The 123,019-nt window shown below is 36.3% G+C and overlaps 4 protein-coding genes across 4 annotated transcripts; 2 read left to right on the forward strand and 2 right to left on the reverse strand.

Moving 5' to 3' along the window:
• Positions 1-3,249: 3,249 nt before the first annotated feature.
• LOC308705961 (proteinase-activated receptor 1-like) lies at positions 3,250-8,048 on the reverse strand. Its single transcript, XM_081391285.1, has 4 exons — positions 7,745-8,048; positions 6,538-6,615; positions 6,044-6,163; positions 3,250-5,867 (listed from the first exon to the last, which is right to left on the reverse strand). Exons 1-4 carry the CDS (start codon positions 7,806-7,808, stop codon positions 4,741-4,743), a joined length of 1,389 nt encoding a protein of 462 aa, XP_081247411.1. The 5' UTR covers positions 7,809-8,048; the 3' UTR covers positions 3,250-4,740.
• Positions 8,049-40,490: 32,442 nt separating this feature from the next.
• LOC308705585 (olfactomedin-like protein 2A) lies at positions 40,491-59,314 on the reverse strand. The gene is made up of 8 exons (XM_081390664.1): positions 59,102-59,314; positions 53,173-53,433; positions 50,347-50,454; positions 49,116-49,304; positions 48,082-48,340; positions 44,136-44,393; positions 43,711-43,896; positions 40,491-43,058 (listed from the first exon to the last, which is right to left on the reverse strand). The coding sequence occupies exons 1-8, from the start codon at positions 59,168-59,170 to the stop codon at positions 42,445-42,447; spliced, it is 1,944 nt and encodes a 647-aa protein (XP_081246790.1). The 5' UTR covers positions 59,171-59,314; the 3' UTR covers positions 40,491-42,444.
• A 783-nt stretch (positions 59,315-60,097) lies between these two features.
• nr6a1b (nuclear receptor subfamily 6, group A, member 1b) lies at positions 60,098-95,705 on the forward strand. The gene is made up of 11 exons (XM_081390311.1): positions 60,098-60,416; positions 62,552-62,783; positions 70,228-70,263; positions 79,268-79,495; positions 82,014-82,069; positions 87,770-87,930; positions 89,345-89,551; positions 90,768-91,022; positions 91,785-91,906; positions 92,016-92,168; positions 94,570-95,705. Exons 2-11 carry the CDS (start codon positions 62,621-62,623, stop codon positions 94,680-94,682), a joined length of 1,494 nt encoding a protein of 497 aa, XP_081246437.1. The 5' UTR covers positions 60,098-60,416; positions 62,552-62,620; the 3' UTR covers positions 94,683-95,705.
• Positions 95,706-106,428: 10,723 nt separating this feature from the next.
• nr5a1b (nuclear receptor subfamily 5, group A, member 1b) lies at positions 106,429-121,510 on the forward strand. The gene is made up of 7 exons (XM_081390502.1): positions 106,429-106,619; positions 107,320-107,438; positions 107,859-108,000; positions 109,177-109,889; positions 118,169-118,288; positions 118,414-118,561; positions 120,191-121,510. Exons 2-7 carry the CDS (start codon positions 107,337-107,339, stop codon positions 120,442-120,444), a joined length of 1,479 nt encoding a protein of 492 aa, XP_081246628.1. The 5' UTR covers positions 106,429-106,619; positions 107,320-107,336; the 3' UTR covers positions 120,445-121,510.
• The last annotated feature ends 1,509 nt before the right edge of the window (positions 121,511-123,019 follow it).

Genomic DNA, 123,019 nt, shown 5'->3' on the forward strand with positions numbered 1-123,019 from the left:
TTTTGCTCTGTGCCTGCAAGCACTTGAAGTGGTTTCAGGAGAGAAGGGTCAAGAAAAGACGCTGATTTTGATAGGAGAAATGATGTTGCCCTCATTAAATCAACATTTCTTTGAGAGAATCTTGTCTCCATCTCCATAATAGCCCCATCAAGCATGTTGAACCCTTTTAAAAGTCTGATTAGGAGCAGTTTGGTCAACAGAGTCACTACCATGCCCTATTGTGGACAAGATAACGCTACTGACAAGTTGTGAATCCGTCTCCTTTTAGGTGGGTTGGTATGCCTACTTCCACACTGAGAGAAATACTCCTCCCACTCCCAGAATGAGTCGCATCGTACCTCCTTCAGATGCGCTGAGCTTGACAGAGGCAGCTTGCATGGAGGGTGAAGGACAAGGTGCCTGTTTTTTAATGAGCCACTTATGCATTTTTTATGTTAATGAAAACTGGTATTATAACGATTGTACGCGTCTGATTATTACTTATCCAAAAGCCTACTTGTCGTCTGTGTGCAGAGTGAACTGTGACTGCTGCGTTCTCTGGTTCTTAATGTGCTGCAGTAGCAGACTGTACACACCCCCAATAACAGCCAATAGAAAAGTTGTTGGCTTTTTTGTTTCAATTTGATTTGATAAAAAAAAAAAAAAAAAAAAAAAAAACGATAAAACAATTAACACAATTAATCATGTTATCCATGTTTTCCAATAATTGGAACAGTACTGACTCTTGTCTGTTTAATGAATCGTTTGAAAAGACTCACAAACTCAATAGTCAGCGTTCAAATTAGTTTTCTCTGAATTATAATAACAAATAATGAACAATTGGACTGCATAGTTTGGGCCCTTTTGTTAATTTTTTTTTAAATAATGTAAAATGATATTGTAATTTATAATAATAATAATAAAAATGTAATATTTTATTGTATTAAGTTAATATTTTATAACATTTTACTGCATTAGCTGAGAAAGAATATCATATCACATAAGAAAAATGGACTGAAACTGAAATATATCATAATTAAATTAAAATCTGAAATCAAATCAACAGCTTGTGAATTTTGAATCAGATTGAATGTTTATTGATATCCAACCCTGACTATATCAATTGATTTGATTACAATTTTTAATGACAGCCAGAATCTACATCCTCCTTTTAGACATTGAATGACGAAACACTTACTGCATTAAGGGACTGTTCATTTTATATAAGGGGCTACTGGAGGAGTTTTGAGATCTAATAGTCAAAATAGACTTAGATAAATGTATTTAATTAAATACTACTATTTTTCACAGTCATCTTTTTTACTTTAAGACCGGGGTAAAGCAAGGAAAACTACAATTTACCTCAACAAGGCGACATAATGAACAACTCTAGTCTCATTCGTGGAGGTGGAAAAACAAGTTCTTTGTGATATGCAATATTTATTGTATTAAAATTTAAATGCAAAAGAAAAGGCATGAGAGTCGGCTGTTTTTGTCAATTTTAAGTTTTAATTTAAAATGTTTGCTATTTTAATATTAGTACATGGTTAAATATTTTACCACTTGCTTGAGCAACTTAATATTAATCTATAGCCTATGTAATGTATTGAATAATACGTTGTTTAAATTGTGTTTAAACGTGAATGTCTATTAAAGAGTGTATATGTGTACAAAGAGAATTGCAATGCAGATTTTTTTTTTTTTTTAAGAAAAGTTGCTGATAACTTCTGGATTTGAAACACAATTAGTGATTAGGCTATGTGTTTGTGGTACAGCAGCCGTGGGTCAGTTACACAATGCAAACGCAGCATATGGGAAAGCAGCGTGTGCTGTTCCTGCACCATTCGCACTGCACACGGAGTAGGCCATGTGTGAAACGGGCGTTAACCTATCTAACACATCACACTCCACTGTTATGGTGGCCATTTCAGTAGATTTACTCACTAACATTGCTGTGGAAACACAATAAGCATGGAAACTAAAATATGGTAGTAGCCTATCTATCGTGCTACTGTAGCGCACATTCTATCAGATGCAGCAGTCCTGGCGCCCTCAGTCCCAATACTGTAAAACTCGACGGCGGACGTATAGCCTACATTCACATCACATGTTAATGCAGCGGTAGAGTTACACTCACAGGACACTGCACTTATTCGCAATCACAAAAGTTCATTTCATTGGCGTTCTGTTCTGACATGATGCACTTTTTCTGAGCGCGTACGCCCGAAGTCTTTTCTAATTTATCATCAGATGGACAGGTCATTTCTCAGGGGAGGCAGGGCTTATCCTAGGGGAGGCACTGCCTCCCCCTAGACACGCCCCTGCATCTGAAGTTCTCACAGGAGTTGTAATCATCTCTTCACAGGTGTTGGGCATCTGAAGTCTTCATAAGAAGCTGGATCCAAACTGGAGCTGACCTCCGCCCTGTCCAAATACTCACACTTGCCGGCTTTGCACTTTGCATAATATTAGGCTACACTACATTTTTAAGTGTTTATGTTGAGTAAATATATCTGCTATAAATTACACATGTAGTATATCTGATTTCATATACATCTATATATTATGAAGTCTATTACTGAATATAAAATTACATTCATTATGATATATTAATAAATATATTTGTCACATATTTTTCAATATATGAAAAGAAAATATTGTAATATATTAGCACAATATATTATTCTGTATATTTTCAAATTTACTGTTAAACCATTTAATATATTAATCATTCATATATGGGAAATATATGTTCGTTCCATAGAGGGATGTTCTGTAGCTTTATAGCAATGTTTCTGAGGTGGAAGAAGGCTGTTTTTTAACATATGAAATATGACAACGTCATTCTTTTTTGATATACCTTGACGTTTCAGTGACCATAGTTAGATAACCCTCATCACATTGTAGCACAAAGTTGTTGGATAGGCTATATGTGTTTTAATATCACCATCTAGAGGAATAAGCACAGCTTCTGTGAAAGGAATAAAATCAATATATTATTGGCTTCAGATAATAATATTGGATGATAGGCCTACCAGCTTAAATCACATTATTGGAAATTGCAGGGTATATCATAATCAATAAAAATATTATTTATGGAGAGAGTGTTGATATTAAACCTTATGTTTTCACATGTCTTTTTGTGTGAATTAAAAACAGGCCACACTGGATAAACGTCTGGATATCGCCATCTAATAGATTTTTTTTTTTTTTCACTTCCTTTGTGAGCCTCCATGTAAAGAACAAGAAATACACTCCATCCATATATTTCACAGGTTTCTGATAATAATATTACCATTTTTAATCCCATTAGTTAAAGAGTGATACACATTTTTTACTCGTTAGGCAAATATTTAGATTTAAGAAAGAATCATGATTTCATGGATGACATTAGTTTCATTAAGAAACAGAGGGACAGTGTCAACACAATTATATACATACTTAAAAATTTTTGAAATACAGTAGTTTATTAGCATGGTAAAATAACATTCAGATCTGAGAATAGTTATCTCTATGGAATAGGGAAGTTATGCTTATCTGTACAAGAGACAAATATAATGCAACAGAAAAAATGAAGGAACTGAGAAAAGTACATTATATACAATAGGTACTTCAGTAATACAAGATGACATGGGGAGACCATAGTGAAAGTTTTTACACCTTTTACTCCAAATAATATTTCACGCAATAGTTCATTAACTTGACAGTTTTGAGAACAGAATAAAAAAATTGAGAAAATAATATTGAAAAAAATTAAATAAGGTTGTTTGACAACTAGCCCCTATATTGTAAGTGTGTGTGTGTATGAAACTTATTGGATTTAGGTGAAGTAGGTGCTTGACTTTCAGAAAATGTTGACAAAATATTAAAAGATGAACATAAAATATGATCTGTTTTATTATATATTAATTTCAAAATGTACACGTATATTCATTTTCTTGCAATCAAATAAATGTTTCAAATATAACCTATTTGTTGAAAGTGCTGCTATTTAATGTTCTGTCCTGTTTTAGACTTACAGGGTTAGTTCACCCAAAAATGAAGATTATAATCATTTACGCACCCTCAAGTTGTTCTAAACTTGTATGAGTTTCTTTGTTCTGTTGAACACATAAACACACACACAAAAAAAGAGATATTTTGAAGAATGTCTGTAACCAATGTCTGTATGGTTGGTGGCAAACCAGTTTCCCTACCGGGATTAATAACAGTTTTCAAATCAATTTCAATTGGTTGCTGGTCCCCATTGACTTCCATGAAAAAAAAAAAAAAAAAAAAATTGTTTTCAGATATTCTTTAAAATATCTTCTTTTGTGTTCAACAGAGCAAAGGAATTCATTTTAGAATGAAGTTTAGAATGACTTGAGGGTGAGTAAACAACATTTTTATTTTGGGGTGAATTGTGGAAGCTTGTTTTCTAATTTTGCAGCCTGAAATCTAATCACATTCCCAAGAGATGTGATCTTAACATGTATAAAAATGCTTTCACTATCACCATGTTTCTTAGACACACTCAGTCACAAACAGGAAATGGAGTCCCTTGATGATGTGATAAAGCTGGGTCAACTAGTCAACAGCAGCGCTGGATTTTTAACACCGGAAGGAAAATGGATAATGCTTTATCATGAATCAGGATTTGTGGCCAGAAAGAGACTGTTTCGGATTCAACTTTCTGTCAGTGGCACAATGCGCAACAGTATAAAAAAGTATAAAAAGTATACAGTTGTTGAAACAAAAAGTTAAAACAATTTTCTGAATAATTCAAGTCTTTACACTAACACTAGCCTGACTATACTTACAACTCACGAAAGAGGATCCTGTCTGAGTGTCTGTGTTTGATAGTGTAGTTTTTGCTCTTCTCCACCAAAACACAGATCTGATCTGCTGTCTGCACTGAGACGAGCCGAAGTAGTACAGAAGAGGGTCCAGGAAAACACTTACGCTCCCAAAACACACAGCTAACAGGTAAGCAGCATATGATGAATCTCCCTCCCCACTGTTTCCTCCAGTAGCTAAAAGAACACAGTGGTACAATAGGATGCCATTGGTTGGAGCGAAACACAGCACAAACTCCATCAGCACAGTGATAACCATAATCACAGCTTTCCTTCGTTTTTCTGAGAGTGATGATGGTTTTGCTAATCGATTAGACTTGCCACTGAGCACATATATTATGATAAAGTAGCTCACTAAGGTGACAATGAGTGGCACAAAGTAGTAGAGGCAGGAGAGGATGGAGAACAGGTACATGTATAGCTGATCTGTAGGGTCGTCATAGAAAAGCACATCATGACAAGTGACGCCCACATCCTTAATCTTGAGCGTTTGTGTCATTGAGAGAAGAGGCACCGTACCAGCGAGCGCCAGCAGCCAGACCAGCACACATACACACGTGGCTTTCCTTGCACTCCTCCAGGTTAGAGAGGCGATGGGAAGCGCCACAGCCAGCAGTCTGTCCACACTCATGCACATCATCAGCAGTATGGAGCAGTACATGTAGCAGTAGTAAGCAGCACTGAGCACACGACACGCCACCTCACCGAACACCCAATCAGAAGCGTTCAGCTGGTAGTGGATCTTCAGAGGCAGCAGCAGGGTGAAGAGCAGGTCCACACACGCCAGGTTAGACATGTAGATCACAGCTGGTTTCTTCACTCGAATCCTACAGGTGAACGTCACCAAGGCCAAAGCGTTCAGGGGCAAACTAATGAGGATGATGAAGATGTAGAACGAGGGCATGACGCGTGTGACCATCAAGCCTTTGAGGAAGAGAACAGCCTCTTCTGAGATGCCGAAAATCACAGTGTAGTTACATGGATGTACACCTTTATAGTTAGACTGAGACACCTCTGGGTGGCCGCGTCCAGCAATACTTAAAAAAACGTACTCTGTAACCGAAAACAACACCATCAGTGACATCTCTTATAACATCAGAAGACAACTGAAAATGACTAAGAGGTTTTAATGAAGATGTTAAACTAAAGAATCAGAGTCAAAACAAACACAAGGCCATTTCCTTCATTGTAAAAGTGTTGTTGGCAGTCTGTATATGAGGATTTTGTACCTTCATGGGTTTTATTTGAAGTCGAGGAAGAGTTGGGTAATGTCTCATCCATATAGAAGTCAATCGGCTCATCGGTTTGGGTTATATAGACACGACCTGCAAAACTGCGTCCAGATGGGGCTGTAACCAAACACAGAACCATCAGTGATAGCTCTCGCTGCCAGACAAATAAATGATAAGTTATATAATTTGATAAGTTAGTCCTAGCTAAATGCAAACAGACATTTTCTTTATAGAGCTCTCTACTCTAAGAGCAGCCTTCTTCAGCCAATTGTGGAAATATTAATTAAAGTTCAATACAAATTTATGGATTTTCTTTGAAAAACAAAAAATTCTGTCCAATGTAAAAAGCAGTGAGTATAGAAATAATAATATACTAATTTACTAATTTATTTATTTATGCCGATTCAGAGTTATTTCTTAAGACTGGTCTTGTCCAGCTGCTCTTAGGTCAAAAGTATAGACAGTATTTAGAGGATCTCTTGATACTATACCTCTGGGTTTCTCATGATCAGGTGGATAAACCGGATTAACAGTTACTGCAGTATCAGCTAAACTGTATTCAGCACTATCTGTAATCAAACATACAAAAGAAAAAAAAAAATTATAGAACAAATACAGGAAAACGACCACTTCCAAGATCTCGATAAAGGCTGAAATGACTCCCAGCTAATACAAACACAGGACGCTTCCTAGGAATTCTGTGAACAGCCTCTCTAGTTTGAGTATAAATTTAAATGACTAATATATATATATATATATATATATATACATACAGTGCTATGCATAAGTTTAGACACCCATGCTAAAGTTGACTAAAATGAGGAATAAAAAATCATCTTTTGGAATTTGAACTTAATGCCTTAATTAAAAAAATTAAGAAAAATCCAACATTTAAGTACACCAATTTTCTTTGTGAATGAATAATGTATCGTAAATAAATAAATGTTCTTCCTTAAAATACAGGGTGCATAAGTTTGGACACCCCTATGTTAAATTCCCATAGAGGCAGGCATATTTTTATTTTTAAAGGCCAGTTACTTCATGGATCCAGGATACTATGCATCCTGATAAAGTTCCCTTGGCCTTTGGAATTAAAATAGCCCCACATCATCACATAGCCTTCACCATACCTAGAGATTGGCATGGAGTACTTTCCATAAGATAATCTCTCAATGCAAATCAAACCAGCTATTAGGCTAACTGAAATAAAACGATGCCAACCATGCTTATATATAATAAGCTAAAAGTATCTATAAATGTTCCAAAACACCAGTATCAACAAACAGGATTATATATATATATATATATATATATATATATATATATATATATATATATATATATATATATATATATATATATAATCCTGTTTGGAGCATTTATTGACACTTTTAGCTGGTAAAAATACAGATTGACCACTTTCTCTTATTTTTTTTCCCCTTAAAATTTTCTTAAGAGCCTGCAGTAACGCTGGCACTTTGCTTTCACAGCAATATATCTAAAAATAGCCCCATGAACGCATACATTCGGGGTGTTTTTAAACCGTTATTTCAAATATAAAAAGTATTCTGTTTTCATCTAGTATCACTCTTTTTTAATTAACCGAAAAGTTATAAAGTATAGCCTATATACACACCAGCAAAAATATACAAAAAGTCGTCGCTTTTGAAAATCATAAGCTCATTTTCTTGAACTTACCGTTAAAGATGGCAGTGCATGTGTGCGCATTTAGAATTAAAAACAAGATAGTTTGGATTTCCATGATGTGTGAAGTTGCTATTGTCCGTTTCTAGAACAAAAAGTGAATTTCAGTACGAAAAAAAAACAAGCTCTACAAACTGAAGAAAGGAAATGTTGCTTTGAGAATCAAACTCGCGCGTGAAGTCTTCAGTCGCCTCCTGAACAGTTATGTGGCTCGAGCGAGGATGTGCGTTACAATGTGGTGACATCACGGACCCTACGTCCCATATGGCTGTTTTTATAAAACCCAGACAGTGTGTCTGACTGTCCCACAGCGCCCCTGGGAAAGTAGGCTGTCACTTACACTTTACAGTTGAATAGACAGACAGACAGACAGTCGCTTCCACCAATAACTCAAATACACATATTTATATTTATACAAAAATTGGAGCACCTCTTAATGAAAATAACATCACAACACGTATTTCCATCAAGAGGTAGCCTACATTTTTGGTCAAGATCTTAAGTCTCCTCCAGCACATCCCAAAGACTTTCAATGAATTTAAGGTCTGGACTCAGAGGAGCCAATTCATCTGTGCAAATAGTTCTTCATGCTCCCTACCAACCATTCTTTCACAATTTGAGCCTGATGAATCTTGGCATAGTATTTTTTTTTTTTTTTTCCTATGGAGGTCAATGGGGTTCATCAACTCTCTGTTACCGAAATTCTTCAAAATAACTTTATGTTGAGCAGAAGAAAGAAATTCATACTGGTCTGAAACAACTTGGGAGTGAGTAAATGATGACAGACTTTTCTTTTTTAAGTGAACTATTCCTTTAATATGTACATCTGTACATAGGCCTTCTACTTACCATCTAAATGTATATTCTTTTTTTTCCCCACTCATTTAATTTTTAGATGTATATTATGTTGTTGTTTTTTCTTTTGATTCCACATACTTCATTCTTTCTCTCTTCTCAATTGTGTTATGTAAGTACCTTGAGCTCCTGGAAACCAAATTCCTTGAGTGCTTGTGCACACTTGGCGAATAAAGTGCATTCTGATTCTGCATGACCATATGATCACATTTTGTTTATGCTGCTCTATAGACACGAATCAAAAATGCCAGAATGTTATAGAAAAACGGCATATTCGCTTATTCATGTGAGACTCTCGACCTCCGACTGGTTAAGATAACAGACACACACATATGCTCAGTGGCTGCTTCCGGTTTGTACGGAAAGGCAGTGCTGGGAAGGAAAAGGAATGTGAACAGGGTAAACAGAGTTTGGAGTCTAATTGATGTTTAATTCCAGTAACCTTGCTTTTTTTTAAAACAGTTTTTTAAACGTTGCTGAAATGCTGAGAGGTTGGGGTTTTACATCTGGTGAAATTTGGTAATTTTGACTGTTAAATGCAGCTCAATTTACAGAGATTCACTCATGTCCCTATCAATTTTAAGTCGGCATTAAATCTAAATAGACAGTTCATGTTTTTTTGTGTTATTGCAATATTGCAGTATTGATTGTGAATGATTTTTCCGTGCACATCATTATTTTTGGTTAAATTCCTACTCCCTCATAATCTTGAATCAAAATAACTTTCCCTCCCTCTTGCAGCAACTCTTATCTTCTCTTAAGAAGTGTTTACTGGCGTTAGGACGGGCCAACCTGTCACTCACATGAGATCCACCAATAGCAAACCACAATCAAATCCCCTTGGTCAAAATCAAGTCTCGCCCTACATTTTGTCTTGTTCAATAAGCCATTTCACCATGACGTCACAATAGGCAAGAACAGACTATCAAAACATCAGTTTAATGCTAAGATTGACCCAGTAGACGGTAGACCATCTCTATCAAACTATTAGATATAGACTAGCTACAAACCAGCTAACATGTTCCAAAAACATCTGGACCAATTTAAAGGTGACATATGTCGTGGAAATTCTTTCTAGACTTTAAACAATAATTGGAAGACAGTTGGAGATTTCAAAAGTTATAAGAATCATCTTTATTTCTTGCAAGAAAGGCCGTTCACACATCAGTCAGAGTCTGATATGAGAAGCGCACTGACTTCTCCTTTTTGCCCAGCTTATATACAGAAAACTTATCACACTTATTCTAACACCCCTTTGTTATACGCACACACTTACACACATATGTCATTAAAAACAATTTAATATCTATTTTCCAATGCAACACCTTTGCGCTTAGTGCAAGCGAGCTTATCCGTTTTAGAGAAAAACAAATTGTTCTTCTGCGAATGCCCTTTTGAACTCGTCGTCAGCTATAAAGAAGAAGATGATATGCAACTTGCAGTTTCTTTAACACCATGTATGGTATAAGCTGGCTAGAATAAAAATTTCCATTACACATATTATGCCCGTTTTCACAAGATGTAATATAAATCTATAGTGTCCTCAGAATGTGTCTGAAATTTTAGCTCAAAATACTCCCAGGATCATTTATTAAAGTTTTTTGGGAGTGAGCAAAAACACTTGTGTTTGTCCCTTTAAATGCAAATGAGCTGCCCAAACTGAAACAGATACAGTTCATGATCCCTTTGCACTAAAAACACAAGTATGAGCTCATTTGAAAGCTGACACCTGGCAGTTTATTGTAAATGTAGAATTAATTATTGTCATAATGAAAAAAAAATAGTTATAAATAGCTTCAAAGTTTTGTAAAGTTATTAGAAATATATTTTTATGAAACATTTTCATGAAAATATAATTGAAGTTGGCACTGTAGCAATTTAGAAATGCACTGCAGCAAAAGCCATATGTCTGACCATATTATATTTAAAATATGAAGATGATAAGTCTAAAACTCTGTATTTAGTTAAACAGGCGTATGATAATTTGGGTAAATGTGTAAGCTATATGTATGCTTTTATAATAAACTATCTATCTATCTATCTATCTATCTATCTATCTATCTATCTATCTATCTATCTATCTATCTATCTATCTATCTATCTATCGTAATAATGTATGATTTTTGAAAAAATGAAAACTGCTGCTTCTGTGTAGATGAGAGAATCAAAGTGTATGCGCGTTGTGCACACTCTACATTGATTATGGCCAAGCATGCGCCCTTAAAATAGCATATGAATAACATGCGCAACGCGCCACTGACTTTAAACTATTTTTTTTTTCGGTCAGTGGCGGTATTGTTTTCTAAACCTGCAAAATAGCATGAAGGAACGTTTGCGCTGGAACACGCCTCCTCTTTGCGCTGAACCACCCAGGGAGCGCAAGTTCATTCCCTAGTTTAGCAACGTGCGTCTGTGGAGGGAAAAGTCCGCTGTGCGCGGGTGCAAAATAGGAATGATACATGCGTCGGTGTACAAAGTCAATTGCGTTGGGTGCAAGATAGGGCCCATAATGTTTGTCAATTTAAAAGATACATTTTAAAGTCAAGAAAGACGCAGTTTGATGTAAAACTGTTGAGGTATAAGACTGTGAATATACGTAATTACAAAGACTTCAAACCCAAAAGGCGCACATGTGACGTCATACCTTTTATCTCAATGAATGAAGCTAACTTTACTGAAGCTAACGTCTGTCATTTTTTCTATAGTCTTACGTTATAATCGTAACGTTACGCCGTCATGCCTGAGTGTTTTGTACCAGACTGCACACATACGATGCATGTTGGTGACGTACATAGTGCGAGACGAGAGATGTAGTTCATTGAGCGATTTTCACATAAAACTAAATGTTACTCTTCTGTTTTATGACAAACTGCGACTTTCTTGACTTTCATAAGAAAGATCGGCAGAACCAATCACCGCGAGATGCATGCCGGTTAGAAATGTGTCCTAGTGGGGTCCGCCTTGCTCTGATGTCATGCTGACGTAGGCTATGCAAAAAAACACTCGCGAGCGCAAGGCAGACGTGTCAGATTCTGCAGTCGAGCGCAGTTGCTCTCCACTGACTGCGCTGATAGGAAACGACCTGGGCTGCGTTCAGCCCCGACAAAACGTTGCACAACGTTTTTTAAACAGAAACGGTGATGCGTTGAACACACTGTTCTAATGACGCAAGAGTTGCAACTATGGCAGCTGAGAAGGCCATTCTTTGTGTTCTTTGTGAAGAATTTTTGGAGCCTGATGAAGTCGGTATATAAATATGTGTTTAATACTACAAAATATGCCCGATGTTACAGTTACTGCACTTGCCGCCCAGAACAAAAGAGAACATCCCAATCGAGTGAAGGGATTGCTGAAACTGAAATGGAAGCACACATCTTACCTAATTCAGACTAAAACACATCTATTTAGCCTCACATACTGACTTTATTTGTAGTTCATACTGTTTTAATACCCTGCATTTTTAGGAAAAGCACTTAATTACCATTGTTTATTTCTATACCAAATGTCATACACTTGCAATGAAGCTAAAAATATAAACAACTACATCATTATGTTGATGTCCTATATTTTTACAATAAAACTTACGACAAACATGTCTTCTAATATCCTCAGTTGTTGCATCGAAAACATTTGTAAATTACTTTAATTGAACCCATTGTGCGAGTTCACTTTAATACCGCATGCTTTATATACATGTTGCTGCTGATTGGACTGCAGTTCTGACACACCCACCAAACAAGAGAAAACGTATCTCAAACCCCGTTGCACACCGGTGCACGCCGTTTCCAGGAAACATGACGTTCAACCCGGAAACCGTAGCAAAACGTTGCGCACCGTTTTGAACTTGAACATGCCCAGAGAATGTCTAATATGGCGAGAAGTTTCACTCTCACTACACTTCCGGGTTCTGAACTGGTTGCAGTTCCACTCTGATTCCATATGAGGGCGCTCACAGGACGAGTGCAGAATGAATGGAGGTCTATGGCGAAAAACCCTCAAAATCCACTTTTCTCAGGATATAATTTTTTGTCTAGTAATTTGAATGTTGTATTCGAAAGGAGATGCAAAGAAATTACACATTGCTGGGTGTTAGATTTTTTAGAGTCACTTATTTGCTTTAAAAAGTCTTTCATAATGTCAATGACGTCAGAATGCTGACGTCATTAGCATAATGCTAGCGTGTTATGGGCAACAACAACTCAACCTGTAAGAAATCAAAACGACATAAGTACTCGTTCATTCAACTTTCGACCTAAAACCCATGTTGAACTTGCAAAATCTACAATCAGATCTGAGATTTCTCAACGGCAATCGGGTGAAAGAGACAAATTTAGCCGTCTAGCCCCATTGACTCCCATTCATTTTGCACTCATGGCGAGCGCCCCCAGTGGAACTCTGGTGGTACTACAACCAAAATTCGGTACAATAGGGCTTAATAGGGAGTGGGCAGGCTCTCCGTAGACGGGCTCTGACATGCCCCTGCTGACAACACAGCTTAATGCTGATTGGTTTAAACAACCGTGATGTATTGTTCTCTTTTAAACTGTTTGATTTTAAATCTCTGATCTATGGACCGTTGGCTGACCGTCAGTCTGTCCTTGTTTTCCATTTAATCACCATCTATCCAGAGTGATAAAGGTTTTGTTTGAAGACTAAATAGTAACATGGACCATTCACAGGACTCAGAAATGCAGAATGCAGATGATATAACACACACACACACGACCATATTTATGTTTTTATAACAGTTCATTATAGACCCAAACCCACACCCTATACCCCAATCAAAACCTTAGAATAGGCCTATATATATATAAACTTAATTATAGTTTTTGCACTTTGCAATAGTTATGTATTTATATTTATACTTGTATATAGTTTTATATATTTATTTTTAGATTTATATATTTCCCCTCTATATTATATTGAAATCTTGCAGATTCAGTTTTGGAAGTACTAGCCTATTCTTTGGGGAACAGATAAGAAGCGCAGATAAGACATTAACTGTACATCCACTTGTGATGTTTATTTTAGACTCCCATCTGTTTTATGTCCTAATTTACTGTTTAAATCTACAGTAAACACTGTTCAGTAGCTTTTTGCTTCTTAACAACATGTTAAATAACTTACAGAAGTGGATTATTCGGCAGTGTTGTTTGAGTAATGTTACTCTGGTAATGTTGACTTGGTGCTTTACAAAATATATCAGAGATGAGCTGTAAACGATGTTGACGGTGAAAGCAAGTAAGCCATTTGCTTGGCTGAGCTGAAGAGCGCGTGTAAAAGGTCATTCAGCAATTAAAACGCACAGAAAATATTATAGGCAATGATGGGGGGACATGCCTCCCGTAAGAACAATGTGCATTTACTTTTAAACTAACATATTTAGATATAGCCTACGTTTAGCATGTGCAGGATGGTGATGAATCAGCAAATGTGTTAAGGGAAATAAAGAGAAACAGCACAATATTATTAAAATTTTTCAAAGACGGTTCTTGCAACATTTTAATATAATACTTAATAAAAATTGTAAGTGTCATTAATGTAAAATAAAACAATAATAACACCTTTAATCATAGAGTAAATTCATCCAGATGTCAGTAAAAACTTTTCTCTTTATGTAACGCTACATCCTCGCCACTAGATGTCCGTATAAATACATCGACCAGCGCGACTTACACAAAACATGACTGACTGATAGAAAGCACACATGATGCACACCTATTTTTTACAGTCTATGATGCACACTCGTGTAATTGTTATTGTGTAATATTAATTTAACTGAAACTAGAAGCAGATGTGTTTTGAACTCGAATACATTTTTTTTTTTTTTTACAGTTTAACTCTTGGTTTTGAAATGCTTTAAAAAAATCTATCGGGAATATTTGTTTTTACATGCCTATTCTGTGCACTTTTTGTTGTTGTTGTTGTTGTTGTTGTTGTCTCTTTCTGGCCGCAGCACTGATCCTGACGCTATTTTGATCGGTTTCTTAGCCAGGTATTGAGTTAATTAAAATATAATTGTTAAAATAATATATTGTTTGTTTTGTAATACGATTCGCTTTCATTCTTTTCACAATCCTAATCCAAAATAAGCCTACAGGCAATTCTAATTCCAACCACTTACTCTAACCTGTAGAACTCTCTTTGTTTTCTGAATATCATTCAGAATGTCTTTGTTGTAAACCTAAAACACCAGCACAAGTGACACACAGATGTACAGGAAGTGCATGCATCCTGACATTTCTAACACATTCAGTTCTTCTGTTGTTACTCAGGCATTCAGTCTCCTCAAACACATGGAACTCACAGTAATGATGAAATTTAAAGTGATGTGTGTGTGGGAGAACATGAACACACACATGCATGTATCTTGTGTGTGTTTGATTACAAGCATAAAGCCTATCAGGGATCTGTGGCTTAATTCGTTACAATTGGCATTTACTGAGTCTGTTTGTTGGAAACAAATGCAAAGGCTTTAAAGTAATAAACATGCAAATGTTTGTCCAGATAAACAGGACATTACGTTTTACAAGTCTCAAAAGTGTACTGTTTATGTTGTCTTAAAATAGATGTTTTAATTTCACTTTAATCATGAAACCTCTTTTCTAAATTGTTTCCTGGTGTCATGCAGTTGGCGGTAATTCTATCCAACATCTTTCCTGTAACTCCAATTTAGAGCCGGCCCAAGGCAGAGCATTTCACCGGCATAATTAGCTGCCAAGGTCAGAGTGTTAAAACTATCCATTAGAAAACAAGATAGTATTCACTGCCTATTAACCTATCAACCTGCTGGCACAAGGGACCAGAACTCAGGGAGCCAATTTGAGTGAATTTCTGCTCATTCTGGGCCATTCTTTATGACATCATAATGACCTCTTCCTGTGATTTGCACTGTAGTGGATTCTCCCTGTAATCTTCCATTTCCTAACAATTTCAATTTCCTTTAGTTCTCAAAATAGTTCTCAGGAAATTACAGTGACAGTAAATACATGTATAATATTTTCTTTTTTAAATAAATGCTGTTCTTTTGAAATTTGAATTCATCAAAAAATCCTGAAAAAATCTATCATGCATGGTTTTCACAAAAATATTAATTTCGATTAATAATAAGAAAAATTATTATTAGAATTTCCGAAGGATCATGTGACACTGAAAACTGAAGTAATGATTTTTGCATCACATGAATAATTTACATTTTAAAATATATTCATAGAAAACAATTATTTTAAATTGTAATAATATTTCAAAATATAACTGTTTTACTAAATAAATAATAAAAGGTGAGCATAAGACACTTCTTTCAAAAATATATTACATTAAAAAATCTTAACGACTCCAATTTTGTGAACCGCAGCATTTTTAATCAAAATTATTTACATTTATTTATCATTACTTATAATGATATAAATATAGATGCATACAGTTGTAATCGAGATTATTTAACCCCCATTGCAAATCAGGTTTATTGGCAAAATTTACAGACTTTCAGCTTTTTGAAATGAACAAATCAAACAAAAATTACTTTTAATGACTTCTGCAGTCTCAAAATGATTGAACCCCCTGAATAGAATCCCTCACAACAGCACAAATCTGCAAAACAGGTGTTGTCTCAAGCACACCTCATGCAACGAATTAAGGGCTTCATTAGTTGCACCAGGTGTCCTTGAGCTAGAACACATGAAATATCTGAACTGGCTAGGTTTGTTGAGTGTCACGTTTAACTGCATGCTAGAAATATCGCTGAGTGAAAAGAATGGACCAAAAAGTTAAGAGAAGCTATCATCACCCTTCATAAACAAGGAACAGGATACAAAAAGATAGCAAAGGCACTAAATGTTTTTAGAGACACCATTGGAAGCATATAGTTCGCAAGTTTAAAGTTAAAGGAACAGTTGTTATACGGGGCAGAAAAAGGAAGCTATCAGGTTCAGAACACTTTTCGGTCCTATGGTTCAGCGGTATGTCTGGAGGAAGAAGAATGAAGCATATGCTGAAAAGAACATTCTGTCTACAGTTAAGCATGGTGGGGCTCGGTGATGCTTTGGACCCTCTTGAAAATGAGATGTTGCATCTCAAGGGGCTATCCATTAATAAATTGAAATTGAAATTGATGTTCTGGGGCTGCAGTGCATCCTCTGGCACTGGAAACCTGCTAAGTGTGGAAGACAAGATGGATTAATTGAAGTATCAGGAAATCCTACAAGAAAACGTCATGCGTCAATTGGACCTTCCAAATGGACAATGAATTATCCCAAGCATACCTCATATTCCACCAAGGCCTGGAAGATTCTACACTGTTAAATGTCGCTGTAGATTTAGCAGCACAGTACTGTAATAACCTACAGTACAATACTGCATTTTTATATTACAGTAAAGTACCGTCATTTGCATTGTATTGTGGGTAATTTTGTTTGAGCGGGAACATTTTACAGTACATTTTAGTGTTGCTGTAACCTAGCTGTAACCTGGCTGTAAAATGCCTGGCAATAATACAGGGTTGCTGTAAACAGAGAGAGCGTGCGCCGCCCGACTGACGTCAGACTCAACTGCAGGCAGATCGCAGCAGATCACTCGCTGGATGAATGGATCTCACTCTGCGGATATCTGGAAATTTGGTAAGTTAATTTTGAATTTTATAATAAGGTTTTAGGATTTTACACTATAGTGTACAAATGACAGTGGAAGTTTAGCCAGCGACGGTTGCAAAAACACCGTTAGTTAGATCTGCTCTTTCACCCCGCTGCTTGTCTCGACCGTCTCGACATTTTCAAATCTAACTCGAGATTTGAACAGTGAATTAACATTACCTTACGGTTTATTTCGACCAAAACAGACTTGGTGATTGTTGGAACGGTGGAAGGACAAATCGAGGTGGTTAATTAACGTTAAATGTGTTATACAATCGTCTGCGAGATAAAAATTACTGCATTTGACGTTAACGTTACGTTTGAAGGATCTTATGATAACAAAAATGTCTAACGTTAACGTTAACTGTTATCTCAATCTGTAAGGATCCTTTCCATAACATCCGAGCCCATCAGTGGTAAAAACAAGCACTTATAATAGACATAACGTACGTTATTTTGCTCAAAATGCTATATTTGCAGTCCGTTTCTCGGATGGCGAACTTGATGGTTTTATGATTTTATCACTTTTATGATAAATACTGGACCAAATTTATTAAGTCGTTTAGACACAAAAACACGTGAAAACACGTGTTAAAAATACTGCACTTTCCTTTGCAACGCAAAATGGGTGATTTGGTCTAAGAGAGTTTGGCTATTGGTACCAGTTTAGCCTTTTATTTCATTTCTATTATTTAGGCTGGAGACCCATTTCTGTAGCATTGTGATTTGTAATGACAAATAATGATTACTATAATAATTAAAAATATAAATAAAGGTGTAAATTGATCAATAAAAAAACTATCAGAGTTAATAATGATCTATTAGGCAATAAAGACAAGTAAAATGCATGCCCAAAAAGCAAGTTAGAATATTTAGAGAGGTCAAGTGAAGTTTAAAGTGAAGCTTATTTTTGTTAACCTAGATGTATTGTAAGCAGATGTATGAAATATATGTCCTCAACAAGAAACATAACAGTTAACTGAATAATATGTATTTTGATTTCTTACAGCTGTACGTGTGGGACGTGGGAATTTTATTTGCAGCCTGGGAAGGAGTTTTCTGTAAGTATTAGCCATGTTAATACGTTTTAAACTTAAAGTTTTAAAATCTAAAGGTTACATTTTTTTTTTTAATTGGCTGTTTTTTTAATTTTTGTTATTTCTACAAAATTTTATTTTACAATTGATCTCTTACACTGTCTGCTCATCTTTATTGGTGCTGTGGATAACAGGATTTGTCATACGTGTTTTTGTGTGTCATGTCTTTTTCAGTTTTGGTCACCGCCAGGTTCCAGTACCACCTCAAAGTCCCAACCAAATTTTAAAGTGTGTCCAGCTACAGCTGCAAGTCATGCAGTTTCTCAACCTCTCACGCCGACTTTTTGGAACTTCAGCTTATTCACCGTATCCCCCAGAGTTAGATAAGTGAAGTCCATACATACCCTTTTCATCTCCGTGCGTGCTGTAACTCTGTCTGACGCACCCACCGCTAGCCTAGCTTAACACAAAGACTGGAGGTAAATGTCTCCAGCTAGCATACTGCTCCCAATAAGTGACAAAACAACGGCAACATTTTCCTATTTACATGTTGTGATTTGTATAGTCACAGCGTGTACAAATAACAAGGTCACATGAGACACAACCATCTTCTAACCGTACACATACTGAGAACTATATTCTCGTAGGCGAATGACTACTACTTGGGCGGAGTGATTAGCGCAACACTCTGAGCGAACTCTCTGCTCCTCACCACAGGTGCTGCGAGTAAATCACTCCGCAGAAGTAGCAGTGCTTCGCCTTCTGAGAATATAGTTCCCAGTATGTGTACAGTTGGAAGATGGTTGTGTCTCATGTGTCCTTGTTATTTGTACACGCTGTGACTTTACAAATCACAACATGTAAATAGGAAAATGTTGGCGTTATTTTGTCACTTATTGCGAGCAGTATGCTAGCTGGAGCCTAGCTTAGCACAAAGACTGGAGGTAAACTACGGTGGCCGAGAAGGGTCACAACACATACAAACGCCACAACAACTTCATATTCAGAAAACAACTTCGTCGATTTCACATCACGTACGCTGCAAATATTCACAGCACGAGCAAATAGGGAAACGAACTGCAAACTGCAAAGACACAACGGAAATGTTTCCAGGGGGGCCTTGATCAGTGACGGACCCGCATCCATCTGGTTGTCCTCGCGCTATCTGAATGTGCGCTTTTGTTGTCTACAAGTCTGTCATAATAAAAGAGAAACACTTACCTCTTGCTCTTGTAGACATAGACAACAAAAGCGCACATTCAGATAGCGCGAGGACAACCAGATGGATGCGGGTCCGTCACTGATCAAGGCCCCCCTGGAAACATTTCCGTTGTGTCTTTGCAGTTTGCAGTTCGTTTCCCTATTTGCTCGTGCTGTGAATATTTGCAGCGTACGTGATGTGAAATCGACGAAGTTGTTTTCTGAATATGAAGTTGTTGTGGCGTTTGTATGTGTTGTGACCCTTCTCGGCCACCGTAGTTTACCTCCAGTCTTTGTGCTAAGCTAGGCTAGCGGTGGGTGCGTCAGACAGAGTTACAGCACGCACGGAGATAAGAAGGGTGTGTGTGGACTCATCTAACTCTGGGGGATACAGTGAATAAGCTGAAGTCCCAAAAAGTCGGCGTGTTCCTTTAACTATCCCTTTAAAAGCTGTTTACCTGTAAAGTGTTGGTGTACTGGACATGTAGTGTTCCTAAATGAAATGTTTTTTCACAAATACACAATAGTGTAATTGACAAATAAAAAATGTTTTTGACAATAACATTGTTTGGATTGATTGATTTGCAGTTATTCTGAAGTTGCAGTATAATATTATTACCTGTAAATGTATATACTATAATAACTCATTATTATATAAATATAATATTATCATTATTAGTAATTTGAAAATTATAAAATTTAGCAATAATGTATCAATATAGATTTTACAGTACAATACTGTATAATTAATTACAGCAGAAACAGAAACATTACAAAAATACAGTAAAAATACAGTAAAGTACTGTTTTGTAGTTTACAGTACTGATATTGTGTACTGTAAAGTAAATTACAGTAAAGTTGCTGTAAATCAAAATACAGTAACTTGCTGGCCACCGTGCTGCCAGTACTGTACTGTAAAAATACAAGAAAATCGTTAACAGTGTACAGTGGCATCACAGTCACCTGACTTGAACCCTATAGAGAATATCTGGTGGGATTTGAAGAAGGCGGTTGCAGCATGCAAACCCAAGGCTATTACTGAACTGGAGGCCATTGCTCGTGAGGAATGTGGTAAGAATTATTAGAAACGCTGCCAGAAGCTGGTGTCTGGCAATAAATCTGTCTGCAGCAGGTCAAAACAGCAAAAGGGTGTTTTTCTTAGTATTAAAGATGCTTGCCATGAAGGGGTTGAATAATTTTGAGACTGCAGAAGTCATTAAAAGTTGCATTTTCAGTTGATTTTGGGGAAACCCAATTGAAACACTTGTTGTGTTGAGCTATTTCAATTACTTGTGTTTGTCTTTGCAAACAGCTGAAAGTCTGTAAATTTTGCCAATAAACCTGATTTGCAATGGGGGTTGAATCATTTTTATTACAACTGTATATATATAAATAAATAATATAAAAAATACTCGCAAGTAAAAAGCATGAAAACAGTGACAAGTTTGTTTGGTTTAAAAATGACTACTTTTACATTTACACTTGGAGCTAGTGTTGTAGAAATTAAACACTTCACCCTTTTTTATTTTTTTGTACTACAAATAACATGCAGATTGGATGGAAAAACTACTTTTTTTCTGGAATGGATGGTGGGAATGTTTTGGAATCGTGTTAAGAAACATTTTTTTTAGGTTCCACTATAGTGGCGAATAAACAAAACAATTCAGCTTTAGAGATACAGTAGATCTCCAATGGCGTGTGGAGGAGTAAAAAAAAATGAGGGAGGTGAGTTGGTCTTGCTACTGATATTAATTATAATGATCTCATTCAATAAACATCTTCCAGTGAGCCAAACCACATACACACAACACATGTTGTTGGTTTTTTTTTTACTGTCTGTCACTATGGAATGGAGAATTGGTAAAGAAAGTGTGATGCTCAGTGTAAATTAAGTTAAATATGCATGTATTTGGAATATAAAACATTCTCAGCACTACAAAGAAACCATAATAGTATCAGCGGTTAGTACATGTTTCAGAAATGGCCAATGGTGGAAAAGCACTAACTGTTTTCTTTTGTAGCCTATCAGAGACAGCTAGAGTCTTATAGCACAAGCAAAAACATAATAGACTTAAAGGAATAGTTCATCCAAAAATGAAGATTCTGTCATCATTTACTCACACTCATGTCGTTCCAAACCCGTCAGACTTTTGATCATCTTCAGAACACAAATGAAGCTATTTTTGATGCAATCTGAACGATTTCTGTCCCTCCATTGACAGCTATACGCAAGTACCACTTTGACACTTCAAACATTCATAAAGAGATCATAAACTAATCCATATGAATTAAGCAGTTTAGTCCAAAATTTCTGAAGAGACTTGATTGCTTTATGTGATGAACAGATTGAATTTAGTGTTTTATTCACATATAACCATTCAACAACACACACATCAGTTGTGGTAAACGGACACTCAAGCATGTTCGCTTGACGTGTAAGAACCACTGAGATATGAGATAGATATGTAGATGCCACATTCAACCCCTCCAGACACGTCAGCAAGCCAGCCATCTTGCAACTGTCGGCGTGTCTTCACTAATAGTAGAATCAATGGTGCTACAACATTACGCAGCGTCTCTTTGTGAAAGCACCGAGATTTAAATTCCTGAAGAATTTGAATAACTTTTCACAAGTGAGAAAGTATTTCATTTTTTTACGTATTAACATAATATTATATGTTTTTACTATGGTACTTTGAATGTTTTTACATTTAATATGGTTGTGTTAGCTGATGCATTCTTGTTTTATTGTGTTAGTTTAGCAAAATCATCTGCTGATGTGTATTTCATATATTCATATAAGTTATTCATTCGTGTCGCAGATGCTCAGTCGACTTTCTCTTGAATGTTCTCACGCGGACCAGCTTTGACTGTTCCAATATGGCGGACGGCTTACGTAAAGCAGCCCATTAAAATGGCCGCTAATTAGGCATCTATATAGCTTCTATTTATGTTTGCTGATCAATGTTTATATGTGAATAAAAGCCTAAATTCAATCTTTTCATCATATAAATTGATCAATTCATATGGATTAGTTTTAAGATCTCTTTATGAACCTTTTGATGTGTCAAAGTGGTAGTTGCGTAGCTGTCAATGGAGGGACAGAAATTGCTCAGATTTTATTAAAAAGATCTTCATTTGTGTTCTGAAGATGAACAAATGTCTTATGGGTTTTGAATGAGAGGGTGAGTAATGTTAATTTTGGGGTGAACTATCCCTTCAAGTTGCCTACATTAAAAAATACATTTGTTTTGCACACACATCTCTGACAATAGCTTCATTCTGTTTACACGTTCATAATCAGTTGATTCAAATTATTGCTTTTCTTGTCTTAACAGGCTTAAGTCACTTTCCAAACAAATCCCTGTAATGATTTTCATCCATTGCTGTATGAAAATAAATCTCACACCTGCACACATGGCCTACTAGTGGGTGTAACTGCTATGACAGTTTGCCAGCAAGGACTGAAACTTCCAGCATTTACAGTTGAATGCCATGACAACCATTCAATGATTTTGTTTATATTCCATGACTCTTGAGTGCAATTGTTTCCTTCTGAAACATTTTCCACAGTACTGACCACAGATGTGAGTCTGTTTTTTTTCTTTCTGCTAATCCAACCATTTTCATTAAAGATTGTTGAAACCTGATTAGATTTTCTGTAACCCTGTTGAGTTGTGTGTATGCATGAAGAACATTCCTCAGTAATCCAGGGGTTAAGAGGCAAGTCTATAGGTTAATGGGATTGACACGCGCTCCATCTCTCGCTCTGTGTGTGTGTGTCTGGGAGAATATCTCTGACCTTTCTATTCCTTTGAAGACTGGAAAATTTGAGGAGAATTCACTGGAAGAATGAGTGGGAGAGTAACAGTGGGGGTGGAATGTCAGCCGTGTCCCATGAACCAGTTTATACACTTTTTTTTTTTTTTTGGACTGCTGTTTCTGCATTATTCTAATAAACCCTGCAAAGGGCAGTGATGCTCTCCAAAGGAAGACAGAGACCAATAATATGTTTCTTAAACAGCTTTAACATGCAATATGAAAAATAACTTGATATATGCAGAATAGAAAAACTGACCATTTACAATTTGACCCCATAAAGAGAGATCAATTTGTTTAATGATGACCAGTTCAGTCAATTTGAAGTTCAGTTAGTTGACAGAGTTGACTGAAGTCCTCCACACTTCCAAAGGCCACAGAAAAGGAGTAAGAGTACGAGTATTCCAAAAAAAAAAAAAAAAAAAAAAACTGCAAACACAGCATTAGATAAAACAATATATTTTCCCTTCAAAATATGGTTTAGTCCCAGCACATTACTTCAGCAGAACAATACATCCACACAGAGCAGACTTTTCTAAACTAATACATTTCTACTAATGATTCATTGTCACATTTGAACATATACTTACCAATCATGCTGTAAAACTTGGCGAAATCACGTTCACCATAAAACCTAATGAGATACAAATGCTAAGTATGCATGTGTTAGTAAACATGTGATCAGTGTTGGGAAAACTCAATTAATCTTAAAAGTAATGTTACAATATTGCGTTACTCCTTAAAAAGTAACTAATTGTATTATGGACTAACTAACTAACTAATTTATGGAATATAATGTGTTATGTTACTTTTGCGTTACTTTTTATCATGTGGGCTGGGCTTGTTTGTTTGTTTATTTGTTTTTTTGATTAAAAAAAAGTTATATTTTTGGCAAATGTAAAGGCCCTTTCACACCAATTGTGAAATGAATAAGCCTCAGGCTGAAGGAAATGCAAATTCAGGCGTGTACAGTAGAAGAAGCAGCTCAAACAAAGCTTTCGAACAAATGCAGGAGAGGAAAGTTCAACAGTCTTCGGCAATAAAAACAAAAACACAAATATGAAACAAATATGAGGTTAATCTAAAGTTTATCTAAAAGCTGATTTGTAATGTGATTAAATACATAAAGTATATTTGTGTAATTTTTACATATTCAATTATTACAGGTTTGCGTAAGTTTACATTTCAATTTTTTTATTCATTTTGAGGAATGCTGAATCCCGAAATGGGGACTGGAGAGCTGTCAGTCAATACATGGGAAATCAAAGTAACTTATTTGAAAAAGTAACTCAGATTTTTTGTTGTAATTTTGAAAGTAATGCATTACTTTACTAGTTACTTGAAAAAGTAATCTGATTACGTATTTTGCGCTACTTGTAATGGGTTACCCCAACAATGCATGTGGTTTGTTATCGACCTTCATGACCAGGGACATTTGTCTTTAAATGTCTTTCGCGAGAACAGCATAATAAAAATGAATAAGAACAAAACATCAAACTCTAGAATTCTTGGTTCATTTGATTGCATGATCAAATGAATTAATTACACAACAAGTATAGCTGGACTAAATGAATAAACACTGTTACTGCATTCCTGACATGAGTAAGACATTGCGCCATTCAGTTTTTCTATGTTCAATATTTGTGCTTTTAACATTAATTTGTCAACCATACGACCATTTAAAATGAACTAGTGAGACAAAAATTAAACATTTCAAAGTAACAGCACCTAAGATATAGTCCACTTTCCCTTTAACATTTGCATAATTCTTGATATTATATGCATTATGCACAGTTGGTTAATTGCGCATTGCATCGACCGCAGGTGTTTTCTGCAGCGGACCCTGACAAGCATCTGGTTTGTGTGGCTTGAGCGAGGCACTTAACCTCAGTCTGCACCATGAGGACTAACCCTGCTGTGAATGCACTGTAAGTCACTCTAGATAAGAGCATGGTTTTCTTTTGGGGTTTGTACAGTAGTACCCTCTCTCTCTTGCTCATAAATGCATACACTTTGATCTTGAAGGTTGATGGCCTTGCGGAAAACCAGAAAATACGTTCCACGTTCTTTAAAGTAGCCTACTCAAGTGCCAGTTGAAATCTACCAAGCAAACACTACAGTATGTGCGTGTGGATAAAGCGTATGTCAGACTGATGATTGTGCTTCATTAGCTTGGCTGATTTACATGCTCATGCTTTCTCAGCATGCTGTCTGTCTGGAGGGCATCAGGTGAAAGACCTGTGACTTCAGAATCAGCAGGTTTATGAGTTAATGACGATCATCACCTGATCCTTATCTCTCTCTCTCTCTCTCTCTCTCTCTCTCTCTCTCTCTCTCTCTCTCTCTCTCTCTCTCTCTCTCTCTCTCTCTCTCTCTCTCTCTCTCTCTCTCTCTCTCACACACACACACACACACACACACACACACACACACACACACACACACACACAGCAGCTGGTCATGTGTCTTTCGGTTATGAATGTATAAAGCTACATGTTTTCATGTAGGCTAGTCAGTAAGTTGCCTGAACTATTCCATCCATGCATAATTAGGCAGGTTTCAGGTTCACCTGACCCCAATCAGATGCATGTCACGTCACCTCAAAATGCAAATTTTTACTAAGGGTATGTTTAAATGTCAACGATATGCTTAAAACGGAGAAGTTTTTCCTTTGAGTTTTCCGCATATAGACGACACCATTGTCAAAACGATTCCCATTCACATGGATCCGTGAAAACGAATAAGAACCCCTGTATTCAGCTGCCAGGCCATTAGATGGCGATGAAACACTATAGACTGAACACGTAATATGATGTGCATGACGTCATCGTCTTCAGAGATTTGCATTTTTGTTGTTTACACAGAGACTGTTTTCAAAAACTTGCACTTTGAAACCCCTTTTCAAAACTTTGCGTTTTCAGGCACCCAAAACGCCGATGTCGTGTAAACGAATGACCAAAACGCATAAAAAGTTTTACGTTTTTAGTTGAAAACGGTGTTGTGTAAACAGCCCCTAAATAATGACTTCCTGTTACTTTGCATACTCAGGCCCCGTTTACACGTACATGGTTACATTTCCCTTCGGTTGTGCCCCTCGTTTACACGCAAATGGAGAATTCGCCTCTGAAAATGATTCTTTCTAAAAACTCCGGCCAGAGTGGAGATTTTGGAAAACTCTGTTTGCAAGTTTGCATGTAAACTGAGAAAAACTGAGTTTTAGGCAGTCGATGTGACAGTATGCGACAGAACTTGCACTGCGTCAAAGGTGCGACCTATATTTTCAGGATTCTGATTGGCTAACATGGGCTTGAGCTTCTCGTTACACTGCCACCTACAGGTTTGGCATGCTCTTGACAGCATACACGGGTTTGTGTTATTGTGGGTTTGACATTTGTGTTTATAATTAATTCTTCTTTGAATCACATATCTAAGATTGTGCATTCTGCCATATCTGTATCTTTACTGAATGACATAATTTTTTTGCTATTGGAATGAATGTGCAGTCCAGTGCGCTGACACATCAAGCCTGGCAATAAATACACACTACTCCAGCTTTCAGAGAAGGAAATCCCCCTCGCTACACTTGCAGCATTGGAAATCCCCACAAACAATGGAGGATCTCACATTTCTTAAATAAAGTGTCATTATTTTGGCCGGGACATGTGCAATTGATTTAGAGTGCTGGAAATTGACAAATCCTTTTAGTTTGGCATGATATACAACCATCCAAAATCACTATGTGGCTCACGACTAATTCATTAGTTTTGTTGACAGAAAGGTTTTCTTCAGTGATTAGCTGATTGGTAGATTGATCTAAAGTTGTTAAGACTAGCCAATTACTTTACAAACCTTCTCGCATAAACGCTCAAAGCTATAGCAAAACACACACGTTGAAAACAAAAGCCAAGACAGGTCCCAGAATCAGGTGTGTGTTTCATGGATATATGACTATAGAGTAAACAGAGCAAAGTGTTTTTTTATGTTTTATGGCAAATATATCAAGGAAATTTAGACTCAGTTCAGACCTTAGAATTCCAAACATGCTCAACAATGCTGGCTAATGTTAATTTTTTTGGTGGGGGGGAATAAATATATAGCCTATCTACACACACACACATGCACACACACACACACACACACACACACACGCACACACACACACACACACACACACACACACACACACACACACACACACACACACACACACACGCACGCTATTGAAATAAATGATGTTTTTGAAAAGGCTGCATTTATTGGATCAAAAATACAAGTGCAACCGGTAATACTGTAAAATTTAAATTACTGTTTTAATGTATTTTAAAATGTAATTTATTCCTATGATGGTATAAAGCTGAATTTTCAGCAGCTGTTACTCCAGGCCTACAATAATATGTAAACAAAAGACAATATAATGAACGATAAACTAAATGTTACATCAGACTTCAGCTGCATCTGTATCTCTAAAAAACATACATCATTGTTGCATTGTTATTGGCCGTTGGTTACAAAGCCCTGCCCCTCTGGATAATCAATCAAGAGAAGCTGGGCTTCCAGTTCGAAAAAAATACATTGATTGAAAATCCCATGATAGCAATCAGGGCTGCTTTTCTCTAATATTGTGATCTAAGTTGATCGTAGAGACCATTGTGGCAATGGTTGTATGATAGGCTTACGATGCTTTTGGGAAACGCAGCCCAGATCGCTTTCCCCATGCAAACAGCGTTCATAGACTCACAGTGAACCACAACGTCCAGACAATTGTTGTCCAATGAATGGTGATCTTTGCTCCATTGAATGAAATAAGTATCTGCCATAGTCTGCCAATGAAGGGTGAATTTAATAGGTGCTCTATCAACTGAACCTCATCATCTATCAACTTGGCACCATCCAACTCTTTGCTCAGAAAAAAACTTGTGGTTCAGGATAAGAGCAGAGGAAATGTGCCAATAGCACTGGCTTAGCATTTTCTGTATGTGTACTTGAGAAGATATGGTCAACAATATGATAAATCTTTAGTTGCGTGTCTGTCTGCCTAGTGTACATGTGTTCAGCAGCTTCATGGCGTTTGTGTGCGTGTGCGTGTGTGTGTGTGTGTGTGTGTGTGTGTGTGTGTGTGTTCAACCTTTTGCCAAGGATCTTAAATGACTCCTTCATATTGATTAAGGAAATTGTCCATCAAGTTGTCAATCAAGTATGTTCATTTCCTGTGAAGCAGTGAGTGATAAGATATAAAGCGGTTCTTTTTGGGTTGTGATTGTAAAGAGCAGCAGATGGCCTCCAGGCAATGCAGAAATGCAGTAACAGGAATCATCTGCAGCGGAAATAACTCCTCACTTTCATCCGCTCACTCCAACTTCTGCTGCTTTTCCTGCAGCCTTTCTGCCTCTCTTATCAAACCCTGTTCGATTCTCTGATATTGATATACTAGTTTTGGATCTCAATAGGAATAATGATTTTGGACCTAACTCTCATAAAATTGCCATAGATCCTGTTTTTGGACTTTTGATTTGCGATCCAAATCATCTGGGAATAATGAATTGAGATCTCTCTTAAGGAAATTCTTGGACACCATATTAAAAGTCATGAAACTGACTTTTAAAATCAGTCTAAAAATCATGATTTACAATGGAATCAGACGCATTTAAATAAGAGATCTAGATATTGAGATCGTTGGTAAGAGCATGATCACATGCTTTATTTAGGCAGCACATTACATATAAGGTGCTTAAAATGTGCCACTTGCACATTCTATTTATATCTCTGGCTTTTTCCCATCGTCTGAAGCTGTTTGCGTCCAACAATCAAAAGGGCTAAATTATGTGCTAAATTATTAGTGATCACAGGTTAAACAGGTTATGGGGAAGCTTTTAAAAACCCTCAGGGGCCGTTTACACCACACCATTTTAACTTTTAATGCTTTTTAGCCATTCGTTTCCATGACGATGGCATTTTGGGGGCCTGAAAACGATACCATTATTGTCTCCAAGTAAACTACAAAAACGTGAATTTGTGAAAATGTTGACGTCATGCGCAGACCTATTAGCGTGTTCAGTCTAGGCGCGGAGTGTTTCTTTACAAAGTGACAGTGCATAAACATTAGCAATAAAAATGTCACTAAGTGACATTCTGTCATGGAAATTAGCATGTAAAAACCATGTTTAATAACAATCAAAAATAAATGTATACCTGTATGATATTACGCTGTAGCCACATTGGATCAGCAGTTTGGAAAATGAATGGATGGATGATTCAGCTGCCGGCACCATCTTCTGGTCCGATGCAGGGATTCATTCGACATGACCCTCACAGTGCATTATGGGTATTCTCTAGCCGTTGAGCATACATCGGTTGTACACTCGTTATTGCTGTGCATTATGGGATTGAATGAGTGTGCCACTATGGATTGGGACACCATTACAAATGGCTGTCCCCTCAAATAGTGCCCTATTTAAGGGTATAGGGGGCAATTTCGTACACAGCCAGTGTTTTAATCGCAGAAACGACATACATCATGTCATGTGACCTTACATTCACCTCAGGAAAGTCAATTGGTGATTTCAAGTCAGGTCGGAATTTCCGAGTTGAATGCACATGAACACCTCCACAAAGTTGTAAATACGATTGCGGAAGCTCTGGATTTTCTTGAGTTGGGGTCGTTTCAGTGAGAAATTTGGCGGAATACAACAATACTTATAGGTATTATTTAGAAGTGATATTGTAATTGTAAATTTACAACAAAGTAAGCTAATTCCCTGCACAAAATATGCTAGCATTTTAATATAATATGTAACCATAGTTTACAGTGGCTTCATAAATTAATAAAAAACATAAAGCATAACACACATGATGCCGATTCTTTGTTCTTCGTTTTCTAGAAGTTGCGTTAAAAAACCTTGCTGTATTTTTGTGTAGTTAATTAAGAAAGGCACACGCCATCTTGCTCTGATGAAAGTGACTTGAAGTGACATAAATACGAACATCCAAGGAGGACTTGAACACACCAACTATCCACAGTTTGTCAATTAGCAAAAGAAAAAAAGAACTTTATATACCAGAAGGGGCTGAAAGGGTTGTGCTAACCAGCAAAGCCTTGAGTGTTTCTGTAGTGTTTACAGGACACAATCTCTATCTCTGGGGACAACAGCTGGCACACAGGAGGGAAAATCACCAGCATCCAGAAACACACAATTTATCTTGCTAAGCCAACATTTTGATTAGAGATTTATGATATAAAGTGCCATTTTATGTGAGTGAATAGGCCTACTCATATTTTTTTGTGTGTCAGCTACATAAAGCAAAGCCAGTGATCTATGCCAATGTGCATGTGTGCTAGTGTGTATTAAAAGTCAGTGACATTTTACATGTTTGTGCATTTGGCATTTTCTCCACAAGCCTGTGTTGAGTTTGAAGGAGAGATAGAGAATGAGTCTAAATGTGTGGCGTTTGAAAGAGGGTATGCATTGATCTACGACGTAAAGAGCTCTTTGTTCCCGCTAACAAAGAACAGAGCGTGACATGAGCTAATTAATCATAGCCTTTAACAAGCCACGGCCTGAGCAAGATTAAACGAGTGAGATATCGAGTGAGAAATGAAGGGCATGGGAATGTGATTGAGAGATAAAAGGAAAGTCAGTGAGGGAGAAAGGGATACAGAAGGAAAGTACACAGAGACACAACGGTAAAGAAAGTGAAAGTACCCGCAGCACATTGCCCAGGGGCACACAGTAAACATTAAATAAACAGTTAATAAAACCCATTTAACAGTTAATGAACAGCTCATGAACTGGTGAAGATGAAGGCTTTATATTCTCTGAAGTTTAGTTCCCTTTTGTGTGTTGTGTGCGGTTTGAAGCTATAGCGCAAGTGGTCGTCTAGATTGCTTTGGTAGAAGCATGTTGCTGAAATTTTCTGCGATTTGTAAAAATATATATATTTTTTTCATTTTGCAAAACAATATTGCATGCTTTGAAATACGGGCAGTCTAAGTTTTTTTATTTGGGACAACCCAATAGTAACAAATTAGTTAATAAAAAAATAATAGGAGAATTGTTACTTATTTTCATCATCTCTAGCCTCACTTACTGGTTTACATAATGTTATTATTAATTGTTAACAGTCCTTCCTTATGCAATTTAGGATTGACCAATGTTAATTTAGTTTGCAACATTTATTGATTGATTTTTGGGAGATCTGAAGTCTGATCACTAAAAAAAAAAAAAAAAACATTTCCTAAAGCTGCATGATTTTTGGTATCATTCATGCCTGTACCACAGACAGTAAAGCAAAAATACGCACTGAAGTTTAATACTCAAGGATAGGGGAAAGTAGGCATATTTTAACATAAAAACTGCACTTCATATAGTTTACTGCTCTACCTACACAATCTTATCAATATTTTCCTCCATAGTTGTATTTCTACAGGCAAATGAACAGTTTGGCTCTTACTGCAGATTATTGTGAGGTTTTACTTTTTAGTACTGTGAGGACCACTAAGTTTACCATCTGTCTGTTTCTGATCTATCCTGCGGATATGGAGTTTGTTTTTTTAAAAAAAAAAAAATTCTACGCATTTTACAGTGAGGTCCAGCATCCCACAATAAACCTGGACCAGACATACTGTAAACAAACAGCCACTCACTGCACCGTATCTAATGATTTCATGGATAGTCTCACTCATTGAGATTTTGTAGCCCTTCATACCATCATACGCTGGTGTCATTCCTTCATCAGCTAATGGATGACCGGGGTGGAGGTGCTGACCGGTGTTTCAATGAGTAATAATGATAGAACTGTAGGCCTACTGGTTGGTGTGGAAATGTAACACAAGTGAACCGATTCTCATTTTATGACTCCATATTGAGTGAGGGTTAATATATTAAATGGATGCAGGGCTCCCTGGAGGTCTGAAAAGGTGACATGTCATTGACAGAGGGGAGGGGCTAATACTCAGTTTCATTAAAGAGGCGGAGCCAAGACTATTGGGTACAGTGCATGACAATATACTTTTGATCATCATTTTGAAAAATACATTTATTGCTTTACTCAAAGCCTGACATTATTTATTTAATTAAAGGTTTTGTATTTTATTGCCAGTACTATAAAATCAAATGGATTGACATTTTGTTTTATAATAGAATTACATTCATGCTTTTTTTGTTATTTACTTATTTACTTATTATTTAAATTTGGCTAGTGCCATCTTAAAAGTTAAGTCATTTAAATTTAAATGTATTTATTTATTTGTGATTGCTTAGTTTGCTAGTTCTATCTTAAAAAATATATATTTTGTGTTTTATAATACAATGGCATTCATGCTTTGTTGCTTTGTATTTATTTGAATCTTTTTGTTTATCTTTTATTGCTTGTGCTATCTTAAAAATTAAATAGTTTGATATTTTGTTTTCACATAAATTGGCAGTAATATTTGTTGTTCTTTATTTATTGCTTAATACTGCTCTTTTAAAATGTATATATTTTGATATTTTGTTTTCTAATACAATAACATTTATGCTGTGTTGTTATTTATTTATTTGCTGCTTAAGTTTCTGAATGCTTTCATCTTTTATCTTAAGCAATTAAAAGGGTCAGAACAAAATATTGTGATTTCACAGGCAAACAGAGTTAATCCCAGTTGTGCTCGTACAGAGAGAAGAATAACATCTCAGTTCTCAGAGGCTTTATCTTTGAGCCAGTCTGATTATTGAAACAAAGAAAGCTCTGCCGTACATCAATAATGATGAAATCCGACTGATGATCTATTTGAATCTTTTATCTGAATCTCTGGATTTTTGAATCTAAAATCTGAATTTTATCTTTATCTGAATGGCTGAATCTCTTCGCTTCCTACCACAGATCTCTGTGCAAAAATGAATCAAATTGATTTCTTATGGAGAAACCATCAAGCCTTGTAATTTCCAAGCATGTTGAGATGGGTTTATTTTAAAGGAAAAAAAGGGTGAATCACTGTCTTACGGGGCTGGAATGTGTTCAGGCACTTTCTGTGTTGAATATTAGGCAAGTAAACTGTAGAAGTATTCGCAGAAGTATTCGCTTTTAATAAATCCAGATGTATACATGTGTGGTGGCACGTGTGTTTGTGTGAGAGATAAAGAGAAGTGTTTTCTCTGAGATCACAGACTATTTACTGGCACTGAGACCATATTAAAAAAAATATAATTACATTTTGCATTGCAGTGCTAGTGTTTTTTTTTTTTTTTTTCTGGCAAAACTGTCATATCATTTGCTTTAGTTGCTCGCCCCATATTACTGCAGTAGAGACATGTCTATTAATAATAAAAGTTTTCCTAAGACATGGTGACAGGCGTCACTTTTTAACACTTTCAACCATGCTTCAATATCTGACGCTCAAAGCAGCCTTTAGCGTCCATTTGAGACGCATAACCCTACCACAGACCTAAACCTACCCAACCGAAGCGTCACATATGGACGCTAGGGGGCGCTTTGTGCGTCGAATATTGACGCTTCCGAAAGCGTCAGTTACATGACGCCTAAAGCTACCCATAACCGAAGCGTCACATATGGACGCTAGGGGGCGCTTTGAGCGTCAGATATTGAAGCATGGTTGAAAGTGACAAAAAGTGACGCCTTGGGTGTGAGAATGTGTTGCAGATATGCATGTGTGTGTGTGTGTGTGTGTGTGTGTGGTTCAGGAAAACCTTACGTTATGGGGACAGAATGTCCACCCAAAGATGGCAAAATCTAAAATCCTTGTCCTTGTGGGACATTTTTGGTCCACATGAAGGAAAGGGGTAGGGGACAGAGTAGAAAGTTTGGACAGTATAAAATATTTTTTTGTCTATGTAAAGGCCCCATAAAACATGAAAACCCAACATGTGTGTGTGTGTGTGTGTGTGTGTTGTCCATGTGCAGATATTTCCTCGCCTCCAGTTCCAGTCGAATAATGAAAGACTCTGTTGTGTTGTTTCTGAGTCTCTCTTATCTGTTTCTGAAGGACTGTGTGTGAGTGTTTGATACAGACAGACAAGTATTTTCTGTTGACTGAATAGCCAAGGTCAGCTGAGAGCAAAAAACCCTCAGATTCCTCTTAAAAAGATAAACATACATTCTCTCCATTGAAGACCTGAAGTCACTCTTAAAAATAAAAGGTCTTTATTCACATCTATGGTTCCTTGAAGAAGTGGAAAAACAGTTATTTGTTTTGTTTTTTGTTTTAAAAATGTTCTTCACACTAAGAAAAAAAAGAAGCCCTTTTAAGAACTGTTCACTGAAAGTGAACAGTGACAGTTCACTGTTTATTTTATTTTATTGAAGCCTAGACATTTCATTATGTTATTGCATGGATATCCTGCTATTCTTCTCTCCTGGGAAGTCCACACAAAATCATTATCTGCCATCCTTAAACACACAATTCAAAGAGAACTGCCTCCTTACCCTTACCAAAAAGAAGTATACTTCAAGTTCATTTTATGAAGTATACTTAAATAATGTTCAAGTATATTTTTAAGTATACATTGTGGAGTTAGTACTAATGTCAATATGTACTAGTAGTAAACTTGTAAGTGTACTATTTTAATACCGCTTGGGTATTAAACTAAATTGGCCCACTTTTAGTATATAAAAGTATATGTTTAAGTGTACTATAAGTGTAACAGTAGTAAACTTTAAGTGCACAACTAGTTCATAATTACGTTTCTCATTTATACTGCAAGTGAACTTATGGGTATACTATAGTTTACTATTTTAATACTTGTTGCAACTTTGAAGTATACTCTCAGTAAACTACTAGTTTAGTAGTTTTATACTACAAGTTTTCTTTAAGTGAACTTAACATTATACTTATAGTTTACTATTTATATATAATTTTTGCACTTGCAGTTTATACTTGAAAAATACCTTTAACTGTACTTTAATTTTAAAAACTTTTTATTAGCTTCATGCATCCTTTTTTATCAACACTTGAATGTTGGTAAGTTTCATAAAGAAAGGCAACATTTTAAACAAAAAAGTTGAGAAAATCACATTTTTGTCAAAGACTAAGTTACGCCTTGATCAGATTCAGAACGATGATCAAAACACAGATGGAGTAGATTGAGTCCAACACCCCCAAAGCTTCACAGTTGTTTTCTCTTCATGGGTTACGCTTCATTTCATTTAGAAACATTAAGCAGTTTTGATCTTCTATCACTTGTTTCAGCTTCTTCTTCTCCTGTGTTTTGATCCGGATATTCTGCACTAGAAGATGTGGGATGAGAATGCGTTGGTATAACAGTGAAAACATGGAGAGCTGGAAAATTAAGTCAATGGTGGGAAAAAGTAGAATTAGAGTAAATTATCCTATGTACACTACCAGTGGACTAGCCTACACAAAAATTCAGATACGCAGAATTAGTAACATATCTGTTTTATATCAATATTTTCAAACATTGTAAGTTTCATAAGACTATGTATGAAAAACTATGTAAAAAAAAGTATATTTAATAGGCGACTCGATCAAAAGAGTTAACACAACTACAAGCCAAGTATACTTTGAATACTTAATTATACTTTTAAGTATATCTCGATCAAAAGATTGAGTACAAGTATAGGCCAAATATTCTTGGACTTTTCTCTCAGTATAAGTCAAGTACACTTAAGTGTAATTAAGTATATTTCTGAAAAGTACATAAAGTATATTTTTGAGAAGTATGTAAAATGTAGACTGAAAGTATTCTTCTTTTTAGTTGAAAAGTATACTAATAGAACACTTGAATAAACTTATTTTTCGTAAGGGAATTATTATCGCTGTGTACAAGATCAGGTTCAGTTCCATGCTTATTTTATTTATCTCTATTAGCTATTCCACCAGAAAACTTGTTACTATAAACTTGAATATGTTAGTTTATGTGTAATATTATGTTTTAAAGTCTTAATTATACTTAAGTATATCTCGATCAACAAGTACAGGCCAAATATACTTATACTTTTCTGTCAGTATAACTCAAGCACACTTAGCCTAAGTGGAATTTGAAGTATATTTCTGAGAAGTACATAAAAAGTAGACTGAAAGTATACTTTCTTATATTTTTAGTTTAAAATAAGTATACTAATAGCACACTTGAATAAACTTATTTTTCGTAAGGGTAAGTTTCTACATTTAGAGCTGATATTCAAAATTAGTTCTAGAGACAAAGAGAACATGAGAAAGGAGAGAGTCACCTTCCTATTCCCACAAAAGCAAAGAAAAGTCCTGGAAATCCGAATCGTTTACTTATTTTGATGATTCTCCCATTTAAGGGAATCCATGAAGAATCACTGTTATCCTGACATCAGGAATAGCTCCAAACTAAAGCTGCTCATTTCCTTGTGTTTTGCTTGGTTTGTGCACATTTTCACAATGAATTCTCAAAGGATAAATCTGACAGTGTCATTTACACTAAATATATTATATATTGTATTTTCACTAAGGAATTATGCAGATGGTGCAAACATTTGTTTGTCACAATTCCCGATCTCGCAGGCCCGACATCTGAATCAGCTCTATAAAATGCCAAAAGTGCGCACGACTCCATTGTGGGTTTGGGTTTATGCCTGCTGTAATACTCTTCCCAATTTGATTAATTACTGCTGTCATGATCAATAAAAACATACACAAGCATCTCTTTTTAATAACTTTCCGTTTACCGCCTTCCATCCACAGCATTCATTTATAAGCCATGTTTTTACTAAAAGAAATGACAATGACATTTGACCTGTGATTATTCAAATCTTTCCCCACGACACGCATTGCTTTCTCAGTCTCCAGTTCTAATGGGAGTGCGAGTGCCACAACACTCTTTTTTCCAACAGCTCTGGTCTAAACAAAAATGGCAGATGTTTATACCTCACAAGTTTATATCTTGCAATTGCGAGTAGATATTTCGCAAATTCTGAGGAAAAAAGTCACACTTCCTTGATTTAGGGGCTGTTTATCACAACCGTAGACATCAGTGTTTATATCCGAACTGTAAACTTTAATCCCAGTAGCTACGTCTGTGATCATTTGAATGATTGTAACAGTAATAGCGATACTGTGTGGTTGAAAAGACTGTTTGTGAAGCTTTTCATACCTATAAGTTACGTGACAATTGCTTTTTCTGGCGAAGCAGCAGCGCCAATGCAGATATGAATAAACACTGTGATCGTACTTTTAGGTATCATTGTCATTTAGGAATAAGGTCGCGATCTTTTAACGATTACAGTAATGACACTACTGACACTCTTTCCTTTTCACGCTTTTAAATGAATACGGTTTCACATTCAGTCTTGAATGAGGGTGGACCATAAGAACAATCACAAAACTCATTTATCAAACGTGCCCTTGAATGCAGCACTTAACCCCAGGAAGCCTCAGAGGGATTGTTGCTTTTGGACATTAAATTATAACATATGACACTTTTGTCTGTGTGTAGAAGCACATTTGGAGGACTTTAGCTAACTAAACCCCGCTGCCCCAGCCTAAAATACCACAGGATGAGATGCCAGATAATGAGAGTGAGCTTCCTCTGTTCTGTAATCTGGGGCTCACTTTTAATCCCTGAAACCTCTGAAGCCTTAACAAATGCACAAACACATATATGCCCTGAATGTATGTGTCAGCAGAACATCCACTGCTGGAGCTGGTGAATCAAGCGAGGCCTGGTAGACCACCACGAACCACCAACAAACCAGTTACCGTGTTCCTTAAAAGGATAGTAAGTTTAAATTCTGTACTCACCCTCATGTCGTTCCGAACCCGTCAGACCTTTGTCCATATTTAGAACAGAAATTAAGATATTTTTGATGAAATCCGATAGCTTTCTGACCCCATATAGGCTGCAACGTAATAACCACTTTCAAGGCCCAAAAAGGCATAAAGACATTGTTAAAACAGTCCGTGTGACTATACAGTGCTTAAACCTTAATGTTATGAAGTGACAAAAATACTTTTTGGCGCAAAAAAATAAAATAAAAATATGACTATATTCAACAATTGCTTCTCTTCCGTGTCAGTCTCTGTCTCTAACACTGTATTTTAACGATGTCTTTACATTTTGGGCCTTGAAAGTGTTATGACATTGCAGGGAATGACATGAGGGTGAGTAATTAATGACAGAATTTTCATTTTTGGGTGAACTAACCCTTTAATCTAGCAGGACCTACTTTTTCCAGCACTTTGCACTGTAAAAAGTGTATATGATTAATAAGTCATGACAACATATCTATTTCTATTACTATAAATCATCTATTACTTTAAAATTTAAATAATGATTCAATACATCATCATTACCCTGATTTTCATGGGAAATTGAGCACATATGTCACTCGCCTGTGCGTATCTTTTCATATCAGTAAATAGAGAGAAGTTGCTCCGGTGCCTTTGACACGTGTTGTGGCAGTATTTGTCACAACAATCGGGAAAGGTTGACATGAAGCACGCTAAATCTCCAACCTCCGGGAATCACTCGAAAAGAAAACGCTCGTAATAAAACAAGAATCAACATTGGCTTGGCTTTTGGGAGATTGTTGTAAAAGCGACGAGGAGATGGTGTTTTTATTACTCAACAGGTGAGTAATGTATTTTATAGAGACAGAGCGCAACGCGTCATAATCTGAAGACCACGCCCACCCGGGGGGAAAACAGTCCAACGGTCTCCATTGACTTTGCATTGCGAGAGGCTGCCTCCTTGTCATAATAATGCCTAAAAGCTGCTATGTGACAAGGTGTACAGCAAACAAGCTAAGAAACCCAGAAATAAGTTTTCATAAGCTGTCGACCCCAAAAAACGAGCGTTTGAGGACATAAAAGTGGAAACTTTTTATACGGGCAACGTATTAGCTGAAAAAAGTTTGAGAATTTTTCTTTTTTATTCGATTTTTAAAAAATGCATATCGTTTTATTTTAGTACTTCAACTCAAACTAAGCAAATATTTTTTATTTAATTTCAAGTAATGAGTTTTTTTATTATTAGGTAACATTAATAACTAATGCGAATTATTAACAGCAATGCTCAAACATCCTCACATCTGTATTTTCTGAGAAACTAGTGTCCCACTTCTCCTGAAACTATATCAGCCAAAACCATAAAACGCTTTCAGGCACATCTCTCATCCGCTGCCTGATTCTCTTCATTGTGAGTTTGATTAATTGCAGATTACAGAGTTTACAGTTTCATTCTCCATAACACCACTCCACAATTATTAAAACAAATGCCTCTTGAGTTAATCTGAATGATTTACAGACGGTGACTACTGCCAAAAACACTGGACTACCACACAGAACCACCCATCAGCGAGCGAAACCCGTCAAAAACGACAAAAACACATTTTCTGGCCAATTATCCACTGACAATAACACTAACCATTGCAACAAAGTCTGATAAAACACACCATTTGAATTCAGACATATACTGTAGATCCTTAATGTAAAGAGCTGTGTATAGTCCTTTCACAGTAATTTTCAAAGCAGTTGTAATTGCACTAAAGGCACACTGTATAGTGTGTGTTCAGAGTGAACAGGCTCAGGAAATGACTGATGAAACAGCACTGATCTGTAGAATCACAGCGAGTATCTGTGTTTGCTTTACAGTGATCTCTTTACAGATTAACTCTAATAGTGTGATTTTCACAGTAGTATGTTGGTGCTTGGGCTCCCAGAGTGCATTGCGGCATTAATAAAAGTTAGACCCTAATTTTATTGTTTAAATTAAAAAAATGTGTTAATATAAGTCATTCAATTATATTTACTGTATAATTACATTTTGACTATGTAACCATGTGCAACCAATTATTGCCAGTAAACATTATTGCTCTATGAAGGAAATTAAGTACCCAGATTCAAATTCCCAGTCAAAGGGAACGCTAATTGTATTACTACTGTATTTACACCGTATCAAAAACGTGACAGCCTGCATTGCCTTCCTTAGCAAAAATACCAATAAAATATTTTGCAGCAAGCTACTGTTAAATATTATAAAGCCTGTCATATTTTTAGTTGTGTCAGCATGAAATGAAAGTTGCAAGGACTTTACTGCCATATTGTGACATAAATCGACTGCAACATTTGACCCATTTTCCCATCGACTGGATTGTGAAACGTGATCATTGCATTGGATATCAAGTCATACCACAAGAAGAGCAAGTTACATCTTGATTAAAGATTACAAAAAAAAGCAAAAATGCACAGATTAATCATTGACAATAAGACTCGTAACACGCATTAAGAAGACAAATAGGGTCCATTTAAATTTTAATAGCCTTCAAGGCTTTCTTAACAAAACCCACACACTTCCACAAACTGCACCCACTTCCATCCCAGCAGTCTTTTTAATATGTTTAGAAATATATCTTACAACTCCAACAGCACATTTAACACAATCCAAATAGAGTTTATTAAAACCAGACATGCTGCATTGAGAGAGTCTCGGAAATCTCTTCCCCTTGGGAAGATTGTGTTTCTAAAACTCAGTCAAAACAAAATATTCTGCTATTTACAGTGGTCACGAGCACAAGAAACCGCTTTTAAACCACAAAAACTACAACACTCTAAACACTGGGAAATTGTTTATACATGACGTATGTATCTGTACCCATGCATCACACAGGCTTTCCTCGCACGACCTGTCTGTTTAAACATTCTATACGTAACCCTGCCCAGTCATTAGAGAGACTCACAAACATAATCATACGCTCGCATTAGCACACAAAGCATTCTTTACCAGTCCACTGAGGCTATATTGGCCGAAACACTGGAAGACAATTTCTGGCACATTGTTGATGTGAAAACAAGCACCAAGTTTCCTGCAGGTGTGTCTTGAATGCTTGTAATGTTTATAGAATATCATGATAGGTACATGAAAGATTGGTGGTTGCGTTATGTTGTTGGTATAGTTGACATGACATGTAAGCTTTTATTTATAGTAAAGAGGAGCATGTCACGTAACTCGTAACTTAACGGTTTACACGTGTCCTAACCAGGAGCGATACAAGACCTTTGTCCGCAGTGTGTGAGCCGGATTTTGGACCAATGAAATGCAAAGGATAGGTGTCTGCTGCTCGAAATCCTATTCTTAATAAATGCTTTAGTGTAAAATCTAAAAATCCTTCAAACAAGACCAATTTACTTGAAGTATATTCTAAACATGAATGTGTTTTGTCTTAAACATACTTATACTTGAACATTTTATACTTAAATTTGTTAGTGACGAGACGAAATACACTGGTATGAAAGATGCAATCCATGAAAAAAAGTTTTACTTTATGCATTGTTGTTTCTCAAGTAAAGTTATCATGTTTAAAGGTTTTTTAGATTTTTACTAGACAAAAAGTAAAAGAAAGAGTAATTAAAAACTTGCATAACTTACATTTTATTACTTAAAAATTATTTAATTTTTTATTATCCATTATTATACTTGTACACAATAAAAATTAAATGTATAAAATGTTACCATATACAGTACATACTTGTTATTGTTTGTCGCTTTATTGCGGCATGCCTGGTTAGAACAGTGTAAATTATGTAAACATTTTTTAATAGATATTTAAAAAAAATCAATTCAAAGTTCTACAAGCTGTAATGGAAAGCTCTTTAGAACCTTTCACATGAATCGCATTAGGACTTCAGTGCACTTAAGGACAAGTTACCTGTGTCAAAAATTTTACCTGCAAAGTTCTGTCCTGTCACAAAAGGCCAATTTTTACGGGTAAATCTTTACATTTTTAAAGCAAAGCAGGAACGTCATGCGAATTGTCCAGGGATCATCAGGGATCAAAGTTGAAATTGGTTGACTTTAAGCCGTGTGTAATTGTGTGGTAACCATTTGTTGCATTTCAAAATGGCTCAAAGATACAATGCTCAACACTACGAGTATAGCTTGACACTTCGCTCCATGGTGTTCAGTGCATTGGAAATGTTAACGTGAATCATGTGAAAGACAAAGTGGCAGTGAATTCAAGAACTGTAGAGCAGCACGCAACTACTAAACTTCTAAGTCATGTAATCCCTTTGTCCTTATATAATCTTGAACAAATGTACATTAAAGTTCATTAGGACGCGATGAACCGTTTCATGAGTCTGTTTGTCAGTGGAACCAATGAGGCAGTCGTGATCAGATACACAAGAAGTGGCTTTTGCTTCGCTGCAGTGTAGAGAAGATGGCATTGATAAAGTCTGATTTCATTTCTTTTCCTGCTCTACAAAATTGATGTTGTAGGTGAGCTGGTGTCCATTGTCCCAGGCGTACAGAATCTTCTCTTTAGGGTTGTAATCGACTTGTGTGGTCAACCCGTATTCGTTAATGAAAGGTAAACGCGGAGATGCCTCGGCCCCTGTAAGCGTGTCGAACGCGTACGAAACCTCCCCTTCCCTCTGATTGTAAATGTCCACTGCGTACAGGACACCGCATATTATGAAGCAGTTCCCGAACGAATTTAGCCTCAGTCTCGTCCTCCACGTGGTCTCCTTTTTGACCGACAGGTCATTGGGATCTAGTTTACTGACTACAATGACGTCGCCCTGTCCGTAGTCATCGTCAACAGACGGGTAAATTACCCAAAGTCCATTCTCATCCACGGCGAAGTCGATATCAGAGTGGCCTTTCCACTTCCAAGGTGTGGTGTCTTCATAGACGACGTCGTGAAGCTGAGCCCAGGCGGCTACGTACCGTTGCTTGAGATTGTATTTGATGATGTTCTTCGTGAAGGCACGATTATAGTAAAACCCTCCTCTGTACACAACATGACCCGTTCCAATCCAGTTATAAGGGAGCTTGAACAGGTTACTCCAACGGCCTGTAGGAAAAGAGAGAGGAAAGCGGTTAAAATGTTGCTAAATTTTTGGAGTAAATGTCACAGTAGTGAAATTTCACAGCCATAAAGTTCCATTGTCTAGTGTCATAGGTGTAGAGGTGTATAAAGCACAGCTCAGACAGGTCATTTTCAAGCCAAGCAACTTTTTGTTGACCAAAGTGGCCAAGGCTGCCACTGATGCTGCCTGAAAAAATTTCAGTGTATGACTCCCCTGGCTCTGTCTTAAAAGGAAATGTTTTTAGAAATCTGTTAATACCAGTCTTAACAGGCACACAAACACACACTTATAGAAAAGCACACCAAAATCAACTGTTACATCTTCCAAGCTCTTTCTCTTGTTCCAGGGACACACACACATTCACTCACTCAGCAAAACACACAGGCACACATCCAGACACAAACAAACTGGCTTGTTCCCAAACATCCAAATCATTCACATTTACACTTATTTAGAAATCCAAACCTTTTCCAATGGAAAATCCTTGTCTTTGTTTCACAAAAAACAGAGCTTTTAACTCAAAACACACACCATCCAACTAATATCGTCTCTCTGTCTATCTATAGACAGCTGCATTGAATAAATAAGTACATCATTAATTTGTATGTCTCTAAAGAACAGAATTATTCTACACACCCTGTTTAAAGTTGTCTAAGTTCCGGAACTCTACAAGGTTGTTGCCGTAGTAATAGTTGGTGACGTAGATTTTGGAGTCTCTGGCGGTGGGATCCTTCATCCACGCGCCTTCGTTCCTGCCGTAGCTGTGCTGTTTGACCGGCAGATCCACCGACGCCAGCGTCCCTTCACAGCTGTGCTCTTTAACTGCCAAAAAAACAACAGTTTCAGCCCAACAACACACATGCACCAAGATTCAACCATTTCGCTTGGTTAAAAAAAAAAAGTAGGCAGAGTTTTAAGTTTAGTTTAGTTTTTATATTTACTTTGCATTATTTCATTCCAGTTTACATCATTTTTAAACCAATAGTTTTTAGTTTAGGATCATTTTTGTGGTGCTGCTTTTGTACAAACTGAGTTTTATTGTTAATATAGGCCTAGTGTACCTGCGATGTATGAGTTATTGCTGGTGTTGTCCAGCACTAGTGCAATCGTTGGGGCCGGTCGTTCCTCTCTGTATATTGTTCTGCTAGGTGTTGTTGTCCTCTGGGTTGTTGTTGTTGGACGAGTGGTTGTTGTTGTTATTGTCGTGGTTACAGTTTCTGGGGTGGTCTCTGTTGCTAAGGTGACGGGAGCGATTGCACTTTCCTCTTCCTCTACTTCTACCTCAAGCAACGTGTCTGTTTCATCAGGCTTCTCTTCACCTGATAGAAATACAACAGAAACAGAGCAAGAGATTAAAATCATCTCACATGTCACACTTCAATAAAAGCACTGCACACTCTAAACCAGGCAACAACCTTATGCACTGGCGGTAACATCTTTACATATTTGCATATAATGAAGCTTTGACTGAAAAAAAAAATCAAAGCAACTTGACAAATTTAGTCAGAAACCTAAAACTTGTTGTTATGAAACTAAACGTTCATGCAAATCATCAAATAGATCAAATTAATCCATCTTTGGTAAAATGAATACAAACCACATTATAATACTGAAATGCTAAAAACAATATATATAAATTGACAGATTCAATACTAGACAGATTCTAGCCAAGAACAGACTCATTTTATTTCCTACACCTGCTCTGTGTGAGTACATGAAGTCTCTGGAAACATTGTACTTCTTTACCCGTCATGCCAATAAAGCTTTGTTGACATGTTGAAGTTTGAGTTTTAAACTTGTTTCGACACCAATTACTCAACACTTCCAGGACAAAATGACTTGCATCCAAAAACAAAGCAAGTTGGCGTTTGAGTGAGTATTTTGCCAATCTGCTCTCCAAGAATATGAATACACCTGGTTTGTAACCGCTGTCACGTTGAGCATGTAACACGCTCGATCTCACCATATATTTACTGTGGTGGTGCACCTGCTAGAGTGGCACGGGATTGAGGGAAAGCTATATTTAATGAGAGAATGGATTTGATTACTGTACATTAGATCACAGGGTGGGACGACGAAAATAAACATAGTATTTATAAGTGAAAGTAATTTATGTTTATTAGAAAATTTTTACTTGACTTACGCACGGTCCGCCGGCTTTTGTATTGGCTTTGCATTCCTGTCAGGACTGATCATACTGAATCTGCATCACAGCTCTGTTATGCATTATCTTAAACCAGTCAAACAAATGCATGCAGTCCAATAGCCAAGACACGCTAACAAAGTTAAATAGTCCTTAGTCAGAGGGGATGCCACATTCAATTTGACATGAACAAAAACAAGGCATCTGATGGACAGAGATGAGTCTCTTTCAGAGACAGAGTTTCTTTTAACAGATGAAACACTGAAACTACGTAATTCTATTCTGACTAATGCTGTGTAACTGTCAAAGTTCAAAGAGTCCAAAGACGAAGATGAGTCAAAAGTTCTAATCAAAAGGTATTTAATAAAAGAATAAACTGAGAATATCCAACATAGAGTAACAGAGTGCTCAACACACAAACAATAGCCAACAATGAACTGAGGAAACACAGGAACTTAAGAATATTTAATAGTGAACTAAGAGATTAACAGGTGTAATGATCCAATGAAATGCCATGGTAACTGATTGGAGCAACAAAGAGCACAGGAAATAATGAAAGAAAACTAAAAGTCCATGAAAATTAAACTAAACAAACAAAAGTCAGGATTTCCAACTTGGAAAAAAAGCACTATTTGGAAACTCTGTGGAAGCTCTCTATATTTCTATGGCATCGCTGTCGAAGAGTAATTAGCTGAAATGATCAACGAAAGTTATCACAAGCATTGTAATTTTGTAAGAGCATGTCATAATAAATGTCAGTAGATCGGGAAGATTTTAAAACGAGCAGTTCGTTCATAAATCCATAAGATCTTACCTTAATGCTGTGGAAATACTAACCGGAAGACAGAACACAACGAGTGCAGTGCTGAAAAGGGGCGGGGCTACCTAATATCTATAGGTTTTATGTATTTACATGATTTATTTTTTATTTTTGGAGAATTGCATGGAAACCAAATGCGAATCTATTTGACCTACAACACGAAAGGGTTTCTGATAGAGAAAAGTGTGCATTCAAACTATAAATGTTAATAATGTTAATAACTCTGTTAATAATCATACACCTGCAAACTGAATGCTTGCATAGTCGTGTTTCCTTATATACAGCGTCTTCCAACATCTCCAGTGCTGTTACCAGTGCCATACCCCTAATCTTGAATATCTGTTGAATATCCAACTTTAAATGGTGTACAGAATAAAATCCACAGGTTTGATGTTGGCAAAGTGGCACAGTTTTCTTACAATTTTTTTTGTATTATCTCGAGAGTTTTAAAGCTAAACTTAATTTGGGGTTTTTATCTGTAAACCAAAACTGCAATATGAAATGTTTCCAAAGTGCTAGTTTACAGACTAAACTTTTCAAAAGTGTATCCATCTTAGGGCCGTTCATTTACAGTAATTTATGCCTTAATCAAATTCCTTGTGATTGTATCTAACGTGCACTGAAATAGTCGGGACCCAATTTGGGAAGTAGCGATTAGGTTACGCCTATGAATAACACAAGATTAGATCAGACCACATTACAAGTCACAACTGATTGTGCTGCTCTCAGAATCATTCTTTTATAGCTCAGGGAAAAAAAAGAACCAGTAATCACACAGACTGTCAAGCTAACGGCGGTAACTATGGAGACTTTCGGGCGAGAGGCACACATCTAAAGCTTAAACAGGAAGTGAGGCTGAAAGCCCACATGAATGGAAACACTGTTGAATTGGAGACATTTGGCTGTTTTTTGTAGAAACCCTAATGCCGATATGAATGTCATGTCAGAAACTAAAACTGATTCATTAGTGTGCGTTGGCTGTCATTTCAGACTCTAAAGACACTCTCTGGCTGGCATCCTACACTGTATCCTGTTAACTTGAGTGCTGGATCATCTAGTCTCAAGATACTGAGATTGAATCTCACTGTAAGATGTTCATTATGTGAGAGTACAGTGTGTGCATGGACTTGGCTGTAGTTTGGGGACCAAAAATATCCCCAAAAGAGAGAGCAATCTGACAAAACCTCTCTTTGAGGACATCTGGGACTTTATTTGCCACAGTAGATGCAGCAGAAATTGTTGTCAGGTTCATAAATAAAGAAAATATTTGTGTGATATTTCATTTATCATCAGTGCATCTGGGAGATTTTCCTGGGAAAAGGGAATTGGAATTTCTTGTCTCTGTTTTAGTGTGGATAATGGGACACAGACGATGCGTCTGCATTTTATTCTGCTCTTAACATGGTTATGTGAGTGGATTATTAATATAGTTCATTATCTTGCTATCAGAAAACAGTTCTACCCTTTCAGCAGATGAAGTCGTCTAAAATGAATGACTGTGTGTATGAACGTGTGCACATGTGTCTTAAGTTATGATAGTGTCTGTGCTAATATCTAAGTGTGTGTGTGTGTGTGTGTGTGTCTGGACTGGCATGGATACAAGCAGCTGTGCTTCAATGGGGAACACAAAGGAAACAACAATGTCTCTATAAAGGCCAATCCACACTGCACTGACAGACGGCGAACGACGCAGACAATCACCAGATAACAGTTCGTCACTTCTCAAACATTCTACGACCCGACAAATGCCGTTTCAACGTTCATTTGGCGAAAACAAGAGCCGGTCTACGCCAACAGACGCCAAAGTCGACGCCAACCTTTGTCTGTCAGTGCAGTGTGAATTGGCCTTAAGAATATGTTTCTGATCTATATAAGTTTGCCTTTGCAAGCAAAATTAGTGAAGTTACTCCCCAGAATTTAGCTAACTCATACCTCACTATAACACAATCTCTAAAGAGAGAAATGTTTGTAAAGAGAGTAATGTCTTTTATTCAATGCCAATGCTTTAGAGGCTAAGATAACGTGTAAATAATGTGTATCTTACCTCTGTTTTGGTTGCTCGTCTCATCGGCTTTGGTGGCTTTGTAATATGTGATTCCCCGGATGAGTCCTGGCTGGTTCTGTGATGGTTTGGTTTTATTGGGCAGTTCTGTTTGCTCTGGTTTACTGGGTTTGTTTGGTTTTGTGGTCTCTTTCTTTGGCTTGGCTGGCTTTTCCTTCACTGGCTTTGGTGGAGGTTTCCCTTTTTCGGGTTTCTTTGCTGGAAACTTTGAAGCATCTTTTATATTTGTCCCCAGTGTGTCCTACAATCATAACACATGTCTAACTCAACAGATGTTAGAGATCTCATCCTAAAAACTATATTAACACTTACATAAACTGCAGTTATGCAGTTATATACTGTAGATATGTCTCATATTACAAATGCACACAGTATGCATATTTTTCTTTTGTATTCTGCCAAAACAGAACTGAGATATTGTATCCAATAATGCAATGCATTAAACTTTGACTTCCATTTCCACTGACAAATTAACTTTTTTAACATCTCAGTCTTGAATAACCATTTGATTTGCACAGCCAAACTGCAAAATAACCATATTTATGTCAGAGAGGATCTGGGTGCCACTCACTGAATTAAATGGGGAACATGATCATGTGATATAGTGCAGCACACTATTAAAGGGGACTGGGGACCTATTATGTCCCCGTTCTCTGTGTATGCCTTGGTCAGGAGTTATTTAAATGAGGAATATTGTGATGTGTATGTTCCTGGAAGAAACTCAAGACTACAATCAAGTCATTTAAAGGAGCACTGATATAAATAATGGCTCCTTTTAAATTGTACTTTGCACTTTGTAACTTTGCAGACCTTTTTCATACTCAAACAGCAACACTAAAGGTAGCTGAAAATGTAAAAAGCATAATTGGACTTTAAGTGAATTAAATTGAATCATTTTCACATACTATTTAAAAAAAAGAGTATGCAGTAAACTGAACTGTATGCAGTATTCCATTCTGAACACAACCTAGTCAAACCATCAAAGTCTGAGATGAAAGGTCATGACCCTTACTTACCTGTGCTTTGCTTTTAGGGCCTGAGGAGGAGGAGTCTTTCTGCAGCAGCTGAAGGCCCAGATTGGACAGCTCCTTCTTTATGCTCATCATGATGTCAGAATGGTTCTCGTACTGCCGTAGCTGATTGGTCAGAGTCGCCACACTGTCCCTCACAAAGTCATTCTCCCGAGTGAGGTTCATCTTTATCATCTGGATGAGGTACACGGCTTTACATCATACTACTACATACAACAACACTTCTGCATTTAACTGTACATAAATACATCTGCATAAACATTTTACTCAAACTGTTATGCTGCTAATAATAGTCCATATTCTCTTATGCTCACCAAGGCTGCATTTATTGAATCAAAAATACAATAAAAATGGTAATATTGTGAAATATTATTAAATGTGATGTAATTGTTTTCTGTTTGAATGTCTTTTAAAACACTTGAGATGCAAAGCATCATTACTTCAGTCTCCAATGTCACACAATCATTCTTAAATCATTCTAATATGCTGATTTGCTGCTCAAGAAACATTTAGTATTATTATTATAATTAATGCTGTTGCTTAATATTTTTGTGGAAACTGATGCATTTTTTTTCAGTGATACATTTTCAAAATTCTTTGATGAATAAAAGAACAGCATTTATTTGAAATAATAGAAATCTTTCATAACATTATGAATGTGTTTACATGACATTTGATCAATTTAATGCATACTTGGAGAATAAAAGTATTAATTTCTTTCAAAAACTTTCAAAAAGACGTACTGACCCCAAACTTTAGTACCAAACGAGACTGTGTGTAATTAAATTAAAAGTATAATTCAATTAGAAAAATGCAAACTAGAAGCATTTTCACTAGTGGTCTCAGACTATATATGTAAGGTATTTGATAATGACCCTCAGTGTACATGCAGTAAATTTATTGCGGTGCAGATTTCTAGCCCAGCTTTACCCGATAATGAGCAAAATTTAATTGGAAATAAAAACAGAGTACATAAGTGTGACTATTACATGACTGTGGTTTTCATCCTTTGGTCATTTCCTCTCTCTGTCCCACTCTTTCTCACACACACACATTATTTTCCCATCCCTCAAGCCAAAGTGAAGTGGTATAATGGTTAATAACTTTAGCCAGAGCATTGTGGGTAGCCACAGAACGTCCAGTTAAGCCCAGCCACGGCTCATTAATGTCCACATGTGCGTGTTCACACGCACACGGCCAGTGTAATCACACTCACCTCCTCCAGGTTGTTCATTTGAGACACCACTTTGTTGATGTACGAGTGAACTTTAAGAAGGTCCATACTGAAGAGAGTTCCTTCCAGAAGGTCCACCATGGACTGCAACTGCACACAAAGAATCAGGGGACTTTCAAAAAATGAAACATGAGTGGAAAATTACTTTTGAAGGTTTACAAAGCAGCTGCTTGGGTTTTATTTTCAATCTGCAGTAATGTTTGACAGTTCGTCACGTCAGTGATTGACAATAATGATTAACATATTGTTACTTTGGTCAACCATCTTCACAACATAGTGTCGGCCCAGATCCGGCCCACATCTGGTACACATGGATTCAACACGGCCCAGATGTGGGCCGGATCTGTCCCGACACTATGTTGCAGTCTGGAGGCTTGTTTCCGCCAGGAAATAAAAAAGTAAAAAAGGTAATTGCGACTTTTTTTTTAGTATTGTGATGTATACATTTGCTAGTTATAAAGTCAGAATTGTGAGAGAAAAAAAATCAGAATTGAGAGTTTATATCTGACTTTTTAACTTGCAGTATTTACTTCTTTCCTCAGAACTACGAAGTTTATACCTCTCAATTCTGAATTGTGAGATATAAAGTCAGAAATGCGATATATAAACTTTTTTTGTTGCAATTGTGACTTTTTTCTCGCAATTGAATGTTTATATATTGGTTTATATATTGCAATTTTGACTTGCAACTGCAGGTTTATATCTCTCAATTCGTAGAGCAGACAGCAACATAGTGTCGGCACAGATCCGGCCCACATCTGGGCCGTGTGGAATCCATGTTGCAATTATGACTTTTTTCTCGTAAGTTTACATCTCGCAATTCGGACTTTATAACTCGCATTTGCGACTTTATTACTCACAATTATGACTTTATAACTCGTAATTGCGAGAATAAAAGAATATGAGATAAAAAGCCACAATTAGCTTTTTAATTTTTTTTTTTTTTTTTTTCATGGGAGAAACATGCTTCGATAAAAACTAGCTTAGATTTAAGCTGGTGTTTTTAACAGACTGATTTTTTTTTTTTCATGAGAGTGAATTCCTCATATGCTTATATTGTTGACTCGTGCCGCAGAGAGTTCAGTCGTGTAACAGCTTGACTGTCGTGATGATTAACAGCTTCATGCGGCATCAACAGATATGAAGAAACTGAAGCGAGGTTAAAATAGAGCCACATGTTTGGAGCAAAACAGCACACGATCAGCAAATGTTTTAGGTGGAAATATTAATATCATTGTGTTTAACTACTGACTAAAGGCTGCTGAATGATTTTGCAGCCTTTAGCAGAGCTGTAGTCAGGACTGGCGTCAAGGGGGGGGGGCTTGCAACGGTCCCAAGGCAAACCCCCCAATGCGATTTTAAACTTAGGGGGTCCCACCACACAACCCCAAATGCGATTTCTTTTCAGTCTGAGAAATATAAAAGCCCCCCCCAAGTAGTGTGTCCTTGGCGCCAGACCTGACTGTAGTAATATAAAACCCTGGACTGATCATCTGGATTGTCATGTGGCTCTGTGTGTGTGTGTGTAATGTGGAGATATGGACTGGAATGCTCAAGACAGATGGACAAAGGAGAAGAAAAGATGGAAAGAGTGAACCAGACAGGAATGGTGTGGAGGAAAGAGGACAGGTGCTATAAAAACACACTTGCGAACACGTGCGCCGCATACATGCCCAGAATTCTGCCGTTTAACAATCTAAAGTGAGCCAGTGTTCCATTAACCTCAAAAACAGCACTTCCTTTCCTACTTCTTTTAAAGTTATGTCACAGTTGTGTACCAGTCATGTTTTTAGTAGCATATCAGTAACATCCAAACGCATAAGTACATTTCAGTAGATTGTTTAAAGTCTGGCTTATATTTTTGAGTGTAAACAGGTTGAAGTTATAGACTGAGCATCATTAATGCTGAATTTGATTAATATACCAATAACATAATGTTTAAGTGAGTCAAGTGATAATTTATAGCCTGGATCTGTAAAATTAAATTTAAAAGTACAATTTTAGGCTATCCTTACAAACATGTACCATGTTTTTACTAAATTAAAATGTGAACTGTAGTTACTGTAACATATTTTTATGGGTAAATGTAATATTAAATCATCATATTCATTTTTATTACAACTGTGTCATTAATATTATTTATAGTTTGTAAGAGGCTACTATTTTTTACTATTTTACCTTTTTTTATAGAAAACAGTTACATTCTGCAAAAGTCTTTTGCTTAAAGTCGGCATTAAAGGGAAGTTGTGATAGTCTTTTTTTCCTTATTGTAATTCATATCTGAGTGAAACGGCTTCATAAACAATAAAAAATGTAGTGCGGGACTTGATTTTGTGCACTGGAAATTGATTGGATCGTTGGATGGTTGTGGTTTGCTATTGGTGGATCTCATGTGAGTGACAGGTTGCCCCGCCCTCACGCCATTAAATACATCATCAGAGAAGAGGGAAGGGAAGCTTTTTTGATTAGATTACGCTGAATTTAAAAATAAATAAATAAAAATGTGTATGGATGCGCCATATGCTGTAATATTTCATAAAAAATAAATAATAGACAATTTTGCTTTCATGGTGACTTTAATCAGTTATATTGTCTAATTCAGTAAAATATCTGAACACAAAATAAAAATAAAATAAATTTACTAAATAAAATTGCTTACACCATTTACAAATTACGAAAAAAAGAAAGAAAAAAAACTGTTTGCAAATGGGGCATGAAAGAACTTAAACTACGGTTATCATGCAAGAACTCTGCCAAAGGGATATGGGATATGTTTAATGGGATGTATTTTAAAAGTATCAGGTGTACCTTGAGCAGCTCTGGCGCCTGTTTCTTGAGTTTTTCCATCTTCCATTCGTTCTCGCAGGGGTTGAGAGAGGATGGCGGAGCCGTGCAGGAGCATTTACAGTCGGCTCCGGAACTCACCGTCTCCACCGTGTAAAAATCCTCCACGCGCACACTTCCAGTCCTCAAGCGGGCGCACGCGTCCCGGGTCAAAGGCCGCATGATGCACTTACAGCGGCAGTCGGATCCCTCTGATGTCATGCGGACTTGTTCCTCCCCGAAGATCTGAAAAGGAAATTGATAGAAAGTGATGGAAATTACATTGTGTGCTGTGACCCAATGACCTACTTCAGTGTCATTTCTGCCACTTTGCAAAACTGTGTTCACTTTAGTTCTCTTCAGAGACATGCAAACCAGCCTGAGACTTGAGTTTATTGATCAGTGCTTAAACCCGAGCTGTCTACCTGACATCAGATATGAAAGTTTGAGGTCAAAAGGTCACCAGTGCACACGACAGAATTCAGCCACATGTGCCACAGTGACCTATGACCTTTTCTCCTTACAAGTTCCCCGTGTCCATCATTACTCAATTACTAAAATGTCATTAGTGTCAAGTCATATGGCGAATTTATTTTTGCTGCTAATCATATAAAGACACTTTTTTTCTTTACATCTTAACTTCAACAGACCAGTCCATAATCAACTAGTGAATGTTGACACGAGTAAATCAATCACATAAGCTGTATACACCATCTTTAGGGCAACAGAGTGACCGTCATCTGTCTTCTGGGCTGTTATTGTCAATGGACTGAGTGGAAAGCAAACAGATGGTGTCAAACGAGTAACCTTTGACCTCTGAGAACAGAAAACCGCATCATACAGAGTGTGTCCTTATTCAGATCAGTTTAGACACTATGGAAAGAAAGTATAAATGCATTTAGACAAATACATGCAGGTATGTGTGTGTGTGTGTGCGCGCGTGTGTGTGTGTGTGTGTGTGTGTGAGAGAGAGAGGTGGTGGTGGTGGTGGTGGTGGTGGGGGGGGGGGGGGGTTACATCTTGGATTACTTATATCCTCTTCAGGAATCCTGAGACCTTCTTAAAAAACAAATGGAAACACAAATCATCAAACCCTGCCAACTTTGGTAATTTAAAACGTGAGAAAGATCGTATTGCTTGATCCGCATGTCTGATAATGTTTGTGTGAAGGGTATGTGGGTGACTGATGTGTGAATTATGAGCAAACTCGCTGTTCAAACATGTTTTTATTCTATTGCCCCACACTGCTATATGTTTTTTCTCAGTTCAGTTCATTGACATCCATGATGATCTATTAACAATATAATCAGTTTGCCTCTTTCCCAGCTATTATTTGGCATGTTTAGGACAGCAACCAAAGTCTCCAAAACAAACAGAGGGCAAGTGTCAACTGTGTTGTGCTAAAATAAGCCAATCCAATCTGATTTCCACAGCAGGGATGAATTTCTTCCACTGAGATGCTGGCAGGATGACAAATCCCAAGGAATTAATAGCTATATTGAGTTAAACAGATAGAACAACTATGTAGCAATATTGTTTTTTACACCATATACTCATGCTGACAGCAAAACAACTGTATGATACTGTACCATTCAAAAGTTTGGGTGTTTTGTTTTATGCTTACCAAATGCCTTATATGATTATTTTTACACTTTAAAACAATGGTTTTCTATATTTTAAAAATATATTCCTGTGATGCAAAGCTGAATTTTCAGCATCATTACTCCAGTCTTCAGTGTCACATGGTCCTTCAGAAATCATTCTAATATGCTGATTTGCTACTTAAGAAACATTTCTGATTGTTATCAATGTTGATCACAGCTGTGCTGCTTAATATTTTTGTGGAAACCCGAAACCGTAATACATTTTTCAGGATTCTTTGATGAATAGAAAAATTAAAAGAACAGCACTAACTTGAAATATTAATTGGTTTGTAACTTCAAATGTCTTAACTGTCAGTTTTGATTGATTTAATGTATCCATGCTGAACAAAAATATTAATTTTGTTCTCACAGACCTCAAACCTTTGTCTATTCTGTCCATGCTGAATAATATAGTTCTGTCTCTCTTTGTTGCCCCGTCTCAGCTCTGACTGTAACCACCAAGCACAGGTGCAGAACGATGATCAACACTCAGTAGCCAAACGGAATGTGCTTCAAATCCCGTGTGGCACAAATACAATCCTTACAAACGCACAAACTCTGATTCACACAGCAGCTGACATAACAACTGTGAGAACTCTGAAATGTAAACTTCACGAGGAGAGGACAGATAAAAGTCGAAGGACATGAGTAATCCTCCTTATAGGTAAAATCCTCTGTAATACCATGCGAGGAACTGGACTGGCTTTTTGTCCTTCAACTTTAAACTGAGATAATTAGCAATTTAGCTACATATCAATCTTTGATGCACTGCCAGGAACAAAGAAAAAAACAGAAGCATGTGAATTTTTCTCTCAGGACCACCACAATCCACCACTATTTCACACAGTCTTTCTCTTCTCGTTCCTACCCTTCCTCTATCACCCCTTGAGACTTTTTAAATTGGACTGACCTACTTTTAAGAGCAATTTGCTAAAGTCGGCATGAAACAATATTTGCGATGGACTTTTCTTTCTTATTGTGACGTATATCCCAGCGAAACAGCTTCCTGAACAAGAATAAATGTAGGGCGGGACTTGATTTTGTCCATTGGGAATTGATTGGATGATTGTGGTTTGCTATTGGTGGATCTCATGTGAGTGACAGGTTGCCCCGCCCTCACGCCACTGCCAGTAAACACGTCGGACCCTATCATACATCCGGCGCAATGCAGCACCAAGTGCGACGCAAGTGTTTTTTGCTAGTTTCAGCCCAACGCAGTTATCATTTTCACGTCCTGCGCCACGTTGTTTAAATAGCAAATGCATTTGCACCCATTTGTGCGCTCATGGGCTGCTGGTCTGAAAACGAGGTGTGTTCAGATACATTGTTGGCGCTTTGCTATTTTGAGGCAATTTGAGGTTTCAAAAATGTTGAAACCTGGTCTAAAGTCCATGGCGAAGTATTTTTTTTTTTGCTTTTTAAAGGACACATTAGTAATATGAGCCTATAGGCGGGTCCACCACGCGCATACACTCTACTTATTAAACACACAGGGACGTACAGCAGCACACAAACATTTTTAAACATGAAAAATAAAAGGATTACAATATAAAAGATTATTATTGTGTACATAAATATATGGTGGTATCCGGCTTGTCCTGCAGATGGTCTGCTTGCATGCTTTAACCTTGTGCACGAGCAGATCCGTTTACTCTCGGGAGACGCGTTCAGTCTTTCAGCTTGCAAATTCCGGCATGTAAATAGCAAAGGAATGGGAGATGAGACTCGGATTGGTTTATTGTACGTAAAGCCCAAAACACACCCATTACTCATTAAGAGAATAGGGACAGCCCTTTTAGACCATGCACCGGGCGTGCCGACCGTTTTTCCTGTCATTAAACTAGCAAAAGTGGATTCGGACCCGCCCTAAGTGTAATTGCTCCCTGCGCTTTAGACCATGCGCTTAGAACGTTAAAATAGGGCCTATCATCAGAGAAGAGAAGAGATGCCATTTCAAGAGGAAAGGGAAGTTATTTTGATTGAAGATTACGAAGGCACTATTTGTTTGTTTTTTAAAAGATGTGCAAGGATAAAACATTTCTTATCAAATTAGCATCATGGCATCAAGCTTTGCATGTGAAAAAATAAAATAATCTAGTCATCTTTATTTATATAGCGCTTTTAACAATGTAGATTGTTCCAAAGCGGCTTTATGTTGAAAATAGGAACATCTATATATATACAGTATATATAAAAAACATTCCTCACATTTTTTTGTGCTCAGCATAGATAACAATTAAGTGCAAGGAATAAAGCAAGAAAACAATCCTCCAAAAGTGAGTATTGGGGCCCTGTCCTCCTCTCCAGTGAGCCGTGACCTGTGATAAGTGCGGCTCTTGATGCGTCGTGACGTCTCAGTGTCGTTTTCTCATGTGTGGTTTTATTCGTGGTAAATCAACCGTTTTAGCTGAAGTGACTTCCGCTGCATACACATCAGCCTTTCATCTGTCCGCCACAGCTGGAGGGCTCAAAGAAAGCTTCGAATGAAGTGGTAAACACTTCTCATTAGGCGCAATGGGAACGTTTGGGATGAAAAACGTAGAAGACGTTGAAGACAACATAAAATACATTTGGAGTATGAAGTGGAGATTATAATGGAAGGATGCTGGAATTCTATATGATGGATTAGAAAATCAGCTGTCTTGCAGCATGCTGGAATATTATTATTATTTTTTAAAGATGTCTCTGCACTCTTTCCCTATATGTTTCTCAAATCCATGATTTAGGATGCTGAGGTTTGCTCCTGGAGACCTTCCTGAGTTCAGATCAACTATAATCAAACACACCTGCTCCTCAAGGTCTTGCGGTTTATCTGAAAATTTAGGAAAAAAACGTATATTGAACATTTCTCTCACTCTTAAAAATAAAGGTTCTTTATTGGCATTGATGATTCCATTAAGAATCTTTAACATCCATGGAACCTTTCCATTAGACCAAGGGTTCTTTATAGTGGAAAATGGTTCTTTATATTAATAAAATGCAGGTTCTTTTAAGAACTGTTCACAAAAAAGTTCTTTGGGGAACCCAAAACTGATCTTCCATGACATTTATGTGAAGAAAAAACAAGGTTCCAAAAGGGTGTTTAAGAGTGTAGACAGCAATGAAATAAAGAGCAAATGGTATTTTCCTTCTAAGATGTTTCTCCTGAGGACAAAAAAAAAGTCTCCTCTAGAGTTAGAGAAATGATCTCAATGTCTCAAAGTACACTCAGATATGCCAAGATAGACACCAATATCAGATATTTCAATACGGACTCATCAAATTTTTCCAAGAGCAAATAATCAGTCTATGCACACTTACTAGTTGATCCATAAAATCATAGGAATTTCAGTAGAAACATCAGAGACAAAGTTGATACTAAATGCAAAGATTACCTTTTTTTTAGGTCAATGTTGAAAGCAAATTAAATCAGGGCTTATTTTTTTGCCCTTCAAACATTTTCTATACCAGGCAAGTCACAAACGTATTATTAGAATGGTTTGATCCCCTTGTTTTTGTGGTTTTAAAACAACAGATAAAACAGTTTTGATTCTACTAGAGGAACCACTGACTGACACTGTTTTCTTGGATCTTGTAAAAAGGTGTCAGGAGGTGTGGTGATCTGAAGAACTCCTTTCATTTTAACAATAAGGCTAATGAGTTATGAATGGAAAAACCTCTGATCAATCAAATGTTCTATTGTGCAGGTGTATTAGATTAGAACAACACAGCACACTCTTTCAGGAGCAGAATTGAGCACCTGTGATTTTAGACTGTGTTATGATATTTTTCCAATCATGAACCCAAGACCTTTGAACTCGTGCCAGTGGCCCTTGCGTTGCGCTCAGTGTGTGTGCCCTGTTGAAGAGGTTAATCCCAGCACTTTCAAAGTGCCCGCCCGTGCGAATAATCATTTTAACTATATAAAAAACACCAAGTCCCGCACTGAACGGAACATGATAAAATCTGCCTTTTCCTCCACTGCAATGTTCTTGAAAATGAGCCATTCCACCTCCAACTGATAAAGTTAACACTGTCATGCATGAGTCCCATTTTATTAAAATTGATATTTATAAAATTACTTTATATAATAAATTGCTGTTTTTGTTTGCAACTGAGTATAATAAATAATATTCTATATATGTATGTGTTTTATAATAGCCTAATTTAGGCTATTATAGTGATACTTAGTAATACAATTTTATTTGCATGTTATTTTTGCATTTTCGCATATTTTTTCAATGAATGCACATAAATGCAAAACTCATTCTCAAAATTGAATTCTTTCTTACCTTGTTCAGAGATGACACATGACTGGACATCATAAGTAAACAAGCCACGAGCTCCACAATCCCCCACATCTCGCCGGACTATGAAGCTCCACTGTGTGTGTGAATGTGTGAGATGTGCGCTGATGCGACTACACCGACTACAGAACCATCATCATCATCATCATCATCACCACCACCACCACCACCACCTCTCTCTCTCTCTCTCTCTCTCTCTCTCTCTCTCTCTCTCTCTCTCTCTCTCTCTCTCTCTCTCTCTCTCTCTCTCAACACCTCCACCTACTGGACGCCCCAAAAAAGGCAAGTAAATTTGAATAATGAATATCGTCACCTTCCTAAAATAATTGCCCAAGTCATTTTTTCGGGTTTCTCAGAAAACACAAAAAACTGAACCAATAATATAGGTTGAGTAGATTTTCGTTCTTCTTGATGCAACTGCCATCTTGAAAAGCTTGTAAGAAAAAATAAAACAGCCTAAGTCACACTCTTGACATAGGCCTTTATACTACAGGGGTAGAATTGCATGATCTTTTCAACTGAGAATTTGGGCGATTTTACCAGAGGTGGCCGACATCATGAGGAGATGACTTAAAGGGTTAGTTCACCCAAAAATGAAAATTCTGTCAGTAATTACTCACCCTCATGTTGTTCCAACCATGTAAGTCTTTCGTTCATCTTCGGAACACAAATTAAGATATTTTTGATGAAATCTGACAGAATTTTGACTCCTCCATAGGCTTCCAGTGTGACCGAAACTCACCGGCCCAGAATAGTTATTAAAACATCGTTAAAATAGTCCAAGTTACTACAGTGGCACTACATTAAGTTTATCATGCGACGAGAATACTTTTTGTGCGCAAAAACAAACAAAAATAACGACTTTATTCCACTTTTCATTTCCTTTCTCTCTGGGCCTCGTAGTGTTTTTGCGCTGCGCGTCTGTGTTGCACGTCATCACGCAACACACACATGACCAGCTTCGGCCAATAGTGAGCCTACGTGGTGACGTGTAACACGGACGCGCTGCGCAAAAACACTACGAGGCCCAGAGAGAAGGAAATGAAAAGTGGAATAAAGTCGTTATTTTTGTTTGTTTTTGCGCACGAAAAGTATTCTCGTCGCTTGGTATACTTAAGATTGAGCCACTGGAGTCACTTGGACTATATTAACGATCTCTTTAATAACTTTTCTGGGCCAGCAAGTTTCGGTCACATAGCAGCCTATGGAGGAGTGAAACATGGCTCAGATTTCATCAAAAATATCTTAATTTGTGTTCCGAAGATGAACGAAGGTCTTACGCGGTTGGAACAACATGAGGGTGAGTAATTACTGACAGAATTTTAATTTTTGGGTGAACTAACCCTTTAAGGCAATTATTTTAGGAAGGTGACGATATGTAATAATATAGTTTTATTTACTCAAATGATTTGCATTTTAATATTATAGGCCTATGACAATTTATGTGGTAAATTATGCTTAAAAAACATACTTCAAAATATAGGCCTATGTCATAACTCATAAAGCCATGGAGATTTCCACCGCATCTCAAATCATGTGTCGTGTTTTTGATAACAATCTGTGGTGGAAACGACGGTGAAAAAATCTCCGACTTTGTTTTGCTAAGGCTAATATCATAGCTAGCATTAAATGTAGCCTACACTCACAGTTTTAAAAAGTGTTTTTGGTTTGGTTTGTTTGTTGCATAATGACAGTTAATGTTCACAATTAATTATATTGACAGACGCATTACGTTTCTTCACTGTTGCCTTCTTGGTAACCAAGTTAACTTAGCTTAACTTTAGTTAACTTTAACTTAAAGAAAAAATAAAATATTGACAAAGCAGTAGCAGTGGTGGAAATGACGACACAATTGTGGAATTTCGTAATTTGTGTAAGTTTTGATATAAATAGTTTTCACGTAATAAATATTAAAACTGGTTGAATTTCATTCTTTATATAGATAAATGTATTTTTAAATATATTAAAATATGTTGAATATTTAGATTATGGTTAAGGTTTGGCATTAAATGTAAATTTGACATTTCAGTTTGATTGCTTTATTTTTGTTTTACTAGTGCGACCATAGACTAGAGCATTACAATCAGAGCCCTTCTCTTTTACAATAATAATAAAAAAGAAATCTAGCCTATATAATATAATATACAAGAGGAAAAGGGCACTTTATGCAATAATATCATACCTGCTGCCCTAATGAAAAATAAATATAGGCTACTAAAATGTATTTGAAATACATTTATTTTATGCTAAGTATAATGCATTTACATAATATAAATAAGTATAATGCCTACTTAATATAAATAGCCTACCCTGCAATTGTACTGCTGGTAGGCTATACTTAACTGATATAGGCTATTTAAAGTCAGCTAAATTGGAACAACTAATTTTGTACTAAATGTAGGCCTACTTAAGTTATCCAGAAATAGTGCCGAAGTTCAACGTAAGATATACTAATTTGATTGTGCTAAAAAGGAACTATTGCAAGTATACTTTAGGTTCACTTTAAACATCTTGCATTTAAAGACTAATGTTATAGAGAGATCACACTATCCTTACTAGTGATATTAAAACACATTTTAGGCTTAATATTAATAAATGCGCATTGTGCAATAAAGTGCTCCAAACAAAGTTTAATTATGATATTTATATCAGGCAGTATTTCAGTAGATACTATGTTAATGGATTTGTAATATACTTAGTATTAAATAAATGTATTTTAAATACATTTTAGTGTAGGTTTTTTCCCACTAGGGTGCTCACATTGGCTCTTGTTGCCTTTTTACCTTTACAAACATGTAAAACCTTACAATAAAGAAGTAATTTTAGAGTGAGAAAAAAATCGGTTTGGAGTCAGACCATTCAAATTTATGAATGTGAAACTTTCCAATTTGTATGTTTTTTTGTGTTTTTTTTGTATTCTGGTCGTCTTGGTTTGACGGCAGGCATTCTTCAAAAGCTCAATTGACAGGTGTGTTGATGTAAATGGCCACTCAATGACAGGTGTGTTGATGTAAATGGCCACTGTGCGGCAGCAGAGGACAGTCAAACTGTTGAATGATAGCGAGAAGAGCCATTGGATTGACTTCCATTGGCTTCTGTGCTTACCTTATAAACTATAAATGTTCGGAATGTCTAAAAATATGACTATAGAGTTCCTAATGACGGTCCTTGTTTATTATAAACAGGAAAGCAAAATAGCATATAACATGAACCATCTGTGACAAAACGTTTTCAGTTTATTGTGCATTTTTAAACATTTGATAGAGCTAAATGTATGTAAAAAATTAAACTATCTATCTATCTATCTATCTATCTATCTATCTATCTATCTATCTATCTATCTATCTATCTATCTATCTATCTATCTATCTATCTATCTATCTATCTATCTATCTATCTATCTATCTATCTATATCTACGAACTGCAAATCCCAGATGGCGACACGGGGGCGTGTCGTCACGTGACCCGAGCAAGGTGTTTTCACGCTGACACGAGCTCTTGACATGAGCGCGCGGCTCTTTGAGGGCTCGCGGAGGTCAGTCAGAGCTCAGAGTGCAGGCGGACCGCGGAGAGACACGCTCGCTCAGTTCATCTACAGGAGGATGGAGGTGGAGAACCGAGCCAACGGATTTCACTTCTCCAAACGGAACAAATTACTGAGCAGCGGTGAGTTTCTGGTGCCCGTGCACAGTTATTGAGTATCAGATGAAAATCAAGGTGTTTCAAATCCAGTTCTGCATCTTATGTGTAATGCATGAGGTCAACATTCAGGCAAAGTATATAGGCTATTATCTCTCCAAGGTGTAATATAAATAGCTAGTGAATTTTAGAGCATTCTCAATGCAACTTTCAGCAATGTTAACGCAATCTGTAGTTTTACCCCTTGTAACATATGGAGTAAAATGTGTGTGTAATGTGATGAATGGACGTATTGAGCTGGAGTTTGGGGATTGGGGACAGTGAGGTCTTTTAAAGCGCTGCTGAGGAATGTTTTTTATATGCACTTCCGCGAGGAATCGTAAAAGATGAACTTTTGAACTTGAGCGAATCACCCTCGAGCGCCACAAAAACACGTCAATGACAACAAACAACCATCAGTGGCGTTGCCATTGTAGGCGACAACAGCAAAAAAAGATTATTTGTAAAATAGTCATTCTAAATAATATTTTCTGACTTATTTAAAATCAGTTCATTTATATATTGCCACACAAAACACATTTAGGTGATTTTTTTTCAGTCATCTCTTAATATGAGCAATTGTTGCCTTAAGCAAGAGAAATTGGAATCAAAAGCTGACTTAGCCATCCCTACACTAATATAGTGTAACATATATGCTATATTATTTTTTTTAGAAATCACAAACCTTTCAAACTTATGAATGGGATAATTAGGTAAATTTCTGTATTTGCATGCCAAATGACACACTATGCATTTATACAGTATGTAGGCTACTTATACGCAATGTGCTCATCCATATAGTATATGAATTGTATAAGGTTATTTTGCCATACAACATTGGAGTCCAACTACATAATTAAAGCTGTCCAACATTCCATACATAGTTTTTTTTTTTTTTTTTTTTCTGGTTAAGTGCATCATCCGGATATTTAAAGTGCGCTTTTTCTATTAGGAATTTTCAGTGTGAACACTCTCACACTAATAATAGCACAGAATATCCTCGAATAGTGCATAAGTATGCGAATTTGTGTCCTTTGCATATTATCATCCATGCATAGCGTAAATCTTTTGTATAATATTTATACTTGTACATGTGCAAGTGTCTTCTAAATGTATTTGTTTGAAGAGAGAAAATCCTTCAGTCAAATATTCTGTTAGTTTTCCAAGAAAGAAACGCACATACACTCTAAGATGACCAGCTTGTTTTAAGCAAAGACAAAGGTTGCCTGGACTTCCCAGCTTTTACAGCTGTGTTTCCAGCATATGTTTGGCACAGATATGCGCACACACCGCAACTAATTTCAATTTTTAGCAAACTGAAACTCCTAATTTGAACAGTTACATTAAGTCTAGAAGATCAGTGTTGCTATAGCAACACTGGATTGGTCACTGCACATACCAGAATACAACTGTATAGTCAACAGCCTTGACCTTTCACTTCTGAGTGACCTTTCTACTCTCACTGACCTTATAGAGCGGAAAAAGAAAGAGGAAGGCGAAGCCAACATGTAAGTGTCTTATATGCAACATTTTTCACTATAGAGGAGTAAATGAGTAATTCATTTTTAGTGATTTATGTAAATCAATCTGTTATAAAGCAAAAACAACAACAACAAAACAAGCTCAGATTTCCTCCATTGCACAATTAGGTAAAAAAGAAGTGTGTGTGTCTGTATGTGTGTGTGTTTTAGGTATTTATTCACTATGTTATGGGGTCAAAATCCCCTCAAGGATAGTAATACCAGAATTTTTTTTAACTTGTGGAGATTTTTTTGGTCCCATGAGTAAAACTGCTTATAAATCATAATAAGTGATGTTTTTTTTTTGAAAATGTAAAAATGCAAAGAGTTTTTTGTGATGGGTAGGTTTAGCATTAGGGTTAGTGTAGGGGGATAGAATATACAGTTTGTACAGTATAAAAATCTTTATGTCTATGGAGAGTGCCCACAAAACATGGAGACCCAATGCGTGTGTGTGAGAAAGAGAGAGAGTGCGTGTCTGATTTGCAATTTAGTCTTTAAGGTTGGTAGCCCTTCCCCCACAAATAAACAAACACACAAACACACATCATAAACGCATAGAAGATAAACTTCCTGTCCACCCACCCACACAGGGATCATAAAACCCCCCTTTGCGCTGGCCATTCCATGACCTCTTGTTTCGACCCCCTTGTTGCCATAGAAACTTTGACGGAACAGGTAGTGTCATTCTGTCCCATGAGAGATTTTGTTTTCATTCATTTTTCAATATTATGTGCAATTAAAAAAAAAACTTTATTGCGTTTTAATGTTGTTGTATCGGTTTTCTGCATGTTAGGTTTAATTTTTATAGATAACGTAACATAAACATCCTAAAAAGATGTTCAGCGTAATGTTTTCTCTTGGTTTTCATAGTTTGAATCATATCTTATTTTTAATCTCTTTTAAAACGCCAGTAAAATGCAGTATCAGGATGTTCTGCACTCGTAAAAATAAAGGCTTTCGCAGCGATGCCATAGAAGAACATCTTAAAATCTAATGAATTTCCATAAAGAACCTTTTGTTGAATGTAAAGGTTCCATGGATGTTAAAGGTTCTTCATGGACCCATTGATGTGTGTGTAGTTTTGATTAAATCTGAGAGCTTTCTGTCCCTCCAAAGACAGCCATACGCAACTACCACTGTGACGCTTCAAAAAGTTAATTAATAAATGAAAGAAATCTCATTTTTGGGTGAACTATCCCTTTAAGTTTTTTTTTTAGTTTTTTTTTATCTCTAGGCCATCCCGTAAGCTATAGTAGTGATAGATGCATTAGCTTAACCACTATTTATTAATATATGTCTATTTTAAGCATTCTCACACATAATTTAATTTGGAAAAAGTACTGCAAGTATATTCGAGACATATTCATGAACAGCTGAAAACCTTTACAATGGGCTTTACAAAGGGCTTAACAATGAAATGGTAAAAGTAAGAAAGAAAACAATTATTATACTATTTTTCTCATTACAAAATACTTAGGGCTACAGTTTTAACATGAACAAACTACAGCCAGTCAGTGCATGTCGCTATAGACATAGTGTTTCTTTACAAAGTGAAATCGCCAACTATACTTGCCTGGCATGAATAATACAGCGTTTTGATTATCGCTTTGACAATGTTATCGTCTGTATGCGAAAAACGCAAAGGAAAAACTTTTCCGTTTTTAGTACACCGTTGTCGTGTGAAAGCTAAAACTGAAAGATCTTCACAACAAACCATCAAAATAAAAGTTTTGTTTAATTTCAAGAAATTATGACAGAAATATAACACTATTGTATACTAAAATGTGCTTCTCAAAGTAATATTATTATTATTTCTAAGGAATATCATACAACCAAGATATTTTTTCATCCATGTTTTACATGCAGTTCTGTTGTGCAGCATCTTATTTAACAAAAAATAAAAATGCATTGTTTTGTTGTTAAATTTTCATTTGATTACATTTTAAAAGCTTGATCAAATTGTAAAAAAAAAAAAAAAAAAAAAAAAAATGAATCATAAGACACAGAATCCCTCAAAAATAAAATGGAAAACACAAAATGTAGGAATTTTTTTTTTGACCCTAAATAAAAGATAGCTCTGTGGAGTTGACATGTTTACATTCATTCTCAAGGTCTAACAAATATGTGGAAAGCATTTCCTTACCCATTAATGGTAAATAAATATCTTGATAAATATTGATATTGTGTAAAATGAAAAAAATAAATAAATATATTCGCCCAGCCCTATAATGCATATTTTCGCAATGAACAGATTTATGCTGATTCTAAACCATTTGAATAAATGCATTTTGATAATATGATTGTTTAAATACAATCAAATAGATGTAAAGAGCTAATAATAAACTATGCAGAAGTGCAGAAATCGTACCTGTTTCGCATCGCTGACAAAATGCGTCACATAAAATTTTGTTTATGTTAAAAATGTGTTCTCCAAATGGGTGGAAATTTTGAATGCAATTCAAATCTAAGCCTTAAATTTAGGCTTAAGTATTTTTCGAGTGTGGATTACCACACATGGCCATGCGCGCACACACATTGTGATGAGCAGAGGCGCGGGGGGGGTTGGCTGGGATTTCATGTCCTTGGATCTGAATGATGAAGCCCTGGAAAATGGAAAATAAATGGATATTCAGGTTACATATCACTACTACATCTGTACACCTCCCCTCCCGATCCCTCTTTCCTTCCATCAGCCAAGTGGAACAGAAGACATCTGGGCAGCCTCATCCTTTTCTTCTGAAGGCTGGGGGTGGGGTGTTGGTATGTGTGTGTGTGTGTGTGTGTGTGTGTGTGTGTGTGTGTGTGTGTGTGTGTGTGTGTGTGTGTGTGTGTGTGTGTGTGTGTTTGCGTGCATATGTCTCTATACCTGTGTATATTGCTGCCTGTCTGTGTGTGTGTGTCCTGGTAAACCCTACGTTATGAGGACAAAATGTCCCCACAAAGATGGCTATATCCGATCTTGTTCTTTATGGGGATATTTTTTGGACCCCATGAAGAAAACTGCTTATAAATCATACTAAGGGATGTTTTTTGAAAATGTAAAAATGCAGTTCTTAACTAGCAGCCTTTTCAATTGATTCTCCCGAACGACGTAATTCAATTGATAGAGTGCAAAAATGTCCTTTGCTATCATTAAATCGCCATTTAAATTGTAAATAAAGACATTTGTTGATATTAATTTTCATATATGTATTATCATTTTCATAAGACATTTCCATTTGCTATCATAAAATTGTTCAGTTGTATGTAGAATACACATTTAAATATCAATATATTTATTATAAAAACATTTACTAAAATTCAATTGCCATTTAAAATGTGAATAAAAAGAAACATTTATATTATTATTTCTAAAAACATTTTCATTTGCTATCATGAAATTCTTGTTTTAGATAAAATACACTTTTATTTGATGTTAATATCAGCATATCTATTTTTTATTTATTCAAAATATTTTCAGTTGCTTTCATTACATATAAATATACAATTATTGATATTCATATAAATATTTTTATTTATTTAAAAAAAATTGCTAGTCAGGTCAATAAAATGTCATTTTTTAAATGCCACAAAAAGTATTTGTCAATTTTAAAATTACGCAAAAAATGTATGAATTTAATTGCATTCAATTTAATTCATCGAATCAACTACCAAATATTTCTAATTCTTATATTATAGATATATTATGATTTCTTATTTTAAAATGAAAAAAAATCTCGCGAAAGTATTTTAATGATAAACCAATAGATTGCAATGTGTAATTTCTGGTTGTCAAACTTTAGTGGATCATGCGAATGCCACTTGGTTTGATATTTTGTTATCAAATGCAATGACGTTCAAACATTTTTAATTATGGCTGAAGCGTCCAAGTGCTTTTTGGAGCCACTGCATGTGTATAAATCACTGAAAACTAATTTGGCTGAACCAGTATTACCAACACCAGACTGTACTGAACTATCCCTGAATAATGTAACCTGTTTAACATCGCCTATTTAAGTACTGTAGCTTGTTGGCCTGATGAAGTGAGAAAAAGTGTGTGTGTGGCATAGAAGGCAGACGGTGAATATTTGCTCCTGTAGCTCAATACCAACGGCCTACAGCCATCATAGATATTAGATTATCTTCGAGGAGCCTGTGTGTTCTGGTCCACCATATGCCGTGGATTGCTGGAGTGTGTGTGAGATGCGCTGCGTGTGGCAGATCAAAAATACACAGCTGCCAGCGAGCCCAAGAGATCACACTCATACACACACACACGTGGCGGTTTCTGAAGAGGTCGCGGAGGTCGTGTCCCGAGGGACAGAAGTGAGAGGAATGGGCAGATGGGTGTGTGTGTGAGAGAAAGATAGATAGAGAAAGTGTTGTTTTAGGAATGAGAAGAGGCATTGTTTTAAAGTTGTCTTGATGTTCTGTGTGGTAAGATGAACTTTAAGTGTTTCCATCGCAGAACATTTTAACATTCTTTACAGCATGAAAAAGATGATGGTAATGGCAGAAATTCCTGCAAGCATATTTATTGAAGGAATTTAAAGGAATAGTTTCATGATCATTTACTAATTTTTTTTGAAGATACAAGATACTCCATTTAAAGTCAGTTTACCCTTTTAAAATGTTTTTGTCTGTTACGATAGTCACTCGCTGCATCTGAAATTGAATACTTCCCTACTATATAGAATTCTATATAGGATACTATATACATCATTACCCCCCAAAAATTCCACCAATCAAGAGAGTCGAAACAAGCAAAAACGCACCAAAAGGTCTTGTTAAAGGAGAACTCCGGTCAATTTTAACATTGAGCTCATTTTTTTGTGAATTTGGAGTGCTGTCAGTACAGAGAACAACGACAAAAATCGGTGTTGCCTACACCTTGTTATCCTCTTTTTAAAATTTGCACCCTGTTGACTTCAGTGGGGCAAGTTTTAAACCTGCTTTTCGGGCGAAGTCCATAGTAATCGATTGTCGAGTTCACATGCATAGGTTTAGTTACCTATGATCACGCGCGTGAACTCGACAATCGATTACTATGGACTTTGACCGAAAACAGGATGTAAATACAGGTATGTGCGCTGGCTGAAATAACATAATTTTTATTCATATCTTGCACATCTACTGCAGTCAGATTCACCCGTGATCACTCTGAAGGAATCACTCACATTAGCTGTGCACTTGTAATGACACATCAAGGATGTTAAGAGGCTAAAAGCAGGTTTAAAACTTGCCCCATTGAAGTCAACAGGGTGCAAATGTGCAAAGTTGTTCTCTGTACTGACAGCACTCCAAATTTACAAAAAAATGAGCTCAATGTTAAAATTGACTGGAGTTCTCCTTTAAATCCACCCACTCCCATTAAGCACCGCGAATGACGTAATAGAGTCTGTCTCCCTACACTCTCAAAATACTTAAATATTTGATTATATATGCATATTTTGCAATAAACTCAAAATATATTGTTTTTATATAATCTACATTTTAAATGAGTACTTTTATATTTCTTCTTTTTTTTTTTTACTTGATTATGCTGTTCACAATGCTTCATGGGATTGTAGTTCTTTCCATCACAAAAGCCATTTACACAGTCTTTATACCATATTTACCTTCATGGCTTTATTTTTGGCTGATTTTCAAATTTTTTTTAGCTTCAGTTTGAATAGTGTTGTGATTCACCTCATAGCTGGTTGATTTGGTTCATGGCTTAAAACGCTTTAACATAGACTTTTTAGAAATGAATGGGGAAAGAAACTTCCGGAACCAATGCTGCTGAAAAAGTTGACGGTGCGGTTTCACTCTATAGATGTGGAAATAAAAAAACACAATTATATAAAAGGAATAAAGTAGCTCATTAACACATTCTAAAAGCAGTGTTTTCTCTTCCCCTCATATTCTCTCACTCTTTCCCTCATCTGCAGGTTTTTATGAAGAGAACTCCCTCCAAGATGACACAGGTGAGGAAACTGCCAATGATCTCCATGCTGCCATCTACTGGCTATATCGCACACTCATTTCTGTGCTCTGTGTCTCAAACATTTTCAGACCATGAATAGTGAACATTATAGGGTGGGGCTTTTAAAGAGCCATTTAAGAGAGTTATAGTTCTGCATTCTGGACAAAAACAAACAAACATCCAGAGTAAAATGTGACTGCAGTACTCAGCTTCACCAGTAGAGTATATCACAGAGCTCTTTCTTCCGAGTTCTCCAGAGCTTTGGTAAAAGTGCACTTTTTAGAGGTCAGAATTAGTTCAGGAGCTTCTGATCTTATGTTGCCAGCAAGTCTTTCTGTGATGCATGCATACATGCTGTTGTAAAGCTGCACAAGTCAGTGTTGAACATTGTTAGAGAAAGCAGCTGATTTATGTGAGAAACCAATTAAGCTGTAAAGCATCGGAAAAGCTCTTCAGAAGCACACACACACACACACACACACACACACACACACACACACACACACACACACACACACACACACACACACACACACACACACACACACACACACACACACTCACACTCACACTCACACTCACACACACACACACACACTGGTGGCATCACCTTCACTCCCTGTGTCTGTGAAGTCAAAGTTAGGTCAGCAATAAGGCACAACATGTAAACAAGCAGGAATTGTAGGCCTCTGATTGGCTGAAAGTATTTTGGTGATTTGGATTTTTTCTAATTTTACGGTATTCTAATAATTATATTTAATATTATATTAAATGTAATCATTTCAGACGTTATAGTTTTACGCAACAGTCAATTATACAATTTAGTGGCAGTGCATGTAACTTTTTGGCCACTAAATGCTGTGGTTAACCAATTAAAATCAAGTCAAGACACATTTGTTTATATAGCTCTTTATACAATACAGATTCTTTCAAATCAGCTTCACATTAATAAAAATTAAAATACTTGTAAAAATTAATGCTAATGTTGTAAAATCCTTTTTTAAACAATTATGAAACAAATTCAATTTCATCTGTAAAGAAGCTCTACCGAAGATAATAGTGACATTATTCAGCTCAATTTTGTCCAGTGTTGTTTCTATTCAGAGCTGTAAAAACCAAAAGTGCAGCATTGCTTACCTTACATTTTACACCATCCTGTGCTTGTTCAAGTGAAGGTTTGAGAGGGTTTTGCTGTTCTCTCAGCTAATTTGACATCTGTAGGTCACTATTTTGTCTGCAAAGGTCTGTCAGTATTTAAGTCTGAATGTAGTGCCTGAAATGTCTTACCAGACGTTGTTTCAGTGTTCCTCCTGCAGTTTGCACTCATTGGTCAGTGAGTCGCTCGCATGTTAAACCCAACGACATCAATGAATGTATATCGCAGCCGTAATAATGAGGAAAGCGCCGGTTTGTTTGCTAGGAGAGTGTAGACGTGTGTAGTATGTGGTAATCTCAGGGCACAGCCAACGGTCGATGGTTTCTTATGCATCCAAACTCACCGACAGCGTTGAATGTTCCCAGAATGCACCAGGTGTGTATATGCATGTCCAAAACTCAATGTGAAATATGCTGAACCTTATCTAGATTTGCCATTTCGATTTAACAAGCTGAAAAATTGTCAGTAAAGGTCTTTATCTTATACTTCAAGTCCCCCTGCAGTCCATTTTTATCCATTGATTTGATCATCAGAATGACATATTTAAATGTGTAAATAGTTTTTAATAGAATTTAACCTGTGAAAATAATTTCTTCATGCCTTAAAATTGTTTAAATGTAACTCTACACCCTTGCTTCATTTAGTGCAAATGAATATGCAAATTAGCCCCGCCTCCACTCACTCACACCAGCTCGGATCCTTCCTGATCCACTTGCTCAACTGTAGTAAACGTTAATTTCATATGATTAGCCTTTATCAGACAGCTAATAATGTGTTGGTATTGTTACACAAACCATGTTACCGTTCGCCATCTCAGAGTCAGACAGCTGCCTTCTGAAAATCAGCATCTTTAGAAATGCTTTGAACATCACATAAAGCCAGCGGAGAAAGGCTCATAATTCATCATAACATGGTAATAGACACAATTCACCCACTATATTGCTATATGCACCCGAATTTTCCTGTCCCTTCTTAAAGTTGTGTTTGTGCTCACTGTGGAAAAGCCCCGCCTGCACTTTGACAGGATTGGTTAATTTGGTTACATGTTTGTAACTGCAGGAAACAGGCTGTGTCTTTAATACATTACAGTTTTAAGGAGAAAATACTCTGCAATGGTGTTGACTTATGAATTTGCACATGGTTTGTCTTAAAGTATATTAAAAACACCACACAGATATATAAACAACATTAAAAAACTATTCTTATTTTTAATGATTTTCACCATGGGGTCTTTTACAGTAAAATAATATAGCCTAAGCAAAAGTTGCTAAAAATTGGTTTAAATGTTTAAATTTACTGAGCGATTGTGTAATATGCTGTTTTAGCATATAATTAGTATTATATTATATGCTGAGAGAATGCATATGTTATAATTTAGAGAAATGTGGTATGTGGTTGAAATCATCTGCTATTGTATGATGGTCTTTATTGGTATTCATTCAAATTCATAAGCAGTCTGATTTTTGTTACCTTGGCTGCCTTGGTATTATGGTATTTTTTGATTATGTACCATAGTATTCATTGAAATACTGTGAAAATATGATTATAGTAAATTGAAAATAGTCATTTTATACATATAATAATATATATTTTTTTAAGTTTGAATATGAAACATGGATAATCATTCAGATCCTATATAGAAAAGTGTCATACTGTTTTCTTTTAATGTAATAATTTGATTCTAATTAGCATTGCAGTCATTTGCATATGCAAAATGGATCCAAGTAGAACTGGGTCAGTGTCACAATGCATAAAGCTGAGCCAGCTGAATCAGACACAAGAGCAGCTGAACTTACAGACTGATGGAGAAAGCTACAAATATATCAAAAGAGAACGAATAAGACAATCTTACCTCAACATAGTTACCTTGACTCTCCTGTGATGTTGAAGAGTTGAATGCTATCTGGAGGAATGCCTGCTTTTCTGGAGGAATCTCTCATGCTCGCATCATGAAGCTGCCGTGGTAAACAAACATGCACATTCACTGCTGGATGAGTCACTACAGAGCTAACATCCTCACTGTGAGTTCGTCGTATTTGAGATGAACTATATATGACCCAAATGATGTGCTGCGAATTTGTCCATGTGCATTGAGTGACGGATTCTGATTGGCTGAGATTCCTGATGCTCTGAATTGGAGCTCTCTGATTGGCTGAGGCTGAGTTCATTTGCATATACAGAGAAAGACAAACAGAAAGAGAGAGATGTTGGGGGGGCGGGAGACTCTTGGGAATAATTGATGAAAGATAATGATCAAAGAGGAAAGAGGGGATGTGGTAGATGGATACATTTCGCCACTGGGCAGTTTTCGTACAGCTAAATCATGCGGTTTGTTACGCTTTGCCTTCCGCTGGGAGCAAAAACACACACCTGTCCAATACCTACAAAGTATTTTGTGTGTGTGTGTGTTTGGCTTTGTTTTCTATGTTGCATTGACGTTTTTGCCCTAATGTTTCTGAACACTCGGGGTGCATTTCCCACAATCCTCTTTGCCTATGGTGATTCTCTCGCACATCTAGGTCAACGCTCTATGTAGGAACATGTGTACTAACCAGGCATATCTAAAACCCCATCAAATAGGACTGGGGTTCACAGACCAATGATCTAGATGCTGGATCAGGTCACATCAGGTTCTTCTGCAGGGTTAAACCCTTCCTACCTCTCAATCCGAGAGAGGACTGATAAGTAAAGTCAAATGAAATTTACAGCAATAGGAATATGTAGTGTAAATCTTTAGCGTTACTCTTGTGGAAAAGTACACTTTAGCATGCTTTAAAAAGAGTACTTATTTATTTAGTACAATTGAAATATATGAACTTTAAATGTAATATAAAATAACACACTTACTACAGTTAAATTAATATCAAGTACTTTAGTATGTTAGTCAATATGTTAGTATATTTCAAAAGCATGACAAGATTATTAAAACAATTTAAAGTTAAAGCTTTATTTTGACGTTATCAGTGTGCACTTTCTAAAAGTGTACTTAAGGAGATGTACTCTCTTTAAGGACACTTAAGTGTCCTTTTGTTTCTTTAATGTTATATTATCATCAACAAAGTACACTTTTTTATTTTTTTAAATATACTTTTATTATTGGAAGTACACTACAAGTGCACATTCAATAGAATTAAGTGCACTTCTTTTTTCACAAGGGTAATGTCTGTGTTGTTTTAGCTGAGATAAGTGCATCACTAGTACTAAAAGTTTAGCATGCGCAACGGTTAGCTTGTGGTTTAGCCATTGATTTATCTATTTTGAATCCCCCACATCATCATCTTCAGAACCTTCAATCTACAAACTTAAAGACTGAAGGTTAAAATCACGATAACATAAAATAACAGCTGATTTTTATAGTCATTTCAGCTTTTACATTCTTCTTTTACCAGTTTAAAGATTAACACTCGTTTGTGCGTTTATTTTTATTTAATTAGACAACTTTTTGATGAAGCCCATTTTATTCGAACAAGTTACTCTAAAGCCATTACTTCCATATTTTCAGTGTTTTGTTATGCGTGAGTGATATAAATGAGCTAAAGTGCTAGGACGAGATAGCAAGACACAGAATGCTTCTGAATGTAGGTGGCGGTAATACACACTGACATATCTAGAACAGCATGAACGGGGGATAGAGAGAGATGGAGTGAGAATGACACAGGGATGTAGGGAAATCAAGGGATTTGTTGCTCCTGCTGTTTCTTCTGGTGCTGTGAAGTGAACTATATGAGCCAACATCATCATCACACGCTGACTGTGAAATGCCTGTTCCTTCTGATCAGCAGTATCAAAGGCTTGTTCAGAGTAGAGCACTAGCTTACTAAATACGGTATGTAGGATGCACTGTGTACTACCTACTATGTTTTTAAATGGAATGTGAAACAGTGTGCATATATGTGTAATATAGCTGTTTGTGAGTGTTAAAGATCTGCAATGTTTCAAAGATCAAAGTCTATCAAAGTAGAAATATTCCACAGCCTGTGGAATGCTTGATTCTGATTGGTCAATCGCGCCATCCAGCGGTATTTTATTCCTCGATAACAACCGGTAAAAACTGATAACATGGGCTCATCCGGGTAACTGAAGTTACGCTTGCTAGGAACGTTCTTTTCCTTGTGGAAGTTTTGCGTTTGGTGAGCTAATAAAACATAAATCAATATTTAGTGAACAGATATTTAATTATGTCATCCGGTATCACAGACTCGCTCTCTCTTGTTTCATACAAACCCAGCTGCTGCCATTTTTCAACTATTTTTTTTCTATACTGTAACTAATGGTTTCAAAGTTTCATTTCAAATCAATATCTGTTATTTATGTGGCGAAATACCGTGTAATAAGTTGGGATGGCGAAAACTAACAATTTTCTTGACCGACCACCGAGCCTCATTAGCCGGTTGAAACCAGTTAACCGATTAGTTTAAAATATGCTACGCTATTTGAAATAACAGCCATTTCGAGCCACGCCTGCAATTTAGCAACTCTGTCGCATCTCTCTGCCGCTCTGCCTCCCGCTCACACACACACTGCCCAGGCGCCGCCCTTCCACTCACGTCACTTTTTTTAAATCCCCTACAGCGCGAAACATGAGTCCCGCAAACGCGGCACCGAGGAGCTTGTATGTAATCGGAGGACAAATGGCTCCTTAGTTTCGAAATGGTTTGGGTACAAGGTGATCGCGTTGAAAATAAAGGTGTTTGTCTAGCCTTAGAAGCTCATTTGAAACATTGCCGCGGCTCATTTAAGAAAATGACCGCTCCGAAGAGACGCCACTTTAGTTTGAGGTAGTGCTAACAATAATAAAGAAAGATGATGATCATCATCACCTTATAAGTACAAACAGGCGAGTTATGAAAAATTAAGTGTGAGGGATTTGTTCACTTCACACAAAAATATCTTGGAATGAGATGGCTAACTGTAGTAGCGTTTAGTCCACTGTCTATAATAGCCTAATTTAGAGATCACTTTTTTTTTTTTAACCGACTACCGACAACTTTGATCGGTTAACGTTGATACGGTCAACCATCGGTCAAACGGTCATCGGTTAACATCCCTAGTAATAAGTGGTATAACTGTACATCTCTCTTAAATATCCGTCTATTTTGAACTTGCTTCTTGATAGCAACTGCTTTCTGCACGGAAGCTTTGCATTTAAAGAGCTAATGTCTACAATATTTCATGTCTAATTATTTACTTGCGTGGCAAGTAGCCGTGTAATAAGCGGGATAATGTACATCCAGCCAGTTGTTTTCGCAGAATAAACTCTGCTTCGCATCGGGGTCCTGATCACCCTGTCGGGGTTTATTCTGCGATAACAAACGGCTGGATGTTTGTACATTATCCCTCATTTATTGTCTCCCAAAATAAGGAACCGATTCTGAACTCCCTGAAACGAGTCGTCAGCAATTCCAGTCTTACTTCCTGCTCGAACCTACGGAGGTTTGTAACAAATTGCATAATGCCAGTCTTCATTGGCTGCCGGCAAACCAGGTCTACGTTGACCCGCCCTCAAATATTGCAGTTGTAGCTGAGGCCTGGAAGAGTTTGGTTTGTGTTGTGGACATATCAGGAAGATGCTGTTTTCAGTGCTGCAAAAGCAAATCTACTTTGCTGCACTTCCAAAAGACGAGGACTCACACTGCAATTTATACTGAAAAATCGACATCTTTGTTGATCCTTAGGCAACATTCCAATCAGATTTGAGGGACAAATTCACAGTTTGTCAAGTTTAGGCTTAAAAGCAGGGTTAGGTGCTTCTACATCAGTGTTATTCACCTGTCATTTCCCTCTGAGTTTAGGGATAACTTATGGGTAGGGATAGGTTTAGGGGTATGGATATGGTTGGGACTAAATTTTTGGACAGAAATGTTGTTCCAGGGTCAACAAAATATGTTGATCTAGGAATATGTACTTGGCAAAATCACAGTGACCTGCAAAATCAGATCCAACTGTAAAATTGCTAAAATAACATTGAATGAAAATGTCTGTCAGGGTCTGAACAGACCTGAGATTTCTGTCCTATCAATTGAGAAGCACTTTTTTTTTTTTCTTCCTGTTTCTTCCTTATTCTGTCCCTGTCAGAATGTGATGGGATTTGTTTCATGATGATTATGCCTGGGGGTATTTTTTATCTTTTACTTAGACATTGGGTGCATTACAGTGGGTGTGTGTGTGTGTGTGTGTGTGTGTGTGTGTGTGTGTGTGTGCGTGCGTGCGTGCGTGCGTGCGTGCGTGCGTGCGTGCGTGCGTGCGTGCGTGCGTGCGTGCGTGCGTGCGTGCGTGCGTGCGTGCGTGCGTGCGTGCGTGCGTGCGTGCGTGCGTGCGTGCGTGCGTGCGTGCGTGCGTGCGTGCGTGCGTGCGTGCGTGCGTGCGTGCGTGCGTGCGTGCGTGCGTGTGTGTGTGTCACCCCGTTCAATTTTAAAAATGTGTGTTCCATAGTTCCCGTTTGCTATAAAGTTTGACCTGTGTATGACCCAATCCTCAACAATACTGTGCCCTTACAACACACAACCTTCCTGAGGGTTGTAAAATGGCTCTAGAGTTCAGGGTTAGGTTGAGTGCTTTCCTTTGCGTTTACGACGTTCAGGCTTTTAGAAGACCTCTCCGTGACCCCCGCGCTCACCTGCTCCCTCTACAGTTCACCAGCACCTCTGAGAAATGAAGAGATCTGTCAAGTTTAGCTGATTCTTTTCAGGTTCTTCACAGGTTCATTTGAATAATCGTTGCAATGTGTTCCCAGCATGGAATTTTACATATTCTTTTGTTTGAATATCAGTCCAGCTGTAATACCGTGTGATTATTGTTTAAATATAGATTGAATGTTGCATTCAGTTGTCTTTCTTTCTATGTTTCCCATCCCCCTTCCTGCCGGCTCTCTGTCTCTTTGGTTTGTAGTAAAATCTGGGTCACGCCGCATGATGCTGTAAGTCATTTCAAACACACAGTGAGACTGCAGAAGATTCCTGGCATACGCGTTTGTGCCGGCCGGGCAATGTGTTTGCATAATCCTCCTCTCTATTGCTCTGAGATTTAGATAAGAACTTTTAGAACTTTATTTAAAAAATGTGTACGTTTAAGATTACAATGATTTCAACAGCTCGATAAACTCAGATTAACCTACTATTAGACGTCACAGAGACATCTGTGTGTCATTCTTATCTTCCTGTTCATATTTTTTTTAATATGATTTTTTTTTTTTTCATTCATTTTTTTTAAATCATATTTGCACATATATATTTATATCCCATTGACTGGTGCTTAACCAATATGTAATATGAATTTTATAAGTTATTCCCATTTTATTTGATGAAATCTTAATTAATTTCACCTTATTAATAATGTATAAAAATACAATTCTGTATTTGACATTTATCATATTTTATTAATAATAAATGTATTATTTTTAGTAAAAAAAAAAAACAAATTTTAATAAAATAAAAATACATTTACTTTATTTCAGTAATATATATATATATATATATATATATATATATATTTTTTTTTTTTTTTTTTTTTACATTTTTTGATTTTATTTTATTATTCATGTATCTTTTTATTTATTTATTTCTTTTTTTAGATTTTAATTAAGCTGTTATTTGGTAGATTATTTGTGATGTCCTACACATCTTGTCCCCATAAAGATAGCGAAAATGTCACACAAACATTGATCTAGCTATCAAAATTAGGACATATCATAGACTTTTATTGTTTTTATACAAAGCTGATATTACTATGGACTTCACTGAAAATGTTAAAATCAAGAATACTGGGGACATTAAAAATGAGAAAATTAGGCCTCTCGCTTTATTTTGCATGCAATGAAATGACATTTCTTTCTTTCTTTCTTTCCCTGTAGAGGACGGGGGTGAGCGCTGGTGTCTGATCTGTGGTGACCGGGCGTCTGGACTGCACTATGGCATCATTTCCTGTGAGGGGTGTAAGGGCTTCTTCAAACGCAGTATTTGTAACAAGCGCATCTACCGCTGCAACAGGGACAAGAACTGCCAGATGTCCCGCAAGCAACGCAACCGCTGTCAGTACTGCAGACTGCAGAAATGCCTTCAGATGGGAATGAACCGCAAGGGTGAACACACACACACACACACACACACACACACACACACACACACACACAGACACACAATGATGATTTAAACCAGCAGATTAAATCCAAAGTGCTTAAGAAATGCAGTGAGAAACTTGTTTAAATCAAGATTCCATTTGTTAACAATAGTTAACTACATTAGTTAACATGAACTAACAATGAAAAATAATTCTAAAGCATTTATTTATCTTAGTTAATGTTTTCAACATTTATTAATACATTATTAAAATGAAAAGTTGTATCTGTTAATATTGTTTAATGGACCTTAGCTAATATTTGCTAACAATGAACAGCTGTATTTTTATTAACTAGGGTTGCAAAGGGGCGGAAAATTTCCGGTAAATTTCCGGAAAGTTTCCGGTAAATTTCCATGGGAAGTTAAGCTGGGGAATTTTGGAAATATTCATTACCACGGCAACTGCTTGCGCGTCCACTCTGAAAGTAACTGTACACATAAGAGACAGATAGATACATTATTTAAGGTTATTTCTATTCGTTAGAATATTGAGATATGAACTTGTTGTCAAGTAAGCCCCGTTGCGAGCATGTGCGTCTCTCTAAACTTTCAGTGTGCTGCACTGCTCTAGTTGACTTCTGCACCTTCCCCCCCCGAAAATATCACGTTAATTTTGAAAACGTAATTACTTTAGTGGATCCTCTTGGTCTTCTTTGACAAATATCAGTGTCTCAGTCTCACGCACGCTGCACGCGAGTTAACCACGCCTACTTATTTACATGTTGCGGTATACACGGGAAAAAAAAATCTGTTACGCTGGACATTTTCTTCCGCGGTAACGATATATACCGTCATATCGCCCAGCCCTACTTATGTGGTAAATAAAGTTATGCTAGCTTATTTAGCATCTAACTTATCAGCTTGCTATCTACTAGATGAATACATTTGTATGTGATATTTGCAATTTAAACATTTAATCAATATATTTCCCCATAATATAATCAAAACTTACTTCACTTTGTTTAGTCCACAGGCTCAAATGTGTGCCTTCAATAGTCCTGTGCTTTGGGCTTCTGTACATGTGATGGAGGCATGCACAGTGCCAGTAGGGGGTGTGGTCTCAATAGCCATGCAGTAAGCAGTGTGCTATATGCATGTGATTGAGGAATGTCATGGATATTCAAGTGTATTTGAATGGCATCTGTTTGTTTTAGTCAAGATTATGCTAAAATATACTTTCCTCAACTATATTTAAGTTCCCTATGAAGAGCCAACCCTCAACTTTGAAAATTCCCAGTTTATTCCCATAAATTCCTGTTAATTCCCTTAAATTCCCTTAAATTCCCATTAATTCCCATGGAAAGTTTCCATCTTTGAAAATTCCCAGAATTTTGCAACCCTATTATTAACTAACATGAACAAAGATTAATAAAAACTGTAACAAATATATTGCTCATTGTCCGCTAATTTTAGTTAATGCATAATAGTTAATGCAATGAAAATAATAGGAAACACCGAAAGTTCTTTATCATCCAAATCAAAGTGAAAAAAACACAAATCATTTTTAGTTTAATTCTTTGATGCTATGAATATTATAAGATTTCATATCTTTAAAACTTCCTTTCTATTAAACATCCTTTAATCTTTTTCTTTGCCCCTGTTATTTTTCTTATTTTTCTTTCCCTCTCTCCTTTTTTACGCGTATCCATTCAGAATTACAATTTCACCCAAATTATGCAACACGTCTTTTGTATAAACACAAAAACATCAAGGTTTATTTACCTCTTAACTGTCCCTCTCTGTCTGTTCTTTGATGCTGCTTCATTAGAGGCAAATATCTGATCTTTCCACTATGTAAATTAGGTGATATAGATCAGGGTTTGATTAGCCATGCCTGAAGGAAAAAACACGCAGAAAACAGATTGTAGATCTGGGTTGCGCCGCTGCATGTATAATCATGAGTTGCTCAGATGGTTCTGATAACAAATTTCTTGATCCAGAGCATGCTGTCCCTCTCTGATACTTGGGGCTAAACTCTCTCACACATATAGATAATTGACCATTTCTACACTTTAGCCTATGGTACACACTGTTGAGTGTACTTGCCTGCGGTGTGCATCAGAGGGAGCTGTTGGTCTGTGTTGCTCTACTAACCACCAACTTCCTCCTGGCAATGTTTGATTTGCAATACTAGTAACTTGCTTACTGCATACTACACAGTATATACTGTTTAATGCATACATTACATACATATACATATCATATTTTTTCAATTTTGTGCAAAAGTGTCTTGAATTTTTAAAGTCTCATCGAGTAATGAGTCAGAGATGGTAAATGGAAAACATTTGTCAAATGGAAAATATAATGACACATGTGGGATATAATATTTTTTTAGCTGTGTGCTCTGTTATTGTGCACATTTTGGTAAATAATATTAAATAATCATCTATGCACAGTATATATATACTGAATATTGCAGAAATAGTATTTGTAAAATGCTAGTATGCAATTCCTTACAGATCTTTTTGATCTCACTTTCAGCAATCAGAGAGGACGGGATGCCAGGAGGAAGGAATAAAATGATCGGACCTGTACAGGTAAGACAGTTGTGTGCGTTTCTACATGGCTATTGCTATTTGTCCCCAGAAGTGAGCTAAATCTGACAAAACCTCTCTTTTGGATATATAGGGCTGTCAAAATTACAATATGAAAATGTGTATATATGAAAAACTTTAATGTTAGATGCGATTAATCACAATTTATTGCAATTTTTTTTATATATATATATATATATATAGATTGAATACATGTATTCAATCGATTAAAAAAAAAATTATTGCACATTTTTCTGTAACAATTTACTCTTTCTTTTTAACTTTCTATTCATTCTATTCAACTCTCTATTTAAGAATCATGAAAAGCCCACAAAAATATTAATCAGCACAATTGTTTTCAACATTAATAATAATAATAATAATAATAATAAATGTTTATTGAGCAGCAAATCAGAATATTAGAAAATTCAGCTTTTCCATCACAGGAATAAAATATATTTGAAAATATATTCAAATAGAAGACATTTATTTTAAATTGGAATAGTATTTCACAATATCAGTTTTTTTTTTTTTTTACTGTATTTTTGATCAAATACATGCAGAATAAGACTTAATTGAAAAAAGTTGGATCTGGATATATTTTAGAGTAGTAGCTTGTATAGCAGTATATATTTACTGTCCTCTGAAAATAACTCAACATACAGCCATATTGTCAAAATAGCTGGCAACAAAAGTGAGTACACCCTAAGTAAATGTCAAAACTGTCTCCAAAGTGTCAATATTTTGTATGAGCACCATTGCTATCTAGCATTGCCTTAATCATCCTAGGCATGGAGTTCACCAGAGATGCACAGGTTGTTGCTGGGATCCTCTTCCACTCCTCCATAATGACATCATGGCGTTGCTGGATGTTAGGCATATGGTGCTTCTCCACCTTCCGCTTGAGGACGCCCCACAGGTGCTCAATAGAGTTCAGGTCTGGAGAAATACTTGGCCACTCCATCACCTTCAGCTTCCTCAGCAAGGCAGTCGTCATCTTGTCAGTGTGTTTTGGGGTCGTTATCATGCCGTTCGGCCCAGTTTCTGAAGGGAGGGCATAATGTTCTGCTTCAGAATTTCACAGTTCATGTTGGAATCCATGTTTTCCTCAATGAAGCACAGCTCCCCAGTACCAGCAGCACTCATGCAGCCCCAGACCATGATGCTACCACCACCATGCTTGACTGTAGGCAAGAAACAATTTTCTTGGTACTCCTCACCAGGGCATCGCCACACATTCTGGACACCATCTGAGTCAAACAAGTTCATCTTAGTCTCATCAGACCACATGACATGGTTCCAGTAATTCATGCTCTTGGACAGGTTGGCTTCAGCAAAGGGTCTGCGGGCTTTCTTGTGAGCCAGCTTCAGAAGAGGCTTCCTTCTGGGACGACGACCATGCAAACCGACTTGTTGCAGTGTGTGGCGTATGGTCTGAGCACTGACAAGCTGACCTTCCGCTTCTGCAACCTCTAAAGCAATGCTGGCAGCACTCATGCGTCTGTTTTTTTTTTTTTTTTTAAGCCAGCTTCTGCACCTGACGCACAGCACGAGGACTCAACTTCTTTGATTGACCCTTGCGAGGCCTGTTCCTAGTGGAACCCATCCTGGAAAACCTCTGTATGACCCTGGCCTGTACTGTAACTCAGTTTCGGAGTGTTACCAATCTTCTTATAGCCTAGGCCATCTTTGTGGAGAGAAACAATTCTAATTCTCAAATCCTTAGAGAGTTCTGTGCCATGTGGTGCCATGTTGAACATCCAGTGCTCAGTATGAGAGAATTGTACTCAAAGCACAAATTTGTGTGGTCCTGTCAAGCAGACAAAAACATGAACATGATGAATAGGATATGTGACTTTGCATGGTTAAACGACGTACAGCTATCATCAGGGTGTACATACTTTTGTTGCCAGCTATTTTGTCAATAATGGCTGTATGTTGAGTTATTTTCATAGGACAGTAAATCTATACTGCTATTCAGACAGCACACTGACCACTCTAAAATATATACAGTATATAGTTTAATTTCTATAGTATTTTCACTTGAGAAGATTAACTAAAATGTTTGCTGAAATGTGAGGGGTGTACTCACTTTTGTGAGATACTGTGTATATATATATATATATATATATATATATATATATATATATATATATATATATATATATTAATTAATTAATTAATTGAGTCGTCCATTCTTCTCCACACAATCTCGGAGCATTCCTGCAGAATTGAACCTGACGTGCTTTGTGTTTCCTCTGAGAGCTTAGTAAGATTCTGAAGGCCACACATGGGGATCAATTGTTACACACAGAAACCCTCTCCTTTCCTCTCTTTTCCTTTTAAGTATGTATACATCTTATAAATCTATAGAGAATGTGAATGTGCAGAGTTTGTGTCTTGGTGTCCTTGTTATCAAGTGTTTATGTTTGTTAGCATTGCTGCTGACTCTCCCTCTTTATTTGACATGAGTTAAATCATTAGATTACATCTCACTCTGTTAAACAATCGACAGATCAATCGCTTTCAGTCCACGGAAGATAAGCAAGAGTTTGTTTAGGGGCGAGTTACACCCCATTCGCTTCTGATTTAGTCTTGCGTCTGTAAGCTTCATATCTTTCTGTTTTAATCATTATACTGTTATTCCTTGTTGTTTATACTGCTAAATATAACTTAATCAACATCACACATTAACCTGACATCGCTAGCTTCAATCTAAATCGTTATTGCTAGCACAACACGCTAGTAATTCGCTAGCCTGTTAGCGTGCCATCCGTGCACTCTTTATTTATTTATTTATTTATTCTCTAGCGCGCTCGTGCCTTCCGTGCGCTCTTTATTTATTTTTTATTTTTTCTCTCGCGCCTTTTACGAGTTCATCAAAGAACTGAGTATCAGTCAACAAACACGGTGAGTCATGTCATCTCCTCTTATTGTCACCTGCACCTCATGCAACATGTATAGCATAGCCTTCTCTGTCAGCATAGGATTTACATGTGATAAATGCAGGGAGATAGTAAAGCTGACGGGGAAGATTTCAGAACTAGAGACACGCATCCAAACTTTAATCGAGGTTAATTGTAAGAGTGCAAGGGCTTTAGATACTGCTTTGGATGCGACTATCTTAGTGAACTCTGTACACTGTTCGGTTCGGTGAAGTAGAGCCCATGCAGCAGGGCAACTGGGTGACGGTGAGGCGCTGTAGTCACGGGACAAAACACCGCTCTTCCGTTCCGATTACAACTTCAAATAGATTCCTCCCCACTCAGTGAAACACCCACTGAGAATTCTGTTGATTGTGCCCTAGTTATTGGTGATTCGATCACATGGAACGTGAAAATAGAGACACCAGCCACCATAGTCACATGTTTGCAGGAGCCAGAGCGCCTGACATCAAAGCAAATTTAAAAGTGCTAGCTAATGCTAATCGTAAATTCTCTAAGATTATTATTCACGTCGGCACTAATTATGTTAGACTCCGCCAGTCGGAGATCGCAAAAATTAACATTAAAGAGGTGTGTGAACTTGCAAGTACGATGTCAGGCACTGTAATTTGCTCTGGCCCCCTTCCTGTTCGCCGGAGTGATGAGATAGTTAGTAGATTGTCCTCACTCAATCGATGGCTGTCAAAGTGGTGTCCCCAAAATAATATAGAATTCATAGACAATTGGAAAAGTTTTTGGGGCAGACCTGATCAGATAAATCCAATCACATAGAGCCTCTTTCACCTAGATATCATCATATAGAGACTGTGTCTGTTCCCTGAATTAGGACATACAAAAAACTCCTAAACCCATTCAAGGGTAAAAATTTAATTGATGTTCAATAAATAAAAAACAGATATAATACGGATGAACAAATGATAAAGCTCGGGTTGCTGAATATTCGATCCCTTACTTCAAAAGCAATCATTGTTAATGATATGATTACAGACTATAATCTAGATGTGCTGTGTTTGACAGAAACCTGGCTAAAACCAAACGATTACATTACTTTAAATGAGTCCATCCCGCAAGATTACTGTTATAAACATGAACCTTGTCTGAAAGGCAAAGGGGGAGGAGTTGCTGTAATTTATAGTAATATCTTCAGAATTACTGAGAAGTCTTGTTTTAAATATAATTATATAATTCTTTTGAAGTGTTGTTGCTTAATGTAACATTATCTAGTGTAAATGATAAATCACGTTTAACATTTGTGCTGGCTACTGTATACAGGTCACCAGGGCACCATACAGACTTTATCAAAGAATTTGCTGAGTTTCTATCAGAGTTAGTACTGGCTGCAGATAAAGTCCTAATTGTTGGTGATTTTAATATACATGTGGATAACGAAAAAGATGCATTGGGATTGGCATTTAAAGATATTCTGAACTCAAATGGAGTTAGACAACACGTATCAGGACATACTCATTGTCGTAATCATACTCTAGATCTAATATTATCACATGGAATCAATGTTGATGCCGTTGAAATTCTGCAGCAGAGCGATGACATCTCAGATCATTATTTAGTCTCGTGTAAACTTCATTTAGCCAAGGCTGCAAAGCCGACTCCGTGTTACAAATATGTTAGACCTATCACTTCTGCCACTAAAGATTGCTTTATCAATAATCTTCCTGATCAGTTTCATCATCTCAGCATACCGGATAGCTTAGAAGAACTAGATATTGCGACAAAAACTTTTAACTCTCTCTTTTCCAGCACTTTAGACACAGTTGCTCCTTTGTGCTTAAAGAAAATTAAAGAAAATAGGCCCTTAAGAGAGCAGCCAGAAAAATGGAGCGCAACTGGAAGAAAACAAAACTAGAGGTATTTCGCATTTCATGGAAAGACAGTTCGATTGTGTACAGAAAGGCCTTAAAAGCTGCTAGATCTGCTTATTTTTCAAAACTATTAGAAGAAAATAAACAAAACCCTAGGTATTTATTTGAAATTGTGGCTAAACTAACGAAAAATAAATCTTCAACCGCAGAAGTTTCCAAGCAACACAGCAGTAATGACTTTATGAACTTCTTTACTAACAAGATTGATAATATCAGGAAGAAAATAACTATGCAACATCTACTACAGTATCACATCAGCCAGTGCATTGTAGTGTCCTTGAAGAAAAATGTGATTCATTCGTTGCTATAGGAGAGGAAGAATTTACTAAACTTGTTAAATCATCTAAATCGACAACATGTATGTTAGACCCTACACCGGTCCCCGCACATAACTATAGAACCAATTCTTAATGCGCATGTAAACGCCATCAGCGTTTCTCACAGGTTCGCGTTTAAAGTCTGTGTAGATAGAATGGTGTCGTCTTAGCGGCCCCTAATTTAATAACAAATGATCGTTGCGACGGAAGCTGGAAAAATAACTTTATTAAAGAACTGCTATAAAGCCAAAACAATCTCTGTAACCCTAAAGTATAAGTTTGTCTCTGTAAAGCTGCTTTGAAACAATCTACTTTGTTAAATGCGCTATATAAATGAGGATGACTTGACTTGACTTGACTATTATTGATGGATTAAAACAGACAAAAAAAAAATCTGTAGAAAAAAGAAAATATAAAGAATGAGCACATGAGGATTTCTCAATAGATGGCTTCGTATTGACCCATCTCCATATTTTATTTCCCAGCGACGTTCTGCTCAGAGATAAAGTGCAGTCGATGGCATGCATTCATCTCTGATTTTCTCCATTTCTCTCTTTCTAGATCTCGCTAGAGGAGATCGAACGAATCATGTCTGGCCAGGAGTTTAAAGAAGGAGCTGAACTATCAGATACGTGGAGCCACGGCTACAGTAACCACAGTTCACCTGGCAACAATATCTCCGAGGGCGGTCAGACCTTATCTTTCTCCACGCTGTCAACCAGGTGTGACCTGAATGAGATCTTCTAATGCGTTTACACACGGACACACTGACCCCAGTCTGCCCTTTTTATGTGCAGGGACAAATGGCTTTGATTAAATTGAATTATGAGGTGTTTGTTGCTTCGTTCCACGACACAAACACGAGCAGAGAATCAAAACAAGATAAAGAAACGCTCAAAATTGAGGCAGCTTTTACTTTTTTTAATTCATTCACTCCTTGTGGATGTGATTCCAAAGAGAAAAATTTTTGTTTCATTTAAATGTACTATTCGCTCCACCTCTGAAAAAACTTTCCTTATCTGCTGACATCATAGAGCCCTCTTATTTTTTATAAAAAGACACTTTTCACCATCCAATCAATTCCTGATGGATAAAATCAAGTTCCTCGCTAATTTTTTTAAATATGTGATCTCTTTTTTCACTCTTAACCCTTAAATGCATGAATGTTTCGCCAATCATTATTACATATTTGGGTCTTTAGCGACCCAGATCTATATCTAACATGGATGGATTTCTACCTGTCGCAAAAATATAAAGCTCTCTTGATATTAAACTAAGAATTACAGAAGAAAAAAAGGCTTGGAAGGGTTCGGTTTGAGGAGAATGTTTATACCATCATCACTGTCCTCGTCAGAACTCATTTCCCATTTCATTTTGCAATCTCAAACATATTCTCAAAACTATCATTTTCAGCATCTTCAAAATCAATATTTTGACCGCTGACAGCTTCTTCACCAGATCCACCATCAAGTGACACTAATATGTGATTGCGTTCAGTACTTGTTCTGCAGTAAATCGCTGAGCTAATTCAAGTTTTGCTGATTCTTCTTATTCTTTTGTTTTCTGCCTGCTGTAACTATGAGTGAAACGTCACTTCATCATTGTGTATCAGACATTGCCACCTTGTGGAATAGAGTTAATTGCACTTATTTAGTCATGATGATTAAATTATTGTTGTGCAGAAAAAATATACTTACACTATTACACTCCTGGGGTCGTTAGCGACCCTATACAATTTTAACTAAAAATTTGTTACTTGAAATGTTTTGCAAATCAGGTTATTGTTAACTAAAACCATAAAAATAAGATAACGGTTAACTGAATTTTTTTTCCCATTTTTGTTTAAAGTTGAAGTACTAAAATAAATTAACCCCAAAAAAACTAAAACTTAAAATTAATTCTATATATACATTTAAAAAAAATGCTAAAACTAACTAAAATTAAAGTGAAAACAGAAATTCTAAACATTTAAATATTAACAAAAACCATAATAGTATATCAATGATACTAAAGTAGCAGTGTTGCAAATGTTATTTTATGTTGACTTGTGCTGTTTTTATCAAATTACATTTATATGCTAAGATTGCTTGGGCATATATGGCACATATAACCTTGTCTGTCATTCTCTCTCTGCAGCCGTTCTGTGGATATGAGCACATACTCTGTGTCCTGTAGAGATCAGTGCAGCAGTCCTCAACTTACACACTCTTTCCTGTTGTGTAAATATCCTTTGCCGCCCCCTACTGGCGGCAGCCTGAAGACGCAATCACACACATTCTCAACCCAGCTACTCAATGCTGAAGACCTCACACCTCTCACTACACCCATGGTCATAGAGAAGGGGTAAGACTCTCACAGAATTACATATCAAACACAATTTTTGAGTTGGATTTGACTAGATTTTGTTGTTTATCACTCTTATTTGCCCATAAGGTTTTTTAAATGTCTGTATCAGTAGTCATGTGTAATGGTCTTGACCTGGTATAAAAACTCTGACACCATCTTTATCTAAATGTAACAAGCTGCATGTCGTCAAAAGACAGCTGACCTTGAGCTGAATGTTGATATATTTTTAGATATGGGTGATTCAAACCGTAAAATTGAAAATAAACATTTTGAACTTTGGAGCCACTTTGGTTGTCTAATGTCTTAAAAAACAGAAATAAATACATTTTCTGAGTTATATTTTATGTTACTTGCTATTAAGGGTTAATAGCATCACTTCTATCTCTTGGAAAGTTTGATTTGATTTCACTGAATCATTGTGTTTTTTCAATGTTTCAATTAATTGTTCTAAACACAGGTGAGTTGCTTCTATCATCATTCAAAAATATTTCCAGAAACTCCTGAAGGACATTTTTTATTTGGAAATCTTTTGCACCCTAAGATTTTTGTTGTTGTTCAAAAAAATCAATTGAAATTCATTGAAAGAAATCAATACTTTTATTCAAAATGGATGCAACAAAGTGATATGAAAGATTTCTATTTCTAAGAAATGCTGTTCTTTTGACCTTTCTATTAAAGAATCCTGGGGGGAAAAAAATATTTTTTTAGTATTCAGTATTAGAGTCAGTATTATTATTAGAGTCAGTATTATTAATACTAAGAATGCTTGAGCAGCATATTAGAATGATTTCTGAAGGATCATGTGACACTGAAGACTGGAGTAATAATGCTGAGAATTCAGCTTTGATCACAGGAATAAATTACATTTTAAAACATTCAAATAAAAAAGAGTTAGTTTAAATTGTAATAATATTTCACAATATTACTGTTTTTCAAATAAAAGCAGCCTTGGTGAGCACAAGAGACGTCTTTCAAAAGCATAAAAAAATCTTACTGACCAAACTTAATTTTAAATATAAAATGTATGTATACCTTATTTGTGCATATAAATAAAAAAAGGGTTAAATATCATTGTTCCATTGCTATATCAATTCTGTATTACCCTCATTAAGCATATAATGGAAAGGGATTTTCATTTACATATAAAAGTGTTAAAGATGCTGAAAGATGCAGCTTGTTTAATTCCAAGTGTCTCTGTTTCTCATTTGTTCAGGTATATCGTGACTCAGTCGGAGCTGTTGGCTCTGCTGTGTCGTGTAGCTGATGAGCTGCTATTCAGACAGATCGTCTGGCTGAAGCGTTTACCGTTCTACAGTGATCTGTCCATCAAAGACTGCACTCGTTTACTGGGGGCTTCCTGGCATCAGCTTACCCTGCTCTCCTTGCTCACGGTGCACAGCGGACAGATACTGGGAGAACTAGCCAACATCACACACCAGTACACACCGTCCGGCCTGACACTACAGAGGTGAGATACACGTGTATGGCCATCAAAGTTTCCATGAAATTCTATTCTTCCCTTTTTGTGCCATATATCCGAGTGAAACGGCTTATTGAACAAGAATAAATGTAGGGAGGGACTTGATTTTGTCCATGGGGAATTGATTGGATGGTTGTGTTTTGCTATTGGTGGATCTCATGTGAGTGACAGGTTGCTCCGCCCTCATGCTAAAGAAGAGATGCCGTTACAAGAGGGAGGGGAAGTTATTTTGATTAAATGTTACAAGCGCACATGAATTTCAAACAAATAATGATGTGTTAAATCATGTGTACTAAATATAGTTTATAAATCCATTTTGATTTCATAGTGACTTTAACATAAAATATTTTGGTAATACTTACAATAAGGTCTCATTTGTAAACATGAGTTAATGCACAACCTAATTTGAATTGACAATGAGCAATATACAGTGTGTATTTGTGTGTGTGTGTGTGTCTGTATGTTTTTTTTAAAGCATTTATTCATCTTTATTTTTTTTATTTAGCAAAAAAAGTTTGATTTTTATAATGTATTAGTAAATGTTGAAATTAGCATTAACTTAAGTAACTTAATAAGATTAATAAACACTTAGAAGTATTGTTCATTGTTAGTTCATGTTAACTAATGTATTTAACACACAAAACCTTATTGTGAAGCGTTATATTTTATATAGAGTTTATTAGATTTTTTTTTATGTGAATTACATGTGCAGAATATGATATTTATGAATGTATGCATGTGTGAGTACAGGTTTGGTGAGGATGCTATGGAGGTCATGGAAAGCTTAAATTTTCTCTTTCGTAAGTTTCATCAACTAAACATCAGCAATGAGGAGTTCTGCTGCTTAAAGACGGTCACCCTGCTCAATCAAGGTAACACACATACACTAACCCTGATACACACTGAGATCTTTTTATCCACAAGAGCAGATGTGTGTAATTTGAGTGTGTGTGTGTGTGTGTGTGTGTGTGTGTGTTGTAGATGTGGCAGGTTTGTCCAACACACCCATGCTGGAACAGTTAAGCGAACGTTACTGGTCTGTGTGTCGCGACCTGACAGAACATCTCCACCCTCACCGGCCCAAACGCTTCTCTGACATCATCACCTGCCTTTCTGAGATACGCCATACCTCAGGTGTGTATGTTTTTACGTTTGGAGAGAATTTGTGGATTTGAAATTTGAAATTGTGGATGAGAGAAAATGAACACAAAAAGATGATTTTTTTTTTTTTTTTTTTTTTAATTACCATTAAAAAGTTTGGTGTCAGTAAGATTTTTTTTTTTTCATTAATACTTTCATTCAGCAAGGATGAAATAAATTGATCAAAAGTGACAGTAAAGACATTTATAATGTTAAAAAAGGATTTCTTTTTCAAATAAACGCAGCTTTTGAACTATATTCATCAAAGAATCTTGAAAAAAAGTATCATGGATTCCACAAAAATGTTAAGCAGCACAACTGATTTCAACATTGATGATAATAATAATAATAATAATAATAAGTGCTTCTTGCACAGCAAATCAGCATATTAGAATGATTTCTGAAGGATCATGTGACATTGAAGACTGGAGGAATGATGCTGAAAATTGAACTTTACATCACATGAATAAATTACATTTTAAAATAGATTCAAACAGAAATATTGATCAAATGAATGCAGCCTTGGTGAGCATAAGAGACTTCTTTCAAAAACATTAAAAACATCTTGAACAGTAGTGTATCTTAAAGGAATAGTTTACTCAACTCGACCCCATGTTGTATTCATAAGGTCTGGATTATGTAATCAGACTCCAAAAAAAAAAATGGTACTTGTAAATTGTAATCGGATTATATTACATTTTAAAATTCGCAAAATTAGATTACAGTTAAATTTTTATTTATTACATGACTATATATTCATTGATTGCCAACTAGTCAAGCGGCTATAATTTCATGGAAAATTGAGAGGCAACGACATTTGACCACTGAATTTACAGAAATCATTTCTCAATATTGCATAAATAATCAACTCCTGATCAACACATTTGAATGATTATTCAAATTCACTCAGTGAGTCATTTAACCATTTATCATTGTCTTGGGAAGGCTTTTGCCCTTCAAACATATTAAAAATTTTCATATTTACATGTAGTTATTCCCAAACTTTTTTTTGTCATTTTGAACCTCTTTTGACCTAATATATTTAATAATTAAGTGAATAATTTAACAACACTTTTACATATTCACTGTTCTCTGAAGTCTGATGATCACATGACATGCATCTAAACAACTCAAATATTTCATCCTCGTTGATCTGTTATCAATCTGTTATTTTATTTTGACATTTGGAATATTTAACAAATTATTAGCTTTTCATGAACTCACTAACCCCCTGCAGTTCCTTCACAAACCACACTTAAAGGGTTAGTTCACCCAAAAATGAAAATTCTGTCAGTAATTACTCACCCTCATGTTGTTCCAACCGCGTAAGACCTTCGTTCATCTTCGGAACACAAATTAAGATATTTTTGATTAAATCTGAGAGTTGTCTCACTCCTCCATAGGCTTTCAGAGGGACCGAAACTTGCTGGCCCAGAAAAGTTATTAAAGAGATCGTTAATATAGTCCAAGTGTCTACAGTGGCTTAATCCTAAGTATATCAAGCGACGATAATACTTTTTGTGCGCAAAAACAAACAAAAATAACGACTTTATTCCACTATTCATTTCCTTCTCTCTGGGCCTCGTAGTGTTTTTGCGCTGCGCGTCTGTGTTATACGTAATCACGCATCACACACATGACCCGCTTCGGCCAATTGTGAGCCTACGTGGTGACGTGTAACACAGATGCGATACGCAAAAACACTACGTGAACCAACTTGAGGCCCAGAGAGAAGGAAATGAATAGTTGAATAAAGTCGTTATTTTTGTTTGTTTTTGCGCACAAAAAGTATTCTCGTCGCTTGATATACTTAAGATTGAGCCACTGTAGACACTTGGACTATATTAACGATCTCTTTAATAACTTTTTTGGGCCAGCAAGTTTCGGTCCCTCTGAAAGCCTATGGAGGAGTGAGACAACTCTCAGATTTAATCAAAAATATCTTAATTTATGTTCCGAAGATGAACGAAGGTCTTACGCGGTTGGAACAACATGAGGGTGAGTAATTACTGACAGAATTTTCATTTTTGGGTGAACTAACCCTTTAACGTTATGTTTAATGCCCTTCATACTGTGGAATATATCGTTTTATATCAATATGTTATCAATAAGATGTTAGGTCAAAAGTAATCAAAAAGTAGTCTGAATATATTACCTAAAATATATAATGTAACAGATTACATTAATAACTACAAATTTCTTCATGCAATCTGTAACGGTCTACAATTTGTATGTAATCAACCCAGTACTCTAACACATTAATTTCCTTTTAAAATCTTGTTGTGCAATGTATTTCATGAAGAAAATTTGCATGCTGCATGAATACGCAGTTTGACCGTGCAACCGTTAGCCAATCAAAATGTTGCTCTGCTAATGATGTAATTATTGGTTCCAGGTAGGATGATGGGCGTTCCTCTGGAGCAGCTCCCACTGCTGTTTAAGGCAGTACTGTACTCCTGCACAACCAATCAAAACCCCTGGCTGGCCAACAGCTCCGCCTCCAGCTAGCTGTTTCCCCCCAATGTATTTATTACATGACAAAGTTGAATGTAAAAGCGATTTGTGTGTGATTTCAAACTGTAGCAAATGTAGCAAATTAGATTTCAAGATGCCTGCAAAGATTACCTCAGGAACATAGCCTTTGAAGGAAAGACTTCTGAATTCTCCAGTGAAATTGAACAAAACATATGACAATTGTGTTAATTATCCAAGTGAAAATGAACGCGCTGGAATCATTTGTTGAATTATGCAGCCACTAGCTAGGAAATAAAATGTCCTTGTGTTACAGGATGTCACTGATGAAATATGCCAAGGTGCTGCATTTCAGTCGAGTAACAGTGTTTCTTAATCAAATGATAGCTACGTTTTGAGCTATAGAGATTTCAATTGTTAGCTAGTTGAAATGATTGACATTTCGACCATCCACAGCTCACAAGCTTAGTTCTGTTGAGTGTGCCACAAAATACATGCTGTTGATCATCGTTTCTTTGGGATGGAGACTTCCGGTAATGTTTGAGCCAGTCGCCGGGGTAGTGAAATGCAATAAGCACACTCTTTAGCCCAGGTGTGTGTGTGTGTGTTACATGTGTGATTTCCTCTCACATGTGTCTGTCTTCAAGGAAGTGTGAATGTTTGAACAGGGTTTATGTGTTTGTATTTTGGCGTAGTTGTAGTTTTCCTCATTTCAGTGTTTTTTGGATCATTTTTAATCCTATTTTTGACCATGTTGATGTGTTTTAACTGTTACTAGAGGAGCCGATTCTCAGGAAGGCCTTTTTATGCGATGAGGGATGAGTTTGATGAAACCTCATCGTGTTGTGCGGAGGAACATTCCAAGTATTACGAAACATTGGAAGAATTTTATGCGGTTTTAACCTTCCATTCCTTTGAAAGTTTACATTTCTGTTTTTTTTTTTGCCGCAGCAGCAGACAATGAGAGAATAGAGTATAGCAGCACACTCGAGGATAGCATGCGAGGCTCGCTCTGATAGATAGCGAAGGCGGGCGGGGGTGGGAGGGGTAATAATTTTCCAAAAGCCCTGAAAAGACGCCTGTGATTCTAGGCACCAATGCCAATTTGTTCCAGCGATTGTCTATGCTCTGCCAAGAGACCACAGGAGTAGACCTTGCACAGACCCTTGGCATAAGAACCAAAAACTCCATGTTCGCACAGACACACCAATAACCGAGAGTGATGAGGGTGAAGTGGCATCTGTGAAGTGGATGGGCCCAGGCTCACTAACCCTACCTCCAGGGGGTGAATGCTGCGCTATCTGCGACGTGGAGTTGAAGAAACCACTGGGTAAAGTGGTCTTTTCCACTGTGCTCTACGTTCCATCCATATTGTGTTTTCCTGGTTCTTGTGGCCTTGCAGATCTAATCTAACATGCTCTATGACTGTTTTTAGACAATATGTGTTCACTTTGAGGCCATCTATGTGCTGGTGCACTGCTTAATGGTGACAAATTTAATTAGTAGATACACAACACATGGGGCCTGTCCAAATAGCCACACTTGGGGTCTTGGCTACTTGAGAGCACGTGCACATGACTGGAAGTAAGTGCGCAAGAGTGCCCTAGGTCTGAAAAATTTCAAAGTGCAGTATGCTCAACGCACACTAAATTCACACAATCTCTAATACAGCTTCGGAGCGGTATTGAGGCTAAGCGTGTCCTGTCATTCATCACGTTCAGAAACTTACGTGCCCCGATTTTGCATCATGTCTAGGAAAATTTTCCAGTGAAAGTTTAATTAAAGGCACAATATGTAAGATTTTCAGATTAAAATATCCACTCACAAAAAACAACAACAGTGGGTAACACTTTATTTTAATGTCTTTGTTACATGTAGTTACTGTAGTAATAACTATAAATATGCATAATTACATGCAATTAACCATTATAGCCTAACCCTATAGTAAGTACATGTAGTTGATTATTATTACTCAGTACTTAAATGTATAATTACACTAGACTATGGAAGCTTGATTCCGCCACAAAAAAAAAAGATAATTGCGACTTTTTATCTCACAATTTTGAGTTTACAATTCTGAGAAATAAAGTCAGAATTGCGAGATATAAAGTCAGAATTGCGTGAAATAAAGTCGCAATTGCGTGTTATAAAGTCAGAATTGCGAGATATAAAGTCGCAATTGCGTCTTATTGCGTCAGAAAAAAAGTCAGAATTCTGACTTTATAACACAATTGCAACTTTATTTCACGCAATTCTGACTTAATATCTCGCAATTCTGACTTTATAAGATGCAATTGCGACTTTATTTCACGCAATTCGGACTTTATATCTCGCAATTCTGACTTTATAACACACAATTGCGACTTTATTTCACGCAATTCTGACTTTATATCTCGCAATTCTGAGAAGTCGGAGACGTAAACTCGCAAATCTGAGATAAAAAGTCGCAATTATCTTTTAAAATGTTTTATTCTGTGGCGGAAACAAGCTTCCATACTAGACGCCTTAAAATAAAGTGTAGGTGAAGAATTTTATATTTCGTTTGCTTATGAACTTGCATTATCCCAAATGTTTCCAACAATATTTTTAATCCAGAAATCATCTAAATTAACCAATGTAACGGCCCACGTCATTGAGTCGCCTGTCAATGACATCATATCCGCATTACCCTTGATTTTTGGTTTTACTTCCATAGAAACCATGGAAACAACAAAGAACCAGGCCTGGACTTTATATTGATGATTTATTATGTTTATATGCAGCAGTCATCCGTGAGGGGACTGCTGCTTTACTTTTTAAAGTTTTTTAATTGAATTCGCCGGTTCCCACCACCTCCTTCCCTGAACTTTAAACAGTGTTACACTCTGTGTTTTCTTGTTTTAATATGAGTAATGTGTTAACCATGCCTCAGAGACAAGTGACTAACATAACAGTAATACAGCATTTTCTATATATTTTAAAATGAATTGCATGCCATTTAGCAACACAAGTCATCCAGCTTTTATTAATATGATATTCTAATATTGATCTAGCTAATCATCAAACTAATGATGACTCATTCTGAACTATAGTTGTCCAATCAAATGCTCTCTAAGAATGCCCCTCCCATTAATACCACCTCCAACCAAACAGCATCAAGGCAAATTTTTTATCACATTTGAGAAATTACAGTTGCATTTCTTAATATTTACTTGCAGATTTTTAAAAAGGTGGAAAAATACAATGAGTTCACCTCACTGTGAAGAAACTAAGGTAAGATTGGTTAACATTTTAATATTAGTGAAGGATCAACTGCTTTGGTTAGTCTGCTTCATGGCTAGTAACTAACTAGCATGCCCATATGGTTATGATGTTGGGCATATACAGGATACAGGAAGGAACTGTATAGCCTGTATTTCTGTACAGTCTGTAAAACTCGATCAGCAAAGATACAGATCAAAATGTACAAACTCAGCATTTGTTGCTCATCACCTTCCCCAAATCTCAAACTGAATTTACCATTCAGTAAAATTCAAACACTTATTGTCACATTGAACATTTTGTTGTCTGCCAGAGTGCAACAGTCAGATTTCGGACATAAAAATTCCCTTCACATTCTCAATAGAGGAATTGATTTTTTTAAATGATAACTTACAAACCTTTAAAGATAGACCTACAGTATTGTGAGTTACAAAGTTTTTAACCAATGGTATATGCTTTTGTTGAAGCCATTAGCCAGCATATAAGAAGCACATTTAACAGAATAACTCATGGTGAAAAACGACAGTACCCATGATTCTGCAACAAAATCTCCATAACAGAAACAAGCAAAAAGCCAAAAGTACTCCTTAAGCGTATTTTTGCAATAAAAAAGTTTCGGTAACACTTTATTTTAAGGTGACATAGTTACACGTTACTAAATGTATTTACTGTAATAATAACAGTAAATTATGCATAATTACAAGTAACTAACAAGTAACTAACCCAAAACCAAACCTTAACCGTAACTCTATAGTAAGTACATATTAGGCTACTCAGTACTTGAGTAAGTGCAATAGATCCAAAAACAATCCATTGTTTTTATTTTGATTATGTTGTTCGTCTCGTTATATGTACAGTCTTGTACCTTCAGTCTTGAATCAACGTTCGTAATATTGTGATTCACTTCGTAGCTGGTTGATTTGGTTCAAGGCTTATAACTCTTAAAGAAATACTTTTATTTTAATACCTATGGGAAAAATGAATGGGAAAAATACTTCCATAACCAAGGCTGCTGAACAAGTGGGCGGACACATCACTGAAGTGAAGTTAAACTTGCAAGGGAATTGTAGATAGATATTTATGTGGCTAATACCCAACCGATCAAAATGCATAAACTGACAAAGCCCTCTGATTCCTCAGTCTAATTGCCTTAGATCTGAGCCTATATTCTCTTCATGAACTGAGAATGAAACAACATTCATGAAACAACAGGAAAAATACAGGAAGCCTTTGGCCATTGAGAGAGATACATTTTTTTTTATTAATGTGTACATTGTGTAGATCTCAGATGTCAAAACTTGCAGAGTTGCCTTTAAATGCTGTATATAGAAGAATGTCTTTGTCTCTTTTTGACTTGTGAGCAGAATTTTGAGTGTCCACTTGAACTAATTTAGATGCCCATGACCTTGTTCACTCTTCATTCAGTTTTCTTTCCTCTCTCTCCTTTTCTCCATCACAATCTGTTATGATGGAGTAGTTTGGATAAACCGAACAATACAACATATTTAGCAAACTTAGAGAGTCAGATATCCTGAATCAGCATAATAGAGTTCTATGGGTAAGTTCTAAGTGAAGATCCTGTTTCCTGTGTCAGGCTCCGCCCCTTCCTCCGGGGAGTAGCCTACAGAAATCGTGACTGTTTTTAGCACAACCTTATCTTCCTTAGTCTAATTCTCTCACTCCATTCTTAAAAAGAAAACTTACTTCCATATCCTCTCATCTGACATTTTGGTTGGTGTCTAATTCTCATAAAAATATGCAAACAAACATCTCTTTCACCACTCCACAACTTTGTAGTTTCAAATATTGTAGCCTACTCAAAAATGTTATGGTTTATTTTAGTTTAGTTTTTTTTATCTCTAATAGCTCAACGTAACTGTATGACTCATTTACATATCAATGCAACAGGGCCCTCCAAATGGGGCGTGCCTTCACTTTTAATAATACAAAAAAATCGCTTTTTGCACATTTTCAAGGAACAAACGTAGGCCTACATTGTGTGTTTCCTTCATCGGGCAAATGTGTACGTGCAAATGTAAAATATTAAAATTCACTGGTCGAACTATCCCTTTAAGTGCACCCGTCGTGCATGGCGACTTCACTTGCGCATGCGTGCTTCGTTGCGTTTTCAGAAACTGGAACTGTTCATTTTAAAACAGAACACTTAATTTTCCCGCGGTTTGTGAGAGCGGTTCACAGCAGCAACGACGACATTGACAGGTACAAGCCAAAGACAAATATTAAAAGTTAATTTCTCAGTTGTTTCCAATTCACATGTTGGCTTAGTTTGAGAAGCACATCTGTAAAATGAAAGCATCTCAGATAGATTAGTAGTTTCTTTAATGCCCAATGTTGTGATAAAACATTCAGTTTTAGATGGCTTATCAAATCTACAGTTATCTGTCAGAAGACAGTGCTTCTGTTTTAATGTTATCAAGTGCCTGTTGTTGATATAGCCTACTAATTTATTTAGGAATAAAATGCTTAAGCTTCTTTCAAAATGGAATCTAAAATCACATGTAAATGACTTTACCAACTGATTGTTTCCTCAACAGCCATTGCTCACTTCCTGCAACTGCCCTAATATATATATATATATATATATATATATATATATATATATATATATATATATACAGTATATATATATATATAAGATTTGAAATAAGTTGCAGGAAGTGAACCTGCTACAGCTTAAGCTTTGTCTGTGATAACGGGAAAGTGCTATTGTTGATTTCCACAGAAACAAGATTTATTCCTAAAGCTGCACGGGCAGCATTGAACTATATCTTATCAAAATAAAAAATCATTCCTCTAATTAATAATAAAAAATATTTAATGAACATTATTGAACATCATATTGCCATACTGCCATTTTTGTGTCAAATAGGCCATTCTGTCCATGAGTTGCAGTGATTTTTAATACTATATAAGAACAGCGTCAATTAATGGCAGGAAAATAAGCTCTTTTTTTTTGGCCTCTCATGGCCAAACTGTCTTGTCTTAGTCTACTTGAAACCAGAACAGGACTCAAGATCTCATTTACTATTCTTTCAAGATGAACAAATCTCTCTTTTTTCACTTCCATTTTTGGTCATCTGTGTTAAACACACATACACAGTCATACAGGTTCACTCTGTCATGAGTAATCTTATCTGTGCAGAACGTTCGAAATACTCCTGATGACTCAGATAAGAAACTAAAACACACAGAGACCTTCACACACTAAACACTCCTGTTTTAGGGCTCGTGGCAGAGTTAGTTATATGGTTTTGTGTGTTTGTGTGTTTGTGTGTATGTGTGTGTATGTGTGTGTGCATGTGCATGTGTGTGAGCGCGCGTGTGTGTGTTATACAAATTAGAGTGTTTGAAATAAGCTGTGTAACAGGCTCAAGGTTTTGAGGGTCTTGGGGTGAAACATTTTACGTCATTGCAGAACAGATCTCAGGGCCGGGGCACTGCCTAATGCCACACTCACTAACACACACATTACCACACCATCCATCTATCCATCCATCCATCCATCTATCTATCTATCTATCTATCTAATAATGAATTGGTTTGAGTAGGACAAACTTAAATTAAACTAATTAGTTCAGTCAAATTAACTTTTATGAGTATTTAGGACTTTTCTTTCAAGTTCACAGAACTGATATATTTTAAGTAAATTGAACTGTTTCATTGTTTTGAGTTTTATGAAATTATTTCTTTTAATTTAGACGAACTTAAGTTTAACTGAAACGGCTTGGATGTCTATTTCCCAGCATGCTTTGCCGATGGGACTCGAAAGGGAGAGTAAATGCTCAAATTAAGTGTAATATAATGGTTTTTTTTTTTGTGCAAGATTAATGTTAAGTGGGAGATTTAGTAGTGATTAATGTTTTGTTATGTTAATTTAGAAGAATTTCTGTTAATGTTAGTTTTAGGATAGTTACCATCATGGTGACAAGTGGTGCATGCTTGATTTAAGAGCAAATAAAACTTTATATTGCTGCAATCATACAGCAAGTGCTAACATACCATTGTTAACATGTTAACAAAATAGTATGTTAGCAAACTAGATTGTTAAAGCTAGCTAAGTTTATAATAAAAGTGTCCACATTGAGATTAGATGAAATTTTTAAGTTAAATGTATGAATTAGTGTACTCAAACATTTCAAGTTAAGAACAATTAAAATGTATAAGTAAAAGTTATCTATCTATCTATCTATCTATCTATCTATCTATCTATCTATCTATCTATCTATCTATCTATCTATCTGTCTATCTGTCTGTCTGTCTGTCTGTCTGTCTGTCTGTCTGTCTGTCTGTCTGTCTGTCTGTCTGTCTGTCTGTCTGTCTGTCTGTCTGTCTGTCATAGCCTAATATATTTCACCCAGATTTTTAACAGTATAATATATTAGATATTTAATGTTATATTTTGTAATAACTTTCATTAAGGAATGCTTATCATATCTTCAAGTAGCCTATAAGAAATGTTATGAAAAAAATATATATACTATTTGTACCTCAGTGTACTGTAGTAGACATTAGGCTATAAACAGTATGCAAACATATTCAGTGTATAATCTTAGATTTATTAAAATCATAAATGGATGCTGCTTGACTGGGACATTACTTGTACATGACATTACCTCCCCTACCCATTAAACACTTTATTTCCACTTTTTGAATATTTTCTTAATTTTTTATTTAAAATAAATGCTACTCTGAGTCTGAGCTGATATGCGATGGGAAAAGGGAGAAGAATGAGTTCGGTAAAAGGCGGATTCAAACTAGGCTCACATCGACTCTCCACACCACTGATTCTGTAGTGGGATTTCTTTTGTCATTTTGCCTGACTCAATCAGATAATGATGGGCGAGTTCGTGTCAATAGCTTTTGCTAAAGAGTTGGGCTATTTGCACTTGGTGTAAATAGACACTCTGAATTTATATAGTACATTTCTAACCCTCCATGACATTCACAGACTCCTGATCAAAACTATTGTTAACGTAAAAACAAACTTTGAGTGGAAATCTCTAAATGAACTGATTTTGGTCAAAATACAGTGTGTGAATCAACCTGGAGGTTACATCAACAAAACCAAGTAATTTTTAAAGGTCAGATCGAGTCCTTCGTGTTTTCAGTTTTAAATTTGTGTAAACAAAGACTACTTTAACATTCTGTGAGCGTAAAAAAAGCTGCTTTCAATTTATGTGACACAAATGATGGAGCGACAAGATCCTGCTGTTATAGACCTACATACTTAACACACTTGACATGTGTAAGTGTGTGTGTTTGGAAAGCAATCTTCAGAAGTGTGGTGTAGAGAAAGTGTGTGCAGGTGAAGGACAGATAAGAATACAGACCACCATGTTAACATGTTGCACTTAGTAAAATCACGTTCACACACACACCCTGGTAAACACATTTACACTTCTGCCAGTGTAGAGTACATATAGACCAATACAAGGATAGGAATCATTTTATATAAGCTGCGTCAATGACCTAATCTCACTTTTAACGGAAAGCACTGAAGTATGGCTAGTATGAAAGCGAGTCCTTTTTCTGGCTTTCCCCCCCTTAATTCTCATTCTTTTTCTTTTCTTAAGCAATTCATCTTTCATCCTGGAATATCATTTTAATTCAACTATAGTTGAGTCATGTCGGTGGAAAGGCCACGAAGGTCAAAGACTCTTTTGAATCTCTCTTTATTCCCCTTTCTCTCCTCTCTTTTAAAACTAAAATCAGGTGCGATGTTCAGGCCTTACGTGAGAAGTGACAACTCCATTGGACATTCGGAGTTTCGACCTTGTTGGGGCGAACAAAGTCTTTATCTTTGTGTGTGTGTGTGTGTGTGTGTGTGTGTGCGTGTGCTTATTGTTGTTTCATTTTTCAGAAGAATATTTTGATCAACAGACTATACTGTAGATTAAAATATCTATCGGAGATGAACATCTATCACGTCAGTGAATGGGAACCATGTGTCGTGCATGACAGTTCAATAATAACCAATTCTGTTAGGCTTTTTATTAATATTTCTTAGACTTCGTCACTGCTTTAGGTGGTGGTCTTAAATAGATCCTTTTCAATGTGATGATAAATGGCCAATATAATATGTATAGTTATATTATGATCCAAATGTAGGCTAATAATTATGGTTAATAAGCAATATGGCAAAGCATTTTTGGTTCTGTGGTATAAAATGTGTGTGGCTAATATTGATATATTGAATTATAATAATGTGCCAAACACAGTAATGATGTAAAAACATATGCTTTTTTATTTTTATTTTTGCTTCTTTTTTATTTGGAGCTATTATACTAAATGTTTGGATGTGGGCCTTTCTTTTTTATGTGATACATGATAATAAATTATAGAATTGTGATGACTGTATGCTTTAACATATAAAAGCCCCATGTAAAATATAAATAGGCTAATAAAATAATATATAAAATATAAATATTTTAAACAAATAAATAGTTTATTCTAATAATATGATCAAATAATTATGATAATGATTATTTTTTGCTATTTAATTATTTTAAAATGACACCAGCTTCAACATTCACAATTGAATGAATTCACAGTTGTTGTTGTTTTTTTTTAATCTGTGGGGAGGGGTATATTTTGGCTGACAAAAGGAAGTCAAGAACAGGCAAACAAAGCATAAGAATTTCAGGCCTAATTGAAACAATTAGTCCTGCAGTCAGATTCATGTGATTGTTTTTATCAAACGGTGACATATGACCAATGTTTTAGTTCGGATGTTGTTCTGGCACTCACCCTCTGATCTGTGCCACTCAAATATTTCCTGAAGTGTATTAATTAATATGCTAATGAGAAATGAAAGCGGGCCCGTCAGCTATTGTATTTATTGTGCGCACACATGTTCCACGTGTCTTTGATGGAGAACGATCCTTAGCACCTCTGCACGCTGTGTTTCGTGTTCGTTATTGATTAAGAAGCACAATGACTGATGGGAAATGCGCCATATGGAGACACTCGTGCGCAGGAGTCACAGAATGAAAGATGTTTTGTTTGCGCGTGTGTGTGCGGTTTGAAAACCAATGCCGATTACTTCATTATATCCTAATATATATATATATTGAATATCCAATGGCCTACCTACGTTATTCAAGGGGACACTTTCTCTTTTGATAGTGAAATTAATGGGGACATTCTCTAATTTTCTGACACCACTAATGTTATAATATTTCATAAGAAAAATCTTCCTCAGTTTTAATCGAAATGTTTTAAGTGTGACCATTTTTGCACTTGACATTCAGGCAAAACATAAAACAAAAAATGCCCTGATAAAAAGGCATAGGCTACATCTTTATACGTTAGAATAATTTACCGTCTTTGAAATGGGTAGACTATCTCTCTTTTATTCGTTTTATCTGTATTCTTATTGTATTGGTTAGATGCGAATGTAATCAGAGGTCGTCTGTGAAAACCTGGGATTTATCAGTCGGTTATGATTGTGATGATGAAGATGATGATGTTTGTATGCGTATGTAGGCTATGCATACATCTCAACGATTGCATGACGGGTCATGTAAGTCAAAATACAATAATAATGGACAACTTTTGATTTAAGAGTTGAACTAAAGCATGTCAGCTATCAGATCACATTGGGCTGCGGCTGCTATTAGCGCATTTAACTCACTGCATGCTTTTGAATGTCACGTGGATCTTGATCGTTCAGCTTTTATACACTCTTAATAATAAAGGTTCTTTACTGGTATCAGTGGTTCCATAAAGAACCATTAACATCAATGGAACCTTTCAATTAGGCCTATACAATAGGTTCTTTATAAGGGTTCTTTAGATTTTTGAAATGTTATTCACACTAAATAAAATTGTTCTTTTAAGAACTGTTCACTTACCAGTTCTTAGAGGAACCCAAAATAGTTCGTTTATGGCATCGCTGCGAGGAAAAACGTGTTGGAGCCCTTTATTTTATTTATTTATTTATTTATTTATTTTCAAATTTGAGCAAAAATGTACTCTAATTCATGCCTGCTTTGGACCATTTATAAGTGTGCAGATGCTATTTATAAATAATTCTTATAATAACGAATAAATGTAAGGTTACATTTGTGCACATGATGTTTTTTATTTTAACACAGCAAAAATAGTGTTAACACGTTCACTAAAACATTTTATGATCAATAAGTTATGGCAACATATGTTTTTACATTGCTTCAACTCATCAAAAAGTTAAGCAATTTTCAACCTTTTTTACAAGTTCAACTAATTTTTTTAATCAGTTTCGTGTAGCCTAAATTAAGTTGAGATGATCCTTAAGGAAACAACTTTTTTTACAGTGTTGATTAAAGTGTTTGCTTAGGTAGCTGACTTCATATAAGAGTTCATTTTAATCAGAAATTATTCAGCGTTAATTTGAACTAAAACGTTTTCATGTCTCCTCCTCATTCTCGGTACCTGTTGCAGATAGGCGCTTCTTCCTGTCGCTCATTCACTCCTTTTTTTGTATGTGTGTGCGTGCGCGCGCGTGTGCGCGAATATGAGGGCATGTCTACTGTGTGAACGCACGAGGCCAAACACTAATAAAGAGCTGCTGCCCTCGCGCTGTCCTCGCAGACATCACGCAGGTTTTTACCGGGGAAACACGCACAAAGCGAACCGGCAGGCTCGCGCGGGTGTCGCGGCTCTAGTGATTAAATTCCTCGCGCAGAGATCAGCAGCACTGAAGCACCGCAGAGGAGCAGGAGTCACTGACAGGTAACAGTTCTTTCACTTCAACATCACATGCTTTCGTGAGTTCATTTGGACTCATTTGCATTCCAACCAAACAGCGTGAAAGAACGATTATTCTATTAGTAGGCCTTAAGTAATATTTTTATATCACATAATTAGCCTATGTTTAGACAGCATCTGAAATATAGGCTATTGGTATTTAACAAAATAATAGCCTACAGATAGGCAGCGTTAGTATTATTGCTCAATTAAATGCACTAAATGATGCCGATGTCATATTTTCTTGTTAATTTAATGTGATGTGATTTTATAAACATTTACTGCTAAAAATCATTTTAAGCGTGGACAGAAATTACAATGCCATCATGCTAAAATGTTCCATATAATGAAATCTTTAGAATGATCAATTAAATGAGCTGCTTTATAGGCCTATTGAATGCGATCATTTAAAGACCTTATTGTTCAATTATTTTTTGATATCAGATCACATTTAAAATAAAGGTTCCAATTAGAACCGACAAAGATTTTACAGTCTGGTGCATCAATATTTTTTTAAATGATTTAGTTCCTTCCAGAGTTTCATGAAAATCCATCGATGTTCTGGTCCAGAAATGAATAATGTAACTGCAAGAACATTTTTAATTTCCAAAGAACCATAACGTTTTTGCAGAACCGCTGAAGAACCTTCATTTTAGCAGTGTGTGTTTGTGTGTGTGTTGCGCAGGCGCTCGGCGGGGCGGGATGGACTACAGTTATGATACGGACCTGGAAGAGTTGTGTCCGGTGTGTGGGGATAAAGTTTCTGGCTATCATTATGGGTTATTAACCTGCGAGAGCTGCAAGGTAATAAATCAGCCTAAATAAGACAGTTTCAATCTGTTGTAGGTGACCTAAAATGTAGTAATTTATGCGATTATATTTAGCCTACTTGTTTTGTTCAATTAAGAATCATTTGTTTCATTTAAATATTTATTTGAACTGATTTGTATTTTTAAGGGTCAGGTGAAGAAACAGCTCTGTAAGCTGACAAATGCAGTTTCATTTTTTACACTGTATCAAATGTTAGATGTTTTTATGATTATTTTTTTTCAATATATTAGTCTATTTAGATGTTTCCGTCACTGCGAGCAAATTAATAATGTAGGCTATATGTTAATTTTAAAGCTACCATGGTAATTCATATTTTTTCTAGAATTGCATTTTTATTGTTTAGATTTTTTACCTTTGACGAATCGTAACAGTATTTATTTTTTCATTATAAAGGGTTTTTTTAAGAGGACCGTACAGAATAACAAACGGTACACATGTGCAGAGAGTCAAGACTGTAAGATTGATAAAACCCAGAGGAAACGGTGTCCATTCTGCCGCTTCCAGAAATGTCTCAACGTCGGGATGCGGCTGGAGGGTGAGCGGAACAGTTTCATCTCAAATATAACTGCAATGAAATTTATAAAGCATATTTGGAGGTCAAATAATAATCAATTATTTAAGGGATTACATTGGTAAATAATTTCGTGTAAAATGGGCTATTGTTCATCCATTTTTTTTTCATTTGTTTCTTTTTAATATTGCTTAGGCTACTATCCTCTTATTATTTTACTATTTTATTTATTATTAAAATATACATGTATGTATTATATACCCGATAAAGACAATCGTACGCCTGAACAAATTTTGTTGCCTATTTTGTAAGGCATGTTAGTCTGTAAAAAAAAAACAAAAACAAAAAAAACACGAATCAGAATTTAAATTCCATTGCAGCCGGTTGATTAGTTTCATATGTAGATTTAGAATAAGAGAAAAGACCGGGGAGGGGGGAAATCAACAGTGAAAAAATAACAAAAGAAATCGCAGTGCTTCTTGCAAGGTCGCTATTATCTGCAGGCACCTCAGCGTTCCCGGCTGCGCATGCTTCTGGATCAAGGTTAAGTATTTATTTAAGCACGACTCTATTTTAATCAGTCAGGCTATAGAGGTATTTTTAACTAGTTCGAATAGAAGGACGAATTTGATAAAAAACGGAAAAGAAGCAACATTCAACGTATAGAACCTAATCCTTCACTTCTAAAAATAAAGATTCCAATTAGAACCAAAAACGGTTTTACAGTTTTATGTCATATAATAACATTTCCAGTTCAACAAATACATTATTATTAAGTATTTATTTATTTATATAGTTGAAAGCGAGAAACAAAGCAAGAAGTGAAATTTAATTTGAAGCCAGGTATTCATATGAACTGAAAAACCTTTATACACACACACACACACACACACACACACACACACACACACACACACACAAACAAACAAACAAATAGAGATGAAATAGGGGTAGGAAACAGATAATATATATATAAAAAGGCAAAGGAAAAACAGTATAATTGATTAATTATTACACACACATACATTTAATACAGAACTTAATACAGAAATACTTTTTTTATTTGATATTATTTTTGTATAAAACTTTTACTTAGAGGAATTATAACAGCAATACTTTTACTATTAACAATGAACATTATAATACAAATGAACATTAATTACAAAGCGCAATGTAATACGGTATTGTTTGTGCTCACAGCTGTCCGTGCCGACAGGATGCGAGGAGGGCGAAATAAATTCGGCCCCATGTACAAACGAGACCGGGCATTAAAGCAGCAGAAGAAAGCTCTCATCCGGGCCAGTGGCCTAAAGATGGAAGCCACGCCCCCTTTGCTGTCATCACCACAGTCTGACTACAGCTTCAGCACTGCTCTCTCCATTCCAGCTCAAAAAAACACACACCTGAACATCGGCACCTCGCTGGCCCCCACCGATTATGAACGCAGCCTGTACGCATCCGGTTCCCTGAGCTTATCCGGCCCAATCCCGGCCCACACCCCTCTGCCAGCACAGTACCCGTATCCAAACCTACCCGGCCGTGCCATCAAGTCCGAGTATCCCGACCACTACACAAGCTCAGAGCACTACACCAGCGCCAGCTCCCCAGAATCGGTCCCAGGCTACACGTACATGGATCAGACGCGAGTGTCGAGCAGCCCGCCGCTGGCCCCACCGGGCTCCACAGTCCCGCCGCTGGTTCTGGAGTTTGTTCGCTGTGAGCAAGATGAGCTGCAGGTGCAGAGCAAGATAAGCGCTCACCTGGCCCACCTGCAGCAGGAACAGAACTCTCGGAGTCTCGCAGCCAAACAGGAACGACTCAGCACCTTCGGCCTGATGTGCCACATGGCCGACCAGACGCTCTTCTCCATCGTGGAATGGGCACGCAGCTGCATCTTCTTTAAGGAGCTCAAGGTGAGTGTGAACACGGGCAAAATCCTATTATAATCCGAATTATAAGAGGATTGAAAGCAATGCACACCTCATCAGCACACACACACACACAATAATGTTTGCATTAACGGAGCGGATGCAGTCAGCGTGATGAGATGATGCTGACATGGATGAACAGGGAGTGTGTGTGGTGTGTGTGTGTGTGTGTGTGTGTGTGTGTGTGTGTGTGTGTGTGTGTTTCCAGATAAACAGTCAGGCCTGCTGTGTTTGCTCTGTCACATTTATAATGGTAGTGATGTCTGATGTGATTCAATCAACAGGAAAGTATTCGAGGAAAGTATTCTGGTTGTTCTTGTTGTAGGTCATTTTTAAAAGACCAAGGAAATGTGGTTTTCTGCTATAAATGACGTCATTAACATGAAGCATTGGATTGTAATGAGGGTTTAAACTGGTTTTGATGGCAAAGACTGAGTATATTAGACTGAATTAAGATAATAATCACTATTGTGCATTGGGGTTGGCAAGATTTTTTCATGTTTTTGAAAGAAGTCCACCAAGGCTGGATTTATTTGATCAAAAATACGGTAAAACCGCATTCTTGTCATTATCATTGTTGAAAACAGTTGTGCTGCTTCATATTTTTGTGGAAACCATGATTAAATTTTTTTTTTTTTTGCTGGATTCTTTGATGAATAGAAAGAACAGCAATTACTTGAAATATAAATAATTTGTATATAATTTGTCAGTTCTGATTAACTTAATGCATCCTGAATAAAAGTATTAATTTCTTTAAAAAACATTACTGACCCAAACTTTTAAACAATTGTGCAGTTATGTGTAGTTGCAAATACTAAATTAAAATATTGGATTATCACAGAATTTAAAATATCTATTTTTGAGAATTTATACCGGATACTGAACTGAATTCATTTAGTAGCAGTTATTTGACATCACGAGATTATTAAACCATGACTGACTCTCTGGTGGTTTAGCGCTATCTTCACAACTCCTGTGTTAAAGCTACAATATGTAAGATTTTTGTAATAAAATATCCAAAAATCACTTGCACAGTGTGATATATTTCCTGCAGTTTACAATATCCCAAAAGTTCCCAAAGCATTACGTCTAGCGGCATGCTCACGCTGTTGTTGTTTTCTTCAAACATTATGGACCATGGCAAGCAGACTTTGGGACAAAAGGAGAACTAAAACGAGGATCAATATCAGCTCAAAAAAAAAAAAAAAAAATATCGGTTTTCGAGATGCCGAGAGCTCCACGTCCGTGACAAACTTGAACTTGACAGAGATGTGCAAATGTAGGCTGCATAAAACTAATCAATGTTATATAGCTCAACATGATACATTTTTTTAGAATATGATCTGTATGTTATTCTAATGTTGATCTAGCTTACTGCTAGTCTCATACAAACAAACTAACACATAGCATAACATTATAACTTTCAACACACTCATATGCAGTTTAGTGTGATAGTGTAGACCAAGTGAAACAGCGCTGCATTACCTCACAAGTTTCATTCGTCTAATAAACTGACCTGTGTGAGTATTAATCCAGCACTTGCGGGTAAGTTAGTTCGGCAGAATGAAATGTCCTTATTCCTTTATATCCGCGGGACTCGCTGATATCTGTCTCTCATTAGCAATCGCGCCCTGCTTCATACCACAGTCATGTTAAAAACATCATTGTATTCACTCATCCATAAACATTATTAGATCCTTCGGCATGACGACAAGTTCCATAATTCCACTTATGCTCATCAACCGACGCCTTTGTTATTGTAAGAGGTTAGCGGCCCCTAGTGGCGAAAAAATTACATATTGTAGCTTTAACATAATATGACTTGAAGAGGGATCATTTCATTCATATGTAAATTGTATTGATTGTAGAAGGATTTATTGATAATCCGAAATGTTGCAATATATTTTGGGGTCATTTCAGAAGGTTCATTAACTTTTTCCTTGAGAATAATAGCGTCATAAAATTGAGAGTTATATAATGTCCATTATAACCCATGGCATTGAGGGGTCTTTAAATAAAACACTTGAGTTTTGTTAGTCCTGAAGAGCTCTTTAAATAAACTCTAGTGTGTTTGTTGTCTTAGAGGAAATAGAGGATACACTCCTTTCTTTTGTCCATTCTGAGCTCCTGTCTCTCTCTGTAGTGTTTCCAAACTTTGCTGACAATGCAGCATGCACACAATGATACATTACAGCATTTCAATCAACTCACACACACACACACACACACACACACACACACACACACACACACACACACACACACACACACACACAAACAAACAAATAGAGATGAAATAGGGTCAGGAAAAAGAGGCTTGGAAAACAATAGGAAGGCTGAAGTAAAGTCTGAAATATTATTATTTATATATATATATATATATATATATATATATATATATATATATATATATATATATATATATATATATATATATATATATATAAAGGCAAAGGAAAAACGGTATGCTTCCCAATCCCTGTGTGTGTGTGGTCCTGGTAAACCCTACGTTATGGGGACCAAATGTTCTCAGGGTTAGTGTAAGGGGAACAAATATACAGTTTGTACAGTATAAAAATCATTATGACTATGGGATGTCCTCATAAAACATGGAAACAGTGTGCGTGTGTGTGTGTGTGCATGCGTGTGTGTGTGGGGGTTAGCAACAGCATTCCACTCCAGATAAGGGGAGAATGTGAATGTGTTCAGTCTGGCCTGCATGTGAAGGTTTTTCCAATTCAACAAGTCTCTCTCATTTTAATTCATCAGATTCCTCCAGAAAATATAGATGTTTTACTCATTTGAATATTATTCTCTCCTAAAAATAAAGATTTCTGTTGGAAAGAAAGTTTTTTTTTTTTTTTTACATTCTGATGTCATAAGGAAATCTTTTTACTGACCTTTTTATTTAGTAATACTTTAGAAACTAATACTCTGATCTGAACAACCTAAACTGTGACATCAAGATCTCTAAAGTACCCAATGAAAAGACTAAACCTAAGAACCTTTGAAGAATCTTTCATTTTAAGAGTGTGTGCAGTTTAAATTGTAGAACAAAATTCAAGTTTCAAGTTGTGTTTACCACATACCTTATTTACAGCATGCACACAGTGATACATTACAGCATTTCAACCACACACACTCAATATACAGTACATAGTAACACTTGCTGTTCTTCGTTCTTACACACACACACGGACAATGAAAATCTCGAGGGAACCAGTGGTGAATTAGTCTTCCGGCGTCATTCCTGCTGCTATATATATATATATATATATATATAAACTTATTGAGCTAAGCTATTTCAACTTTAAGCAACTTTAATGGCCTAAAGTACAATAATTATATAAGCTATAATAATGCCATGGTAGTTTCTGTAAGTGATATGCCACTACTGACTGACTCTAAACACACTGAGACAGGATACTACAGTACTAATACCATCATCACTTCCTCTGTCTGTGCTGATGGACTGTTTCCACCTCACACTGTTACCTGAACAGGTGTGTTCATACACACATATCACACCCACACACACGCCGGATGTGAACTGTTAGTTTATTTACCGTCTGAAGACTAATATATGCAGACCTCATTCAGTGTGTGTGTATGTGTGTGACAGTTTGAAAAATGTTTTGGATGGTTTGTGTGCATCTACAGACAAGCACTCTGTGTATGCCTGCGATACACTGATGACTTACATTTCATTCAAAAGATTCTTATGCTCACCGAGGCTGCATTTATTTGATCAAAACTATAGTAAAACAGTTATACTGTGAAATATTATTACATAATAAAAAAAAACTGTTTTCTATTTGACAATTCCACATAACTTATTGTTTTCAATTACGCATTAGGTTTATTTACTTAATCATTTTAAGGAAATGAGTTTCCTCACTTTTTTTAAGTGAAGTCAACTGATCACTTTTTACAGTAAACTGCATTCTCAATGTAGCTTATGTCCTCTTTTGTCTGTTTGTTATTTTTTTCTTCCTCATTCACACAGCTGGATATGTGTGTCCTTCTGGGTCAAAATCCCAAATTCCTGCAACACAAAAAAGAGGCGGGTTTATTCCACAAAGATACAACGGAGAGAGAAATAGCTACACGAATAAAGCCTGTGTTGTGGAAGTCTGGGGCAGCGGCAGGTATTATCGCAGATAAATGAGGGTTACAAAATATAGAAAGCGCTGACAGGGAAGTGTTGTGGTGTTCAAGTGTGGACGTGAATGTGGATGCGTGTGTGTGTGATTTCAGAGTCAACAGCTACTGCTGAGAAATGGACAAGGGTCTTGTTTTACTCATAATCTTTTCAGAGTAAAGCTTTTTCTCTGTCCCATATAAAAGCCCACACCGGGGCGCCAAGGGCATTTGACACTCTCCAAAAGCGGCTTCACACAGCACTTATAGTGATGCCGCTGAGGACAAACTGAAAAATACTAGTACACTAATGGTAGTAAGTTGCAAGTCCAGTATTCAAAAGGGAAGTCTGTTTTTATGAAAGTCCTTATTGTAGCACTCAGTATCATTTATTTATTTTCTTTATTTTCTCTTGTCACTTTGATAAATCAATAAGCCTATTTTTCTTTAGCATTTTGTCTTTGCCAGTCATGGATTACTTGGTGCCTTAGATGAGAAAAGACCAAATTTTCACACAAAATGCAATTAGAAAGCAAAAAAAAAAAAAAAAAAAACCTGGATGCCGCTCAATGAATCAAACAAATCAAAACCAAATTTGAGATAATCACTTATTTGCTTTCAAAATGTCTATCTATCTATCTATCTATCTATCTATCTATCTATCTATCTATCTATCTATCTATCTATCTATCTATCTATCTATCTATCTATCTATCTATCTATCTATCTATCTATCTATCTATCTATCTATCTATCTATCTATCTATCTATCTATCTATCTATCTATCTATCTATCTATCTATCTATCTATCTATCTATCTATCTATCTATCTATCTATCTATCTATCTATCTATCTGTCTGTCTATCTATCTGTTGTCTGTCTGTCTGTCTGTCTGTCTGTGTGTGTATAATTTTATAACAATTTGATTTATTTACTCATTAATGTATTTACATTCAAAATGCATAGTTTTAATGAGAATAATATATGGCCATTTTAATATGGCTCACTGCTTTGTTTCAAGATTCTGGTTGTCCAGTTTTGCTGTTATGTGACTCTGAATGTTATTTCTGAACTTATTTCTACTTTAATCACGGCACTGTGCTTTAAATCATAGGCCTATGTTGTTTGATCATACTTTGCTAGCTTGATTCTTAGCATTGCTAAACACTAGCTAGCAGCACGTTCACTTCTAGTTAAATATAAGTGTGTTTTTATGTTTATTTGTGAAGGCTGCTAAATGCAGAAAGCTTTCTCTTTTCAAGTATGAAATGAATTTCTTCAAAAGCGCTTCAGTCACTGTATTCTAACTACAGTCAGAACATTCACTAGCTTTAGCCTACTTCACTTAGCATTACTTGCTTTTTCTCCATTTATTTGTGCGACAAGATGTTAAAAGGATAGCTTAAAAATGAAAATATCATAATTTACTCACCCTCATGTCATGTAATTTCCACAACATATGACTGTCGTTCTTTCTCTTTTGGATGTTTGTGTGAACTATAAAGACATACTTGATTTCATATTTGAGAACACTAATTGCTTGTGACTAGTAATCGGCTGATTGCAGGGCTACAGAAATGGTGCCATTCCTTAGATTTGAAATGATTTCTTTGCAGTACAGTGAAATAGTGTTTAATGACATTCACCTCAGCATTTATTGCTTTCCTCCATTTTCATAGAAAGCTCTTACATGTGCGTTTTTTGTCTGTCTGTTGCTGTAGACACACAGGTACACAGTGTTCAACAGATGCGCACACGCAAGACTCCAGCTTCCTTCACTCTGTGCAGAATGTGCCGTACAATCTCTCGTCATGGCAACAGGAGTGTGGCATAAAGGAGTGATGGATCAAGCGTCCAATTCTATGCGATTAAAAAAAATACCAAGTGCGTTTCTGTTGCAATTACAGTTTTTCTCAGTCGCTTTGGTGCATTTCTCACATCACTATTTACATTTGCACAACAGTTAGTTCAACCTCCACAACATTTAGTCATTTGTGCACATCATAGTAGCAGTTTCTCATTCCTCCCAACAAATTGCAAATGCTTTTGGACATGCATCAATTGCTTTCATACAACTCTCTGCTGTTTTATAACATTATCATTTGCTTATGTCATGTCAGTCAAAATTAACTATACTTGTGAATGCTGAATAGTCATTCCATATAAAACTAATAGTCTTCATTTCATTGCTTGAGTCATTACATACAAAAATGTTGAACTAGTTGTCAAAATCTGTCATTTAAAAAAAAAAAAAAATCCTGAAAAAGTCTCCTAAATTGAACAATTTGCAATTGAGCAAGAGATGATATTCGCTGGGATGTAGATTAAATTATGTGACCAGACAGAGAGGAACGTCTGGATGTGCATGAATGATTACAGTCCTATGTATGTTGTATGTTCAGTTCCAATACAGTATATTGGCCTACTGCAATATTGTGTACAGTTGTGCACAGCTCTACCCAAAGGGAGTTTATGTTTGTTATAAATAAGGGTGTATTTTTTTCTTTTGCACAATGCTGTGAACAAATTAGAATTGCAAAGAGCATATGCAGTAAAAATGTGAAACATACATATATTCAGTGTCTTGTACTCAGTTACCTCATAAATACAGTAATGTGTAACTTTACTGTATTTTTCAAATGGCTGTGCAAATAGTATTTAGTGCTGTATTGAGCATTTTCAGGTAGTGTCACCAAGATCTGACTTTTTTGCATTGGAAAATATTTACAGAGTAAACTGTCGTAATGAAAACATGACTAAGCCATTTGACTATCTTGTTCATAAACGATGGTGTCACGACTTTTTATTTTGTTGACACTGACACTTTTATTGACATGAATACTTGCTTTTGAGGAATGGGCTATCCATTTTGAGCAAGTGACACGCTTTTGCAGGTCATCAACTAGGTTTTGCAGTTTGTACTAATTGTTTTGAGAACTGCATTAACTGTTGTGCAAATGTAAATAGTGTTATGAGAAATGCACCAAAGCGACTGAGAAAAACTGTAACTGTGCCGCCCCGGGAGGCTTCTGTGGGGTCACGAACCTCGTATGCAACAGTGAGCTGAAAGTTGTCTCTGTAGAATTATATCATACACATAAGTGGATATTTTCAATCCAATTATACCTGTAGGCTACTGGACATGACTGTGGACTGTGAAGCACAATAGCGGGCAGCTACTGCGGATCTCTGAATGAACACTGAATCACATCGTCAGCTCTGCTAACCTCGATGATAGTTCAATCCATTCTGTTCCATTTTTATACACTAACTCAATTCTATGTTAGGCGGTAGAAAACTTGCAGCTCTCTGAGAAATGTGTGTGGGTGAGGCTATGTGTATGTGTGTGTGTGTATTAAATATGCATTTTAACTTTCAAAAGGAAACATCAAATTTCATAATCTCAATGTTTCTCCTCAAATAGAGTCTTACGAAAGTCTTCTGCTTTTTCATATTTTGTCTCCTTTAGAGTTTCAGAAGCGATTTCAATAATTTCTCACATTTTGCTTAAATTTGCCATAATTGGCAAAAATAATAATAATAATAATAATTAATTTCATATTTATAGATCTCTATCCTTTTTTATTATATCTTTGTCTCATTTGTTTCCATTTTTATTAAACTATTTATCTTAGAAATGAGATAAGCAAATTAAATAATGTTCTTGTTAAATCAAATATAAGTGATGAAAATATAAACAAATGTAAATATTATTGTACATTCACTGTAAAAAAATACTTAGATAATTAATGTGGTTCAGATAACAATATTTTGAGTTTCTTTTCATTAAACCAATCTCTATTGTATTAACTCAATTTTTTATTTCAATAAACTCAAAATTTGAAGGCAGCCATGGTAACTTACTTTTTTAAGTGAAACCAACTATATTTTTACAGTGATAAAATAAAATAATAATAATACATATCAATAAATATAACTACATTTTCAGAGATTTGAAGCAATTATAGAATCTACAAAGCCTCTGAGCAATTATATTTCCATAAATAATAATTTATATATATATATAAAATAAATCTACATACATAATGCAAATGCATATTTACACAAATATTTGTACATTTCATGTCCATTTTCATTTATTCACTCTCTCTCTGTCCACAGGTGGGAGATCAGATGAAGTTGCTGCATAATTGCTGGAGTGAGCTTCTTGTGCTGGATTACATCGCCAGACAGTTGCATCATGGGAAAGAGGACAGTGTGCTTCTCATCACTGGACAGGAGGTAACACACGCACGCACGCACGCACAAACACACACACACACACACACACACACACACACACGCACACGCACGTATATGCATTGGATCCACTCAACTGATGTTTAGCATATGTGTGTGTGGGTCAGGTTGAGCTGGGGTCTTTGCTGGCCCAGGCAGGGGTCACTCTGAGCGGGATGATACAGAGAGGTCAGGAGCTGGTGCATCGTCTACAAGAGCTTCAGCTGGACCGCAGAGAAACCGCCTGTCTCAAATACCTCATCCTCTTTAACCCAGGTGAGGCAGCACGTGCTATTACTGTAGCTTTGATGTGATTGGCTGACGTCTTTGCATGTAAACTGCCGAACTGCTATGTGTGTGTGGACACTGTTCAAAAGTTTGGGGATTTTTTACAAATATTTTTGAAAGTAGTCATTTATGCTCACCAAGGCTGCATTTATTTGATCAAAAATACTGTAAGAACATTAATATTGTGAAATATGGTTTAAGTTTTGTTTTCTGTTTTAATATTTTAAAATTGAATTTATTTCTGTGATGCAAAGCTGAATTTTCAGCATCATTACTCCAGTCTTCAGTGTCACACGATCCTTCAGAAATCATTCGAATATGCTGATTTGCTGCTCAACAAACATTTCCAGTTATTATAACAGTTGTGCTGCTTCATATTTTTGTGGAAACCGTGACACCTTTTTTTGACACCAGGATTCTTTGATAGAAATAGAAATCTTATGTAACATTAAATGTCTTTACTGTCACTTTTGATCAATTTAACGTGTCCTTGCTGAATAAATGTATCAATGTCTTTAAAAACAAACAAACTTTTGAACAGTGGTGTATTAATGTGTTCATAGTTATGACATCATAACCAAGATGATTTTTGCTGCTTATTTTCCACAAATCATTGGGGAGTAAGATTTGCATCGTAAATGTCGATTGAGCAGCTTTTTATTATAATTTCAAAAGACCAAAAACCTGTTTCCCATGATATGACTTTTAATTCAAGACTTTTTTTATTAACCTTGACTGAGTCCTGAAAGATGTTTTAAACGTATAAATTCCACTAACGTGATTGGCAGACGGAACGATAACTATCCAGTAATGCACGTCTTTCGGTCTTTTAATTTTAATAATGTTTCCCTTAAAAGGTTCCGCTCAAGTGTTTGAATGAGTTTTACTTCTTAACTAACTCCAGAGACCAAATCCTTTGTATCATTGTGGAAGAGTTGGGAAATTTCCTCTCTTTCTCCGTCTCTCTCCCTCCGCTCAACGCCGCTGCTGATGTTTTAATAGTTTAATATAAAAAATACATTTTTATAGCCACCGCGGTGGCACCGTCACCCCGTCCTCCGTGTCTTATTGAGCGTATCTATGTTTCCCCCGCTGGGGTTTGACCGAGGCTAATTAACTTCTCAAAAGACGAATATTGCATTGATTTTGATCCACGCTAACGAGGACGCGTGTGTATCAGGCTATTTGTCGTGAGTGGCAGCGTGTTTTGTGTGGCGCGGGCCGTGCGCTAACTGGGTAATGGGCTTAATTAAAATGAAAGCCTCCTGAATCGCTTCTGTTTACAAAGGCAGGGAGCCGGACCACGTATCCAGTCGCAGACGCACACACACCGTCTATAGCGAGACTCCGGCTCAAAAGAACTTTAATGGATTGACCCCATATTGGTCCGTGCTGCCATGGCCCTCTCTTTCTCAGCTTCAGGAGAAAATGTTCCTTTATTGTTCGCGTCCCCTTAAGTGAGAGCAATTTAGCTCCAACAAAAGCTGCTTTTCATAATAAGAGTGCCTGAGAGCTGTGTGCATGTGTGTGTGTGTGCATTCAGAAAGTGCTTGAAAACCCATTTTCCACTCATGCCGTCTTTAATGAGACTCTATCGGTGCATCTCTCACTCTGCAGATGTGAAACTGTTGGAAAACCAGCCTTACGTCGAGAGCGTGTACGAGCAGGTGAACGCCGCGCTGCTGGAGTACACACTGTATGCGTATCCGCAGTTCCCGGACAGGTTTAGCCAGATCCTGCTACGCCTTCCCGAGCTCAGAGCGCTGAGCACGCAAGCCGAAGACTACCTGTGCTACAAACACCTGAGCGGAGAGGTGCCCTGCAACAACCTCCTCATAGAAATGCTGCATGCCAAGAGAACCTGCATCTGACACAAGCGCACATTCACACACACAACAGCCTGATTCCTTCGCAGATGACGCTGTTATCATGTTGTGCAGCAGTCATCTCTCACACAGAAAACCTCATCAACCATGCCACTGTGTTTCTGAAAGAGGAAGAGGGGAGATGTCAGTGTTAATGACTGTGTTTATAATACACTCTTAAAAATAAAGGTTCTTTATTGGCATCGATGGTTCCATCACACAAAAGTTTCTTTAAACATTTCTTTATAGTGGGACAAGTGGTTATTTTAAGAACCGTTCACTGAAAGGTTCTTTGGAGAACCAAAAATGGTTCTTCTATGGCATCGATGCAAAAAAAAGAACCCTTTTGGAACCTCTATTTTTAATGTGTATAGAGCGCTGCAGGGAAGACATGTTTTTTAAGGCCAGCCCTGAGGTTCCCTCGACAAAAACACATTAGGATTTTTCCATTGGCTTTTGAGTTATTGTACATAATAAGCTCTCTGACTAACAAAAGTTATGATTCTTACAGGCTTTGCTCATCAAGATAATCTTCAGAAAATGAACAAGCCTAAATACAATTGCCAGATGTAAAAAAGCTAAACGTGGGCTATAAAGGAACTACACCAAGGTCGCATGACATTAACATTGATTTGAATGTTTTGCTAACAATCCCATTGAGTTACAAAAACATCATTTCTGAATGTTCCCTGAACGTTCAGAACTATCTTGGTTATGCAAACATTAAGGGAACATCACGTTTTGTAATCTTGGAAACATTATGAGAACTTTACTTTTAAATGTTCTCTAAACAATCTGAAACAAGTAGTAACATTAAAAAAATGTTGGACAAACATCCAACTAAAACATACATATATATATATAAACCACCTTTTTCAAGACAAATCTCGGTAACACTTTGCTTAAAGCCTTCATGTATAATGCATTATAAAGGTATTTATAATATACGTTATAAGAATGCATTATATCTTTTCAAAAATAATTGTAACCAAAGTTAAAATGCATTATAATTAGGGCTGTCAAACGATTAATCGCAATTAATCGCATCCAAAATAAAAGTTTGTGTTTACATAATATATGTGTGTGTATGGGATATAATTATTTTCTATATATAAATACACACACATGCATATATATTTAAGAAAAATGTGTTATTTATATATAAAATATTTATATATAATATAAATTATATATAATATAAATATATATACACATTATATACATGCAAATATTTCTTAAATATATACATGCATGTGTGTGTATTTATATATAGAAAATAATTATACACCATACACACACATATATTATGTAAAAACAAACTTTTATTTTGGATGTGATTAATCGCGATTAATCGTTTGACAGCCCTAATTATAATATTTGCAGATTCATTGTTACTCATGCATTATATTGCACTTTATGCACTATATTTATGCACTATAATACTTCTGTTATAAGGCATAACAGAAGTATTATCATAAATTATAACTTGGTTACACTTGTTCTTGAGATCATACAATGCATTATAAGGTGGAAAGCAAGGCATTTAATGCATTAAAAATACTGCGTTACAAAAAATCTCAAGGGGTATTATTGTGAAATGTGAAAATATCTTGAGCTTGTGTTCACCACAGACCTTATTTCAGGCATTTAACCAAAAACTCGATGGAACCGAATGCTAAAATGCTAACTCGTTTCCAGGTGTTGGCTTAAAAAATACATCATTCTTGCAGCTCACTATTTAAAAAAGCAACAGATTGTGCCTTCCCTCTCATTACACACACTCACACACCGAGAAGCACTTCTTCTTTAAAAAAAAGTAAGTAAAAAAACAAAGTGAGGCATAGTCACAGCCAGACAGCATGACCGTCATGTCAATTGAGACATTTCAAGAAATACGAAATGAAGTAAAGCACTAATGAAACAGAAAGCTGGTAAATCTAATGAATTCCTCAAGAGGAGCCAGAAAATGAGCTAAATAACCTTCATTAACATTCCCTTTTTAAGACTGAAAGCAAGAGAGAGAGAGAGAGAGAGAGAGAGAGAGAGAGAGAGAGAGAGAGAGAGAGAGAGCGAGGGAAGGTGCCATTCAACAAAGCTTTTCCTGCACATCCATAATAGCTCTGCCATTTAACCTAGTGAGCTTAGACAGGATCTTCTTACGAAATAGTCTAAGATTTTGTATGTTTGTATGACCAAAAAACTAAGGAACATCACCCAAAGTCAGTCCCAGAAAGCACTAGAATCAGCACAGTAAATATATATATAAATACATTTCAATTATATATACAATACAGTTCAAAAGTTTGGGGTCAGTAAGTTCTTTTTATTACTTTTATTCACAAGATTGCATTAAATTGATCCTAACGTGACAGTAAAGACATTTATAATGTGCAAAAAGATTCTTTTGAAAATGTATCAAGGTCTCCACGATAACATTGAGCTAAACAACTGTTTTCAACGCTGAAAATATTAAGAAATCTTTCTTGAGCAGCAAATCAGCATATTAGAATGATTTCTGAAGGATCATGTGACACTGAAGACTGGAGTAAAGATCATAACAGAAATATTTTAAAAAATATAT

The sequence above is a fragment of the Scardinius erythrophthalmus genome, assembly GCF_964197995.2.
Source record: "Scardinius erythrophthalmus genome assembly, chromosome: 17".
NCBI classification, from domain to species: Eukaryota; Metazoa; Chordata; class Actinopteri; order Cypriniformes; family Leuciscidae; genus Scardinius; species Scardinius erythrophthalmus.

Excerpts from the sequence above, each read along its gene's own strand:
- LOC308705961 (XM_081391285.1), bottom strand. The coding sequence starts at position 7,808 with ATGGAAATCCAAACTATCTTGTTTTTAATTCTAAATGCGCACACATGC. Across the intron at positions 6,164-6,537 it reads TGATCATGAGAAACCCAGAG|CCCCATCTGGACGCAGTTTT; the intron begins GTATAGTATCAA and ends GTTTGGTTACAG. Across the intron at positions 5,868-6,043 it reads TTCAAATAAAACCCATGAAG|AGTACGTTTTTTTAAGTATT; the intron begins GTACAAAATCCT and ends TTTCGGTTACAG.
- LOC308705585 (XM_081390664.1), bottom strand. The coding sequence starts at position 59,170 with ATGTGGGGGATTGTGGAGCTCGTGGCTTGTTTACTTATGATGTCCAGT. Across the intron at positions 53,434-59,101 it reads ATGTGTCATCTCTGAACAAG|ATCTTCGGGGAGGAACAAGT; the intron begins GTAAGAAAGAAT and ends TTTCCTTTTCAG. Across the intron at positions 43,059-43,710 it reads CTTAGACAACTTTAAACAGG|GCCGTTGGAGTAACCTGTTC; the intron begins GTGTGTAGAATA and ends CTTTTCCTACAG.
- nr6a1b (XM_081390311.1), top strand. The coding sequence starts at position 62,621 with ATGAGCGCGCGGCTCTTTGAGGGCTCGCGGAGGTCAGTCAGAGCTCAG. Across the intron at positions 87,931-89,344 it reads TTCTCCACGCTGTCAACCAG|CCGTTCTGTGGATATGAGCA; the intron begins GTGTGACCTGAA and ends CTCTCTCTGCAG. Across the intron at positions 89,552-90,767 it reads CCCATGGTCATAGAGAAGGG|GTATATCGTGACTCAGTCGG; the intron begins GTAAGACTCTCA and ends TCATTTGTTCAG.
- nr5a1b (XM_081390502.1), top strand. The coding sequence starts at position 107,337 with ATGGACTACAGTTATGATACGGACCTGGAAGAGTTGTGTCCGGTGTGT. Across the intron at positions 108,001-109,176 it reads CGTCGGGATGCGGCTGGAGG|CTGTCCGTGCCGACAGGATG; the intron begins GTGAGCGGAACA and ends TTGTGCTCACAG. Across the intron at positions 118,562-120,190 it reads CCTCATCCTCTTTAACCCAG|ATGTGAAACTGTTGGAAAAC; the intron begins GTGAGGCAGCAC and ends CTCACTCTGCAG.